Genomic DNA, 144,179 nt, shown 5'->3' on the forward strand with positions numbered 1-144,179 from the left:
GCAGTTAAAAATCATATAGGTCGCAGAAGTGCAGCCAATTAAAAAAAAGAAGCTTCTCTTTATTTTGACCTTCACTCTTTTAAAAGGCTTTTCCTTACATCAGCTGCGACCCAAAAGTCTGCACCGTAACTATAAGCATAGTGTCGTACACTCATGGCACGTTCAGAAACATTCTGGAGGTGCTCTGAATTTTAAATCGGAGCGGTCCACAGGCTTTTCTTATGGATGAAGCCCGAGAGAGGATGTTTTAGTTTAGTGTGTCAGCCTAATCCCAGCCTTATTGCACTGACTACCACCTGAAGGGAAGGAACTACTGTATCCTCCACCAAAAGACAGGAGATATAAAGACTGTCCTGGTGTGATCACGCCCAGGTATTTTTACCAAAAATACTTTGTCAGTCATTTCTATTTTTGTGAAATCACCTCTCACTTGCCTGATTTAATCCCCTTTTTGAAAAAGTTTAAATATTTTCACCTATAAGAGATTAAACTGTACTGCTTTTTTGTTTTTTATTGGTAAACAACTGAGGGCCTCATGTGGACAGTAAATGAACAACTTCCCCTTTGGGCAAAAGAACAAAAACTGTGGATGTGAGAGATGAGCCAGTATGTACCAAGTTCATGGTGTTTAACCTGACACCACCGCCTCTGCCTTCCTACCTCGCCCACATTCAGGGACGCGGGGGAGAGGGGGCTGCAGTACCCCCTGCTGGTGAGAGGCTGTAAATGCAAGGCAAAAAACTGTTTATTGAAAAAACAAAACAAATGTGATATTCATTGGATTTTCTAGGGCAACATTCAGTGAGTAGCTTTCTTAGTAGCTTCTTCATAATATCTCATTTACACTCTGTGCATCTGATGCACAAATGTATAATGTGATGTAGATCAGGTTAGGCCTAACAAGTGTCCACAGCTGCATTTGGTGCAATGCTGCTTTGACATACAACAAATTGTTGCTCAAATTTTCAGTCAGCTGAAAATAGTGTCACATTTGAGTTTTTCCTTTTTGACAAACTTGCAAACATTTTCAAATGCTGTTTTCTATTTGTCACGAAAGGTGAAATTATTATGTTTTTTAATTGTAGCATAAGGGTGCAATACAAAAAGAATGTCAGGTGCACTGAATACTTTCTTCACTACTACTTCTCATTAATTCACTTGGTTTTGTTAGGGTATTGTAAAAGTGGAAAATAAACTCTCAATTTGTGTTGGCAAAACAATGCCAAATAGGGCCTGCTCAAATGAAGTTGAAAGAATGAACTCAAAAATGTAAGATTCAGCAAAACTGTATGGCACCCCTGTCCAAGTGTACTGCTGAGCTGAATGAACTCAAAGATACAAGTCCTCTTAATTCAAGTGTCATTGGTTTAAAGGTGACATACAATGCTCATAATTCAGATTCATAACATTAATTTGGGTTATTTCTAGAAGAGGTTTACATGCTCTAATGTTCAGAAAACGCATCAGTTTCCTCATATTGTCCATTAATGCAGCTCCTCTTTCCAGCCTCTCTCTCTGAAACATATGTTTTTTAGGTCCAGTCTGTTTAAGGCCTCCCTCACAGCCCACTCTGTTGTGATCAGTAAACTTCTTCCAGCGCATGTATCGCAAGTGTCAGCCTCCGCTCCATGGATGTATTATAAGGCATAATACACCAATGCTCTGCTCTCACTTTACCTGGCTTGGTTTGGGGATGTGCCAGACTCGCCACTATAGTGTCTTGTGCACCCGGAAGCATCAGCCAGACTACTGACGAGGCTTCTCAGGAGCTTCAGGAACAGTGTTTCCTGTCTACTTTGGGCTTTTTAACGTTGCAGACCTTACCTATGTAACACACTAGAGGAAAGGGAAACACAAAGTGTAAAGTGTCTCATTTTAATAAACCTTTTATCAAATACAATTATATTACTAATATATTACTTTTGTGAAATCAGCTGGACACAGATGGATATCTAATTTTAGAGAGCACAGGTGTTACCCTGAGCAAGTGCACCTTGTGAGGAGTAACTGTCCTAGAATACCTCCACTATCTCCAAATACACACACACACATTTCAAAGAACATTTTTGAGGGCGTTGAAAGTTGGGTTGAAAGTGTTTGTGATATCCAAGGGATAAGGCGATTGCTCAGTGGGATAAAGCAGGATTTGAATTTCAAAGTAAATCACTTTTGTCATAACAAAGTCAAGGATGTTTTTTATGGCCCTTGATCATAATTAGAGTATGAAATTGAACTGCCACCCCAACGTATATAAGAAATGATAGAAAAGATAAAGACAAGACAATTCTGCAGAGAAGGATGATCATTATGAAAGCACAATTATTTTTAGACCACAGAGGTGATGAGTTTGGTTGCTATAACTCACAAAGCAAAGCCCACATCATCCACGTCTTGTATTTTTCTGAGATGGATCAGAACGACTGAGCAGTTTGTGTCGAGGTGCTGAAACCAGCATCCTTATTCTTTTTGCCTGAGGCTGAATAAGAGAGAGAAGCTTATCTGAACTTCACATCCCCCTCTCAGGATGTGCCCTGGTGGACTCCAGTAGCTTTTGTAGGCTGTACGCTCCAGAAGCTTTGAAATGTAAACTCATCATTCAATGACAACTACACGGCTGCCTTACCGTTGTCAGATAAATGAAAAAAACACGTGAAACGCTGTGTATAATTATACTATGATCACATTGTGAGATTCCTGATTTCCTGTCACTTAAGTAACAGCGCCCCCCTCAGTCCTGAACGCGCATCACACGACTGCAGTTCACTAGACTTTATCAATATGATATTGGTAAATAGTGGTGAGAAATATGACAAAGTTTTTTGTAAGCAGAACAGTGCCTGATACCCCCAAGTACTTATTTTATATGAGCCATAATTATTTTGGTTTTTCACTATGGTTTTTAAGCGTCGACACGAACTTCCTGTTTGTCTGCTGAGGGGGGCGGAGTTAACAGCCCCCGTCTCGACTCGGACTGTTCGAACGTTTAATTTTTTTTTTCTGTTTACAATGTGGAAATCTACACTTTGTCCACCCAGCTGACCGACCGACCGACCGACCGACACATGGAGGACAGTGAGAGAGTTGCGCAGCTGCAGTGACGCGCACACCGACCGGCTCGCCACTAAAATCAGCTGTAAGCCTTTTTTTGTTGGGTTTTTTTTTTATTTCCGGTTGCGCAGGCCTATACTTTAGCTAACTGTTATTGTGCGTGTTTTTTGTTTTTTTACACTGTACCAAGCCTGTTTTATGTCTCTCGGTACCTGGTGTTTTACTTCAGGATGCAAACTGTAAACTCGTCAAACTTTTCCTCCAACTCTTCTTGGTTTTCCTTGCACTGTGCACGAGCAGCCCCTGAAGTCACAGGGTCACATGGACTTCACTGCTTCCCTCAGCTGACGAGCCTCCACACACTCACCGTCAGGAGCTCCAGGATTAACAACATGTACATTTTTCTGTCATGCCTGTGTGTGATTTTAATATATATTTTTCTTTTTTGCTGAGTGCATGTTTTTTGTTGTGTGTGTTCTGTGTCCTCAGTCTGCAGGTTGCTGCGGGTCAGCAGTGATCCATCACCACCATGGTGCAGGAATACCAGTCCCCCGTGCGGGTCTACAAGCATCCGTTTGAGTTGATCATGGCGGTGAGTTTTTGTGGTTTTTCCATCCAGCTGCGATCCAGAGAACTGGCGAACTCTTACCTCACCAGACATGACATAAGATGGCGTAATGCCTTTGCAGGGTCTTCTTACTCAACGGGAGGGGAGTTAAGGTGTCGATCCGTTGTAGACACTTAAAGATTTGAGACCAGACACTTTCAGTGAACTGCAAAATGCCTCTGTCCTCCCTGAAGGCCCGCCCGTCTCCTATCCGCTTTCCTGGTGCAAAGGTTAAAAATTGAATAATAATTAGCTGGGTGCATATGGTGAGACAACGGCTTCCTAAACTTTTCCATCTTTTAAGAGAGGAACGTTTCCACATACCGACCGTCTCAATGTGCCTCCTCAACTGGCCCAGAATATGTTTGTTGTTTCACCGTCGCCCTGTGATTCTTAATGCAAGGTAAAAGACTTATTTTAGTTAGTATTTTAGTTGAAAAGCTTTAGATATTACACTATACTTTGAATGTCTGGGTCTCATTCCCGTGGACAGCTGACGAAGAGTTTGCTGTCAGAAAACTTTCCAGCTCTATTAGTGCAACTGTCAATGGATTTTGTATTTAGTGCAGCAGTGTTGAAGAGCCACACCTGGGAAATCAAAAACATGTATTGAGCATATGATACTGTAAACTTACAACCTTTCAAACAACAAGCAGAGGCTTTAGATTCAGGAAAAAGGAACAAAAGTAGAACAAAATGTGAATTTCCCTTAGAGGCTGCCTGCTCTTAGAGGTTCACCCACTTTTACATTCTGCCCCTGCTGTTGTTTCCTGCTCTCTTCAGTTATACATTAAGCTAAAGACTTGCACAATACTCTCAGACTTGTGGTAGAGACTGTGACAAATAAGTCCTTCAACACATAGTCCACATCCACACAAGGCTTCATTCTCCAGGATTCATCTCATGATTAAAATGCTGTGGTTTGGCCTCAAAATAAACCTTTTGTGAAAAGTAAATAACATCTCGTATGAAAAGATTCAGGCCTCGGCAGCACAAAGGAGAGCCCTCCTCCGCTCCCATTTATCTTTGAGCCTGCTCATTAGTCCCTCCGCTGATCCAGGTATAACTGCGGCGGACCTTCCTGGATATTACTGGATGTCTAACCTGGGACATTACTGTCGTCACGACACGTCTCTATGATGTTACTGGGTGTGATGGAGATGCATTTGATTAGTTTTTTTGTGCAGATACACGAGCCTACTTGAACATGACTGACGCATGCTTATGTAAAAATGTAATGGTTTGAAATGGGATAAACTGTTCTGGCTGATTCTGATGTTTCACTTACACACTCTCTCCTGGCGACGCCGGCAGTCCTCTCTACTTTGTTCTGTTCTTCTTTTATATTTTGTGCTCCTATCATGCTTTTTTTTAATTGACTATAGCTCTAAAAGAAATTGGTAGGACAAAGATATTGATTTGTCTGCAATCAATGAAACATTTTCTATTTCTACCATATATAGTGCTGCTTATTTACCACGGAAACACTTTCCCATTCATTTCCTCCGTGAATATAATGTCATCTTATCGATTGTGCTGTTCATGCGCCGTGGCGCAGGATGTGTGCAGGTCTGATGTGTGGGTTGTTGAATTTGGAGAGTACAACTACAGAAAAAATTCTGCTGTCTCGTGCCTTTAGTCTGTTTTTATAGCCCGAGGCATCGGTTAAGCTCTTCAACCTTTTAAGTAGTTTGACTCCTAGGCAACCAGGCTGAGTTACTGCATACTTGTGCCAGCTGAGGTTCTCAGTGGTTGCCACGTCTTCTACCTTGAGAGTATTAGTCGTAGTGAGCAAATTTTTTGTAACTCTAAAATATTCAACAGGCAGCTGTTATAATGCATATTGTAATGTTCTCCGCTTGGTTATTCTTCAATAGTTTATCAGCTGTAGCTGCACCGCTGCTAGCTACGCAGTCGGAGGACTACTTTTGCACATCCTGATATTCCTTTCCAGCGACTCAGTCAATATTGACAGACGAGCCCTGGTGAATCTTCCATGGGCAGATGGTCATACAGTACATTATGGGCAGTGAAACATTAAGTAATCACCACATGTGAACGCTGCCACAAATGCAGACAAAACATCCAATGTTCATATGTAAAATTTAGACAGCAACGCTCTCATTATAGACAAATTACCTACTGTGGTTCCATTAAAAGCAGCTATCCTTTCCCACCAGAGAGCTGCCTCATAGTGGGCAACACAAAACCTTAAGCCCAAGTGGAACAGAACGATCGGAGCCAGGCAAACCAGTGTGGCACAACAACACCACAAAACCACCGCGTAGTGATTGACATTTTTGTAAATTTCTTCCTAATGTGCTGTGTTTCTTATTCTCAGGCCTACGTAAGGAGATTCCCAAAGTGCCCCTTGATCCCAGTGTTTGTGAACAGTGAGGTTGTCAGTAAAAACGAAAGTGAGGACGGATCTACGCTGGTCACTGAGAGGCGCTGTACGATCGACATTGACGCTCCACGGCTTCTTAAAAGGGTACTTCTCCTCTGACCTCTCAAAGAGAGATGAAATAATTATAATATGTGGTATGACGCTTCCTTTGGAAGCACCAAAATAGGAATTATTGTCAGAAATGTTTTGTTGCGGGGGAGATATTGTGTGGCAGTGTTCTTTCAATTGGAATTCCATGCCACTTCAAACTTTGGCGTCATACATTTGCTGTGAATTTTTTAAAATATCCTATAGACCTGATTAGACAACCAGGTATAAATCGAGAGTATATTTAATACATATGATATGTTTTCTTCATGCAGATGGCTGGCGTAGACTATCTGTACTTTACGCAAAGGAACACTCTGAACCGCAGAGACAGGACGCTCCACATCGAGGTCCACAACGAGACCTTTTCCAACAGAGTCATCGTCAGTGAGAGCTGCAAATACACGGTGAGTCTCCCAGCCGAACGTGAGAAGAACGTGGTCAGGAAAGGTTTTGTTTCTTTGGTGTAGCATTATTGTTTTTGTGTGACACTGTTACTGCTCTGTTAGTGGCACAGAGTCCTTCTTAAGACCCGTATGGTAAGAGATGAATACAACAGGCATCAGGACTAGAAGTCACATTTATAGACATGACCAGTACTGCTGTGTGTGCACACCATAACTTAACCCTCACCAGCAATATACAGTAACATTTGCTGTATGTGACATATCATCTTAAAATTGAATTTTGTGTCCTAGTCCCGTTGTACTTACGGCACATCATATGACTTTGAAATCCATGACCCATTTTTGTTTGTCTTCCATAGGTTCATCCAGAGAACGAGGACTGGACCTGCTTCGAACAGACAGCCAGTCTGGATATCAAGTCCTTTTTTGGCTTTGAGAGCACGGCAGAGAAGATAGCTATGAAACAGTACGCTGCTAGCATCAACAAGGTCTGCATATCTGAATTAAAGCACAAGTGTTGCATTGGCTCTCAGTGTTTGTTCACCGTTCAGATTGTTCATCTATAGTTTCATCTCCCCTCTACGTTGTAGGGTAAAGAAATTGTTGAGTACTACCTCAGAGAGCTGGAGGAAGAAGGAATAACTTACATACCTCGTTGGACACCCGCTGTTGTCTCTGGCACTGTCGGTGCCAGGCTCCCGCTGCCACCCCCCTCTGCTCCCAGAGCCATCCCAGTGAGCAGTGCCAAGGACGGGCTGCCCAGCAAAGACCCAGCCTGTCCCACCGAGCTCGTCTCTGGCTCTCCTGATGGTCAGTGGTTACTCATTAGTCACAGTTAAGTACGGGACAGCAGCCAACGCACGACACAAAAGTGCCGTTTAAACATTTTGTGTCCCTTTGCATCCCATGAATGCTGAAAGGTATTTTTTCAGAGGGGACAAGTAACAGGTTACAACTTTCCTTGCTGAGATCCAAGTCTCAACTTCTTTTGTCAGTCAGTGTTTCTCGAAACATTAACAATAAAAAAAAAGCTGGTTTTACGGGACTGAATGTATTATTAAAAAAAATCTGAACTCACGTTCGACCCTGTGAATTAAGAAGCTTACGGCTGAGTGTCACATCTCACAGCCCTGATAACACCACTTCTCCTCCCCTTGCTTAACAAGCATCGCTACGTTGCATGTCGCAATGAACATAAGCGTGAGCAGCAGCAAACAGGAACGAGGTGGCAGAAACATTTTTTAGCCTTAGCTTGTAAAACATGCTTGTTGCTAGGTGCCCAAAGCAACACTTTGTGTGGTGGTTCACTGGGATTGCTGGTTGTTTTGAGTGAACAGCTCCTGGTGTCTCCGTCGGAAGCATTGAATATGTACTTGTGTTTTCTTTGCCCACAGTCAAGTTGGATGCTGACTACATCAGACGTTACCTTGGTGATTTAACGCCTCTGCAGGAGAGTTGTCTTATTCGGCTGCGCCAGTGGCTCCAAGAAACCCACAAGGGCAAGGTCACATATGCACAAACACAGTTTACTTGAAAATGGAGCTGTTCGTGCAGCTGTGAAAAATACACATATTTATTTCTAAACTTCCAACTGAAAGTTTAATGAAACTCCGCTCTCTTGCATAAACTAAAACTTTGCTTTAAATTTTCACCCCTGCCTGGTGTATAGATTCCAAAGGATCAGCATGTGCTGCGGTTCCTCAGAGCCAGAGATTTCAACCTGGACAAGGCCAGGGAGTTTTTGTGCCAGTCTCTCACCTGGAGGAAACAACATCAAGTGGATTTTCTGTTAGACACATGGGAGCGGCCACAACTGCTTCAGGAGTTTTACACTGGAGGCTGGCACCACCATGACAGAGGTACCGGATGAACAGTACTGCCCTATTTCATCTTCTTGCGTCTTGTTTTCTCTTTATTTCCCTACTTACTGTTAGCCTGCTGAGTTTTGTCTACAGTGAAAGTGCGTATTTACAAGTGGATGTAAAGACAAAGGGGCATAAAGGTTTAGTTGTTTGCAAGTCCACATGGGCTGAAATGGGCTGTTAATAATTGACCGCAGACTCCGAGCACCAGCTGTCGGAGCTCCCGTGTTTGAAAATGAGTCATTGCTCTTAACAGCTCAGCTGATCCACCTGGTTGGAGTCAGGACATGAACTCAGGAAGTACCCCCTTTGAATCTTCACATGCCAAATTAATACCTGTTAGAAGGGTAAATACCAGTTTGATATAAGCACCAGGGGGGTCCTAAGCACAGTAAGAGTCACCTTTTCCCCCCTTTAATTATGGTTTTTCTATGTGTGTGTGCTCACGTGCTATGTCTGTGTGTGATGTGTGTCTAGATGGCCGTCCTCTGTATATCTTGCGCCTGGGTCAGATGGACACCAAGGGTCTGGTACGAGCCTTGGGAGAGGAGGCACTTCTAAGACAGGTGATATGAAAGCATGCACAAGATTTAAGGCTTCAACGTTTGAGCTGTAACAATTCTGAGATCATATTGCGATACAGGACTAAAACGAGGTGTGAACGAAAGTGTGGCTCAAGAAGATGGAAGTCTGAACTGATATGGAAACTTGTTATACCCTTATTTAACATAGACATGAACCCAGTCATTTTCATTGAATATATCGTACATTCGTTTTAATGCTACTCCATTACAACTGTGACCCAGGTCCTGTCCATCAATGAGGAGGGACTGAGGCGCTGTGAAGAAAACACCAGAGTCTTTGGGCGGCCTATCAGGTGCCTCAATATTGATTCATCTGTCCTCCGTCTGTGTTTGGTGCTTGTATATATATTTTTTAAGTAATGCCATGCAATGTCTATGTTAACATGTTGGTCAGCTGTTGGACTTGCCTGGTGGATCTGGAGGGTCTCAACATGCGTCACCTGTGGAGACCGGGTGTTAAGGCTCTGCTGAGAATCATCGAGGTGGTGGAAGCCAACTACCCCGAGACTCTGGGTCGCCTCCTCATACTGAGGGCGCCCAGAGTTTTCCCTGTGCTCTGGACCCTGGTGAGTACAAATGTCTGAGCTTGTATGTGATGTGCAGTCGTTCATATATGACCGGAATCACAAGGCTATTAGATCATAATCATGGCTCTATAAATAAACATGTGTCTTATCTGTTTGATTTCATGTTCTGCAGTTAGCAGCACTTTGTCCCCATCAGGTTTCAGCTGAATAATTACATTTAAAATGTAATTTAACAAACAGTAGGGTTCCCGCACGTAAGCATCCATTAAGGAAATATAAGTCTGCTGAATAATGTAGGGTGAACCTCGCTGAATAAAATGAAGTGTTGTTAACTCAGTGACTCTTTTCTACAGATGGAGGCTCCAGAGCTGCACTGATGATGGCTATTTTTTTATGTTGACTCTCAGAGTAAACTTACTCACAAATGACTGAACTAAACCAGATCCACTGTTTTTACAGTTGAGAATAGGTGATCCTGCTCCTGACATGAATGCGTCTCGTTACTAGGTCAGCCCCTTGATCGATGAAAACACTCGTAAGAAGTTCCTTGTTTATGCTGGAAATGACTACCAGGGTCCAGGAGGTTTACTGGACTACATTGACAGGGAGATCATCCCTGACTTTTTGGGTGGAGACTGCATGGTGAGGGATATTCCTCAACTCCGACATTTATGTGTAAATTTAATGTTATGTTTTTTAAGGTTTTACACCTCTTGCGCCTGAATGTACAGGAATATCAAGTTACAACGTTTACTACAATAGATGTCATCAGAGTTGGGCTTCCCAATATTAAAATGAATGTCCATACAAATAGAAACTCTTGTTTGCAAACAATCAGACACATCTATGGGGGGTTAACGTAGACTAATAGGAGTTGTCTGTCTTTTCTGACATTTTTTCTCTAGTGTGAGATACCTGAAGGAGGCATGGTCCCTAAATCTCTGTACAGGACAGCAGAGGAGATGGAGAGTGAGGAGAACCGACTGTTGTCTGACTCTATCTACAAGAGTGCCAGTATCTTCAAGGGAGCCCCATATGAGGTACAGTCTCAGCTTTTACATCAATGCCGGGCTTCATTTGTATCAAAGAGGTTTAATTCAGTCAAGACTGCATTAGGTAGTATACCTTCCCAATTTCTGTGTGCTAGTGATTTTTTTAATGATGTGGAATCTGGTGCCCCCACCTGGAACAAATCTACATTGCGGGATTGTTGCAAAAGAAATATGATTAATGGCCTGCTGTCCGCTGTTCTGTGTTTTCTAATCTCCTGACGCCCTCCTGCAGATGCTGATCGAGATCACCGAGGCCTCCTCCGTCATCACCTGGGACTTTGACGTGTCTAAAGGTGATGTGATTTTCAACATCTACCATTCCAAGAGGGCCCCTCAGCCTCCGAAGAAAGACACCCTCGGAGCCCACGGCATCACATCCCTCGGGGCCGTCAACGCCCAGCTGATAGACAGGAGCTGGGTGCCGGGCCAGGACTACAGCATGGTGGAGAAAGCCCTGACTTGCAGGGAGGGAGAAAGTGTACAGGTGTGATGGAGGATGGTGGTTGTTTTTTTTTTTTAGCTTTCAGCTAAACTTTTGCTGTTGTTTGCATCAAAGGCTCACATTAACACTTTCCTCTGATCAAACAGGGCTCCCACATAACCCGCTGGCCAGGGTTTTACATCCTCCAGTGGCGTTTCCACAGCTCCCCTGCCTGCACCGCCTCCAGCCTGCCTCGTGTGGATGATGTGCTGGCCTCTCTGCAGGTCTCCTCCCACAAGTGTAAGATCATGTTCTACACCGAGGTGCTGGCCTCCCATGACTTCAGGTCAGTTTAATTTTAACCACAGAGCTTTTTTCTCTGCTCATGTCATGTTTTCTTTGTACAGTACTAAAGCCGTCTTTCACACAGGCTGCACTGTTTTTGTGTGGTGATATTTCTGAAAATGCTTCCTTACTTTTTGCAGACAACTTTGCTATGACATCCACTTTTAAAACCCATTGTACAATACATATTTGCATATCAATCAATTGAGTAGAATCATGTCCTAGAAATAATATTTCTTCTGTCACTGTTCTGTTCTCTGTTGTGTTGTATCTAGGGGATCCATGACCAGTCTGGAGTCTAGTCATAGTGGTTTCTCACAGCTCAGTGGTGCCACTACTTCCTCCAGCCAATCACACGCCAGCTCCATCTCCAGGTAGCATCTGCCCAAAATCTGTCCCACGGCAACAATGACCCAAATCCAAATGACATGTGCCTTATGCGTTCGTACATTAGATCAGACGTCAGTAAAGTTTCACCAATCTTTTTTTTAGTGAATGATGTAGCATTTTATTCCTGTACTGACTTGTTCGTTTTTGTTTGTATTATGTTTGTTTACAGTATAAAAAAAATCAAATGAGCTGTGCAAATGTGAAATATATAATTCATAGCTAGATACATGTTCATAAAGGTGACATTATAGAATATCCACTGTGCTTGTTCTGGATAATTTCATTCAAAAGCTTCATAAATTGCAGTTTTTAGATGAGATTAATAGATATGGATATTGAAAGTAAAACAAATCTGTATGATACACATAATAATGGTCTGTCCCTGTAGTTACTTTCAATGTCCACAAGATGTCAGGGCACTCTCTGAATGGAACTGCTCTCAGCTCTTCAGTGTTCTCTACACATGCGTTTTTACCTGAACATTGTCTGGTATTTCTAAGAAATCAAGGTCTTTTTCGTAATAAAGAATTCATCACACAAATTAATATTGATATTTCCTCCAGAATTCGTCTTCGTGCTGCAGTTTGAGAAAACAGCGAGAGTGTTTATTGCTGTATAAGAGTAGTAATTTTGAATAATGACATGAGGTCGGTTATTAAACATCTTTACAGCAATAGGTGAGATGTTAAGAGTGAAGAGATGATATTAAATCTCTATTAAATATGCAGTGCATTCTCCAGATTCCATGTAATGTTGTTTTTGGGCTTGTTAAGCGGAGCTGCCGAGTTTTTCTGAGGCAGCTAATTTGAATGCAATATCGTGCAGCCCCTTGTGATCTGCCACAGGGCCAGCCAGACAACTGATTTGCATAAAACTTTAATTTTCGTAAACTTATCTGATGCTGCCAGCTAAAGCTTAATGGAATTTCCCTGTGTTCTTTTATTTATTTATTTAGTATTTTTTTAGGTTGATAACTTGTCATGTTGCTGCTTATCCCCACACAAAGCCAGGTGGAATGTGTTTTCTGAGGGGCCGATGGAACGGGAGCCTGACTTCAGGCTGGCATGTTAGGGTTGTTAGAAAGAGGAAGTGTATCTTTGCCAGGAGCTTATTTACTGCATTACTCAGCTCGGCCTAATGGCCTCCCAAGACGCACTTTGTCTGCATAAATACCAGCACACCTTTCTCCCCATTTGCCTAAACCCCGTCTTCTTGAGCAGTTATAGTCTGAATTATTTTGCTGGCCTTCACAGGCTTTGAAAACAAGGTCATCATGCAGGTACGGCAGGTCAGTTAGAGAAGAGAACACACCTTAATAATGCATCACATTAAATAAAAGTATAAATGTACAAATACATCCACCTGTTTAGTCAAGGTGTCACAGCTTTGTGAGGGAGGGCTGCTAGCTGACAGGCACCAGGCATTGAGATGATTTATGATGAGTATATTTTATGTGAACAAAACCAATTATGGACAAACCGCTTCAGACAACTGGCGAGAAGGTGAAGTTCAACAACTGTGATAGGTACATAGGCTTTATAGTTACGTCCTTGGTTCATAACTGATGGCGACAAAAAAACATGGAAGTGTGGATAAAAAGCCAAGTTAGCTGGTTAGCAAGACAACAAGGCATAGCAATGCTTTGAGAACATATTCACAATGCATGCTGGTTTTTAGCAAGTAAGTGTTTACGATGTATACATAAAAAAAATGTAATGTTACAATATTTGAATCTGAAGATCTGTACTGGAGATGAGTGAGATGATCACCAAAGTCACCAGGATAGATCTTCTGGGGAACATGAATGTGTCTTAAAATATCATGGCAAATCATATACTTTGTAAAGTGACATTTTATATAATTTATATTGGTGATCATTTAAATAATTTTTTGGCATTTCTCGAGGAAAAATATTTGGAGGAAACCAAAACTGGCTTTGCATCGGTCATCAAATAAGAAGTCATCTTTTTTTAATTATGTATGTTTGTACCCAAACCTCTTCCGATCTCCTATGTCCCCAAAAATAAAATAAATAAAAAGGCAAAAAAATCTAAGTAGAAAACATACAGACAGTGCACAACTCATTGGCAGTAAAATGAATCCCTCGAGAGTCATGAACCTTGTTCGGATTATGTTTTGTTGTTATTCATGTGAATAATGTGTTTTATTCAAAAAAAACTTACTGTATGAACGGTAGGATAAATGACTTCCTTCTAGACTCACTGTTTTTACTGCAGCCATGGAGATAATTATCAGGAGAAGAGATGCCAACATTTACAACATTCTAATATCTTCAGTGAGCTTCACAGATACTATAACAAGAAGATTATCTGGAATTTGTCTCTAAAGAAACAGGCCGTAAGATTAAATCCCTACCATATCTCTGTGAGAAACTGTGCTCTTCAACTAAACTGTCCCATAAGCTGCTGGCTGGCCAAGCTTTACAACCACAATGGTGATACGCAAGCCGGGAGAAGCAGTCAAATTAAAATCACATTTTGAATAATACTGCAACCAGGAACACTAGATCTCTTAATTCTTCAGTGAGCACAGTAGGCAGGAGAAGGGCTGTAGTGATAATATGCTGCTGAAATAAGTCTCAGACTTCTTGTTAGAGATATAAACATCCCAGCCCTCACTGGGAATTTGTACATGATAATGAACCGTCTTCTCTCAGAAACACCAGACAGACTGGGGGATATTGTCGACATGGGGCTGATTTAGGTTGTTGCTTTTATTGTATTCACATCTCATACATGGCAAAAAAAAAAAAAGTAGGGAGGTTGTACTTTTGAAAATTAACAATTCATGCATCACTCCCCCATGTCAACATACCCCTTTGATTCTACTTGAAAGAGCTGACACCGTTTCTCGGATGCAAAGACTGAATAATAAAAGCACTTAAAATACCAAGGGTAAAAACAAAACCATATCTTCGAAATGTTCTACCTATCAAATCTGTTTTTCCAACTTGATTTCATTATGTCTAATGAAAATCTCATTAGACATAAGGTTGTGGAGTCTTGCCGTAGAGTGGACACTCATTAAAACCTAAGGACCATGTTTCATTTTCTTCCTCCTGACAATCTTGACCTTCCCACTAATTGAAAAGGAGAGCTCTGTATAATAGAGTGCACTAAATAATTTTAAGGAGGCTTGACACATGCCGAAGAGAAACTTTGTTTGGGTGTACAAATGTGGAGCTTACAATCGAGGCCTTGTTTCGTCGTGTTGTGTGAAACCTGTAGAACAGTAAATGTTTAACGTCACCTCCGCCTGAGTTGTTGAAATGTCTATTTAACTAATCTCATATTGGCTGGGTTGGAATTCATTTTCTGACTTGGTGTGCTCCTGGGCCTGATTAATTTGTCCACTGACAAATGGATACAGTCACTTCTATTTATCTCTGATGCTTCATACTCACATCTTCAAACATGGATTTTTTTCTCGCCCCAACAGAAAGAAAGACCATTGATCTAGCTTCAATTTAAGCCAATTTCTGAGCACTGCCCTTATTTGCAGTGAACTGTCAAGGCTCTGCTTAAGTCAAATGCTGTTTTCATCAGGCTCCAAACATCAAACCTGCTTTTCCCTCTCTAGTATTTTCTCGGCTCACTAACTTCTGTTGTTGACATTTCCATTCCTCTCACGCTAAATGGGCACCGAACTGTGCAGGTCAGTATCGGCCTGCCCTCCTTAAATGTTACAGTGGGGGCTTATTTATCCATTTGCTTGTCTGGACAGAACACCAAGCTTTTACCAACTTGTCCTGCATTCAGTAAGCTCACAAAACCACCTAACTAACAGCAGCCAGTCTTTACAAACTCATGCTCAAATTGTGCCTATTTTACTCATTTTATATATATAGTTTAAACAGATCGGTCAAATGAAAGACCTATATTTATCACACCTTCAAATAGGTGCCAATAATTAGACCCCCCTCATGGAATCGAGGGTCCGTTGTTCTCTCTGCAATTGAAGTGTGTGGTTGTTGTCAAGCCAAGATCTGAAGGGTCTCCTAGGGGAAAACGGTTGTGGATGTCTCTGTGTCTGGCAAGGGATTTACATTTTTGGGAAATAAATCATTCCAAGGTGAGGGAAATCATTTTGAGGTGTAGATTTCAAATTATTATTTGTCCAAGTCTGGCCACCTGAGAAAATTAAGCCCAAGAGCAAAGTGTTTGATACAAAAAGGAATCTCCAAGAACCCCAACATTTATTCACAGGATCTGCTGGTACAGTAACTCTTGCAACTGTTCGTGTCAACGTGTCTACAATCAGAGAGAGATTGCTCAAGTTTGAGCTGCAGTCACAGTAACAGACCAAAGACAGCTTTATAGGAGAGGAGCCTCTTTATCAGTGGTAAAGCATGGTTTGGGGTTGTTTTGCTGCCTCTGGGACTGGGCAGCTTGCTGTCATTGATTCATCTATGAAATCTGCATCGTATCAAAGGGTACTTGAAGATAATGTGAAGCCATCTGTCTGGAAGTTGAAATTGAACTCCAAGTGGATCTTTCAACAGGATAATGATGACTCAAAAAGAAGAAATGGATGGTTAAGGAATAGCTTCATCAAAGCCCATATGTGTATCCTATTGAAATGATGTGCAGGGATTTGAAACAGGAAACATTTTTTCAGGAAAACCTAGGCTATGAATATATAATAGAATATGTATGCTTTAGTGATATCACATTAATGTATAAATAGTTATATGACCATAAAGAAAAAACAAAAAACAAAATGGATTTGTTCCGTCTTGAAAGCTGTTCTTTGAAGCCTTCGAATTTTCAACCCAAAAAGTCACTTGTGCCATTCTGCAAAGCAGTTCTTGTCTGCAGTGATACAGAGGAGTGTCAGTAGTAGTAGTAGGAGTAAACAGGAGGAGTGAGAGGTCCTGTTTTCAGTGTAAAATCTTTGTTTTTTTTCTACAATTCGACAACACAGCGTCTGATTGGTACAAATCTCTAGCAACGCTCTGATTGGTTAAGCAGATCTAAGATGGACGGCTAAAAGTCCGCGAACAGCAACACAAGCCTTTTACTTCTTGAAAAACGGGATAAAAATGATCATCAAAGCCATTCAATGTTGGATTTATCATCACGGACATGTTGTACAAAGTCTCCGAAAAGACACTGAAGTTCCAGGCCGCACTACAAATCTTCTGAGAGGGCCTAGATCTCACAGAAGCCCAGCCTGGAGCGGCGCAAGTGTTAGCTTCTCGTCAAAACAAACCGTAAGTTGCATAAACTGAACAAATGTTATGAGGACTTTTATGATATGACAAGTTTTTTCAAACATCTTGCATGGAAGAGTGGTCAAAAATATCAGCAAGCCAATGTCACAGACTGATTTACAATTTTGCAAAAGACGACCAAGACATAATTTCTGGTAGGGGGTGGCAATATTTGCTTATGAGGCCAAGGTGTGCTTACTTTATCCACATAGGAATATCATATCTATTAACCTTACGCTTGAATAAATGATTGAAAATGCCCTGTGGTCTTGATCAAGTACATCACCTTAAGCTGCAAGTCCGGTTTTATTTGCTGGTTTAAATGTATGAAAAAGTATTTCCATGGGTCATAATTATTTTTTCACAAGGCTGTGTGGTACTGAATAGGACGGTATGGGAGTAAGTCAGTACAATATGAAAACCAGCAGAAAAAAAAATTATAGCCTGTGGGCCAGACAAAAGCCTACAGGAGAGTCTTATTAGTGTCCATTGTTCACCTAGGATATCAGGCAGGAGGCAAGACTAAAAGAATAACAAAAAAAATGTGCTGGAAATTAATGGATTAGAAAATTCTGGACAAATATTAGCCTTATTCAGTTTTGGTTACGTGTAGTAAGGTAAACATTTTTTTTTACTTCTTTTATAATAATAATTTGGGCAAAAAACAGCAATCAGGTGGATGAAGGTGGAAATGGAATATTTTCACTTCTTTGAGGAATCTTTTTTTTAAATCGATCAAGGCAAAACTCTCAAGTGATCAGATTGGGCTTCGTGATGGGCGCCGTGCTGCTTCTGAAAGTCTAAATTTGGGGCAAGGAGGGGAAGCTGCAACCTGTCAACGATCACGTTGAGGTGAACCGCTCCCGTGGCCTCGTTCTCATTGACAGAGATGTAAAAAACAACAACAACACTGCAGACAACCTGCTCAGCAGCAGCAAACAGCAGCAGACAGAATTTGAGAATTGCTGGTGAATGCACCGGAGCCTTAAAGAGTCCAAACATATCCCCTGGGAGTCGGTGTAGGCAGTGAACCTCTGAACAGCAACGTAACAGACAGACAACTGGGCCGCACTCCATTTAGCTTCACCAGTTTCAGGGCCCTGTTGTTGTTCTCCTCCTTGGCTTACTGATCGATTGATTAATGGAACAGAGCCCTCATTAATAGTTGACAGTCAAACGTGTCTGCTATGGAATGAGCCCATTACTGTATATTTTACATAGATGTGCAGAAGAAAGAGAAAGAAAATTACTGGTACAGTCAGAAAAAGGGGGACATACTATGAGTTTGTTTGTGACTGGTCTGCTGGTCTACAGTATGTTCCTTTGCTCAGGTTAAATGTAATCTTGGCCCAGCAGGAAGTCTGACACCTGGTTACCTGTACTACTACGTGTGTCCGCCATTCAAGGCATCCATCTTCCCCGTCCGTACCCGCCAAGCATCGCCACTCCTCACCGAACACAGGTTTCCCTTGTTGGCAGACGGGGGGGCTGGCAGGCAGGAATCCCCTTTACACTTGAGTGATGTGGGTGTTCGCTGAATAAAGAAGAGAGCGAGCGTGAGAGAGCGCAGAGACGGAGGTAGACGGATGGAGAGAGTGAGGGAAAGGTGGGAAGGTAGGACTGGGGGACGAGGGGGGAGCAGGACAGTCAAATGTAGATCTTCCGTGGGAGTGTGTGTAATCTCGCCTGCCAGTCCAACTCTGTAGCGACGTGACTTTGCTCGGTGTGATCAGGCCGTTTGGCTGGAGCGTAGCTGGGTGCCACAACCCCAACATGTGTGTTTATACCCAAATTTAACTGTGCTACCTTTTCTTTCTTGTGGCCTCTGTTTTTCTAAAACTCAGCTTTTATACTTGTTCTGTTCATGAATATTTTAACATCTCATGACAGGATGAAATTGTTTAATCTTATTGTGTTGTCGTCATGTCATGATCGGTGTTAGGGTATTTTTTTTAGCAGAAATAACTAGTCGATTAATCAAATTGGCTAAGTCAGTTAACAGAAAATTAGGTTCCAGGTCCTCAAATGTGTAGATTTGCTCCATCACTCTATCTTGTACAGTACTGAATTGAATATCGAAATGAATAGATTGTTTATCAAGCAAAACAAGTTGGTTAAAGACAACATACAAGCTGCAACTAACAATTACGTTCATCAAAGATTCATCTGCAGGGTCATGTTAAATTAAATCTGTGAGAAGCTAGATTTGGAGAATGTTTGGTATTTTTGCCTGAAGTAAATTTTCTATCAATCTACTTCAATGAATCAACTAATTGTCCCTGTTCTTGACACTACAGTGGGTTCTGGGAAGTTAAAACTAAATTGGATATTGTTCGCCTATAATTTTGCACATGGCGTCAGGCAGATACTTTTTTTTTTTATCTTAAAATTTAAATAACACAAAGGCAATGTTGTGTTTCCCGTGTTAAATTCATAAGCATCCTCCACTGAAAAACGACAGAGACCGAGTGATGCACACTACCCACAAAAAGTCTGCTCTGTGCTTCTCGTTGTTGTAGGCAGACCTCTGCAGATGCAGTGAAGCAGAGAAACAAGATGAAACGCAGCCAAACTTTTGTGTGTGTGTGTGTGTGTAAAATGTTTCCTGGCACTAGCATCCGCTGCTCTCTCGTTCTGTCTCTAACATTATGAGGTAGTTACTGTAAGCCAGGCCCATAAGCGATCCCTAGATGCGTGCTGGCACTGCACCACTCAGTCTGTTCTGTAGCCTCCGAGTCGTCCTGTCTGGTTTGAACTACCTATTTCATCAAGCCGTGTAAATTAAAATAAACCGTTCTCGCCATAAAGGGATACCACCATTCTCTGGTGACAGTAGGTTCATTATCATTTCGAGTCCGAGTGCGGAACATTAAACCTGTCAGAGGATTTGCCCCGTGACTCAAGTTATTAAAGAAAATTGGGAAGCTGCACCAGTTTTAAGCTCCGTGTGTATCCGCTAATTTTATGTCCGGCCCATGTTGTTTGCCCCGGCATCGACAGTTCAACATTTGGGACAGTTTGGCAGAGAGTTAAATGAAAGGCTGTTTCAAATGTTCTCCTCTTCTGTCCTTTAAATATCTGCCCAGAGCCCATTAATGATTTTTATGCTAAACTAACTGACTGCTGTTTCTAACTATGTATTTATTGTACAGACGTGACAGTGGTGTCAATCCTCTTGTCTCACTCTGCAAGAAAGTGAGGAATTTCCAAAATGTCAAACCATGTCAAACTATTTCTTTAACTGAAGTATCAGACCTTTATTCTCCCAACTTTGTAATGCTATGCCCTGCTATACTGCTGTGCTACTGCATGTTTAAGTTTGTCAAGTCATATATTTGGACGGGTTTGTGTTAGCTGCAAATGTAGAATATATTTTTGTCCGTCCTTCTCATGGTCGGGTAAAATGTCTTCGACATGCACCACAGAGGAGAGGTGGACCTTGACAGGTCTGCCTTTTGTATGTGCCTGAGGGAAGGTCATCACCTGTCAGGGCCAAGAATGACTCAAGCCTGGTGTGTTAACTCTGTTTGTTGCCTCTGAGTTCATTGTTTGGATATCGAAATGAACAATCTCCCCTCCCTGCAGTCACACGGGGCTGACAGTCGCAGAGAAGGTGTGACGCGCGCAAGGCTTTTTACCATCACTCCCCATCCTTGGCTCATCCCGTCTCTGTCCGTCCTCCCGGTGTGTTTTGTGAAGGCACCGTGGTTGTAATTGCCTCCAAGACTTGCTTAGGCTGTGGACCGAGGGTCTTTCTGCTGTGATCTCATAATCCTATTACATACTTGTTGCGTGAAGTAGCACAATCCTGTGCGGATGAAAGCCCGCGTGTGAGAGCCGCCTATTCGTGCCACTTGCTTTGGCATCACAACACCCCGTTGGTGCTGAAATGAAATACAGTACGAGTCTTTTGTACTGTGGAACATTAGCACTTCAAAACAAAAACAGTGCAATGAATTCAGATGTATTTGACTGTTTGAACCGCCAAATTGTGGTCTTACTCATAAACCGGATGGATGGAGAATGGCTGTCGTGACTTTACTCTCTGCAGAATTTCACAAGACGTCAAATGATTTCCTTGAATGTCTTCACATGAAATCATAAAAAATGTAACTGAATTTGTTGCTGCTAACAGAATTTTCTGCAGCAGAGGTAGGTCATATGATTCAGGGAGCGTGTGCCTGATGACTGATACACTGTGACGCAATCTGGTGGTAAATGTGCACGGACCGTTTCAAACAGTAGCCTTGTGGCACAAAGCTTCTCTGATGACTGACCTTCTTGTGGGCTTAGATGATATTCAATGACTGAACAATGTCTTTGTCAAGATGAAGAGACTCTGACACTATACATAAAATATCCTCAAGTACTTGTTATTAAAAGACTGAAAAAACGAAGACCTGATGTTCATTTAGGGAACGCATTAATACCTTGTACCCCACAAGATTTATGGCCTCTTCGTGCTGGGCAATTTACAGTTAAATATGCAGGCGACATCCAGAATGTGGTTTAACAAAAACAGAAAAAGAAGCTTGAGTATATCCATTTAACTGTGACATTGGAGGGCACTAGCAGGGCATTAACCACATTGCGGGTTGTGATCACTGACCAAGTAGTTGTTCTGACACGGTACACTGTGTCACTTTTGTGACATTGGATATTATTTGGACAAGAAATGGCACAGTAACATTGTTCTGTTTGAACCAGTCCCTTCTCTGTGTGGTTGTTCTGTTTTATTATTCTGAAGGTCGTGGATGTTGTTTGACTGACATGATATCCGTCAAACGTCACAGCTGTGACCTTGGATTGGAAAAACAGCGGAGATGCCCCCTGCTGCATTTTACAACCAGGTGATGTAGTTTAAAGATTAAACAAGGATACCTCATGGCCATGACTCCTTGTAAGTTGTTACTTACAGAAAGCTGCTCGTTGCTCTGTTTCCATAGCAACACAGGCGCAAAAGAAAATGAGTGAATAGCTTAATAAACATATTGGAAACAATCAAGTATATTCTAACCTGCTTGAGAGTGTAAGAAGTGGGCATTACCGTACATCTTAACTTGTTGCCAGTGTGCATTTATGTAATTTGATTTAAAGAAAGAATCCAGCAAGGTTTTGCATCTGTTATTGTTCATGGCTCCTTCAATAGTGTACGTGCAGTCTGAACAGTATTAGGAGCATTTTGTTAGGCAGTAATTGTGAAGTGGAAATGGCTGTCAGACAAATTGTCTGGATGCACCTGATTTATAATATAAAAATGCAAGTTGTTTTAATGACTTTTGGCTTGCAAATGTGTCAGTGTTGTAAATTTTCCTGAGAAGAGAGGTCACTGTAAATTCTGCCTCTTAAGATTGTTATTACCTTTTGCCATAGTTTTTATGAATGTGCAAACACTATTTCAAAAGTTAATTAAAATTTGTTTTCCTTTCCAATTTTTTAAAATTTATTTTGGGGGACTTTCAGAGGAAAAATAGTGGATCATTTTTCATATTTGCATTTCTTAATGTGCTTTAATCATAGCTGCCTCTGCCTTCCTCTCATTTATTCAACTGGCATTGTCAACCGAGATGGATCAGCAGCACAACATTTCTTAACGGCAGTGTATAGAGAACATTGCAAGCTTTAAGATTAAGATTAATTACAAACATCACAGTGTGTGTCTTATATAGTATATAGTATTTGTTACTTAACGTTGATAAGGCAGAAAATATGTTGCATGCTTAAACTTTTCTTTGATTTTGAGTTATGTGAGTGGATAACCTTGATTTGAACTTTGAAATTAGGCTATTCTGTAAAAAAAAAACCACGACGAAAGACAGAGGTTTAGACGGGCACTGAGAGCCTGATGAGAGAATGACCTTAAGACTGTCCGTTCACTTTGTCGAGCTGATGGACTAGTTCACAACCCCTCTAAACTGCAATGGCATGCCTATAAAATGGTAATTGTATTTTAGATCAAGCTCTCGGGTCTTTGTAACACTCCTGGGTAGGCCATAAATATCTTGTAAAGTGACTGCTATCATACAGACTCATAAGCTGATAGTCCTTTGTTCCCCCCTTTGCTTGTATGTGATCAGAAAGATCGTTGTGTCAGCTGCAATCAAATAGTCGCCATGTCCCGATCTAATAATTTATTACGTCTGACTTCAGATTACCTTTCTGCCCATGGATCAAAGGTTCCAGGCTGAGATGGGATTATACAACTGGGGATTTTGTAACTTGAAGAGACCGAGGCCTTGAACCTATGCAGAGACATGGGTTTTCTCTCAGAGGTGGTTAGGATCACAGAGGAAGACTTTGTAGTGTTAAAATGCAATTTCCTATTAATTGAATATCTGTCATTGAAGACTTCATCTGATCATTTAATTGTTTGTCAAGTGGCATCACTTGACAGTTAGGGGAGTTTCACCTGGGGTCTTGATTTGGCATATGATCTGCTTTTCAGAGGAATCGTCCGTTTGCAACACTCGGGAGAGCGCGGATACCGCAATGACTCTAACAAGGCAGTCTTGTTACAGTCCGGTTGTACTTAACCAAAATCGATGGAGACGACGCTCGTTGCCACAAGTGTAACGAGGGTAACACGAGCGCTCTGTCGAAACATACAGTGACAGTACAATGTACTTCTGCTGGTCCAAGTCATAGACGGATCTGTTATTTTTTAAAATACATTTTATTTTTATTTGTCTTTTTCTGACACTCACTTGTTTTGTTTTTTTGGGATAGCCTAGCTGGTGTGGAAAAAAGATCGGGATTCAGATCATGGATCTAGATTCTATCCCAAAATAAATCATCTCTTGGCTAGAGATCTTTTCGCCCACCCTTAATTTCCCCTGAGATCTGGGGCATGTGATCCTGTCATGATCCTCTCATCCTGTGATCGTTTGACTGGACTTACTCCTCTTTCACCTTTCCCACATGTATGATACATTGGGAAAATATCAATTAGGTTTTTAACTGCTCACATCCCTTCTCAATTCAGTATCTATTGCCAGTGCAGCAATAAAAATTCATTACAGTCTTCTGCTGGAGATGAGTGCTTGATATGTGCAGAATTTCATTCTCATGCTCTCGGGGCTGCTCCACTAAAATGTAATTTCAGTTTGAATAGTTTTCCAGAGACCTGTGAGGTCTTGGCTTCTGCTGAGGGATTCAACTCTGTCATAACGAGTGAGTCAGGTGGTGTTTCTCAATTATCTCTCGGTTGTGTTCTGCTTGGTCGTATCGCCGTGTTTTTATTTATCTACCGTGTTCAGATCACTGCACTCGGATATAAAAATAACACTTCCATAACTTTTGTTTGTTGTTAACAGGAACAGAGGATTTCTGCAGTTCATGTGTCTGCTCCATACTGGATCAATTACACTCACGGATGCCTGCCACTGTCATGTTTTTTTGTCGTAAAGAAGACATGAGCAAGAGAATCTGTGGCTGTGTGATTCAAACCCACGTGGGCACACAGCAGGAACATGACATGAAAGCAGTTCTTTTATAAGTCAACACTTCCTCAAGGGTTAACTGCAGCAGATTGTCATTTGCTACAACAAATTTGACACAGTCATGTTTTTGATTTGACTTAAGTGGATAATTTGGCCTCCGGCTTGGCCCCTTTTTAATTCAAACTAAATGACTGAGGGGCATAACCTAACACATAGGGCTTTACTCACTTCAATGTTTTTTTTTATAAATAACCTTTTATACTCTGAAATACGATACTACTGTACAGATTCCATATATATTATTGACGTTAACACTTTTGTCAAACTTTCAATTTTTTTTACATGTCCATAATATAGCCAGCAAAATGACCGTGTAAATCGTGGGCGGTACATCAAAATGTTCCCCTCTTTTGGATTAATTTTTTTCCCCACTCTCAAACGACTTTGTCAGATACAAAGAATAGAGCGACGATGATTAATGGGACTTCCTCACGACATCGCAGAGGGGCAGGACTGAGGTTCAGCTCCACGCAGGTGCTGTTACGAGGGGCAGTAGGACACGGCTGTGAGGGCTCACAGAGGGAAGCATGGCTGTGAGAGAAATGGTTGGTGAAACATTGATTGTCCGTCCGGACCTGTGTGCACTGTGGAATTGGTTTTGCCATAACGCAGCTGTCAGTCAGACTCTGTCATTTACTCTTCCCCTTAATGTTGTTTTTCATTTCCATGTCATTAAGTGGTTCTCATGAGCCTAAGCTCTGTCTAACTCACTTTATTATTTGTTTGCTTAGGTAATCGCTCAGCTCAGTTTTAGCTCCACATTTTCATTACTCCACCGATTTCCTATAGATTTATTCATCACGACGTGAGCTGTAATTGGCTCAATTAACAGTCCACCACTGTCCCCACGGCTAGAATCCTCTCACACCATTTTGCAGCAAACATTGAGTGAGATGTGATTTTATTGACTTACTGGTCCTCTCATGTTTTCACACTGTGCTGGGCCTCCCTACCAGTGTGCTATTCCACTATTCAATAGCCTCGCTAACTATGCTGGGAAATGACTTCAGCCAGCTTCTTACCAAAGGAACCTATTGAAACCTATTGTCATCCACCTCCACCTTTCATCTAAAGGGCAGGTACAATACACTGGACCGGTTCTATCCATTGCGTAGTCTCATTAGAGGTGAGTCTTGTGTGCAGCACGGAGGCATTAGTCTGAAACACAAGACAGAGACAAAGAGGTTGGTTGTCAAAGGAAGCTGTGGTGCAGGAATGCAGTAGAGGACGACAGGTTTTGAGGAATGGAGGAAGATTTAGGGCGGAGCGAAGAAGGGAGAGTTTCTGTTGAATCCCAGAATCTGATCCTGCTCTCTTGCGGCATCTGCTTTGTCTGCCTGATCTCAGATGTGCTAATGGCTTTAAGGCTGGATGTACCGACTGCCAGTGCCATTAACAATGTTGATGTTGGGGTTGGTGACTCGGGAGAGTAAAGTACGAAAATAAATGTCTTATTTGTAGAACAAGGGTATTTAGACTATATTGTTAGGTGAGAATAATAATTTGTCATCTCAGGGAATCTGCGTGAAGGTTTTGCAGAATAACTGTTTAATCCTGGTACCAGTTTTATTTAGTTAAAGACAATCTTGTGTTAAAGAGGGAACGTTCTCCACCACTTGGCAAAGACAGTGTTTTTTCTGCAAAAGTGTCTCCTACCGTCTTAGCAATCTTGTAATTACACTTTCAAGGTTAAAATGGTAAACAACCAATGAAAGTTTCGCTTCATGAAGGAATTCCTGAAACCCCTTTTTCATCTTTTATCTAGTCCCGCACATAATGTGATACAGTATGTCTGCAACGTCAAATATAAATTCTTTGCACTGGTCCGAGTTTTGGGATTCAAGCCAAAATGATGCATTGATATTCCTCCGTTTCTTGTGACTAATTAAACATCTACAAGACCCTGAGGGGAATAGTGTCCATTCATTTGATATGTACACTCTCCAGTGGATGAAAAGTGAAATGATTTATCCACATTACGTCTGTGTTGTGATAGAAAAGACTGGCTGTGTTAATCAAGTTGGTGGATTCATCCTGTGCACGCTCCGCTTCCTGACTGAATTTACATGTTTGTGCTATAGTGATGGGGAGCGACTGAAGCGAAGCCGCTGTTTGCTCCTGATCAAAGCATAAATGAGAGGGTGTGTTGTCAGTAATGCATATTTGATGTTTCACACCACAGACCAGAGAGTGGAGCGCCGTTGCCTCTTGTAGACTATGTAGGAAGAAGTGAGCCTATGAGTGATTTAAAGATGAAAGCTATCAGCACCACCCCTCTCCATTCGCAGGGCCTAGAGAGAATAATATTGCATCAGAGCCTTTTGTGACAAAAGAACAATGGTTCTTACGTTGAATAGACTTTAGATAAAGCGACAGCTGGTAACGAGGAAAGGAGGTCAATTCAGCTCTTCCTAGACAACGCTCATGAAGTTTAGACAAGATAATGACTCATCGTGATGATCATTTAAGAGTGTGTGATTAATGTGGGTGTGTGGGTGAACCATGTTTATTCATTCAGCGAATCTGAATCAAGAGTCTATCATGCTAACTTTGCTATTGTAACTGTTTAATGCTCGGGGGTTAAAGCGACAGATATTATATTTTCATTGTGCGTTGTCATGTACATGACACGGTTAGCTTATCGACAGATATTTAATCAGCAACGATTTGATAAATGACTTAATAATCTTCTAAATCATTTTTCACACAAAAATGCAAAAAAATATATAACTGGATGCAGGTTCTCAAATATAATGAGTTGATGACATATGGGACACTGAATATCTCTTAGATTGTTGGTAGGAAGAAAAAAATGTGTTATGTTGCCTTGAAAATATTCACAAGATGCATCTCTAGAGTCATTGTGTAATATGTTTGTTAGTGTATATGTTCCGTGTATATACGACATCAGTCCAACTTACAGGAGAACCTGCTGTAACTATAGACTCTGCTCCGACCCCGTCAGACTGCAGATATGTAGACAAATGTGTTGATGTTGTCATCATATCGGGTTTGCTGCTACAAATGCGTCCCACACACACACACACACACACACACACACACACACACACACACACACACACACACACACACACACACACACACACACACACACACACTTCAACCTAGCCAATCATTTGGATAGATTGTCTCCTCACTTTTCTAGTCTGTGACATAATCTTGACAATTCAGTCATCGGGTCTATGTCCCACAAGGCTGAAAGGTCATCATCAGGGAATAGTATTGTCCTGACTATCACTTTTTTTCTCTTTTTTTCTCCTCGAAAAGTTACATTCAACCCAGGACAGACCTCACACAGTTCCACCTACCTCCTCTACACTCACGGCTGAAGCTTGAAAGGTAAAATAAATAGATGAATCAGTCTAGTTGTTGGGAATGAGTCGTCCATTGAATGAGAGCCACGGTAGCCATGTTGGCCCTCTCCCCAAGGACACCCCACTGCTCTTTTTGTGTGTATGTGTGTTTCTAAAATCTCGTGTGTCAGTGTGCCCACATTTGTGTGTGTGTGTGTGTGTGTGCTTTTGTGGGTGGCAACATGATTCACGATGTACCAACTGCCTCTCATCTGCAGACTAGATTAATTTGTTAAACCCTCTCAACAATTTATTTGGAGAGAGAGAGTGCAGCATAAAGGGACACAACTTTAGATGGTCTGAGTTGATAAAGGGCCCCATGAAGTGTTTATTAGCACAGTTGTTTTATAAGTGTTCGATCTGGAACTGCGCTACCATTTGTCTAAATGTGAAGTGGCCCTTTTGCGTTTTTATAGAATTGTGAAGCTTACATCAACGGGAAGGTTATGCTATCACTGAGTGTTTTTCTTTTTGGGGGATGGGGTCTGCCCACTTTGTACTTGGTCATTGTAAAGGCCTATTATTATGAAAGAAATCATTACATTTGTGGGATAAAAACTGAATTTTTCCTTTTGTACTTCACTCATATGAAAAAATATGTCCTTCATGGCTGAATGGTAGAAATTTGGAACAGGAAATAAAGTGCTGAGAGGGGCGCATTTAGGTATAAATATAGAAAAGAGAAGTGTGTTGATGTGGTAATCCAGGTCCTCAGAGGTGACAGGACAAAAACAGCATTATGAAGTGAGTCACGACAACAGACTAATGTGGGCAGTACAGTCATCATGGCCCATATGGCCTGCTTGTACACACTATTACTTTTTTTGAGTCCTACTCAAATGAGCTGTCTTTGAGCCATCCAGAGCTCTCAAAAGTTAATTTTGTTTAATGAATTTTATTTATGTTTTAATTGGGATCCATTACATTTTCAAAGTCAACCTACACAAATTTTAGCCTTAGTGTAAGCTAGACGTGAAGATCAGAGCGCTTTAGGTTTCATGCATGAGCTCTACAGCTCTAAAAACTAAATTTTAAGAGATGTTCCAGCATCGGTAATGCCTCAGACACAGCCGAAAATGGCGAATCAGGCATCGGCAAGTGCGCAAAAGTGTATATATATATATATATATATATATATATATATATGTGGTATTGGATATATATATATAGGATATATAAATAGCTATTTGGAGTTTTACTTTAGGAAGTAAAGTATTGTTCTGGCGTGGCTCTTATCTTAATAAATGACAATCCCACTGCCCGGAACTGTCTGTTTACATGGTACATGTTTGTTCACAAAAATGTGATTGGTGGAACTTTGAAAAATTGAATCGGCCATAAAGCAATTTAGTATGGAATAAGCTGTGAAGAAGCAGGGGTTAGCGTGGTGCAATCTTGTTAACAGTTTGTGTTACACATCCAAGCTGGGTTAAAAGCTATTGCATGTTCTCATTAGCAGCAGGCTGTTTGTCCAAATGTGCTGCTGTTTGAAGGGGAAATACGGTGATGATGAAGTGCGGAAGGGTTTTTCCCATCATGCCTCCTTTTGGATCTTTCTGATTGAACACTAGGGGTTGGAAACAATTATTTCCAGATTAATCGATTTTTCCAACATGGATGGATGTTGTTTTAACAACTGGACCAATCCTCTCATCAACGCAGTGTGGAAGTACTGCATTTGTAGCCACACACAGTACATTTCAACTGTCTGTTTATGTTTGTATTGACAGTTTCCTTTTGTCTATTTTTTTTTTTTTGCGACAGTCCTCTGATCTGTATACATTGTCCCTCCTGTGATTTGACAGGAAGATTTGTTTCTATTTTGTATTCATCAGCTTTGAAGTAAATGGATTAAACTCCCCTGCTCACCATTCTGTTGATGTAAGAGCACCCTCCGAACTGTGACTGATGAGATGCCACCCTTGACAACACTGTCCTCGTGGTTTTAATCACTACTACTCTAAAAAGTGAACGTTATGTAACATGATGATGAGCTTGGACAGACATGGGTGATAAAGTGACCTTGGATTAGGACCTGGCTCCTCCATGCTGACCTGGGGGTAGAGCCAATGTCCTGGGATTATAGTAAATCACCACTCCGCCAATATCACACACGGGATTATTTACAACCACATTTTTACGGACAGGCAAAGCCCCGCAGGATTCAACACACATTTCATGAGATTTTTAGAGAGTCAAGGACGAGTCGGTTTATCGAGTTTTTGCAACAAACTAACTTTGTTTAACTTTAGATTACACTATTCTTTGTCACACCTGATTTAACTGCTGCAAACCTTCAGTATCAACATGTCACTTACTTCCATTAGTTTGATCAGAGTGACATAACAAGCATATCAAAGCACCACTATTGTTCAGGATTCAATATATCCAATATCCTCAGCCGCTGTCATGCACTGAAATAATTTAATTCCCAACACTGACTCATCTGAGCGTGGAGCCCGTGTGAGTCACAGTGAAGACTTATTTGATCGCCACATTGTCATATTATATTTGAAAAACAATTTGGCTGTCACTTAGGTTCATCAGCCTTCTCTTTTCAAAAATTGTAAATGCCAACACATAATACATACAGATGTGTGTATACTTGCATGCAGCATAGGACAGTCGGGGCAAATACCAGTCAAAACAGCTAGTTTGACACATCCTCAATGATGACCAATGCATTCTGGGAACCTGAGCTGCCTCCCTAGGTCGACTTCAAGCCCACCAGAGAAGCTCGGCAGGTGCTCTCTCTTCTCACTTGGGACGGTACTGATGTGTTTGAAGGTAAATCTTAAAAGCAACATTGAAAAGTGAAGATCAAATAGAGGAAGGGAATGCCTCGATTTTGGGGCAGCAGCTAAGAAAGCCTGAATATTTAGTGCCATGTCTCCCGACAGGAGGTTTTTGAGGTCCTCGTGTCTCTTTGTCACGACTTTGTATTCCAAAGATGAGATTTTAAGGCACGTAGAATACAGTTGTGGATGAGTTGGCTGAGGCGACAGCCCCTCAGAATAGCTGGCCGTTTGTTAAAGATTCTGAGTTGGCGAAAACTCGATTTACAGTGACAGCGTTGTCGTTTGCTCATTTGACTTCCGTTGAACGTGACGCTGGGTTTTTGCATGTGACGTGGAAAAAAAGAAGATATGGTGCAAAGGTTAATTATTTTTCTATACACTGAATAAAACTACTCCTGATCTTTCCTCACTGAGCTCAAGTAAGTTCTGAAACCTCAAGGAGCTGAATGTACTGCAGTTTTGTTTCAAAACTAGTTTCCTTCAGTGTTGCTTTCAGTGGCCTGTTGTTTTGACTTAATCTCAGATGTCTTTGGCCTGCTGCGTTGTTGCTGTTGTTTTCTGCCAGATGCACAGTGTGGGCACAAATCGAGCAGAGCGGCAGGCTTTTGGATGTGACCGGTTGGATTACACCTGAAGTCTTAAACTGTGAGCCAGAAGAAAGATTTGGATAATTCTAGTTGACGCTCATTTAACTCTGAGGTGAAGGTTGCGCAGGGGACCAAACAGAGCACCAGTTAAAAGCAGGAAGCCAATACTTAGCTTAACTTGTGCCTTCTTCAACTTCTCCAACTTCTTTTATTGAACAGAGGCTGGTGTCTATGGAAGTGTATTGCTGCCATGCTAGAAAGAGAATAACGTTTCAGGATATACTGTGATAAATTCCTATATTTTGTAAAACGTAAAACTCTTATTTGATTTCCAGGTTATATATATATATATATATATGTGTGTGTGTATATATAACTCATGTTTGAATGATGACACGTGCGGAGAACAGATGAGTCGATGGATGCGGCTCATTTACATGGTGTAATTCATTTCTACCTCGTGCCTTGCTTGACGCAAGGCAATATTCTGCCGTCAGTGAGCACAGTGGATGATAATGTGAAAAGTTTGCTCACACCAAGAGCGACGAATGAGTCCAACCCTCTGGAGGTGGTGTCATTTCTCATTGATCAGCTGGAGGAGCGTAGATGGCTCCATGGATCAAATTAAGCTACATCTCGGCTGCATCCAAGTAGGGTGTAATAATAATATATGCATTGCATCAGGCAATTTCTCCATCTCTGTTGAACACCACGGAGACCTACACACTTTAACTGTAGTCTCAACTTACTCAGCTTGAGTGCAGCTGAGATAGTGTATCTTGTATCCATGGAGACTGTGCCCCTCCAGCTGATAAGTGAGAGAGAGAAAAAACGCTACCAGAGAGCCAGACGCCTCCTTCTGACAGGATCCTTCAGGATCCGACCGGGAAAGAAATTCAACCCTGGACTGGATCTGCAGTGAAATTCAGGTTGAAATTGGGCTGTGATTTCCCAGTGTATGCTCCCATGTGCACCCCGAATGACGGGTTCACACAGAGAGGGCTGGTAAAGAGGCTATGACAACTATTATCATTATTATTATTATTTCCATTTCTCTCCTCACCCCAACCGGTCAACGCAGATGGCCGCCCCATGCTGAGTCCGGTTCTGGTTGAGGTTTCTTCCTGTTAAAAGGGAGGTTTTTTATCTCCCTACCGGGGCTTCGGCGACTAGTCCAAGTCCAACTGTGAGTATGCTCACACTAAGAAGGATTTTAAAATGCATGGGGCTGCACAGAAAGAAGAATGAGCCTGAGCCTCTAGAGGCGACGCTATTTCTCATTGCTTGTGGAGCCGTCTGTGCTCCTCCAGCTGATCAATGAGAAACGACACTACCTCCAGAGGGTTCGACTCGTGCTTATCACAATATCATCCACCATCCTCAATAACAGCAGAATCTCGCCACGAGTCAACCCAAGCATTGAGTAGGACTTAGTCAGATAGTGTAGATGAGCCGTATTGATCGATTTTATTTGTTTTCCGCACACAGGTTATAACAATATAGGGATTAATCAAATGATAACAGAGAATGCTGTCATATTATAACCAGATACATTGTTTTAACAAAAAAAGGTTCATAACATGATCCCAGAGCCCAAGGAGACATCTTTCATTTGCTTGTTTTGTCAGACCAATATGTCAACAATCATGAAACACGAGCAATGCATTCAAACACATTTGAGAAACTGTAACCAATGATTTTTTTTTTTAATGGCGGATTTGCTCAAGTAATGACTTCAATCATTTCTAAGTTACGAAAAAGTTTCTGATCAAATCTATGTTCTTTTATTAGTTTCAGCTCTACTCATATAGTTAAAAAAAAAAAAGAGTATTTGTGATTTGATTTTTGCCAGATGATTTACTGCTGATGCCAGTGGACAGGTGCCTGTCAGAGAGAACCAGGATAACTTTAGCTTGTGTTGCTGAGGTGAAGAGCATCACTGCAGCGACAGTTTGATTGACGTGTGGTTGTTTGCTCCTCAGAGACCTGACGAAGTTTGACTCTTGTGCTGCTGTCGATGCACTTAGCTGGCAGAAGTCACCTTGGGCAGAAGGAGACGTACAGTGCTGTACAGAAGGCACACATGAATATGAAACATGACTGGTTAAGCATGCTCTTTATATTATCACTGTACTACATTACGATAGGATGTGTGCCCAGATGGACACGTACGCTCCCTCACCTCCTGAGTAAATTATTTTCTTTCCTGGATCATTAGTCCAGTGTGTATCCCCCCCCCCCCTTGCTCCTGTCACAGAGGGAATCTAATTGCACTCAAACCTGTTCTGTCAAAAAAAGCCACATCCTATATTTAGCACAACACAGGAACACACAGGGGAACCTGAGGCCAACTTTATTAACATTTTCTTGACAAACCCGCTACTTGCCCTGGAAACAGGACCCAGACAGAGGTCACAGCAGGAAAGGGCACAGCTGAGTGTGTGCGTTTTTATTGAAGGATGCTGTCAATTTTTAATGTGCTTAAAGGTTAGACAAAGTAAATGATGGTAAATGGCTGTTATCCTACAGTCCCAAAGCACCATTCCATGCCAGTCTCCTTAATTCTACAGAGAGCTTTTGTAATCTCTCCTGTCCTGTTCTCTCTCTCCTCCGGTCACATGTCCTTGATGGTGGCATAAACAATCAGGTTATTCTCAATCTCCATAATTTACAATCTGGACAGTCAACAATCAGAATGTTTTCTTTTAAGCTGTACAGAACATAAGGTGTATGTGGTGTGCACATGTTCAGTTCATGATCTTTTTAGGAGGCACATTATACCAGGGTTTTTTTTAAACTTGTGCTATATCAGTAGACCAGTTAAATATAAATAATACAATAGTATTTCGAGGCTGTCGTCACAGAAAGTCCAAATTTAAAAGCCCAGCAAAGCTCATGGTGAGAGCTGACACATGGTCACTTAAGAGGCTTCTGTCCTCTTTGGTAGCAGCAATTAATTGAAGACAGCTTATATCTTGGGCGCTATAGTGGCTGTTTTCCATTAGTGTAATGATGATCCTCCATGTAGCCTCCTGTGTCAATTGCCTTGACACAATCTATTCTGTCTATATGCACATAATAGATCTTTTGCAACTCAACAACCAGTAGCATTTAAGAGAAAGACCAACTATAAACCCTCGGTTATAGACATTTTAAAGATTTTTTTGGTCCAATTTAAATCAAGGAAAGAAAGTTTTCTTCCTCATCTGAGTCCAGATATGGTATTTACATCTTTTGTGGAGCAGATTTCACTGAGAATAAAGACCCTGATCCAAATAATAATTAGCATCTGCGGTGTCGTGTGGACAACATTCGGCTGTCGCATCTCAGTTTACTATAGCTGTATATAATTGATGACGGGCCTATATTTAACGTACGTGCTGTCAGTTTGTGACAGGAGTTATTGTTCAGCTCCGGATAATCCAGAAGAGTGAGACATCTTGGCGTTCTGCCACTTTGATGTCGATGACGGTTTTCTCCACTATGAACTTTATATCAAACTTCATATTCATATCATAAATAAAAGACTCAGCATAAAGCCATTAGAACTTGATTAGGACATGACTCGTAATAAATTTTTCTTTGTAATAGTAGAGATACGTGCAGGCCAGGATACATCCAGCTGTTGGGAGTTGGCACGATGCTTGGCTCAACAGCGTGAAGACTGTCAGCCGTTGGTGAGCATCGTCCATCTGCCCAACCCCGCACACACAACCACACACTCATTAAGTCTAAATCAGACTGTCTCTGTCATGGCTGCATATGAGCACGATGGGATTTTGAACACATAGGATGACAATGTGGGTGTGGGCGTGCAGCCAGGAAATAATGCTGAAGGGTTGGAGGAGGAGGAGGAGAGTTGTAAAATTGTGATATACACACTCAAACACGCTCTGCAGGTTGCTCATTAAATGTGCTATAGGCAGTCGGAATGGGAACCCGGCGAGCGCTGCGCAGTGTGGAGGAAAGACGGGACAGTCATTGCCAGAGGAATGTTCTCCACCAGGTAAAGCAGATGACTGTGCTATTATAGTCTCCCTGTCAGAAAAGACTACATTAGGAAAGGCACATAATTTATGTAGTTTTATTCTCTGCAGTCTGTTGCAACTATTCTCTAGGCCAGTGATTCTAAACCTGGGGGTTCCACACCCCACTGGGGTCACGATATATAAAAAAGATATTCAAAATGAAATAAATGTTTCTGTAGCAGTGATAGCTGTATTTGTGAGAGTCGAAGAGTTATTGCTTGGACAAAACATAAATAAAAAAGACTTTCAGGCACAACCAAAAAACTTAACTGTCGGTTCAGGGGAAAACAAGGGAAAAATGACAGAAAGCATCATTTTGCTTATGTTTCATTGTTCTTAAGGTGAGAAAACACTCATAAAACAGGCAAAGTTGAACACAATTTAATCATAAGGTGAAGAATTATGGTGTTGCAGACTTTTCTGCTTCCCCATCTGATCAGACAGGAGCTGCAATACGCCCTGCTGTGCAGTGCCACCAGCGACCCAGCCTGATTACTGTGGAGGGTCATGACCATAGACTGTATACAAAATGGACGTAGTCACCGGGTTCTGAAAATGAAGCCAAAAAGGCCTGTATTCTCTTGAATGACCAGTAGAGGGCGTCTCCACTGGTTGCAAAAGTCAGTTTCTACAGAAGTCTATGAGAAAAAATAACACTACTTCTCACTTGATTTATAACGTCAGTAATGATTTTCCTGAGGAGTTTATGGTCTCGATCTCTAGTTTCTTCAATAGCATGATGTTCATATTGTAAATTATGGTCTCATTCTGAGTAAAATAGTCAATAAAGCATGGTATCCATTGAGGCGTGGATACAGCATGATTGACAGTTAGTACCATCCAATAGGTTGGTAGGTAGTCCAATAGGTAGACATGCAGTGGATGAGCTCTCAGGCAGACCCATCCCACGATCCTCCGAATACAGTCACATCTGGTTTAAAAGAAAACAAAGATGGCGCCGGCTAAAATGTTAAACTTGAGACTTCGAAATGGCAGCTCACAAACAAATGGGGGGCGTCACGGTGGGTTGCCACTAGGTCATGACAAGGTTCGAGAACCACTGGTCGAAGCAGCAGTACACTTTCTAACCTGTGAGTGAGCTTGTGGGTTTTGATCTATGTCACTGACCTGTCCTTGTATTTGCTGTCTGATGAACTGGTAACTGGTTTGTTTCCCTCCATCCTCTTAGGATAGTTAATAATAATCATGGCAGACACACTAAATGTAGTTTCAAGGTTTAGTAATTGGTCACACTTCCATATCTAGGTGGCCACGGCTTGGTAGGATGTCTGCATTATCAGAGCATAGTGCTGCTGTGATTAGTTCATTAATCACTCAAGTCAATCGGAAAAATAAATTGACACCAAATTTGATAAGGGATGAATCATTTTAGTATTTTTTTCAAGCAAACATGCCAAACATATCTTGATTCCAGCTCATCATATCTGAGGACCTGCTGCTTTCTCTTGTCATTTATAATAGAAAACTCAGTATCTTTGAGTTTTAAACTGGTGGTTTGGGGGGAGGAGGCAGTTTAAAAACATTGCCTTGGGCTGTGGGAGATTATAACAGGCATTTTTCCCTATTACTGACATTATGTTCACAAAACGATGACTCAGGGAAATAATTGGCAGAATAATTATTTTTTAAAAGTCACAGTAAGATGGAATGTATTTTCTGCCCAGGAACGAAAATGTTCATGACATAAATGCATCAATGTGTATCAGATTTTGATTGAAACACTTCTAATTTAGCATGTAATTGTAATGGCCCATTCTAATTAATTAGAAGTACAATGTCTTAACAAAACATTTTATGAAACACAACCCTGGATCGCGCATTTCATGTTGAAATAGTTATGGTAATTGTGGATTAATTTCATGGGAGGAAATGTATTTCATAGCATGTAAATGACACCATGTGAATGTATTCTCAGGTGTATTTTGTGCAAATGATGATTTCTTTTTTTTTGCCTCCGAACATGAAATATTTGCACTAGCTTATGTATTCGTCCATCTCTAATGTCCGTGAACAACACACTGACTCTCATTTATCTAAGAAGATGAATAGAGTAGAGAAGTTGAATTAAACGTCCCATCCCAACCCAAAAAAAACCTCCCTCACTTGTCGGGTGTCAAATAAAATTACCATGGTGTTGCTGTTGTGCAGCTTCTGGCGCATTCTGTTGAGTACATGTAAACACTCGGGTCCTGTTTTGACAGTTTGTGTTAGTGAGAGCTTCTCTCCGAGTACCCAGCGCTCTTCACGCTCCCCCTGAGGTCATGGATTATTCATGTGATATGGAGGGAGGTGACGCAGTCCCATTGTGTGGCTCATATCCCGGTGAGCGTGACCTCGCCGGTTGCATCAGGTCCACAGGGGGAAGAAAAAAAAACTTAACCGTGAATGATAACTGGAGATGATGTTATTTGTTGTATTTCTTTCAGTGGATAGAAAACATGTAACAAGACATTTTAATTATCTTGTCTTACCATGGTAAAGCCATTTGATATTTTCATTGGTCAGTCGAGCCTCCAACACTCCTCTCAAACCTTAGTCTAATGCATTGCAGAAATAAAAATGTAGTTTATGTTGTTGTGTATTTTCCGTGGATTGAAAAAATGATGATGAAATAATGCTGTAATGTCTGTCTGAGTTGGTGTCAGTTTCAGAAAAGAAACAGGGATTGAGTTTTCTTGTTATTTTATATATTGCATCTCATTACATGTGCTCTACATACTAATATTCGTATTTAATATGCACATACAATTTCAGGCCGGAACACTAAAATTGTGGCTTGTGTCACCTTGTGCACTTGAGATTCATTTGCCGTCTGCAGCCTCCTTGGGCCGACAGTGGGATAAGCAGTGACATATGCATGGAGAAATGCATTTGATATTCTATTTTGGGACACGAGAAACTAATCATACAGGCTTTTCACGTGTGCTCTAAGATTTTTGTTGCTTTTTGATAAGAAAAAAAACACGGGTGCAGTGTGGAACTGGACAGAGTTGTGTTTAGATTTGTCAAAATCTGAGAAGAAATGTATGCTTTATTCCTGTTTTTTCGGAAGGACCACACCCGCTATATGTGTGCTCTCTCACTTGCTAGATGAGGATGAGGAAGAGGGTCTTCGTGGCCACTGACCACACCACAATGCCCGGTGGCGCAACGTCACAGTGATCTTTTTTGGAAACTGGAAGCTGCAAGGTCAACTGTATCACCCTCCCGACCTTTGCCAGGTCAGAAGAGACTTGATGGACTCCATGAGGTGTTTTCAGTGTTCCTCCTGCCGTGACGGAGGGACGAGGCCTCTTGACCCTGGCTTTTTGTTGATGTCCTTATGCCCACAGACTTCCAGCAACTCAGCGTAGGTTCTTTAAAACCCGCTCATGTCGTACCCTGTAGTCACTCTTGGGACAGGGCAGTCTCGCATTATGACGAATGAATTGGAGGCTTGCAGGAGGGGTCTTTCTCTGGTCTGGTCCATCACTCTACTCCAATCAGTGCCTTTGTGTACAGTAAGACTCCTTCATTTTATCATCATTCCTCTGCGGATGTCCTCCCTCCTGTCATTTTGTCTGGCTCACTTTCTTTTGCGACCTGTTCTAATCCTTCATCTTGCTGGGACAGTCTACCTCGACCTGTTTCAGGCCTTTTTCAGCTCTGAACATCACATCGTCTTCCTTGGAAGCCCTGGTCTGACCACTTTCTTTCGCTTTTTGTTGTGGGTAACTTAAGGACAGACTGTCGTGAAATGTTCATTTCCCTTTTTTCACTTTGCAAACATATTTCATGCCAAAAGAAACTTTTATCATTTTCAGAACTTTCAACATTTCCAAAGAAGTGTTTTTGTTTTCTATTGTTGTAGTTTTCTTCTTGATAGTTCATCTTAAAAGTATTGCTTTTTCTTTAAGATTTTCTCCAACCCCCTTATTCTTCAGTTTGGTTAAGAAGAACCAACATTTTGTTAAAAGCTTTTTTTTTTGTCTCACTCCGAGCTGAAATTCTTTTTGGTAAAAAAAGTTTGTTCTGCTCCTTTATAGCAGCAGTCTCAGAGGTCAGTGTCAGGTCTTCGTCTTCAATTGGTCCAAGAGTCCAAGAGCTCTTCAATTCTTGTACATCTGCACGGGGAAGCAGTTGTGCCAGACTCCTGCAGTTGTTTCGGTTATGTTGTGGGGCAGCATCACCATGATGTTCTCTAACATGTGCATGGATATGTAGGGTTTTAGTTAAAAAATCAGTTTGAACAAAAAACTTTGTTCCAAAGTCCTTTTAGTCACTTTGAACTCTAAGTATCTTAAGTTTTCCTGCTTACCTCTTTTTGTCACGAATGTTGTCCCATACCGTGCACTTGTTATCATGTGTCCTCAAAGTCCTTAAAACACAGTTTGAAGTGGAGAGTTTGGAGTCATGTATTAAAACCATGAAATACTCATCCTTTCACTACCCCTCCGCCGTCTTTCACTTTGCAAATACACATCGCCATCATGGTGCTTTCAAGGATTGAAAGACAATTGTTTTCACGTTACATACAGTACCAAAAATACACGACCTTCAGTTGTTTTGCTGGATAATCTGCCGCTGACGTTGCTTTGAATTCTGAAGCTTTTAAGTGCAAAGTGAAATTGGTTTACCTTAACAGGAATTCCATCTGTTCACTATTATGCTAGTTTGCCTTCCACTCATTTTTTTTCACACCTAGTAAACAGCCCAACTTCACTTTCTGTCATGCACACACAGCACAGCTCCAGAATGTTTGGATTCTTGTTGAGCAGCTCCGTCGATCACAAACCGAAGATTCCCGTCCTTCTCTCGCATCATACCAAACTTCATGGCCACCTTTTGTCGCACCTCTGTGTCCTCCCACACAACTTGCATCATGAATAGAGTTTAGGCCTCTGCATTGTCAGGTTAGGTTTGTTGCCTCTGTCACGACTTGCCTCAGCTCTGCTACTATGCTCTTAGTGATTACTCTGTCAAACACACACACACACACACACACACCTGGAGTGTGTGGGGCGGAGGGCTCTGTGGTGCCTGTTTGTGATTGACCTGATTAGGGGAAACAGCCCCTGGCATTCCTCCCAGAGGGTGAAGGGATTGTGGCGTCTTCATGACAAATAATCCTGTTGTGCCCACTGCTGTCACAAGACGCCTGTGGATAAAGCTCAGCCATGGTGGACTGCCAAAAAAAGGGAGACTGTGAGAGAGAGAGAGAGAGAGAGAGAGAGAGAGAGAGAGAGAGAGAGAGAGACGATGAAGAGGGGACGCATGTATGCAACATTTATGTCCGTTCAGGTTTATGTAATATTATTGATGTCAGCAAAGTGGTAGTTATCAGCAGGGTGTTTGAGATGTTTTTGGCAGGCTTCGATATATCATTCTTTGAATCACACGTTATTATCAACAGAGGTGTCAAACAAAGCAGAAAATTCACAAATTTGCAGTGGTCAAATCCTGAGTTCAAATACACAAATACAGCCCATTCAAATTGATGTACATAATCAAGGAGTTGCAGTTTGAAAGTGCACTTGTCTGTGTTATTGTATTGTTTGGTTATTTCTGCAAGGGCAATCTGATCCTGTAGATAGGATACAATCCAGTCCAATATAGATTAAACAACACAACATTGTTTTATAACTAATACAGTGACAATGCAGTCATTTTTTTTACATATTCTTGTCACTGCTGGACAAGTCAGCACTGCCCATTTCAATTGATCAATATGTTATTTCCATATTCCTAATTTAAATCTGATCACCGGAGAGGAAAAATGCAAACATTGCCCTACAGTGTGCAGAGGAAACAAATCCTCCAGCGAGCTGCAGAAGGTGGCGCTGCGCCAAAGGAAGGGAGGCCAACAGGAAGTGCCATTAATCTTCTCCCCCTTCGGCTTAGACAAAAGAAACTGCTCTGAGATGTTCTGACCACAAAGGCTCCAACTAAGTTTTACCTTTGATTAATGATATCGGACTCTTGCACCCGTTGTGGTGTTTTGGTTTTCGATGTAAATGGTGTTTGGGGACACGCAGGTGGTTTGTTCTAATTATGGGGCTATCACACTTCTCCGTGGTTGACCTTAATGCCAGGGTGCTGGAGTAAGAGTCCGGGCTGGTCAGGGGAAAAGTGCACAAGCATCTTCTTCACTGGCTCGGGATACTGAAGGAGCCATCAACTCTCCACAAGCTCTGGGGATTTGCCGAGAGCTGGACTCTGCCAAGGCTGGGCCATGACCAACAGCAGCATTCGAGATTTTCACTGGTGGTGTCTCAACGGTCAGATGTGCAGTGGAGGAATGAATTTTATTTTTTTGCTGATGATGCACTGTAGGTCCTTTGGCTTCATTAAACTTAAAAATATTGATCCAAAATGACTTCAGTGGAAGTGCTAGCGGGATGGACAAATAAAATCTGGAAACCCCACTACCCACATCTTTGCGATGTCAGAGATACAGAGGATGTCTGATAGGCCAACACCACAACAAAAAGACGGCAGTTGATAATGAAGTTACATTTTTATCAGTTTGTCTGCCTAGCAATCTTGCTCAATACACATCCCTGAAGACTTCACTGTAGAGTTCATGTGTGTGTAAAGTTGAACACATTCAGTTGCTATACCTTTTAAAGTCAAAACAATCTAAAATAACCTATACACCTAAGGAGAAGCATTAAAGAAAAAGTATGATTTTTCTGTTTGCATTCCCCCTAGGACTGACAGATTTGGCATATATTTGTGCCGAGGCTTGTTGGGTGAATTCCCCATGTCGGTGGGAAATCAGCTATTCATTTTGTGGCATGGAGGTTTGAGCACCGCCCTGACAGCAGCAGACGTAGCGCCGGGATTAAGGTCAAGTATGGATGGATGTGGGTTTCATGTATAATCTGTTCCCTCGTGCAAGCCAAACCCCTCGTTTCCCTCCCATCGGCAGCTTTTAGAACACATTTAAAATGGACAATTACTGAGTTCAGTTGCAGTACAGTGGGCCAAAGCCCTGGTATAATGAGATGTAAGTGGAGCATTAAGTTATTACTCATAGCACCTGTGAGACGGGAGCTGGATCAGAATCGGGTAGAAATATTACAAAACCAAAAAGCATTGAGAAGACCTGTGACATTGGATTGTAGCACCTTATGCGCATTATTCTCCTGGCTCTTCCTCTTTGAGCAATCATTTGCTAGAAATCTGTGAAAAATAAAAACATGTTTCAGCATTTTCACAGTGAGTGGCACATGATCCAGTAGAAGGATGCTCATGGTTTACGCAAATGAGCACTCAAACCCCTCGCAGTTTTCCTGTTGGTGCGGATAATCTCTTTGCCATTAAAAATACATTTCTCTCAACATCATTTATCACCAGAGTGCCTGTGTCAATATAATATATTTTCAGCAAAAAAGGTTCTTTCTCAGCATCAGTGGGACAGTTTAATTTCTCTTACGCCCACGTAAGAGTTTTTGTTTGTTTTTCTATTCACTTGTCATGAATTTTTCATCACCCTTGATGGGACATTTAATGTGTTTGCCTTATAAAGCACAGTAACTTGTCTTTGGGTCTGGGATTTTTTTTACATCCGTCCCACTGCTACAGTGGCTTTGAATACTTATGTCAGGATCTCGTACTGACTTATGATCTGTTTGCCTTTGCTTGTAAGTATTCGGAGGAGTTCAAATGACTTGGGCAAAACTATTAGTTCTCCACAGATTTAGCATTTCATCCCTGTAGGGACGTGAAAGAAGTAGTAGAAGATTTCCCTTTGAATCGTTTCAAAGAATCGTTCAGATGTGATAAGTTAATGTCATGTGCTATACAGACAGTGAAAGAAGAGCCGCCAGATGTGGTAAGAAAAAAAACAACTTCCTATCTGACCTTTGCTCGCCGCTAATTTGAATCAGAGTGCATCCATACCCAAACCAATTAGGGCTCAGGAAAGCCGCGGAGAGGTCAACAGGCTGGCTATTATCTGGCTGTGCCAAAAATACACCTGACAAGACCGGGGGGCGAGATTCAGGTCAAGAGGAAAAAGACCGGGTTCGGACAACACTTGGTCTGTAGGTCAACAGGGTCAGGTGGATGTGGATAAGGGAGTGGAAGTCGGTTACTAACGAAGCCTCCAGAGGCCACCCATGAGGAAGTTATAGTGTGTGTGTGTGTGTGTGTGTGTGTGTGTGTGTGTGTGGGTGTGGGTGTAGGTGTGTGTGTGTGTGTGTGTGTGTAGGTGTGTGTAGGGGGCCTTCCTGTGTTTGTGAGTGACTGGTTCTCCACACAAAGGATTTGTACTGAAACCCGAGCCCAGGTGTGTCACAGTAGCTCCCTGTAATGGCTGTGCAGTTGGTATGAGCTGTAGTTAGTCTGGTGTCTGGGGAAAACGCCTATTGATGTGAAGATGTCCCCCCGCTTCAGAGGTAAAGAATAGAAACCAATTTGTGGGACACATGACCCGACTGCGGTGGGCCCCAACAACCTCAGTAACAACAAAGGGAGGACCTTCAGACCCTGCACCTTCTAAAGACAGCAGTGTCTGCTATGATTCATTTGCAGGGAAACCGTATGGACCGAGAAGTGTGACCTCAACACTGTCCTGTTGTTTGTCCTTTTTTCTTTACATACTAGCTGAAGTGACTGGCCTCCAAAAATGTTCTTTAACTTAACCACTTGAGATTGGTTCTTTTTTTAGAGATATGAATTGTCTCTCCTATGTTTTCGTTACTTCTACTATTCATAGGTTGTTTGTGCTATTGGCAAAAAATATGTGAGATTTTGAAAGTAATGGTTGCTCACTTATTTATGACAATGTCATATTTTGAAAGCTGTTATGCGTTATGGTGGTTTTCTCCCAAATATCCAATCTAATTTTGTGTGTCTGATGTGTCTGAATCATGTCATACTAGATTACTTGAAAAGCTGGTCAGCAACGCAAGAAGCCATTTGGTCTTTCACATTGTTTACATTGCCTGAAGCTGACGTGTCTGTCATGAGGGGGAACTTTTTTAGTGATAAAGATTTTTTTTGCCCTTCCTCATACTTACTAGATGTCATGGTTTTGTGTTCCAGTCTGCCCATTACCCTCTTGTAATAGGGGGCACACACACACACACACACACACACACACACTGCACTAAAGTGGTTTTGTAAGTGGTATCTACCGAGTTTATGTTGAATCTTGCCTGTCAGCTGAGGATTTTTTTTTTAAGTTCATGGATGTTTTAACAGGCCACTGACATGGGCGGAATTAGTACTTGTGCTGCCGATGGTCAGTCGGACTGTGACAGAGAGAGAGAGAGAGAGCAGGACAAAGAGCCCTGCACACAGCTCTACGATGTAGCAACAGTTCAAAACACTAAGTTAGTGATCTTTTTCTATTGTGTCCAAAAGAATCCTATCATTATGAAACAGGACAAATATAGTATATATAGTAGCCTATATACAGTGTGCGCAGGGAGTGGACTCGCCTCCCTTGATGCCTTTCATTCATCCTTTCATTAATTCAGACCATTTCTTTGTGCACATGTTCTGACTGTGTTGTCATATCAGACCCTGCCGCCCTCACTCGTCTTCCCCGCCGGTAGAATCACCTGACCTGCTCCTCCTCCCTCACTCACCTGCTAACCTGTTCTCCATAAGCTCCTCGCTCCGTCCGTTTCCACGTGTTCTCTGCCAGTTCTCCCCAGCGCTCTGTTCTGTGCCTGTCGACTTTGATCCTGATTGTATTTTTGACCTTGCCCAGCCCATTGTACTTTGTTTACCTGCCTGGATTTTTGTGTCCTTGTTTTTTTTTTCCTTAGTCAAGACTCTTTTCTTTGCGGCTACATCTTCCTCCTGAGCCGTGCTCTCGGGTCTCTTCTCTGACAACTGGGACCGGTTGATTTGAAGATCTATTTAACTTACTGTGGTACACAGGCAGTCTCAACAGAAAATGTGTTATGTTATGTATTGACTCGCTGGAGGATTTGCCTCATTTAATTAGAAACTGAATTTTTTTTTAGTACAGGCATAATAAGCCATTTGCAGAAGCCATAATGGGCAGTAAAAAATTAAGATTTGACTACAAATTATTAAAATGCTAAACAAAACATCCTTCCAAAATGTGATGGTCCAAATCGCAAACTTAAAACCCGAACAAAATTTTTACCAAATTTAGAATTCACATCCGTATGTAATAATGAGATTGTCTTTGGCATTTACTGTCTCCTGGTAATAAAAAAATAAATATGTCAACACATGTTAATGATTCAAGTATGACAATTTATTACAAAAACTAGAACTTTTTTTCATCTGTTGGTGTCGCCATGCTTTAAGCATATAACAATACAGTATAAAATCCCAACCCAAAAGTAAGAAGGTAAAAGCAAAGATCATAGATGCTGACGCAGCATTTACAGAAGTTAAGACATGCTGTTACTGTACAGAGAACATTACCATTACCAGGTATAAACATCTGCAAAAATGCGCCATTCTCATCAGTTAATTGCATTTTACACTAAACAATCTAATCCATCCTCATTCAAAAGTGTTACGAGATACGTCTCTTTTGAAAAATAATTTACAGAAAATAAACACAAAACACTCTGCAAATCATAACGAATGTGCTGAGATTTTTTTCTTTTTTCAACAGCCCAAGGCACTCAGGCTCCAATGTTGGCAATAAATATATCATTTTTTACACATAAATCACGTCAAGCAGGTGGTGGTAGAGAAAGAAGAGTGAGAGAGAAACAATGTCGTCTACGTCATAACCTCTTGAAGAGCACGTTCCTCTGAAAGAAGTCCACCTTGTCCCTTTTCACAGTGAAAATCCCTGGCAGTCGAGACAGAAAAGAAGTTTGAAGAAGTCAGTCATGTTGTTGAATAGTGTGACATCCGTTCACTATAGACCACATGACTGCACCGTTGATGCTGGCCCGTTGTGTTAGTGTCCGAGAACATTCCTGTGCTCTCTGGACTGAGAGCGTTGGCCTGACGTGCGATCGAGCAACACAGGATGCCAATGTGTCCGCTTCCGGTGAGCTGTCCCTCGCGAGGACCTGGTTAAAAATCTATCGAGGTGTCCACAAATGATGTCTTCAAATATCTATAACATATCCAGATGCTGTTTATTGAAATGCTCTCGCCCCCCGATCGTTCAGATTAGTTGCTGCAACAACAGTGGCTCTTGACAACTGCACCGTTCTTCTCTTCCCCGCAAAGTTCAGTTGAGCTGGCGGCAAGCCTCAAATGTCCACTTGGAGGCGCCTCCGTAAATGTCGAGGCTCGTCTCCATCCAAGCAAAAACATTGCCCACTTGTGCTTTGCTGCTGCAAGTCGCCAGATTGTAAATCTCCCCGACAGACAGTTTACGATCCCAGATGTGAAAATTTGCCAGGTCTCCAACAAAAGCTTGTGTGGCATCAAACCCTCCTCCGAGTGTGTCCTGTGGTAAAGACAAATGGGTTTAATTAAGGATGATGGGATTCTTTTTTTTCCCACCCTAGGCTGCTTCATGGAAAGAACAAAATTACCTATTGGATTATCTGGATTCTATTTGACTGATTAGACTAAATGAGGAATTATGCATCTTCCATCAACCGGGGTTCTTGATGAGTTCCAGTTAAAGGCCTAATCATCTTATTGAAGCTATTATGTGAATTACAGCAAAGGGTGGGTTGGGAAGTTGAATTTTGATTTGTCACCATTAAATGGAACGATTACTCCAGCTCATTAGCTTATTTTCTGTATTCAACTGAGTGATATCTTATGGCTTGTTCCTGCTCTGACATCCCCCGAGTAAATGAGAAAGATACAGTTTGTTTGTGTGAATCTGTCGCCTTCATGGTGCTGAAAGCTCCGTTCCTAATAGAATAGAGCATTTGAAACAGATGTGTGTTGTGTCGCGTACCTGCTCTTGGCCGAGGATCAGCAGGCCTTGAGGTTTGATGGGATGATATGGAGCCAGGTTCTCTCCACTCCCTCTCTTGACGCCGTCTTGGAAAGCTTCCCAGACACCGTCGCGAGTTGTCCAGGTCACACAGATGTGATGCCACTTTCCATCATTGATGAGAAACGGCAGCTTTGCAACCTTGGAAGTATTTCAGACACAGGAGATGACGTAAACCAAAATGACTTACGAGTTTAAAATCAATCAACGCATGCCGACATTTCCATTTCTGTCATACCTTGTCATTTATCAGTATCTCCATTGGGTTGTTGCCCCACTCTATGAGGACCAGCTCGTTGGCTTGACCTGGAACTGCATAGGAGAAAGGTGTGCCCACTCCAGGAGAGGCGTTGGACTTGAGCCACATGCACACGGTGAGGGCGTACATCTCTGGCAAACTCTTCTTCACTTTTGCGTACATGTAGTTGGTTCTCAGTGGGAACGTGAGCTGGAATTTATCCAGGGGCCTGTTTTCTCTTTGACCTGAAAAGAAAAATGTGGAAAAAGTGGGGGCTTCAGACCCTGCAGAGTGCAGTGTGTGTGTGTGTGTGTGTGTGTGTGTGTGTGTGTGTGTGTGTGTGTGTGTGTGTGTGTGTGTGTGTGTGTGTGTGTGTGTGTGTGTGTGTGTGTGTGTGTGTGTGTGTGTGTGTGTGTGTGTGTGTGTGTGTGTGTGTGTGTGTGTGTGTGTGTGTGTGTGTGTGCGCGTGCTTGCTTCTCTTTGTTTTTCATTAACCCCCCCCCCCCCCCCCCCAGACATGTCATTCACAACGCACACATCCTGGGGATTTGCATAGGAATTATATGTTACACAACAAATCCACAAGCGTGACGTTCCATATTTGCTTTAATCTCCCGTGTTAAATCCATCACAGGAGTAATAGCAGCGTTGATAACCTCCGTCTCCTGTTTCCTTCTCCAATCCACACTTCTCCCGTTCACTGCCGCACAAGCCGTTTGCTGCATGATGCCATACTGTAGGTGTCCCAAACCGAGAGCGCACCGTGGTTCAAGTTCTCAAATGGCTCACGGCGCTAAACGGAGGGATGGGTCCTACGCTGCATGTTTGAAATGGTTTAATCTGCATGAATTAGAGCAGGGAACTGCTGAATATAGTCCCAGTTTTGTGGGGATAAGTAAACATTAAATCGAGGCCATTAAAGCCTTAATGCCAAATTGGATTTGCCAACAGAGGTTTTTCTTTTTTTCCATTTCTCTCACTTGTGATCGTTTGCTACGCTGTGGCGATCTGGTGTCTCCTCTTGATCGCCATCCTCAGTCGTCACTCTGCCTCGCCTCCATCACTACACCCATCATGAAAGCATCTTATAACCCAGCCACCACACACACACACACACACACACACCTTTCTCCAGGTCTGTGATCCTCTGGTGTAGAGACGTGAGGGTGGACTCGACTCTCCCACGCTGCTCGGTCTCATTCCGGAGCCCGGGTTTGCTCTCCTCAATGCTGTTCACCCGGGACAGCACCTGCTTCTCCAGGTCATCAATTTTGCTCTGGAGCAGGTCTTTGAGGCTGTTCGCCTGCACCGAGTTGTTACTTCTGCTGAATTGCTGTCAGGGGGGGGGGGGATCATTTAGCTCAGTGTAAAGAATGATTTTTGAGTGGTTTTGATAAAAGAATCCCCTAAAGTAAAAGGTAATTTATATTGGAGGATCATTTTGCAGTAGCCTAAAAAGAAACTTAATTAGCGTCAAGGTTTTGTTTATCTGACTTAATTTATTATTTGTAATCACACTCAAACTAGCTATTTAAAATATATGTATTATTATTATAATTGTTATTATTATTATTATTATTATTATTATTAGTGGTAGTAGTAGTAGTAGTAGTATACATTAATCAACAAACGAGCTTTGCGCACAATCACGCCAAGTGTTGGACATGTCCTCAGAAACAGCGGCAGCCTACCTCCAGGTTCTCTAGTCTCTGCTTCAGCGACTGTAAAGTCTGCGATAGTTGCGTCAAAGTGTCCGCGGGGCCCCTCGATACGTCCCCCATCGTGTTTTTGGCCCCCGCTTCTTTCCTCCTGGCCCCGGGCCGCGCGTCCCCGGGCTCGGCGCCGCTCTGGCTCTCGCACCGGGCCAACTTTGAGGTGAGTTCTCTGATCGTCTCCTTCTGGTTCATGATCGTCTCCTTCTGCTGCAAAACCGTCTCCCGCAGCTGCAGCACCGTGGTCTTCAAGTCGCCGCCCGGCACGCTGTTCTGCAGGGTGGCCGCGCAAATGTCCATATCCTTTGGCACGGACGTGCAAATGAACTGCGTCTGTCCGCCAAAGTCCTGAGAGGAGGTCTCCAGGAACAGGCAGCAACATAGAAAAAGTCTCCAGCAGATCGCCTTCCTCGTGGCCTGCATGTTGGCGTCCTGCGTCTTTGGACCGATGAGCCGCCGTGAACACTTGTCGTGCTCCGTCTGTGGTGAAGCGCAGCCGCTTTTATACAGCGAGCCTGGTTCTGCGCAGAGCAGCTTCACTGCATCACCGCGCGGGGAAGGGGAGGTGTGTGTGTGTGTGTGTGTCTGTGTGTGTGTGTGTGTCTGTGTGTGTGTGTGTGGGGGGGGGGGGGGGTCCCTGTTCAGCCGGCTGCTCCAGAAGCAGCGTCACATTCCAGAGATGAAACCAATTTGGCTCCCGGGCTCCCGCGCGTTAAATCTTTGATCACTTGCACTTTTTTGTCATTTCGCGCGCTGTATTATTCATCTGGAAAAATGCGCATTTGTAGGCGGCGAAGAAAGGGCCTTGTTTTTTTGCGCGGCGCGGTGCCAGGGGAGAGACAGTTGTGTTGTGGTGTTTTTGGTTTTGCGCACACTGATAAAGTCTCGCTCGGTCGCGCGCGCGCGCGCACAGACACGCATGCGCGCACGAATTGTATGTGGATTTAGATCAGAAGTTGGAGTTGCAGTTTGTGGTCCGCGCTGATTCAGCACCACGGACAGTTCTGACCACTCTAGTGCCGAGGAGCGTCTTCACCCCCCCCCCCCCTTCTCTCTCTCTCTCTCTCTCTCTGTTTCCTTTTTCATTCATTTGATAATAAACTCAATTTGAAGATCGTACATGATGTGTCAGGTCAAACTCCCAGACTCAGCTCAGTTCATTCCCACCACATAAGGTGACTGCGTAAACAGATGTCGGTCCCCACAACCCGAGCAGACTGCACCTTATTCCCACAGACGCCTCTTTGCAGTGACTCTGCTTTTCCACATCACTGCTGTAATCATCTCAATAATTCAGTTTCTAAAACGATAATCTGTCCCCAAACTATTTACCTTATCCATTATTCAGGAAGGACAAATTTATTCCTTCTTTTCTTTGTCGTTGCCGACTCTATACTCTTATTTATTCAGTCAATGTTGAAAATACAATGAAAACACTTTGAATAAGTAATGAAAAACATATCGGCTCTCCCAGTAAAAATTCTTTGGAGGGAAAAAAGTGAAGAGCATGAGAGACAAGTCTGCATGGGACAAAAGGATATAGAGTAGAGGATGTTAGATGGCTCATGATGCATTTACTTCTGTATTTAAATCTCTATAGCAAAATCATATGTAGCTGAAGGGGACTTTTTGCAGACCAGATATTGAAACTGAAAGAATTATGTGTTGTTGTTGTTGTTGTTTTTTTGTTTTAAGTCGGTCGGTAAGTATGATGCAGCAATTTTAAAGTGCATTATGCAAAGAACACAATGTTACAATATGTGACATAACTTGCCAACCTGTTTTTTGGTGTGGATTATTGTTTAAAGTGATGCAACAGCATCTAAGAGGAATGAAAAGGGAGAGGGGTAGAGTAATCGTAGTCCGTGTTCTTAATCCAAAGCGGAGTGTGTTTTTATATTAGGAAATTCAAAAATGAATCTTGCAAACTGTGAGAGAAAATATCTTTTCGTGAGGCACGACAGTCATAAGGAGAGGTGGATTTTGGCTGACGTAACTGTCCATGATTTGATTTGTGTAACACAGTTGCTACTGGAGCTGTGCTTATCTCATGGTTTTTAGGAAAATTAAGAATGAAGTAATGCAGGAAAAAACACATCAAGGGGATAGCAACGAGACCACGACACGCACTTTGTCGGAGACCAAGCGGAAATCATCAAACATTATTGTGGAAATCCAGCAGAAGCATTAACAGGAGGCTGAGCAGTGGATGTGGAATAGCACTTTCTTTTAGCTACATTGCCCTTGGGTAAAATATAAGCAGACAAAATAAATCCTGAATCTTTATTAGATGTTACGCAACATGAAGTCATGCACTTTAACTTGCACTAACTCGCATAGCAGGAGACGTGAGTGGCGACTTTTTTTCCCCCTCCACCATAATAAACCATATGGTAAATTAGTGCTGGTTATGTAATTACACATAATATACCTCTGTGCTTTATAACTCTTTACAAAGGACATTCATTATGCACATATTGCAGTGCAAAAAGTCATTTGCCAAAGGAAAACATTTTGCTAAGATGATTTAATCAACAACGAGCAGATTAGACAAACAACTGAACTATGTTTTTAAAATGTTTTTATTTATTTTTTTGACTGGGTTTATGCTGTGGAGAAAAGTGTAGACATTTTCTGCTCATTGGGACCAAAGGCACATTGTGAAATGTCCAGCGTCTGGCTGTCTTTATGAATTCATTATTCACTGCTTCCTACACAAACAAGTCTCACAGCTATAGGTTCAGAGTAGATCAACCTTCACTCCTTTGTACCAAACAAACTGAACCACTTTCCATCAACTCTCCTCTCCTCCTCCCTTTCCTCCTCTCCTCTCCACCTCTCCTCTCTTCCTCTCCTCTCCTCTCCGCTCTCCCTCTCCTCTCTTCTCCTTTCGCACTGTTGTTTCATAACCTTTCCAGTCCTTTAAACTATCATATATCTTTTCCTCTGGATGCCACAAGTTCAGCCTGTAATGAACATGGTGTAATGCTGTGATTTAAAAGGGTGGGGAAAAAAGTAACAGCTGTTGAATTTATAATGTTGTTTGCTGTGGAGTGCATGAAATAATAATAGGGTTTGGATGAAAATGATTATTTGTCGTCAGAGTTGTTGCAACACATGACGGCAGCTCAGTCTGTGACACTGGAGAGATGCTAATCTCATACACACAACTGCCAGTATCACAATCCGCCGCGCTCAGCATCGTCTCAGTTCTGTTCGAGCTGTGCCGCCGGGCCGCCGTCCACCTGTTGTGGCGAGCAGCACCTCCTTAATAATGCATTCAGACACGGTGGAAATGCATTCTCCAGCACCAGAAATCGATAGTTGTAATTTCACATATTGACATCCTGCCTCGACTCCCTTTCTCTCCCTGACTTCTCTCCCACCTTATTCCGTTGGAGCAGAGTAAAGACCGTTGGAAGAGAAAATCCTCCAGCGTCCTTTAGGTCTTATTTGTGTTTTAAATTATTTGACATACATCTCTCTACATCAGAGAGCAGTTTCACAACAGCGCTGCAGTGTCTTAACTTCCTTTTCGGGTGTCGACTGAATTGTGTCTGCAGCATTCCGCGTTTTATTTCCGAGAGTGGAAACTTGTCTGTCCCTCTGCAAAACACAGTGTGAACGTGGTACAAGAACACCATTGAAATACAACATGTATCTAAATCACATAGAAAATGCTGCAAATCAAAAGTGCTCTGTCGGATTCATGATATTGAATCTTTGATGAATAGTGAATAATGAATAAAACCAACCAAGTAGGGCCTTTGTGCATGGAGTTTTCATGTTCTCCCTGTGTCTGCGTGGGTTCTCTCCGGGTTCTCCGACTTCCTCCCACGGTCCAAAGACGCACAGATTGAGGTGAGGTGGATCGGAGACTCTGAATTGACCATTGGTGCGAAGGTGAGAGTGAATGGTTGTTTGTCTCTGTACGTTGGCCCTGTGATTGGCATGAGAGACAAGTCTGCATGACAAACGGATATCCAGTAGAGGTGGTTAGATGGGTCATGATGCATTTACTGCCGTGTATATGTCTTTACAGCTAAATCATATGTAGTTCCAGGTGACTTTTTGCAGGCCAGATATTAAAACTGAAAGAAGTACATTGCAGTTTTAAAAAGGCCATTAGGCAAAGTACACAATGTTATAATATGTGACAAAACTTACCAACCTTTTTGTTGTTGTTGTTGTGAATTATTGTTTAAGTGATGCAACAGCACCTAAGAGGAATGAAAAGGGAGAGGGGTAGAGTAATCTTAGTCTGTGTTGATCCAAAATGGAGTGCGTTTATAAATTGGCAGTGATTCCTAAAATGGCGTTATCAAACTCTTACGACACAGACATGTATTTGAGGCTTGGTATTTTACAGTATTTTAACAAGAACATACAACCAAATATATAGAATTTAAGATAATAAGATAAAAGATGAAATGAGTCCAACGTTGTTTATTCTGTAAAAAGCTTTCATATCAGCGCATGTCTGCAAACATAAACGCTGATACAGACAGGTCTGTGAAAGGCTCATATCCGTCGATACTATCTGCCAACAGATCTTTATCGGTCGGGCTCTAGCTCTCTGTCAGTTTTCCAGGATTAAGATGAAATATGAATACAATTAAAAACATGGGAAATGCTCTATAGAAGAACACAGACGTATCAGGCAATTTACATGGTTTACAGTAACTACAGTAGCACATTAACTAAAAGAGTTGCAGCGGTCTCTCTGACTCATCACGACACCGTGTAATCAAACACTGAATTTATGCTTTTCTGTCTCTAACACACCAGTTAGAGACAGTTAGAGGACCTTCAATGAAAAAAAAAATATTTATACCTCAAGAAACCAAAGGTCACTCAAATCCGGTGTTTTGCATTTTAATTTAACTACTGGGTGGAACTATCTCATTTAAATACTAGGAGGCATTTCGTCACTTGTATGAACAAAAGCCTAATTAAGCTGCTTTTTTTCTCGCCATACCCGAGGAAAACAGCTGCCATCTTGAGGTCACGGGAACTTTGGAGTGCAGTGGCTGGTTAGAGTGAAGAAAATGTCATGCAGCGCTGTGTAAAAAAAAAAAACCCCAGAGAGGCTAATTAAGACAAAGACATTTTTACTCATCACTTTTTTTTTATTTCCCTCTTGGCCTGCAGATGGAGGTTTTTTTTTGTTCATGGAGTGTGATTGCTTTACGTATGTTTTATTAAAGGTTGTGATTTAATTCTTTTTTCCTTCTGCATGAACTGAGCGGCCATCTGAAATTGGTATAATGCATCACCTGACTCCGGGATGGTTCTCTGTCTTTGTGTCTCCGTCCCATTGCCCAGAGAGGCTGTCATGATTGGATACAGTATCCCTAAATCTACTGTTGTGCATGGGGCAGTGGGATTTTTTTTTTCTCACTCATTCATTATTTAATTCCTCTGATCTTCTCTGCCGTCAATTGCATGCAAACTGCGGCACACTCGCATATTCATGGAAAGCTCCATGACCTACTATTTGTGTGTGAACAAACAAATTGGCTTCCTGTTATAGAGCCTACTCACACCTCCAATGACTGCCTTCGCTCTCTTGTGCATGTTTGGACTTTATGATCAGTTTTTATGACTTTAATACTCTCCCCCCCCTCCGTTTGCAGTGGCTGTGTGTTTGCTTCTTTGCTGTGTGCATGTTTGTTTTTACTCCCTCAACTGTAATCAGTCTTTTTTTGTTTGAATTGGCTGTTGTTAAATATTAATTTCGATTTCATAAAGCTGTAATTAGGAGCAGATAAGGCCCCTTTTAAACTTATGTAAAGTTGGGAAACATAGAGGAGAGTCAAAATAACATCAACACTGGATTAAAATAAAGGGGAACTTCTCTAAATATACACATGAATTGTCATAAGGGGTGCTGCTTACCCCTGTAATATTACTTGTGTGTATATGTAGAGATTTCTAAATGAGGAAATAACCCTGATGTAAGCATGGTTATCTTTGCGGGGGCTCGGAGACTTCCAGTGTATAACAGAAAATCTTTGTTGCGTGGGGACGTAAAGATTAGAGGACATTTTCATCTCGCCAGATATGGAGGGTCAAATGTAAAGACAGTAGTGAGTTGCATTATGGGAAGTGTAGGATCCAGTTTTTAAATTTGACCTACTGTATAAAGCTCAGGATATTGGAGTCTCGGCGTCTTTGCATTTGACGCATTATGTGTTCAATATGTCTTTTGCAACTCCCCCAACTTCACGATAGTTAAGTACAGAATGTCATAATGTTTGGGACTTTGGTTCATTTCTGTAGCATGTGTGCGACCACGTGTGACCAGTTCATGAAGCCATTTCATCCTAATTCAGTCAAAGCATTTCTAATTGTTATGAGATTACCTCCAGCTCCACATGGACTGTCAGCCCTTTCCATTGGGATGTTTTCAGAACTTTTACTTGCTTGCTGACGACTTGATATTGTTGTAAAACCTTCAGAAATCAAAGGGCAGATTTTCTATTAATTATAATAATAATTCTATTATTATAGCCCTTGCTATTGTGTTTGACTGTTGTTTTTGGGATGAGTCCAAACGACACAGAAGACTCTCACTCAGTACCTGAAGAGATGTTACATTATGGATCAGGCATCAGACACATGGTTCTCAGGTTCACATCACACACGGCCTTGCAGATTTTGATGTCAACCTCGGTTCAGATTCCTTCGCGGCTGCTGAAGTTCTGGCCGCAGACTCTACGAGCTCCGCGTTGCTCACATTTATTGCTCAAAATCAAACGCTTCCTGTTGCCTCCTGCTTTCCCACAGGAAATCTTCCTTCTAGTAAAAAGATTGTACGGTGAATTCTTTTAATAGCAATTTCACAAATGCTGCTGCTGCTGTGAATTATTATTAAACAACACACCCTAACCACCACCACTCCGCACCCACATGATTTAACCATTTTTCTTTGAGATAATCCACAATTGGTTTTCCTGTTTTGCATGCAAAGTGTCAGATTTAGGTGAAGGTTCCCGTATAATGTACAAATTATACGTAAATGTAGAAAAATACAATGTAGATTCAGGCCGCAGACTGTGACTTACTCCAAGATCGTCTGTGCCTCTTCTTTCTTCAGGTTGTTTTACGAAAGCAGCTTTGCCAGCCGTGCGTGTTACCACACTATATGGTCCATACAGTGACGTGTATTCTGTATGTCCGTGACATGTGCTCTTGGCTCTGAGCAGCTAGCCAGGCCGGAGCTGTGCGTAGGAGGGAGACTCGTGCTTGTGCACCGTTCACTCGTCAAAGAAGCGGCAGGGGCATGAATTTCTGTCAAGAACGGGTTTCTAATGAAGGGATGTACTCTCGCTGAGCAACACAAAAGGAAAGTGACTGACTCGCCCAAGGCCACTGTCTGGCACCTTCTCTCTGCAGGAGAGATGGAAGACATCATTCTGGATCACGCCCGGCAAGAGAGAAAAAAGGTTGTGGGGAGAAAAAGTTATGCGTCACTGACTCTTTCGAATTCCAACCCTCTCACACTCTTGTGTTGGTAGAGAGAAGACCCCTGCCTGTTTCACTAATCAACACAATTACAAGTGTGAAAACGACACTGTGTCAGAAGAGTGTGTGACACACACTCCATGTATTTCAGGTACATTTTTATATTTATTTACTTTTGCAAGTTCTTTGTGAAAGTAGAGTGGCAATAACAATCTAATGCAATTCAATACGACAGCTCAGCCACGAAGTCCAACCGAACAAAGTTCATTATGTTTTACATATATAATGTGCAAATTAAATAATGAAGAATTTACAGTGAATTGATAGAGGATATTTATACCAAAAGTTCATGGCGATTAATCCAACTCCATCCAAAGTGGTGGGCTGACTTACAGATTCACAAAGCCACGCTGTTAGCTCGACCAAAAAGTTTTCACAATGAGTAACCTTATGTGAATCATTTCGCTTTTTAACACTGTGTGACCAAAAAGCGCTCCTCGTTATGGCAGGAAGTTGCCCGAAGGACGTCATATCATCCATGCTGAAGCTGTCATATATTATCTATGGGTCGAAGACTCAGGTTTTTTCAAAAATAGCCCACTGATGTTATATTGTGGAGGCTGAGAGATGGCAGCATGCAATGAGAGAAGAGCCACACAGTCACATACTGTCAGCTCTGAGAGAAACCTCTATTCTTAAAGTTTTGTTTTTTGATACTTGATCAGCCCTGATTGTTGAGTAATATACTTTTTTCTTCTTTTTACCAGAGATGCAGTTCAACACTCAAAACATTTGCTCAGAAGAATTTTGCAGCTTACTGCAAGATCACTTGACCTGACATAACTACGTGCAGATAAACTACTGTAAAGATCCAATTCATCTAAAGCCATCACATCCTCTTCATGTCGGACATTCAGCAGACGCACGGCTGCTTTTGATTACTCCTCATTTGTCGACATCCATAAGCACCGCGGGCATTAACGGCTTCCAGCCGCATGTGACGTCAAAGGGCACGCCACGGACGGAAATGTCCAGCCCCGAGCTGAAGTACGGTGGAAGCACAGGGATATTGCTGTGATGTAATGTAGCAGAGGATTATATGAGGCCACGCACGGAAATATAAGTATATCAAGGTTGCATCCTCTTTCCATGTCATTCTGTCCTTTTGTGTACTTACTGTATTTCTATAGTTGTCAGAACCAATTGAGGTTTAAAACCGTCGTTGTGAGGACATATTGACGTGGACACTTTGGCCGGTCCTCGCAATTTCAAAGAGCTGTTCGAGGGTAAGAACTAGGTTTAGGTTCGTGTTAGGCATTGAGGTTGTGATGGTTAAGGTCTGGGTGAGGGGTGAGGGCAGGCATTATGTGAAAGACAAGGGTGTGTGTGTGTGTGTGTGCGTGTGTGTGTGGGCGGCAGCTGAAGATAAACCCAGCAAACGGAGACAAAATGTCTGTCTTGACTTTGGCGCGGCCGAGTAGGAGATATCACGACTTAAATGCACATTGACTGTTGTACTTTTGCTCTGTACAGTCACAGTGAGACACATTCGGTGATGTCCTGTGGCAGGGTGTCGTTCCTAACGGCAAGAAAACAAAGTTGTTGAGATAAATGTTTGAGCCCCAGAAAGGTCAGACATCAAATGAATCAGGCCTTATTGCTCGGAGACGATGAAGATCGCCAACCTGTTAATAAATACTGCGAGCCAACATGCCGGTGGATAAATTAGTGCTGCGGAGATTCTCCCACATCTTTACTCTGAACTTTGTAACTCAGCAAGCATTCACAGAAGTGTGTGTATGTGTGTATGCATTAAAGAAAAGGGAAAAAAAACGGTGCAGGATCAGTGCCTCCACATGAAGGCTCCCTCCCTGAACCGCTGCCAGAGAAGAGCCGGCCTCGCATCTGTGTGGAATAATAAAAACCGTGTGTCAAAAAGTGCAGGCAAATATTTCTGCGCACCGACGCTCTGACGCTCTCTCTGTGGGGAAACGGCTCGGACGAGTGCAGCAGCACTGCCCAGATTCAAAAATGATATTCTACTATCTTTCAATCCAAGAACAATCTTGTTCTCTTTTGTCTCTCCGTCTTTTCGTTAATGCAATGATCGGTCCCTGCGGAAAACCACTATCACCACGCACACTCCTCCCCCAGGCTTCTCTCAGGCATGAACCAGAGAGCCCCCACTTGCACAGCAACATCAATAATAAATCTGACCCCCCCCCCCTCCCTCCACCACCACTTGCTTCTAAAAATAGACCTCCTTTTTTGTTAAATATTTCATTTGGACCTTCTATCTCTCTACCTCTTTCGCATTTTCCCTATTCATTGTTTTTAAATGGCTGATGAGTAAAGATGTCAACAGATGAGTCTCCACTTCCAACTCCCCTCTTATGTCCCATCCAGTATTCGGAGTTTCCCCCAAACTGACAGACTGCCTTTCTTAAAGAGACACTGTCCACGCCCACACCACCTCTCTGGCCCTTACAGGGGGCCACAGTGCGCCCCTCACCAATATTTCCAGTTTGATTGGTTGATCCTGTTCTGAGCATGTGATCAATCAAAGTTATTCGACTCTTGTTAAATATCCTATTCTTTAGATTTGGTGAAGAACTTCTTAATGTCTATTTGCTTCTTTAGAGTCTCTTTTTAAGGTGACGATGACAATCAAAATGGCTGATTTCATCTAATCTCTTGTTTTCATCCATGAGCAACCTCGGAACTCGTTTTTTATATTTTTACCCTAATGTTAATAACCAATACAGTCAATGCAGATATATGAATCCCCAAACTATAACAGTGCATTGTGTTACAAATAACAAATAAATCATCCTACCAGAGTCACACAAGCAGTTGAAATAAAAGCAAATAAAGAGGCAGGGGTGTCCTGATACAAAAACAGAAATCACTGTTTTATCCTTCCCTTCGTTTGACTTTGACCCATAACTTCCTCTTCAAAGTTTTGTTCTTGCATTCACAGTATGTCCTGAAACAAGACGACAGCGTTTACCGTAATCGATGTGCGTGAGCTTTAATCTGTCACCAGCGAGGCAGACTCAGGCAGACGGGAAATGCCCATTGAGACGGAGACGGATCTGCTCAAACCCCGGTCAATCGTGCATCGCGCGTTTTTAACAGTCGACTCATTTCTCATAAACAGATCTCCTCCCACTCGCCAAATAGGAGTTTCCTCCTACGTGGGGATTGATTTCATGAGGTGGATGAGTGCAACTCACCAGCTGCTGTCTGGTTCAGGCTGCTCGAGTCTCCTCCTCCCAGCTCAGGACTTTTCAGAAGCGCTGAGGGGAAGGAGGAGAGGGATGACTTAGTGTTTGTTATATAATGCGTCCTAATGGGGCACATAGGTGCTGTACCTGCTGATGGGCTGAGAGTGCTGATGCTGGATTTGGCCCTGCTTACTCATCACTGCCTTCATCTGCGATGTGCGTCCTCTGCATCTCGGAACGCTCCCGTTGCGTCTTTTGTCTTCGTAAGAGCACTTCAAGAATATTAAAACTGCTGGATTCAAAAATATTTCGGTGCACAAGTCGCAGGAGATAATATCAGTCACACATTATGGTCCTTTTTCTTAATTTTCAAAGAATGGCTTTACCTTCCGTGTGTCGCCTTCTACGCTGTAGCTCTCCCTTCGCTCATTATTCATGTCTTTATGGCTTTCTGCACTGATGCGTCAGCGTCAAACACTTGTGAACAATGAATTTACTCTCATTGTTTTAGCGTCATAAATCATTTGAGGTTATTGTCCTAAGATGTTTGCAAAGATATTTCCACCGGCTCGGTGTAATGCGGTGCGCAAATTCATTACGGCAGGCCTGGTATTCGTACAAGTCCTCTGTGTCTGCACACAGTTCACCTGAGCATTATCTTAATGTGATGATGTGTTTGTTTTATTAATGTCCTGGTTATAGTTACAATTCAATGATTCAAGACACTACACAGTCCAATGTAGTGGTTATGTAATCCCATTAGTGTGAACGAAAAATGCACAACATTGCAGAGTAATTCTTCATTACCTGAATTCAAGGTCTGTGACCTTTATAACAAATATCTTTGTGCTTGTTTTTTGCTGTAAAATGGCTCTTGTAAAAAAAATGCTTTAAGGAAACTTTTCTCTCCAAGCATTTGTAGTAGTAGTCTTCACTGAAATATAAATACCACTGAGGCCACTTTAGGTTCGTGAGGCCAGTTGAGACTTTTCCGAAGCACTGGATCCAGTCTACCTACTTTAAAATCAATCACGGCACAACGCCCTCTGGCCTCAGGGCTTTCTGATTCCTTTTCCTTTAACCTCGGCGAGATCTGTCTGCTAGTGTCGTCTGAATCTGGAGGAGAATATACGTACAGCGCCTGTTAAAGTTCTCCGTCAGATTCCGACTGAAGCTGTCTGACAACATTTTTTATCCACTCACTGAACTGGCGTTAAAGCGTAGATGTGCTCACTCATGGAAAATTAACCACGAGGCCACGCTCTGCTGTGTCACAGGCATGGGAGTGGGTGAAGGCATACTTTGTCATCACCCTAATCATCATATCACATCAGCAACGTCTTTGAATGTGTCAGCAGGCAGTTGTGAGTAATTAATAATTAGTAATCCACTGTGTGGATTAATGCACAGTGAAGAGTTGCAGTTTACGCATTTTCACAGGGTCTGATTTGCTGATTTGTCTTGCATCTTCACCTCTTTATGGTATGTAAGTAGAGGACGCGATTTTAAAATAAACTGACTAAAAATAATGCAGAATAATGTATCAACACACGCGCACACACTATGCATGAGCTCAACAGGACTAGCAAATCCACCCATTTTAATTTAATTACCACTAATAGCAGCAAATACATTTCAAAAGAAACAATTCTGCTCTGGATCGATATAATAATGAACTTTTTTAGCCACACGATTGTTTTGGCTTTAGAGGTGACAGCTGAGCAGTTAGGACCACAATGACATTTCTCAATAAAGCTGTTTCCGACACAGTAGCCCTTAAAATATCCGCAAAATTGAGTCCAATCATTTTCCGGAGTTTTCCGTTCACATTTGACGAACGCGGCCGGATGGTACGAGTTGGAGGCATTCACAACAGTGGAAACATCTCCGGACAATTCAGTGTCGTCTGATAATGTCTCTGATAATTCCACTGCGTGAAGCAATCTTTTTGTCAAGTGGCAAAACGGTGACGTCAGTCACCCATTGGTTTGTGAACTGACGTTCTGAGGCCTCGAGTTTAGCATTTTGACCAGCGCCATGCAGGTGTAGGAGAACCATTTTTCCACAATTTCAAGCTTAGAACTTCAGGGAAGTACAAGAATGAAACCTTTCCTGAACTTGTTTTAAGTGAACATAATACAGAAATCAAATTCATTTCCTCCAAAACATATGCGGTAAAACATTTAAGTAGTATTAAAATGTCTGTTTTGCAGAGGCAGGGTCGGTGTGTCACTGTTTGCCTAAAGAATCCTCCTCCCCTGGCTTGTTATTGAGCCCCGCTGTCTTCTGTGTGTTCTACTTTTCCCGCAGATGTGTAGGGGACACCAGGAAGGTGAGGGACAGCAGACCTTCGACACACAGAACATATTTTGTCAGCTGGGAGCAGGACACACAGTTCTCCGGTGATCGATGGAGACAACAGCAGTAATGGCCCTAACAGCCAGTCAAGGGGGACGATCAGCGGCCATCGATCCGAGCGGCCGGGGGATCCAGTGCGTGTGCGTTAAAGGTAATGTTTCTCTGATTTCTGGGCCCTGTGTGGTCACTAGGAAATATCTCAGTACTACACAAGGTCAGGTGGAAATCCCTCATGGCAGGGCATCCTCACTTATTTACTACCACTCCCCTTCTCTTACCCTCCCTCCCTCCCTCCTTTACACAGTCAATTCCTGTCTGCCGCCCACCGTCAGCCTCCACCTCTCCCCTTCTCTCTTCTCCACCCCGTGTTCAATCAACTCGGGCCGAGCATGGTACAAGTGTTTGATGTGCCTTGCATGTGGATGTTCATTCAATCTTCCACTGTAAGCATAATTTGCTGCCGCAGTTAGACCATGTAAACACAGGAGCTAGATTCCATTAGTATGCTGCCTATTTAGCCCCATGTTATTTTAGGCTCGCTTTGTACATTTGCTCAACAAGAACTTCAATTACACCAGGAGTTCAGAAATACTCTGGCTGTCGGTTTGTCGCTACACGGGCGGAATTTCATCGCTTGTCGTTCTTGGATGTTCGTGCTTAGGCGAATGCTAAAAGCTGCATTCTCCCAGTAGACTTGACAGGGCATGGCCACATTCTCCAGCAGTACATCTTCACAAACAGCCCGCAGGTACTCTACATGCACATAAAACAGTGCCTCTATATTTACTCTTTAAAAGCCCAGTTCGTTCTGCATTCAGGATGCTTTTGGAGTAGTTGCAGAACGTGTTGAACAGCTTCTTCACTTTCAAAGTGGACACTTAGAAAATGTTCTTTGCCATTTTGGAATATGGGTCTTGCACCGTGCACCAAAAAAAGATCTTGTTGTCAAATGCCTTCCTGTTCCAATCGGTGCGGTCACCGGGACAGTGATGATGACTGGCACACCCTGGCAGTCAGGGTATGTGTCAGATGAGATTTCGTGATTCAGGCTCTTCTCTGAGTGTGAACTGGGAGCGCAAGCTTCTTTTCTGCTTATTCCACATGCGGCTGTTTTAAAAACTCAATAGTTTTATCCTCGGCACAAGGCTGATTTAATATAGTTCCTAGCACAAACTGCTCCAATATTATTTCTAACTTAATGCAGGAATACAGTAGGTCTCTGAGGCTTAACCGCCTTCCTACGCCGGAGACACACCTCAGAGCTCAGCAGCTATCAATCCCAACTCAATGTGCCTCACAGGTGCCAGCGCCACTCTGTATCCTAGAAGCCTTTGTGCTCAGATCAAAGCAAACCCGCCTGCGTGGGATTCAAAATGCAATACTGCACATTTCTGCAAAGTCAAACTGGCCAGTCTCTCGACTCAGCGAAGGTTCGATATTATCGGACGACTGAGCTGGCACCCAAAGAACGCAGCAGTGTGAAGAGTGTGCACCACGTACAGTGAAGTCAAATATGTGCATGCAGTGTGTGTGTGTGTGGGTGTGTGTGTGAGTGACTGAAGTGTGCAAATGCTGGCATGGGACGGTCAAGAAGCAGTGTTGCAGCAAACTGAACACAGCACCACTTAGTGTCACGTATGCACGGTGTTGGTCATCAGTGGACGCACGTGAAGCAGCAGCCACTCATCTCTGCCACCTGTCCATTTCCAAGACATGGAGTTGTGTCGTGGACTTCTGCACTGATCCCTTTCTAATGTAGAGCAAGATATTCTGAATGCACTGCATTTAATCAATTGTTTATTATTTTTCAAAAGAATATTGACTGCTCCATCCTCAGAAGTTGTATTGTTTGGCAGGGAAAGCTCCAGAACTGCTGACTGTGCCAACACAACCTTGCGTTTCATAGCGCCTTTCATGCACATGCTCACTCGAGATCACCTGCACACACTTATATTTCATTAAATGGTGTTTATATTGTTGCATTTTCATTTATTCTAATTAGATCAATTTGTGCCGGGTATGTTCTCTGTGTCACTGTAACTTTTGTAACCATGTGCGATGGCAAAGTCGGTCAGTCGTTGGTCCACACGTGAATATCTCAACTACTGGACGGATTACCTTGAACTGAAGACATTCATGGTTCCGACAGGATGAGTCACTTTGCTGACCGCTGACCTTTCCTTCCGTGTGCGTCAGAAATGAAACAATACCATAATTCACATGTATTTTTCGAGACCAACTTATGTTTAAACAAGGTCTTTTTTTCCCCTGAAGTTAGTAAGTAGCATAAGTCTCTAAATTGCTCCTTTTTATTTTCTCCACAATAGGCTTTACTGCTACATAAGCATACATTTAGTGTTTTTATTGAATGATAGATATTAGAGTGCAGCTTCTGCAGAGTTGCTTTATTCCCAGAGCAGGAATGAACAATATTAGCATGTACCTCCAGTGCCTGTTGTTGGTTGTCCACCCATAAAGGTTTAGTTTTTGATGAATATTTGATACAGACACAAGCGGGGAGGGGGGAAAAGCAGGCAGGCGGGAGATAAATGTGCGAGGGCCAGAAAAGTTTCACGTAGAAAAAGTATCATCAGAGCAGTACATTTTTTCTCCCCACCAACCCGAAGGCCACTGCGGCTCTGTGTCTGTAGTGACTCACTGTGTGTCTGTGTGAGCAGGCATCTGTGTGTGCTATTTAAGGTGGTATGGTCACGGTGCATGGCCCGCCGTCTGTGCCTGGTCTCTGGTGGGAGAGGTAGCTCTGGCTGAGCGGTCGCGTCCCTCCGGCACAGCGCCAGGAGCCCAGCGGAAGGGGATGCAAACTGAGAGCCACTGAGCTCAATGTCCGCTCTTTACTATCACCGGCATCTGTGATAGACACTCACCTGCTGGCGATCGCTTTCATCTCATGCCCTGACAATGATGCGTCGTCCTTGCTCGTTTCTGTCTGTTCAATGGGGACTTTTGTTGTTGTAATGCGCTAAAACGATTCTGTAATTGTCTAACAAACATTTCAGAATTGAAATTTAAAATTAAAAAAGGCCAGGCGTGCGTTTTTTTAGACTTCAAGTGAGTCTAATGAATAGTTTGAACTTCAGCAAAAAGTAAACTGGTGACCAAGGAAGGACTCCTGACTTTTCCCAACCTATCCATTTGTGTTGTCTTCCTGCTGCTTTGTCTGTCTGACCAGGGCTTGGCTTGAAATTCTCTGGAAGACTTCGTTGTGATCGCTGCTCCTGGTTCAATACAATAGAGTTTCCTTTTAGGACAAGTGCAAATTGCCAGTTTGCTGTAGACAGACCTGCAGGAGAACATCAATCTTGACTCCAAGGGGACAGTGAAATATCTTTGCTTTTGGTTTTTAATCATCACGATTTCCCTCAAATGATGACCTTGTTGTCTTCAGTGTTCTATCATCATAAATGGGTGTTTCCAGGGATTGCTCACACAGTTGGTGCGTTTAACTTCGGTCTTACCTGGTGTAATGGAGGAGGACGCTAAGCTGGTATAATGAAGGTTATTAGATTATTAATTGTGACCTTTATCATTCCTGTCTATAAAGGTCAGCCTCTGATTGGACAGAGCAGGTTTTAGACTTTGCAGAATGGATTCAGACTGCCAAATCCAGCATGTTTCCATGCACATTATATCATGGCAGCGCAGAGCAAAGCGTCCTTGAAACATATGGTCGAACTCTAATTAGAGTGGAGCTATAGACAGGCCTGAAGTAGCCCAGAGCACATACCCGTAATTAAAGAAAACAGTCCCCATGTTCATGTGAGTGATTGTCTAAGATGCCCTTCTTACCCAGGTCAAGACATATCAATCATTCAATGTGACTACCGAGTCCACTACCCTAACATCAGCATGGCCGTGTCAAAGTGTATAACGTCTTGCTGGAGACTGAACTTTGTAGAATAAAGCTGATATTATTCAAGTGCCTGGTTTCCACACCGCCAACACTCCTTATGCATAACGAGTGAGAACGGTAAACTGAGCTCAGACACACTGAGAATGAGACAAAGAATGAGATAGTTCAGGAAAATGAAGATGCTCCTTCATTTAACAAGAGTTGCACTGTGGACACGGGAGGAATTGTCCAATTGTCATTGTTCTCCTTGGTGAAGCAGCACGATCATTCTTGATTCGCGCCTCTGTGCGATCTCTTCTTTTTATGTGAAAGAAATTCTGCTGTGTTTGCAGGAGCGGCAGTATCTTCTGCCTTTAATCAAGCGCTCCCAATTTCTTCCCAAACTGCATCAACGCATGACAAGTGCACGTTACGCCTACAGGCTCTCTTTGCGTCGGTTCAGGGGGCTCACTGATCCCCCTAGTTTGCTATTGCCCCAAAAAATGTGGGCATATTATCTGTATTGTATCTATATTTTATTTATAATATCACAAAACTACTTATTTACTGTAATGCATTACTCTATAGCAATGACTCCAAAGGGTAAACTCATAAAACATTGGTTCTGGTCCAGTTTTTTTGGTATGGTAGCCTGCATAAGTGAGCGCAATCAAAGAAGGAAAATGCTTCTTCAGCTCAACGCCCCCGCTTTTAAAGAAGATTTTTTTTTTACATAATCAAAAAAATAGATGTACGCTGTTTCTTTGCTGATATAACAACAACAGCAGCTATAGGCCCAGAGAAGGACGTGCCAGTGCTGAGTCAAGCTGCCCTGCTGAGACTACTTGTAGTGAGACTTTAGTCCCATATGTTAATGGCGGCAACGTTGCTGTCGTTGCTAGCAGCAACAGAGGTGAGAGTTGCACCTGCTCTTGTCGGCGAGTCCCGGCCCCCGAGAAAAACTTGCTCATCGACAGAATAAGACACAAACAAGATAACCTTTGTGCTCTTTTTATTTACTTGGAAAAGTAAATTAAGTCCTCGAATTGGGACAGACGGCCGCCGCTTCCCTAAGCTTGGGGCCGCTGTCTGAACGCTGCCCCTTATGTACTCAAAAGTTATGCTTTTGACCTCTTTCATTCAATGAAAACTCCAAGACTTATTTCTGGAGAAACGCTATTACTTGGGCTCTGTATCTGGTTTACGGTCGGGTAATTCGATCTTTGCGAGTCTGGTTTCTAGGTTAATTCTGGTTCCAGTTCCATCACTCATTGGGCATATTGGTCAGGATATGAAAAAAAGGCACCTGCTGGTTTTCTGATGATTAGTTTTTGCGTAGAATTTTATGCAGCTTGTTTATGGCAATCATTGAGAAGCAGCCTAAAGTGTGTTTTCTGTAAAGTGTAAGTGTAAAGGGAGCAACAATCACAACCACTGAATAAAGTTCAGTTGAAAGCCTGAACTTTTAATCAGATACCGTGTGCATTTTAAAATCGTGTGGCATTCAACTAAAGGTCTAAAACCATAATGCAGCTTTGTCCTTGTTTTATTTCAATGTGCTTTGAGGCCTGAAGAGGTGAAATCTTGAGGAACTTTAAAAGAAAAAAAAGAGGAGAACTCTAGCAAGTCTGGAAAAGAGAGTTAAAGTTGTGAAGCAGCGATGCTTTGTTCCCCCCATGTTAATTACTTTGTAGCCCCTCAGGTATATCTACAGTAATTACTCATTTTGGGCGGTCCTGACCCTCAGATTATAAACCACTGGGCTGCAACTCAGTCTCTAGTTAATGTGTACCTTGTATTTTGTGCTGTGTGTGATGCTTTTTTCTCTAGCCCAGTTTCTTCCTGGGATTCTTTTTTTTGGGGGGGTTTCTGATTGAGTTTTTCTTGAAATGTCACTCAAAAACAAGACAACCATGCATGTTGTTAGATCTTGACATAAGTCAACTTGGTCTATCTCTTGTTTCTTGTATCTGTTCAGCCTGAAGTAGCCCCTTTCCGTTATCGGGCAGCCCATTCCATTGTACAGTTTGAAAGTTAGATAAGTTGAACATTACCCTACACTTTTACTGGCATATGCATCTCCTTTACTGTATATGACACTTCACAGTTTGAGTTTTTCCACACCTACCTCAACAGTGGCATTCATAAATGTAGTGGTTTTGAAAAACAATTGTTTTCTGGATCACCAGTAGCTTCAGAGAGCTTCCAAGTAACCCCACCGCGGTATAGAGGACTGGCCTCACGGGCAGAACACGTCGATACGAACCACAGAGAGAGCTGATTCAACATGATGCCATGTGCATGGTGAGCAAAATTTGATACAACTGAACTGAATCCATTAAAAATCGACTAAATGTCATCATTGAACCCGTAGAGACCCTCTGCGGAGAGCAGAACCGGAGCCTCGCCCAGCAAAACCTCTGCCATGGACGCGACGCTTCCCACTGCCGAGGGGTGTCTGCTATGATACATACACTCAGTGCCCTACACAGTATCTCCACAATCCAATTAGAGCATTCTTTAGCAGAGCATCTCCATTTACACCAGCGCGAGCCATGTGTTTTCACATTCACATGCACCACCCGTTTATGTTTATTCATGAGTTTATATTTCAATCCAGAGGAGTAGAAAAAAGTTTTCCCAAGAGAGGTGGCAGGAGTTGTGGGCGGATGGGGGGGGGGGGGAGTCTAATGCATGTGTACAGCATTCACACACTGACGACGAACAGATCCCCCCCCCCCCAAGCAGTATCCATCAAAATTCTGGAGAACAGCGTTATATTATTAGTAAAGGACTCTCCTCATCTGCGCAACTGTGTGTGGGATGCGCAGTGACGATCCTGCGAGATGCAGTCGAGCGAACGCCTCTCCATCACCTTTTATCTGCGTCTCGCATACAGCTGGAGGCAGAACAAACGGAAACAAAATCTTCTGCCCAGTGAAATCGTTATTTTGAAACTTCAGAAAGGCGCCAGTGAATCAGTGTGGCATTTGACTCGCCCATATATCGTGAGTGCAATATTTGCTTGCACATCGATGACAAACTGCACAACACGATTCAATCCACCCACAGCTCAAGTCGTCCGTACACTATTCAGAGTGTGATGGTGTTTACCCACAGTCACGATGCACAACTGACACTGATGTACAGGTCGTGTTACCCCCCCCCCCCCCCCCCCCCCCCCCCCCCCCCCCCCACAGCATGCAGACGTCCACATACCACATCTTCTACTTCTTCTTATCTTGTGAAGAAGGAATCTCTGTCTCTCTCTGTTATGTAGCCACCAGACAGCAGCTACCAGTCACCTCTCATAGCTTCATGATTTAAAAAATATAATTTTTTAGCTTTTTCAGTTGCCTGTCGCATTCAAAACTCTCTGCATTGCAGTGGTGGAAAGAAGCAGAATAAGCATTTGCTCTCTGCAACCGTGGTCTTATTATGAAAGTCAAACGTTCACGAGGATAAGACACACGGGCACACGAGAGAACAGGGAAAGGGAAGCCTGAAGGTTGTGTCCTTATGTGACTACAGTTCCTTGCTCCCGATTGTTCTTGCATCTTAAGCACTACTGTATCTACTAAAAATTTCTATTTCAAGTTTGTTTTTTTCTCCCTCTGTGCTGGCTTTGCGTATAGCTCTGCATCTTTCCAGGATATCTGGAGGCCAATACATTACAGTATACTTTATAATTTAAATGAATCTATTATCGAGTTAATCCATCCATCCTTTTCATGTTTCCTAATCCAGGTCCAGGTTGATATTAGAAGGATTAGTGAATCAATAACTTCAAAGACATGACATCCTGTTCGATTCCTAGCTGCATTCTATGTATTTAAAGTGCCTTAAACATAACCTTGAAAAAAAACGTTCAATGCTCAGTCTTGTGTAGCACCAGGTGTGTGTGTCTCTCTCTCTCTCTCTCTCTCTCTGTGTGTGTGTGTGTGTGTGTGTGTGTGTGTGTGTGTGTGTGTGTGTGTGTGTGTGTGTGTGTGTGTGTGTGTGTGTGTGTGTGTGTGTGTGTGTGTGTGTGTGTGTGTGTGTATGTGTATGTGTGTGTGTGTGTGTGTGTGTGTGTGCGCGCGTGTGCGCGCGTGTGCGTGCGTGTGCGTGTGTGCTGGGTTTAAGTGATGGAGACGTGACAACATCGGCCTATGACCTCTGACGTGGCCCAGATTCCAGACTGTGGCGTCATGTGGCCTCGGCCAGCTGGAGGGATCAATGGCCGACATCGCAGCTGGTCAGATGAGGGAGCTTAACACAGTCCAGCAATTAACCTGCGAAGGCAGCGGAGACGAGAGTGGGCTGTGTTGACTGTACTGACCTGCAGGGGGTCGCTTCACTCATCTCTCCTGACACTTTGTCCTTCAAATGAAATGCTTTGTATGCCACAGTCCCTCCAAAGTGACACGTATAATTATTTTTATGATGATATTAATTTAAGATCATTGTTTGGCTTTAAAATGACTACCTCACTGGATTAAGGTTAGGGAATGACTGTGGCCACAGTTAAGCGAACCCTACATTGAATGAGGTTTTGGAAGATGGGAAACAAAAAGTCATCATCTGTGTACTGTTGACCAGTCAAATGCAGACTACATTGTTTGCCCAAATGACTGTTACTGTCTTGTGGGTTTTTATTTCATTTTTTTTGGTAACAAAAATCTGAAAAACCCAACAGAAAACTAGGATTTGATTGTGACCCCCGCTGTGTCAAAAATAATGACCGTATTCCTTGTCACTTGAAGTTTGGGCACAAGCTCCTGTTGAGCCCCCAAAAAAGAAGAACCCACCGAGTGAATAGCAAACAAAGTTTTTAACTAGCCGTGTCATTTCCATATGTCTGTTTAAGAAAAAAAAGTTGAAAAGGTACCATTGGGATAAATATACTCTTGTCTGTTTACACCGGTATATGACACACAGTCTTTCGAGGTGTGGTGCGGCAGGTCTGTAGTTCAAGTTGTGATGTGTCTGTGTGCCGGTCTAGAAGCTCCTCTCATTGTGCAGCCTATTCTGAGTTTCTAAAGAGACGGATCAATCAGCGCTGTCTGCAACAGCGAGCCCACAGCGGGCCTTCATGTTCAGGGTGTGGGTGTCACAGTAAAACACTCGCCCTCACCCACTAATGCGTGTACGAACTTGACTCATTCTTATCGCACCACACTCCTCCTCCTTATCTGCACCGGAGCCAAATCGCTGGGAGTAGAAGCTCCCTCCACGGCAGAAGATGAGTTTGTGTTGTTTCTTGTTTTTTTGTCAGCTCGGATTAAATCACCAGAAACTGCGCACATTTCCACCTTCCACCTCTCTTCTTACAACGCTGCATGTGAGCGTGAGCGGTCAGCATGTCAGGGATCAGATGTAACACTTCGTTCGTGGTCTCCTGAGTCATGTGACAGCAGCCTTTGCTGCCAGGTTTTGTTCTGCCGTGCGATCTTCCCATTGATTTTTGCAGGAGAGCCGGCCAGCAGATTGATAATTCAGCAGGAGTTTGACAGCTGTGTGGCCAGACAAAGACCTGATACCCACGGAACTTGTGTATTTCTCTCTGTTTTTTTATGTGCAGCCAGGCAGCTGTCAGCCTTTCCCCCTGAATTATCAATCAATTCACTGCTGATAAAAAAATGATTTTGTTATTTAAGGTCGCCCCCCCCCCCTTCTCTCCCTCCTCATTGTGGAGCCAGTGTGTAAATCATTACACGAAAGCGACGGTGGAGAGAGAGAAAAAAAAAACGAAAGAAAGAAAGAAAAGAAAGGGGATGACATTCACCAGTGGAAAGAGAGAGAAAAAAATGAAATGAGAGAATTGATGGGAAAGGTGCTGGCTGTCTCAGATGGAGAGGAGCGAGAAGGTCAAGGGGATGAGGGTCCGCTGCACCACAAATTACCGCTCAGCTAGTCCATGTCGGTCCCCGATAATTTGCAGCCCAAGGGGAGAAGAAGATCGTTAGTGATTGTAGTGGATAGATATGAGAGGGGGAATATGTGGACTTTTCTCTGGGTTCCAGTGGCAGATCTATAAAAAGAGGGCTCGTGGGTCAGAGGCGTCAGCTGACCGACGAGACCTTGAGGTGGTCGGCCAGCTCGCACCTCCGGAGTGCATCAACTGAATGGGCGATAATGATATGGAAATAAGAGAAATGAGCATTCATCTTTGACACTTTGAGACATCGGTGTGGGTTGCGGCCGCAGTAGTTACATATCTTTGCATATATTTTTTATTTATTTACTGTTTTAATCATCCACCCCGTGATTTATTGATTTCACACAGACATGCAGCCACATGAATGATGCCGAACTGTTGTGTTTGAGATGAGGATTCAGTATCAAGAGCATCCTTCAGTTTTAATATTTAAGAAAAGCACCAGTATCCAATATCGCGTCGTGCACTTGAAACTTGATATGTTGTTACTTGTTATTTAGTGTTTATTGGTATCTATCTAAGCATTTTAAACGTACTGCAGTAACCCGTTGATTGCTCGCTGTACATTGTCTCTTTATGTCTCCTCTCATAGTGTCCGTGTCTCTCACTTCCAGGAAGGCACTAATGAAGCAATTTTTTTCGTGGGAACCTCAGCAACGGGGAATTCTCATTAAGCCAAACTAAGCCTTCCGAAACATCTTCTGTCCCCCCCCCTTTTCTCTTATTTTTTTCTTAGTCTAAAAGATGTTATATATGCTGCGAATTAATAGTTTGCAGTCCTGTTGCAAATTCAACTGTAGGTTTGAGCATATGGTCGTCCAGAAGGTGTTAAAATGCAAAAGATATGAGAATAAGCACAATAGGAAAAAAAAATAACATTAGCAGCATTTTCCCAGTGTTTACTGTTTTGTGTAGGAGGGTCATAATCAACATCTGGATCTTTGTCACCAGAGAGGAACAGACAGCAGCCCCATAGGAGGAGATACAGTAAGTAGATTGTTTTCTGACTTAAGTGAATTATGTAAATACCCACAACCTTTCCAACAGTCCACATATTGTATTGAGTAAAACAACTGCTTTTGTTCCTGAACTTTGGCGGTTTATGTACCTGTCCTCGGAGTGGAACCATTTCAACAATGAGCAAACAGCCGAGCTTTTAGTGAGTCTGTCTCTGTCGCTGGCTCCGCTGTCGTGGTCGTACGTTATGAAAGAGAAAAATGTGGCTCTGTCTTTTCCAAATACAAGATAATAATGACCGCTGTTTGGGTAACTATGCCTAAAATAGTGAACGCGGTAGTGAAAAACAACTGTTATGCTCTATCATCACCCAAGCCACTGAGAATAACATAGACATATGTTAACATAAACATACGTTGCAACCCCTGACGTCTCCCGTCCTGTCTTGGACGTCCAAGGGCCGGCGATATACAGTACTGGCTTTTAACCGCGCATATCATGCTGCCTCATGTTTCCTGCGTATGTTTAGTACGTGGGTTGTGCACGTCCTCGGAAATGAACGCAAAGCGTTCGCAAGTTGCAATACACACATGAACAGTAGGGACAGTGTGTCACAATGGCGTTGATTTAGGGGCCTCGCATATCATCTTTTCCTGCCATGATCTCAGAAGTAGGCAGCCATAGGTTGACTTCCAGCGGTGGCCTTTAGGCTACAGAATGCATATCCGTTGGTTCTATACGTTCGGAGTTCAGTGGGTGTGCCCTCTAGTGGAAACTCCAGTAATACCAAATTTTCCAAGAAAGGAAAAAAAACAGCTGCTACGGTTAAATATTCATTTTTGTAATTCGGGTGACTCACGCTTTTCAGCCTCATCAGTTGAATGAGTGATGTCACTGCCACAGTGCTAGCTCATGTAATGTGTCACTATCTGTGTGTGTGTGTGTGTGTGTGTGCATGTGTGGGCTCTCCACATACATCCATATGTGTCCTTGCCTTTTGTCTTTGCTTGCCAGGAGGCTTTTAACAATCACTGAGATCTGAGGGCAGCAGCGTAGGTCAGCTTTCTACAGTCGCTTGGGCACAGGGGTCCAGAGAGTGATGGAGCGTCCGTCTGCTCAAATATGTCGAACGCGCTGACGAGCGCTTCACTTCTGTGCCATAAGCGTCCTTTTGTAATAGACAGATGCCGTCGGTCTTCTACAAAGAAGCGAATGTCAGCTGATTGAGTGCAGGGCTGTACTGAAGCAAGTTAAAGAAGAAGTGGGTGAAAGCAGTGTGCGTGTGTGTGTGTGTGTGTGTGTGTGTGTGTGTGTGTGTGTGTGTGTGTGTGTGTGTGTGTGTGTGTGTGTGTGTGTGTGTGTGTGTGTGTGTGTGTGTGTGTGTGTGTGTGTGTGTGTGTGTGTGTGTGTGTGTGTGTGTGTGTGTGTGTGTGTGTGTGTGTGTGTGTGTGCGTTTATGTTCATATGACAGATTGTGTCTCTGTGTGAATGCAGATAAATGACATGACTGCCTGTTAACAAAATATCTATTCATGTCACTTACTCCTCCATTGTCCATGGTGGCTGCTTACCTGGGGTTTGTTTGACAGCGCGCGCGTGCGTGTGTGTGTGTGTGTGTGAGCTTCATTAACCCCTTCCATTCAGATAGACCCAGCAGGACATACAAGTTCTCAATACTGCCTGAATACACACTACAGCCCCGCCACCAAAACACGCAGACATCCATGCACACGCACGCACGCACACACACACACACACACACACACACACACACACACACACACACACACACACACACACACACACACAAAAATACGAGCCAGCAGTCGAGCTGACTGTAGCACATTGCTGGCCCCTCATGGGTGCTCTTGTACGCTGTCACCCCTGGTCCTGACTCAGCCAGGCGTCAGCCCCCGACACTCTCCCCTCGCCGCACCTGGATACGACTCACGAGACCGTATCATTTTAATTAATTTCTCCTGGAGAAATGTAATTTTTTTTCACATCATCATGTTACTTTCCCCTGGAAATGTTTGTTCTGCTGTCTCACAGATATCTGCAGACCCGGAGAGATTTCAGGTTTTTAATAGCTGCAACTCTGCAGCAGACACTTGCTGGAGCAGAATTAATACCGCATGTATGTATGTGTGTGTGTGTGTGTGTGTGTGTGTGTGTTTATGTGTGTGGTAGCTTGTCTTTGTGTGGCGTGATGTTTGTTTGTTTGTTGTGGCGGTGGTGGTGGTGTTACGGCATGTTTTTGGCAGGGGCTTGTACTGTTCTCTTCATTGGCAGGCTGACATGCTTCTGGAGCAGATGGTGCCGACTGAGAACATGAACACTGCCATGCCCTTGGATGGAGCAGGAAAATCTCTCTTCCCCTCATTTCCTCCAGAATCCCCCCTCTTTTCCTCCTTTTCAAACCTCTCTATTCCCCTTTCTTTTTTCGAAGGAAACATGTGGGACAGGGGGAATGCAGGACTCCCTATTGCAGCTTTCTTTTACTCGCAGGACAAAACAGCTTTCAAAGGAATATTGTTTGCATTGTATGGCCACTTCAAAGGCATGAATATGATTGAGGTCTTTTTTTTTTTTTCTTTTTTTTTTTTTTGTCTCCCACGGCGGCTAACCTCTGACCTCTGACCACTGGGAGAGGCTGAAAGCCTGGCTGAGCCCTCATTAAGCCTGTCCTCCCTGTCCAAGCTGATTATTAAGACTAGTAGTTAAACCAGCGCCGGACATGTGACCTCACCAACAGCCAACTTTCTCCAAGTCCACTCCAGCTGTCACAGTGGCAGGTTGTGCCTTGCTTTCCGACACAATTGTGATGAATCAAAGAGGTTTGTCTTTTTGCTCTTGCTGATGAATTTACTGCACTGACCGGGCCTCGAAGCCGCAGCCTTGGGTATGGGAGACCGACTCGCTTACCACGAGGCCAAAACCCCTGAGCTGTAGCGTTAATCGCTAGAACGTCTCTTAACGTGTTGGGGAGTGATGTTTACAAAGTGCTCACGCAGTGTTGTGTGGTGCAGTCCGCGCAATAATATTTCTTGTTTTCGATTTACAGAGCAAGACTGCACACACAGAACCGACAGCTAGCGGGCCGTAAGAAATTATCGCAGATTTTTACAAAAAAGTGCATTGGATTGAAATCGCTTACTGCCCCTTAAACTGCCTTTGGTTGGCAGGTCTTGTCTCAGTGGATCTTTGAATCTTGTCTGTCCGTCCACCATGTCTGGTTAAGTCACCAAGCCTGGCTGCTCTTCCTCCCTGTTTGTTTACCCGCACATCATTTATTTATCCATCAACAGTAACTTGGTGATCTCACCAAATCCGCCAGTGTGTCTTTTCCTCCCGCCCCTGCTGTAGCTGTCAGTCTGGGCCGCTCCCGCTGCATCCTGTCGGCAACATGTCTCCATCTGCATAATTTGTTTTGTCTCCCTGCCTGTCATTTTTAATGGGAGGTGATTGACTCTGCTCTCCCCAGGGAGACGGCATACGTGCACCACTTTTGGATGACAGTGTGGCACATTTTCCGACACAAATATTGCACTGTGTTTTTTATCACACCGCTCTGTTTCACTGCGCAGCCGATGTTTCATTGTGCTGAGGAGATTGCGGCCATCAGTCATGAGTATTCACTGAGTTTTTCATTATCTTACAGCGATCGGTGGATTTATATCTTCTGAGACCGTAGATGTGTTTGACAACACAAGATTCAAGCGTTGAATGGCAGCATCCAGAATTCACTGGGGTCGATTTCTGCCGCGTTCAGACTGTGTGCGTGTGCGTGTGCTTGTGTGCGTGCGTGTGTGTGTGTGTGTGTGTGTGTGTGTGCGCGTGTGCGTGTGTGAGAGATCGAGACACAAATAGTGTTAGTGGACACAGAGGGGATGAGCTACAGAGGCTATCAAATGGAGAGATTATTGCTGCAGACAGACTGTCTGGTTTATAAAAAAAACAAGGAGAGAAGTGATGCTATTTGTAGAGTGAGTTCAAGGTCTAACCTGGGGCTAGAATGAGAAAAGTAGAAATATGCATAACCTTTATTAATGTCAATCGTTGTAAAACTGTGCATATGTGCACAAACACAATTTCCACTCCCACGGTTTGCCATAAATCATCTGTTTATACATCAACACTACAGACACTGTCTCCGATAATGAGTTTGTCCAACATGCCATCATCACATGCGATCAATGCAAAGAGCTGTGGCTCTTTATGGCTGCCCCATCATCAGTTGATCACATGTACTTTCATCAGTTGTTTGCAGTGATGTCTCAATCTTCGTCATCCAGTCTCAAAGGAAGGTAATAAATTATTTTCTTCAGCTGAATGGACCAAGGATGCAGCATGGATGATTCCCTTTTGTTCTCTCTACAATGACATCGCAACACATAGAAAAAATCAAGGTGGCATGAAAGTTTCACGTTACATTTTCAACCATCTCAACACATGAAACAATTACATTTAAATCGCCATAGTAAAGAAACTAGAGTGAGTAATATGACGGAATGATCAGAAGCATAGAAATATATTTTGTGCGGGATATTGTCAGTATAGGTGAGAGCAGACAATGACCACGCCCGCTTTTAGGTGAAAACAAATATGTTGAAAAATGCTGGCAACCAATTGAAAACACCATTGGTGAACCATATTAACAGCTTGTTTTTCCCTGAGCCAACAAAGACAAAAGGGCAGCAAAAGAAGAGATATTTGGCTTCAGGCCATTCTCAGAGAGGAGGGAAGCGGCGAACTGAGCGATGTAATTGATTTATAGTAACGTCACATTGGACAGACGACCAAACCAGCAACATAAAGTGGCTTAACAGAGAAAAAAGTGGCGGAATACCAGAATATCCAATAAGGAATATGTCAGGATATGACACCTCTGGCCACTGAGTGGGGTCGTCCACTTTGATGGAGGCAGACTCAAAGGACTCTCAGCAATTTCTTTAAAAAAAATGTTTCTACGTAACGAAGCCAATCGTTAGTCAGCAAGGACATAATATAAGAACTTTAAATAGGAACTTTGGTTCCTAATACATAATATGAAATATGATTTTCAGGCAAGCGGAAACATGGCGTAAGGACAAAGTACTCGGATGGGCTGCTCTCATCTGTTGTAGGCGAATGCCCCCCCACAACCCCTAAAAGGATAAGTGCTAAAGCTAAATGGATGGATGGCTATTGTCAGCGTGCATCATTTAACCAATATATCTAGATCCTGAAATCTCAGTTTAGTGCTACTTTGGGTCCCTGGATCTCCTTTTTCCACTGATCGCTGCATATCAACAGCAGGCTGTCAACACATGGTTTTATGCGCATTCACTTTAAACATCGCATTCATAAATGCTTCTTGAAGGCCTCCCCTGCTTGCGTGTCATCACTCTGCAATCTGTCAGTAGCTGCTTGTGCACACCCTGCCCGAACATTAGAGGTGTCTTTTGCCGTCGGGGTGCAGGAGGGAATTCTGTGTTTATGTACCCACTATAACTAACGTTGATTGTCCCATGATGGAGTCTGGGTCTTTTTAGTTGTTTTTTTTTTTTGATTGAGTGCTTGAATGCAGACAGTCAGACAGATGCCCCGCTCCACAGATGAAGAGGGAGCGGGGCATACAGTAGCATGCAGTTTCCCTCCTGTCTGCACAGTGGCGAGTGTGAAGCCTTTGATTGAGACGGAGCCCGGGATCCTTCATCAATTACAGCTCCTTGATTAGTGCAGAGTGCAAACAGGCGCTGCTCTTTGAAAGCATAATGCGGCAGACTTCTCCTCCCCCGCCCTCACTTTACACACTAATGGACTCGCAGCAATCTCGCAGCGGCCCCGTGTACAGTAATTGGCGGATACTGTACTGTACACGGGCGCAGGCTGGAGGGGAGAAATCGGGGGCAATGGTAACGTGTCGTGCGATCAATCACTCTGCATGAGTCAGTTCTCAACCAACACACTTTTATACTAGTAGAACTAAAATCACATTGGAGTAATAATACAGTGTGTTTGGTGAAATGCATTTGCCATTCTGTATGTGTGTGTGCCTGCTCTGCTTTAGAGAAGGATCAAAAGAGAAGGACAACAGGGCATTTTCCTTTCTATCTAATCTCATAACTGTATGTTCCCCACGGGGACGCATTGTTACTCGCGTGTGTACGGGTCTATGTATTAATATGTGTGCTCGTCCTCCTCTGCTGCATGTTACTGCATTTCCTCGCAGCCTCGTGGCCTTGTTAGTTTCGTGAGCCAGCCCTGGATGAACGCCAGGTGTGCTCAACTAGGCCAGGCCTCTGTGGCTCTCAGCGAGGAGTGCACATTGTACATTGTATAACTGTCCCATCTTTTAGTAAGCACTCGCACAGCCTCCAGGTACAGTATAATATTGTCTAAAGGCGATACACACTCTGGTGATGATAACTGTCCTTTCTCATTAAACACTGACTCGATAAGGCATCGCTGACTTGAACACACCGTTTTAGAGCAGGAACTAGTAATGTAAGTAACTGTCCGTGCACAAACCCAACGCATGCTCTGGTTTCAACTTCTCCGACCTGAGGATTTGCTGCGTTTTGTTGTCGACTCTCGCTGTAGAAACGTAACAGAAAGGCAGCAGAGCGTGATATTCTTCTGCTCGTAGCTGTAAATAAAACAGTTGGCCCCAACTCCAAGTGAATGGACAGTCAATGAGATAGAGAGAGAGAGACGTAATTAGCTGTTTCAACAACACGCCTCCGCCGCTCTCAGAACAAGAGAGGCGCGTTTTGCTTGGAACATAGTTCTAGTTATTAATTTAACATGTAGTTATTTGGGTTGGAGTGTGAACTAGATAGTTGCAGCGTCACTACGGGAAGAAATGGAAATTATTCAGGAGGTGCTGGATAGGTTTGTGATATGAACACGATATCAATAATTCAAATTTTTCGAAATTACAGTTACCGTCAATGTCGGGATATCGCTTGTGCACTGTACACACTTTTTTTTCCTCACAAGAAACTTCCAAGAAACATCTTTGATCAAGAAAAGGACAAAGGTTTATTACTCAGTTGCTGAAATACAAAACTTCTGGATTCTGCACGGCCTTTTGGTTTTTTTTGCATAAAACTGGAGAAAACCTGTGTGAGTGTACAACTGTTTGATGAAAGGTTTGTGGATGAAGCACAAAGACAGCGTGGGTCCAAACACAAAGTTGAAACTGTGGTTTGCACCTCCTCTTCTCCTCGTTCTCCCTTTTTTTTAAAAATAAAAATCGCCTGAATCATTCCAGTTTCCCTCCATTTGATGCTGTAAATGTCTGCCTATTCGGTGTTCACATACAGGTAGAAACATTTGTTTATCGGTTTGCACATGCCCACACAGGGACAAGAATGCGGACACACACTCGAGCCTTTTCACACACACACACACACACACACACACACTGCAGAGTACTGGCAGTGTGGCCCCAGGTTGAATGGTAAAGTGCTGCCGATGCCTCCTCGGAGAGCTTTGCGCCCAATTGCTCTAATGATGTGCATTCCGCCCGAGACACCGGTGCAATATGATGAATGTTTGAGGGGACGTGTGCGAGTGTATTAGAGGAAAGAGGAGGTCAGAGACAAATATGACAGACGAAGAGGCACAATCAAGGCGGGGTGAAAAGGTTTATTGGAATTGATGAATTTCTTACTCCATAATACTGAAGGTTAGCTGCACAGAGAGTTGTAAAGAATCAGTCGTGTGTTATGCAACAGTCAAACTGACTGTAACAAGGCAGATTCTAATATAAATGATGTGTTATGCATGAATCAGTACAATTCATTGTAAGTTGTAAATGCCAACGCCAAAGTTACGGCCTACCAATCATCTTGGCTAGGTCCTTTTCAAATCTTTTTTTTTTGCAGTTCACTTTTCATCCCCACTTTAAGCTGTATAATTGATGGTGCCACTGTAATTTCCTGTCTCCGTCTCTTTTATGCAACTAAAACTGGGATTCTCCTCTGGTGTTTTAATCCCCCGGCTGTCCAAGAACGTCATGCATGGCTGCTTCCATTCTTGCCCTGTGCGTGTGCGTGCGTGCGTGCGTGCGAGCGTGCGAGCGTGCGAGCGTGCGAGCGTGCGAGCGTGCATGCGTGCATGCGCGCGTGTGTGAGAATGTGTGTGTGTAAATGAGCGTGTCTCCCTGTAGCCAGGATTAGCAGGCTGTGTATTGCTGAAGTCTGTCCAGAGTTTTCACAGTGGGAGAGAGGAAATGAGGCGATCAGTGGTGGGGCTCTAATGAGCAGTGACGTCCCGCCTCAGGAGCAGGTGATTTGGAGGGACCGACCACCTGGCTGCCATGTTGTTGTTGTTGTTGTTTTTGTCGTTCTTACGTAATTGTTCGTATTTATTTTACATATTACTTCTCTTATTTTTTGTACTTATTGCACCGTGGGTCGGAGAGAAACGTATTTTCGATTCCTCTGTGTCTGGAACATATTGCAGAAATTGACAATAAAGTTGACTTGATTGTTGGTTCCTGAGGTTTTATCATAACATCTGATGATAAAGCTTTTGGCGTACAGTGTTCTAATGTGTAATGGCTTGCCAGAATTTCTGAATCTTGCATTTATCTTAATACAATATGCTGCTTACATGAATCACAACTACTGTCATCTCTTCTATTACTACTTATTCCTCTATTCTTCTTCATCTGCCTTATCTAGGGGATGCTCTCTCGCTCTCTCTCTCTCTCTCTCTCTCTCTCTCTCTCTCTCTCTCTCTCTCTCTCTCTCTCTCTCTCTCTCTCTCTCTCTCTCTCTCTCTCTCTCTCTCTCTCTCTCTCTCTCTCTCTCTCTCTCTCTCTCTCTGTGTGTGTGTGTGTGTGTGTGTGTGTGTGTGTGTGTGTGTGTGTGTGTGTGTGTGTGTGTGTGTGTGTGTGTGTGTGTGTGTGTGTGTGTGTGTGTGTGTGTGTGTGTGTGTGTGTGTGTGTGTGTGTGTGTGTGTGTGTGTGTGTGTGTGTGTGTGTGTGTGACCTCGAGGGATGTTGTGTGTTTGCAGCTCATTCCTGAGCACAGAAACCCTCAGCCGCTCTAAGACATCTGTCCTTTGCTTAACCTCACATGACCTCTTCCCCGTGGTATTCAGGGGCTAAGACAATTCACAACATAATCCCCCGACTACACTTCCATCATGTCTTTGTGACAAGTGCATTGAAAGAGAGGGATCAGTGAAGTAAATTATCATATGGGCGGAAGAAGAAAAAAATTAGCTTTGAGAGGTTTGGGGTCAGGTAAAAGTGATTCACTGGTGATATAATGCAAGAAAAATCCATTTGGAAGGAAAAATCCTTTGAACTATAAAGGAGAAAGGGATTTGAATTTATTTTGAGGAGGTTTTAATCAGATCTGATCAGTGGAAGTGTATGTCATAAGGGTCATTTGGTGGATCCGCATGCACACTATGCTATAATATGCATATTATACAAACAAATTATATAAATAATTTATACAAATTATTGCAAACCTTTGATGTTTCAATATGCCGTTTCTATATCTAAAACTCCGAGATTACAGTAAAACCACATATTGGACATGTCTGAGTCCAAGACTGAGATTTTATTTCATACTTTTTTTATGTGGAAAGAGGGTCAAGTTACAGTTGATATCTAAGGCTGACACACTCGGTAGAAGGATTTTGCTACACATTCACATTTCTTGTATTTTTTAAGGAAAAAAAGGCTTAAATGTGATCTTAGGATGACCCATGGAAATGAAAGTTATGCATTTATTTACAAATTGGTTTGCGAAAATTCTGTTGAAATCCCCCAACATCCAGCAGAGACGTGAATCACTTCCGTCAGTTATACAGTATAGAGAGTTCTTTAACAGGGCAGACTCGGTGATGATGTTGACTTTGGCTTCATGTAGGAGTTATCCTTCGTCAGCACTTCCAACAGGATCACTTAGCAGGTTTGGTCATGATGATGATCATTAGAAAATGAGACAGTGGAAAAATGTTTGTGCATAATATGATAATAACATATGTAAATAAATACAACAATATATATTTGACCCAATGTGTGATCAGTGATTGTTTCTGTGGTATGATTTTGAACACAGTTTTTCCTCTTGCAAGACTTTTTGTTGGACGCTTTATTTTTGGATGTAAGGAGGATGCAAGTTTGACCTGTGATGTTTACTTCTACTGTTTCGTGTTCATATCTGTCTTCTTGACTTTGAAATCCTTGTAGCCGACATTTTGGGGCCAAGCAAAAAGTTTGATTTCACAGGACCGTTTCTTTACAGTTCAATAGAAATTGACAGTCGCTCAAGGAAAGCGTGAGTGACTGATCCATTTGCACTTTTATTTGTGTTTCACACTGTGTCCGTTCTGTCACACTTGTGCCGTCTAGTCAGAAACAAAACACGGACGCGATGAGAAGTTCTCATGTCAAGTCACTGCAACTGTCTGTGCTGTATTTTCTTTCTCCGTGCACAAAATCCACCAACTTATTTGACTAAAGCTCATTTTTGAAAGGCGGAGAACGCAAGGCCTTTTTGATAAATCACCATCACTGACTGAGCCAGATGAAAGTGGTTTATAATGACATTTTCTGAAAGGAAACATCTCTCATCTCACCCTCTCTCTTTCACACAGACACATGCAATATGTAGGTGTGATCTGTTCGAGATCGAGCAAGCCTTTGTCAGCAGCACTCCCTTGTTTGTCGTTTTCTGGCAGTCAGCTTGTTGAGGTTTATGTAATCTTTCGGTGCCTTACACTGACCTGTTCTCGCGCAGCGACACCTGCCACACCGACCGGACTCCCCGACTCCTGCTGGGCGAGCAAGTGGCCTCGACCCGTGTAGGGACAGAGAGAGACATAATGATGGGTGATAAAAATATCGTACAGGCTGAAACTTCCGTCAAATGTTAACAAAAGGAGAAAGAATAATGAAAGGGGGGACCTGAGCACCTGATAACATTAAAATAAAGAAACTAAATGTATGAGGGAATGATAAAATACAGGCACGCGTCTATTTTCCGCTCTTGTTTGTTCGTAGTGGGTCGCAGGGAGACGGGGGTTTATCCAAGAATGATTGGTTTCAAGGCAAACAAACAGCCCGGATGGTGTTCTGTCAGACGCATTCACCCCTACAACTTCCCAGCTTCCCCGACCCACATGTCTCCGGACTGTTGGAGGAAAAGAAAACATGCAAACATCTCATGGAACAAACCTTACTCAAACCCAAGATTTCTTTTTATTTGCTGCCAGGCCAAGACTTTCTCACCTCTCGGTCAGCATGTTATATAACATTTTGATCAAATCCTTGACTTTTGTTCTAAAATGTAGTTTTAAAAATGCTCAGTCAAAGTCGGAGTCCATTCACAAGCACCGAGCCGGAAACCCTGTTCATAAAACCACTGCTGTCATGGAGACAGCTGCTCCATCCTCCTCTCTTAGCTCTTTTGTTCTGATTAATTTCTGTGTTGTGCATACTAACCTCTCCTTTTTAATCCCGACCTGGCACTGTGCACCTGCTCTGGGGTAGAGTACACCCTAAAGACACTCCATAGTTCCTCTACCCGCTTTGATTACCTTGTTTCCTGAGCAGGAGCAAACCAAGAGCAGGTTTCAGCTGTCCCTTCGTGATCTATACTTCTCAGGGTGGAGTTGTAAAAGCTGGCAGGCTTGGTAGTGTGTGGGACCTCGTAGGACCTTTGGCTGTCTTTGACCTCTGCCTCTCTCCGTGGTGGTTAAACTTGCCGACACCTTTCTCACTCCATGCACATCGTAGCGATCATGTCGAGCCCGTAAAGGTTTACACAGTTTGGGCACCAGTATCAGAGGTGCCGTCTGGGTGGATGAATAACTTTTAAGACTTTCCAAATGACGTTGATATATTTCAACTAGTGCATCAACATCCACTAACCACATGGATCCCATTGGGGCACTGTGTTTGTACATGCTGCTCAGTGCAGTCCAGTCGGACAGACACTTCTGTAACTAATCACTTAGATAATGATTATGCTCCAGGAGCAGGACATTCTCTCCAGGACCTCATCTCCTCCCACACTGGGTGCAGGTTTTGCTGGGGCTCCCTGGGATTTTTTGGAGGATGTGGTGCAGTCAGGCATGCTGAGGAATGGAAATGAAGGGATTATGATGAGCTGTTAGCATTTGCCTTACACAAAGATGCATATAAACATTTGGAAAAGAGCCCGGGCAAACCCAATTAGACTGCCAAAATGTGTCCACCCTCTTCCCTTGTCTATTTCTCAGAGGCCTGTGATCTAAGTCTCTGCCTGACTCTGTCGTTGTCAGGGAGAGATGAGAGGATTGAGGGGCTTATGTCCTCTTGGTGAAATGAAAGAGTAAGAGCCCACTCAGACCGACGACGGAGAGGAAGACATTATCTGTGGTATATTAAACCTGAAGGTCATTAGGACTATATTTGCCGTAGATAACAAATAGTTTTTAAAATGACAGTCGTGAAAATCATCACTGTTTGAACAGCAAGTATAAGCCAACTGATTTCTCATAATTGAAAATTGAGTACAGCCTTACATTCAGTATGATTTAACAAAAGACAGACCATCTGTTTAGACTCATGATGAAAGATATTAGAGAATATTTAAATTTTTCTTTTTTAATATCTGAGGATTTAGGAGATTGAATATGAAGATCATTTCACTTCAAAGCACCTTTTAAAGTTCATCCTGATCTTTTCACTTTACTTGGAGAACTGAGGACTTGGTTATTAAACAGGGAAATTATGCAAGAAATTTCTCGGCAATCAGTGTTAATCTAATTAGTTTATTTTGCCCTCCAAGTGATAGTGTGGATTATGTTTCTTGGTCATTCCCATCACCTGTCTTTGGTCCATAGGAAGTTATTAAAATGAATCTTGAATTTATCAATCTTTACCCATCAGATTAAAATGTACCCTTGTTTGACAGTTGATAACATAGGAAGCTAATCAACACTTTTCCTTTTATAGTAGATGTTCTTGGTCCCCTGAAGTTGACTGCTCTGATTATCATCAGTTTTCAATTTGGGTGAAGGTGGCAACTGTAGTTCACGTGATCTTCAGTTCAGTTCAGCCCTATGTGTTCAAAATAAAATCTGTACCGGACATGATAATGACATCATGACAGAAATGCCATACGCAACGTAACGTGAGTCTGAAGTCTGAATGGATTTTAAAGAATTTTCATGAATTCCACCTTGGTGGATGGATTGGACATGCCTGAAGAAAGAACACATTTTATTTTGGCATGCATCTGGACAAAGGGACATTTTCTCAGATTTCCTAGGGAATTATGCATAGATCTTGATGAAAACAATCAGGCATATTTAGGCGGCTGATATGTATGAGTGTGTGGAATTCGGTACGGATTGGTTGAATTCAAGGCGAGTGTTGGGCCTCGGCGGAGGTATGCGAGGTATACTACTAGATTAAAGGAATAAATGGGATTGATTTCATATTTCTTAATAGTTACAACAATAGTGACATACTTTGGAACTTTGCTATGAAAATCCCCTTTGTCTGTGAAGTGGGCTTTATTGAACTCTGAGAAATGAAGGCAATCTACCATTTAGTGTATTTGCTTTATTATGTTCTGATTTCTGTCCACTTCATACTCCCATTAGTTCAAATTAACCCCATTTGTGTGCAGACATATTATCCACTTGATTAGGTGTGTGTGTGTGTGTGTGTGTGTGCGTGCGCACAAGCGTTCAGTTTTTCAGTGTGTGATTGTGGTTGCAAGCTCCCTTACATGTGCAACGTTGCTACAAGCTCTTTAAAAATAGAGTATCTATTAGCAGCTGTAGGGGGTCTAAAAACACATGCATAATTAATGTGACTCACATGCAAACACACACACACGCACACACACACACGGCACTGGTTGAGACTCAGCAGAGATAAAGCAGTGGATTAAAACTGCACTAAAGTGTCTCTGATGTCGGGAACAGACCGCTATGTAACACGGAGAAATGCTGACCAAGAAGAGCAGCTCAGTGTGAGTGTCTTTTGCTCTGTGCACCTGTGTTTTGATAGAACTGGAGTTTTAAATTAGTTCAACTCCTATTGGTTTACTTATCAAGGTGATTTTGGAAGAAGAAAAACAACAACCGTGCCCTTTTATAAGAAAAGTTATTTTGTGGTCCCTCAAGAAAACAGAAGCAGAGCAAAACTCGAGGTTATATTTGGCTGTACCGTCTCGATGTACAGCAGCGCATGCATACAAATTTAATCACCTAGCTCTGCTCTCTTTTCTGCTGCCTAAATGCATTCCTCACAGCAGTGCCATCCTCAAGCCCGACTGCACTAGGTGAGGATTTGCAGATGAAACTCCCCCTGCAGGCTGAGCATTGGAACAAGTGCACTTTTTCCTCCATTATTATTCATGACATCCTGCATCTGCTTTTAGTTACTGCTTATAGCCACTGGTCTGAGGTGATCACCAGCACACACATATAGACAAAGACTGCTCAAATGATTCGATCTGTTATCAGAAGCAGACCTGTTGAAGGTCAGCGCTGACATCTGCTGTAGCCGCTCTCAGATTGAACATTTGGCCTGGTAGGAAAAGAAAAGAGTGGCGCTTGCAAGTGGCACTTCATGAAGATGAGATACAGATTCCTCTAGGTGGGCGTCATCCTATTACAAAACACTCTGCAGGAGGGAGACGGGAGGAAAGGAGGAGGAAAGTGAGGGGAGAGGCAAAAAAAAAAATGGGAGGTAAGGTGGTATGGGTAAAAAAGGACTGGATGTGGGAATAATCAACAATTTGGACTTAATCATGTTTGAGTCGGCATTTTTGACACAACTGGTAAAATTCTGAGTCTTATCTGTAGATGTGATAATGTGAATTTGTGGTCAATATTTTATTTAAGCTCTATTCCACCAGAGTCTTGTGTGTTTTTGAGATACATTTTTCTTCCTTGCTTCCTTCACTCTGACCCTGATGTCAGAAGGCAGACACAGGAGCAGTTTTTTTTATTACAAAGCTACGCGAGCCTGCGTCTCCTCCTCCTCCTCCTCCTCCTCCTCCTCCTCCTCCTCCTCCTCCTCCAGCTCTCCACTCGAGTCAAAGGGAATTCCTGAACGGTGTTCAACCTCGGCTCTGCCATCTCATCACCCACACAGCCTCTCTGCCTCCCAGCTGTTTACCACTTCTTTCTGTCATTTCCATATTTCTTTTTTGTGTTTCTATTTTACTTCACATTTCCAAATACCCAACTGCTCGGGACAAGAATAAAGCTCTCTGTGGCATTTTGACAGGGAATCCAAGCGCTGTCAGAAGACCACGTCAGCGTATGCAACAAATCATGTCCGGGCGGGGGCTTTCCAACAAGGTTTGGTGCAACTTTTGTAAAAGCACACAACTATAACTTTATCCCGTCAAACTACTACTGTCTCATTCGACATTGTGAGGAATTCCGTTATTTGTTTTCTTGTCGCTTAAAGCTGCTAGTAGGCAGATCTTGTTAGCATTGGACAGAGTTCTGAATGAAAGGAGAGAGAACATTATTCAACTTTGACCGCTTGCAAGTGATTGGCTCAAGGCGAGCGTGTTGGGTTGTGATTGGATGAAAACGAGACTGTTCTGGCAGAGTTCGGAGATAGCAGGAACTTTGCAATTGAATAACAAGGCACCCGTCTTCCTGTTTGAACGTTTACTAAGCTTCTTTTTCCCAAAATGTCAAACTATTCCCTTAAATATTTGTGGGGGGATAAAATGCTCATAACAGATCCTATTTGTGTGCACATATGCATATCACGTGCAGTCATCTGGGCAGACGGCTCTCAACAAGCGCCCTCCACGCTTGGCCTTGCTATTGTGTACTTGGTCTGTTAGCTCCTTGGAATAATCACCAGCACACTCCACCATCTGGAGCGAGAGGGAGGCGTTGGCCCTCTGTATACCAGGAATGCTCAGGCCCAAACAGCATGTAGACGGGGCCGCGTGCAGGAGCCAGTTATTAGTCTGGACCATATGGATGTTCAAGACCGATTGTAAAACCCTGGCTCCTCTGCAGACTCTTGGCATCTGCGGGGCAAATGAGCTGACACTATTAGTTTGGTTTTTACATCCAGGTCTCTTATTTTCACTACTAGTTTTAGCCCGATGCGTTTCGTGATGCATTGCGTCAAGTATCTTCTGATTTTGAGAGCATGTCCGTTTTCAGCACCCGCTACACCATCTCGTCTGGTCGACCTCTTTTTCCGCTCCTCTCCCTCCACCTTCCCATGTGCCCGCTCTGTGCAATCCCACCGGCACTCGTAATCCGCTACATGCACTTTCAGCCTGCTCCCTTTGTCCTGATTTCAGACAGTCCCCTCATAGTCTCAACAAACGAGTCGGATTTTAATCATCCATTATCACTACTTAACCACGCCACCCATGGCAGACCTCCCAGTCAGAGGTCACTTTTTGTTCCTGTTTTCTGTGTATTCACAGCAGCATGGCGGTGCCTCTCCCGTGCGCTTAAATCAGCAATGCCACTGAGACTTGAGGATTCAGTCTCTTCCCCGTACACATTATCTCGGAGATGTTCTCTCTTTTCCTCCACACTCCCGGGATTCCTTCGGCTCGGGCAAATTATCAGTCAAGTGAGAGGCAGCGCGTGCTCCGCTGCGATTGTATTGATCCTCCACGCATCCATGCGTAGGTATGCAACAGAGTAAACGTTTTAATATACCCGGAGCTCAGTGTGTTTTTTACGATAATTGCGGAAGCACACGCAGGGTGTGAGGATCCACATCGGAGCTTTGTCCCAGGACGATTGCTTTTCTATTTTTGCAGTTTAAAGATTCAATACAACATGTGCTAAAATGAAATTCAGAAAGGTTAAGTCTTAACTAATATATACTTATACTTACTAATATATACACAAATGATTTTTCATGGGGGGGGGGCTGTTTGGCTGTCAGAAAGGTTGCTCGCCGGCCTCAACAATATTAACCCTTTAATGTGTTCATCCTGTTCGCCTCATCGGGATACATAGTGTCAGAAAGCATACATTTGACAGCCCACAGAGATTTTTTCAAAATGTTTATACCACCGTGAGCAATGTTTCAAATTAATGAGCAGAACTGCTTTAGGGCAGTATTGGAGTTTTGTCAGTTTTCATGTCAATGTGATGAAGTACCTTGACTTAATTTGCTGGGGAAAAACAAAACAGAAACACATTTCTGTGTTGGATATTGGCTTCGCCTCTCTCCCTCACTCCCCTGTGATCCTGCTGTTTTCCCATTCCTTATGTCTCTCGTTTGTCCCCACTTTGTCCTTGTGAGTATGTGTGCTCACGCATGTGTGTGTATAATGGGTGTGGCCTTTTCAGATACTCAGACCCATTGAGAGAGAGAGTAGCGACAACGGAAGTCCAAAAGGCTTGTTGCACGTCACGTGACTCATGTAGACTTCAGATTGTTGCCGGAAGTTTCTTGGCGCGCAATTGGAATCCATTATTCAGAGCGACAGAACTGCAATTTTTGGTAATTAGTAGTCAATAAATGTATTGATTTACATGAAGCAGACCGACATGCCTCTGTAGTTACTCTATGTAGTTAGTCAATACGTTTTTTTAAAGTACAATTGAATTAATAATTGAATGCTTTAATGCGCATGTTGATTTGATTCAGATGTGCTGATAATATACAATCTGATTATGTAAACGTCTTACCCTTCATAATTGCAACACAGACGGTCCATTCTAATGGATGCTACTCTAATGCGTTGCTGCTCAACTCGGGAACTATTGGATACTGCTCAAAGAAGTGTGATACAGTATAATCAGAGATTGTACTTAAATGCACACAACTCACACACAAAAGCACAATATACATGAACAAGGGGTGATTTGAGCTAAACATTGATATTTTTTGATTTTTTTTCTGTCAGTTCTCTCTCTTACCTTGTCATTATTTTATATATATATACACACAAATGAAAACATATCACTGAAATATCATGCAGGTCACACTGGGGATTTACTAGAAATTTCAAATCACATTAATACAAATTAACAAAAAATTCTGAGTTTAGTCACATTTTAATCTGTTTAATGAATAGATTTTTAGATTTTTTTTTTGCATTTCTTTGTCCATTAGTTGGCACCTTGTAACAGCTTGTGATTAAGTTGCACTGTGTTGGTATCTGACTCTGTGTGTGTGTGTGTGTGTGTGTGGGCGGGTGTGGACCGCTCTATATAAGCACTAAAATGCTGTAAACGAATCACACATTCGCTGTCCTTGAAAAAAGAGAGATTCAGCGGCGGGCGGGTTCAAAGAGCAGTTTGCTTCTTTCTCTCATTCTGTAAAGACATTTACAAGGCCGCCTGCCTGTTCACACACGGAGAGCCCACATGTATTAAAACAACAGAGCTCGCTCGGTGCTATGCTATACGCCAAGATCCATGAGTTGTGTTTTCTTGCTGTTGATACATTGCCTTGCAAATACTAAGTGGGAGAGAAGGGAAGAGGGGGGGGATAAATAAATGAACTGGGTTGCAGAAAAACTGACTGGAGCAGTTTCATTCCATGTTCCTCTTAAATCTTTGGGCAGTGAGAATCAGATAAATTAATAATAACACAAGGTTTGGTTTACCTCCTCCTCCCCTACCTCTTTCCTCTGGGTGCTTCTTCCCCCCGTGTGTATTTTTGAAAATTGACTTCATTTCTACAGACGGCTTCAATAATTCACTTGAAAGTTTTAAAACGCAGTAGATGATCTTGAGAACATTCAGAATGAGGAGAAGTTTCCTTCTCTGAAGTTTCCCCACACTGCACCAGTGTCAGAAAGTATAAACCTGACTGTAGAAAGACCAATACAGCGCGAACACATATTGATTCTGCAAAGGGCCAGTGAGGCAAAGATGATTTTTTTTTATGGTAAGATTGAAGCTAAACCATTTTGAGTTGTGTTGGCCACTTAGGGTTAAAGAAATGTCAGGCACAGTGAGAGAGAAAAAAATACAATAATTTCAATGATCACATATCTCATTTAAAGTTATTCAACTCTCCCCAACCACAACAATTCATCTTTGTCTTCCTTGTGAAACATTTTAGCACCTTCCTCTGAGAATAAGATCTATATCAGCCAGAAATAAAATAAAATAACCTTTTCTTTAGTTGAATTTTGAATTATAGCTGCTAAGAGATGCGGAAATATATATATATATATAAATATTGCCATCCTGACAAAAGTGTTCGACCCTAGAAGTAATACATTGAAACAGTGATCTTCCATGTATGTCACGTTCAGGTACTATCCAGAGGAACTACACTCTAGCAACTTAAAGTTATAAAAGAAAAAAAAATTGAAAAATGACTGATGCTAAATCATGAACAGAAGAGAAATCTTGGAGATCCTTGGAAACCTGCAGAAACTACCAAAGGGGAAGATATACATTTGACAGAAAAGTTTCTAGCGCAGCACGAACCCCCCATCGTGGTTTCGATGGGGCCTCACACACTTACAAACGGGAGACAGAACAATCCTGCGTGCGCTCTGCGACGTGCACTGTCCATACAAATTAGGAGTTCCGGAGTGTGTCAGTGAGTATAACGACCTGGATAACAGACGGGGCTCTTCGGCAGAGCACACCCCTGCTGTGACCACTCAGAGCATTAACAGCCACAAGGCAAGGAGGTGCACATGAATGTGTCAACTCACGGCATGTTTTGTTAACAGAGGCGTCCAATGTGGCCCCTCCTCGTTTTGTTTTTGCAGCCTCTCGGATTAATATGACTGATATTCCCCCGATCGCTTGCACATATGGAAATAAATGGATTTGGGTTACGGTACATCGTCATGTATGAAATTGCTTCTACAGTAGGGTTGTGTGTGCTATGCGTCTGGGATAATAGCCCTCCTATATTCCTCCTGTATAGTAACTCTGCGTCCTGTCAAAGTGACAGAATGCACCTCTGCTCGCGCTGCTGCTGATGTTGCAGATCAGAGCCTCGGGTTCTTTTTCCTCGAGAGAGGGAGAGAAGAGAGGAGAGGAGGGATGGAGACATGGAAATAGGCATAAACATGGAAATATAAATAAACCTCAACCTCTGGGGTGCCACCCACCCACCATCTCCTCTGCTCTGCATCTGCTTACTCCTCCGGTGAACTTTGTTATTTATCCTGTTATTCACCATTATTATCATGTTTTATCTCCTCACCTCTGGTCCAGTCTTGTTCCTCCAGTCCCTCTTAACGCTGATCGTAGGTGCTAGAGTCAGGGACGGCGGTCCTTTTGTAAAAATCAGCCACTGTGTCGCTGCTGTGTCCCCTTTTCTGCCTTCATCTTTACATCCTCCTCCTACCCGCCGGAGGGATGAATAATTCCTTTTCTATGTCGAATATACCAGGGGAAGACTGCATAACACACAGACCTGTGTATAATTTACCTTTGTAATGTACAACAATGCTGTGGTTGTGAGCGTGAACAACTTTACTTTTTTCTTTTTCTTTTTGCTTTTGTCTCTGTGATGCTGCCTTCAAGCACACACACACACACACACACACACACACACACACACACACACACACACACACACTTTAGCCAATCAGAGCGAGCTCAGTATGTTTCCACGGTGCACATATGTGACTACGAGACCACAGAGTTGGACCGAAGGGTCCGTGTGTGCTGTGACGTGGGTTACAACACACCTTTCGCTCCGTTTATCAGTGCGTGAGTTGTACAACTTGCAAGTGCGTCGCTGCACTTTCTAAACAGCGGGGGGGCTGCAATGAAAGCCTTGTGTATTCGTGCTCCAGTCTTATGCATGTGAAAGTAGTGTGAAGGTGACATGCGAGACCCCCAGGCATGACAGACGGATGTAAATATGATGCAATGTATGAAAGGGCCTATGTCACTGTGTTTGAAGCTTGCTGATATCTAAAATAAATAAATAAGGGAAGTCTTCTGCAAGGAATTCATTTCTGTTACTTAAATTCTTTTTTTTTGGGGGGGGGGGGGGGGTTAAATTGCATAATGTCATATTATAATATTGTGATCACCATCACCTCAGGCTCATGCTGCTGTAATGAGGGGTCCAAGCACTGCAGGTGCATCAAGCTAAAGAATGTCCATGAAAATTTATTACAACTTTGCAAACAAGAGGATATTACTAAAATAAAAATCCAAACGAAGGACTTCCCATTGTATTTCTATCAAGCGAATGATACTTTAAATGCTTTCAAATTATGTAAAGGATTTGATTTTCCCTCATGTATTGAAACAATGTACAACCTTGTTTGGCACAATCCCTCTCAAAACCTTTCAGATACTAATCCCGAAACTGCACTCTCATCCAGCCAAACACTAATGTGTGTTAGATTGTGAAAAGTTGACATTTTATAGATATAAAGTTTGGACCTAAAACTTCCTTTGGGAGCCCCAGAGATGCTAAACACAGCGGCTGAGGTCACCTTTGCCTCAGGCCAACTCTACCCAGAAGACTCAGAAAACTGCACAATGTACACTATCTCATGCAATCAATGTACCTTTATTGTAAAAAAACACATATTACCAGGGGGAGTCAAATTGTATCTGTATTTTTTCAACAGTTTTGTTTTGGTGGATTTTTTCTATAAGCGAATACAATTTTTCATCTCATCTGCAAGAAGGAATATCCCACAAAGCTACAAATATAGGCACACTACTTGTACTGAGGGAGAAATAAGGTTTTTTAAGCAAATCCTGTTAAGTACTTTTTCTTTAAACAAATTATCATGCAACTGGAGTAATTCATCTCCTAAGATTAAACCGATGTTAAAGGTATTACTGAGCTGATAACACATTCATCCCTTGCCCTTAATTTTTTGTCTCATCTGTTTTCTTAAATCATGTAAATCAAAGATAACAAATGACTCTGCTGCAGAGATCCCGCTGTTATAAATCTTGAGAGCATGCTTCATCAAAGTATAATTAGTTTTCCTCAAGGAAATCTTATATAGTAGAACAGTAAAAAAAAAAAAAAAAGAGGCAGCTATGTTGCCTCTGTAATCAAAGAAAGTAAAAAACACCTCCACTTTAATTACCACTTGGCAGTCTTGGCTGTTGGGCTATGAAGAATGCTGTCAGTTAAAAACAGTGCAGTTTATACAGTTTACACAGACAGCGTCTGTAATTGTCTGACTTATAAGCTACAAACTTTGTGATGTCGCTGATCGTATGATGGAGAATCATTTTTCTGATCAATATAACCTATTATTTCCAAATATCTTGTAAAATGCTTATTTTCTGGCACATTTTTTGTTGAACTTGACCTTTGACCGATCGGCTCCAAAAGTTAATCATCTGGAGATGCCCTCCCATGTAATAACCACACCAGTTTTCACCAGTTTGGTGAAAATCTGTTCATGCATTTTTGAGTTATTTTGTTACACACACACACACACACACACACACATTCACAGAAGCTAAACAGTGGAGTGTTTATTCTGCAGCATACAATAGTTGATTGAATGCAGCATTCAAGGTCACTGGGGAAACTGTGTACTATAAACACTTTTGTCCCCACTCATTTTGCGGTGCAGCGGCAGGGATTACTTTTACCTATTTAGAAATTAATCTGCTCCATAAAAAAAGGAAAATGAATTAAAATATATTTTAATCACATGCGAATGAAACATGGAGGACTTCTTCTGATCCCAAACAACAACTTCCATACCTGAGGTCAAAGAATAGTTGTTCAATTTTAAAAACCGTTAAAGCCTTGAGCAAATAACAGTCACTATCTTTGAAGAGACATGCAGTACATTCATTATAATAATTCAAAATGATATAGAAACATCTACATTCTTTGCATGTTAAGTTGTAGGCCTGTATACATGTAAGATGTACGTCCTCACAGTTAATGCAATGCTGCACAGTAAAGCTTGACCCCCTTACCAACACTAAAATAGGGTCTGGGAAAAACAGCCACAACAACCTGCCATAATGGCGGTGCACTAGAAAGCCATTATCCTCTTACAGTGAGTAACAATAATTCATGATAACATTTTCTGCTAAATGCGATGTTTTACCCGTGCAGCTCTGAATGCAGGGTCAGCGGCGGAGCCGCTGTGCCGCCGTTGGCAGACGGGCAGCGCCTCGCTGAGGGACACATCTACACCAGGAACGGAATATATGAAGAAAATAAGGAACATGCTTATTTGCTGTTCAATGAGAAGATTGATAACACTCTCATGACTTCTTCACTATGGAGCTTCAGCCGACCGCCGTTTAGCTTAGCATACTGGGGTGTTGTCATCACCGGCGAACTCCCTACAAAATTGGAAGTTGTTGTCGTAACTTGGTTTTAGTTTGACATGAGACGATACGATACGATTTGCACTTTGGACAGAGTCTGTCTCTTCTCTAATCGAACTCTCAGAAAGAAAACTTTTAGGTGTATTCCCCGAAATGTCAAGTTATTCCTTTAAGCCAAACATCACGGAGAAACTTTGCCAGTGGCTCCCAAAGTGACCCCAACCCTTTATCAACCCTATCCCAAGACATTTGCCCATTTCTTTTTGCTTATTGGGCCAATAATGGGGCAACCTTTATATCAACTACATTTTATTTTGACTCCATTTAGAAACAAAGAAAAGCAGGAAAACCAAGCCATGAACATTAAAGCTGTTGGTCTTTACAATTTCATTTTATGTAATGATGCTGTGATGTTACTTGGATATATAATTGATGGAAAAAGATCCTGTGAAGGGTTCTGTGGGTTAAAGATATTTAGGTGCCAAAGAAGTCAGAAGGGTTGCGAATGTATCTTTTTGGTGACAGTTGATTATTCGTCACCTCTACAGTAGACGCAGAGGTTGTCCTGCGCTGGATCAGTCTGTGAGAAGATCCGGCACCTTATTGTCTGCTGAGCTCCGCTGCCAAACCGGATTCCAGCATACAACATGGTTAATCTATTTAGAGATTAATCCTTGTCTCATGAAACACATTTGTGTGTCATCCACGGTCTGAACCATTTGGGAGGCTTGGGCTGTCTGGGCTGTGCGTGCATCTCGCTAAGAGATGATATTGCACTTAACATGGTTTCGTTCCCTGCAGTGACATGTTCTCGGCTGACATCCCGTCTGATTTTGCACCACGTGATTATATTTCACCACAGCTCCGTCTTGTCACCTCACTTTACTCCCCTAAATACATCAGCCTGAGAGCTCAATCCATTAATGTCACTCGGGCACACAAATATCTTTTAACAGTTCCAGAAATAGGCTTTTAAAATGTAACCGTTATTGAGGTGCACCATTCAGATATTTGCTTAACGTGTAAAGCCACAATTTGTCTGATCGAGTGAGTGAGGGGAGGGGACAATGTTTTTTGAACTCTAAATTTGTTTTAAAGTCCTAATTTATTCAGGAGCTTTATCTTCAGAAAATGGTCCGCTGTCTGAAATCTTCACCCCCCTTCACAAAACTACAGCTCTGGGGTAAAAACCTGAGGGCTCGTCATTTTGTGGTCAAATTATGGAATCAGCGTCTGCATCGGCCTTCAATGCCCATATCAGTTAATCTCCAGTAAATATTTAATGCTCCCAGTATCTCCTGCATTTATCAGGATTCTCATTTGTTTTCCTGCATTTAGAAACTCACACTAGTTCAGCACAGCTAATTGTCAATCTGTCATACGTCAGGACGCCTCCGAGCGACCGTTTCCTCGATGCGGATTGTGTTGTTGTCGTTTTATTTAAAGCAAGAATTTATAAGTAAAGATTGGTAGCTAGAAGCCTACAAGTGCGCGCAGTAGTTATTCTTTAGTCTTGACAGCGTTATTGAGGGACATATTGTTTCCTGGGACATTGGAGAATTTTATATCTGGCGAGTATTGTGAGAGATGATTAAAGGGATGATACCACTGAGAGATGTATCGGCACACAGAGTAGTGAATGCACCCCTGCCACTTCTGAGGCAGCCCAGCGGACCACTAAGGAGCTCAGAGGTCACGCTGTTCTGTAATCTTAAAGATTTTTTTTCACTCACCGTCCCAGCCCTCCACATTTGCAGACATTATTCACGCCATGTTCTGAGTCTTGGAGTTGAGCAGATTCCCAAGCACACATGTACAAGCCTTCATGCTTATTACCATCATGCTTTGTCTCCATTGGGGAAATTCCTTTATATAAGCAGCTGGCATACACACTGATGACACCACTACGACATCACACAGACTGAATATCATCTGCCCACCCGTGTCACATGAACCCTCTGTAATGGGTATGATGAAATATAGGACACACTGAAATAACAAGGCCTTCTAACATTTGCCCTAAAACAACCCTGTGTGACTTTCAGAATAATCCTACTGTTAAAAATGAAAAGTTGAATAAAAAATACATTCAGCTTATCTCAGTTCGTGCTACAGCCCTACTTGCTAATATAAACAAACTCTAAGTAAATATTGCTGTTCAACTGACATTGATGACTTCATAACTAGTCGGAGAGAAAATCACTGTTAGGTTAACCTACACTTACGTCAATGTTGGTGCAGGATGACGATGACTCATGTGTCTGGATTATCAATTTATTGCATGCTGTAAATTATTTAGTCAGTTTCTGTGAATGCCGACACATTACTTGCTTCATCGTTTCGCAGTGAAGATGTGAAGCATTTTTGAGTTTCCATTTTCCAAAGCGGTTCCGTCTTGTCTGGATCACATCAATAGCGTCACTTTTAATTTTTTTCATCCGTCGTCTTTTCGTCTTGTTTCAGTAAATGTTGTGAACGTGCATCTGCCTCATTCATTCATTTAAATTTATGGCTAAGTAAAGTTTTACCAGTGACAACAATCGCACAGCCAATAACCTGAGCTGCGGCAGCTCGACACGTGTGATGATTCTCCTTATGCTGTCTGTTAGGAGAAACTTTCACCAGCCTCAGTCGAGTATTTCCTCCTTAGTTGTCATTAAGTATAACAGACACATTTTTAGGGCCGGGGCAGAGTACAAACGAAGAACATGAAAAATGAGGTGTACACTCAGCTCAGGTCTGAAAAAAAAACAGCTTCATTCTTATCACAGCAGGTTTATGATGCATATTTGCTTCCATATGTTTGTAGTTTTCCCCTCACAGTCATTTTCAGAGAGCCGTTTCGCACAGACTTTGCCTTCCAACAGGTTGCATCAGCTTTCTCACTCCCTCCTACAGAGCAGAAATTGTTGATGAGATTTGCTTGTGCGAGTTCAGCCCAGCACAGCACAAGAACCTCTCGTGGTCATGTTTCACTGGCTTATGTCAACGATTTCCCTGCTGGTGCCCATCTCTCCTCTCTGGCCCGAACCCGCGGTGGTGGGTGATTACAGGCCAGACATGCTCACACACGTTTTGAGACCAGTGTCACTGGAACCATGGAAGGATTTGCTTATGGACCCTGCCAGAGTAGCATCATGTCCGAGTTACTCCGCTCCATTGGTCGTGGATGTAATGCTTGACAAATTTGGACTCAGAAGTGACCAGTATGTCAGAGAGGGAGTGTGGGGGGGGGGGGGGGGGGGTATGTGCCGGCATCTAAAGGAGGAGAAACAAGAGAAGGTGGAGAGGCGCTTTAAGTCTGCTTTAAATGTCTTGGTTAGGAGCGCTCCGGGGATCCGAATCGGGGATTCCTTATTGATCCCGAGGGAAATTGGAAATAGGACTCACTTAAGTTTGTTTGAGGCGCTCTTTGGATGGGATACATATAAACAAACACAAATCACTCTAAATTCAAACAATTGAAATCTAGTCAGCACCTCTCTGTCTTCCCCCGGGTCTGCACTCATACACTTGATTATTCTTGATCCGCTTGTGATACAGTGTTGGCCCAGTCAAGCTTGGTTGGCATCACCATCTATTGCATGACTCAACTCCTGACTCAGTCTGTAAACACAGAAAAAGGTCTGCAGTGACTTGAACCAGAAGATATGACGTGTTCACCCTGCTGACATAACCGAAAAACACAGACACTCTTTCCCCTAACCTCAACCAAAGTTCCAGTTGAGTGACAGCTTGTATGCAGGAAGCACCAGCTGTGTACATGCTGCATGTAGTGGGTGTCTCCTAATTGGCTCATTCAGTATAACAGTAAACCATTGTGATAGAAAGAATTTACAATATATGACTTTACAAAAACAGCAACTCCTTCTTCTTCTGTCACTTCACTGTCACTGCTTCTAGCGTTATGTTTCACGTTAATCTATAACAATTCATAAAATATGCATTGATGAGGCTCCCGTTCTCCGGAGAAAGATGGAATGGTGAAGCAAACCAAACATTGAAAGTGAGGACTGTGTCGAAAAAGAATGGTTCTGTTGACTAATACATCAGAGGAGCTGTAGTTATACTAAAGCTCCTCTGACATGCCATTATTAATTATTCAGCTACTTCCAGATTTGTTCTTTTTCTTTTGGTGCAATAAAAATCCCAAGTTACCGCCTCCACTTCCATCCTATATCACACAGTCACCGAGTGCAAGCCATTAGTGCAGCACGATGAATAAAACAGCCACTGCGTCATCAGTGTACCTCCTTTACATTTAAAATTTTTGTGATAAATGATACAGTAGTCGAAAGATTTAAAGAGATAAAGCAGAGATACATAAGTTTGTTGAACAAAAATATCAATCGCGAGTTTGGTGTGTAAAGGGCTGTAAATTAAAAGTATGTGTAGTGTGTATTGTGCGATTCGCCGGGATATTTAGCCTGCTAGAAATCTCGTCAGACCAGGCAACGTGTCGGCGAGCCTCTCGGATCACATCTTTGCGTTCACACAAAGAAAAATGGAAAGAAAAATGCAGATTTGTTTTATTTGTTTTTTTAGATTCACAGCATGAGGACACCTGAAATAAATATCGTGCCTCTTCCAGCGGCTTTACCTTGGATTCGCCCATATTATTGAGACAATTTATCACTGTCATCTACAGGCCACAAAGATGCCATACTGCATACAATGACATACTTTGGCTGCTCTCCCTCCCGTCTTCTCTCTCTCTTGCTTCCTCACCTTTTCCCCTCTGGGCTTCCACTGGATCACTAATGCAGCCCTTATCTGTACGATCCAGCACGCATGGATATTTATTAGCAGCTGTCACATATTGGCTGCATCAATAATTAGTCACTGTAAAGCCATTTGGGTCCTAATTACGGGCGGGGTCCACAGTTGGGGTGATCCATCAAACAGTCACATGTATATTGCGCATGCAAATGCAGGCGTGTGATCATCATCTGCAGCCCACGTCAAGGCCAAATCTTTCCTGTTTCCTCTAGCAGTGAGCTGGTACAGAAGGTGGTTACTGTAATGACTCGTCTCCAGCAGAGAGAGTGTTCAATAGATTCTGATGTCATTACTAAGTGTAACTGCAAGTGGTGCCAGCCATATTCATGTGATTTAATATTATAGAACTTCTCCGCCAAGGAGGTTATATTTTCATGCATGGTTGGTTGGTTGGTTGGTTGGTTTTTGTTTGTTTGTTCAATTTTCAGCAGGATTACACAACATTAACTGAGCGGATTTTCACGAAACTTTGTGGCACTTTCAATCGTGGCGTGGATCCGGTCAAAGGGGAATATCCAGGAATTCTATCATCACTTTAATGAGATCTCACAGAATAGAGAGTAGATGCTTTTACGGCTGTGTTCGGCGGTAAGGATTTACATTTTTTAGAACCAATGAATCAACGAATTATTAGATGTAATATTCACGAGGGATTAACCCTGCAGCCAAGTGTTTGTGTACTGCAAACATATACATGTATACAGTTACATTTATTGTTTATGATGCATAGCTTGTCAACAGTCATTAACCCATAACATTACCACAGTAATAGGGTGTGTGCGAGAGTGTGTGCATGTTTTTTTTTGTTAACCTTGTTCAACTCTGCATGCTGTAGCCCCGTGTAAGCATCTACGCATGTGCACAAGTGTGTGATTGTGTGTGTGTGTGTGTGTGTGTGTGTGTGTGTGTGTGTGTGTGTGTGTGTGTGTGTGTGTGTGTGTGTGTGTGTGTGTGTGTGTGTGTGTGTGTGTGTGTGTGTGTGTGTGTGTGTGTGTGTGTGTGTGTGTGTGTGTGTGTGTGTGTGTGTGTGTGTGCTGCACATTATGGGTCATAAAACAAGCCTGATAGGGCCCAGTGCGTTGGTGAGCACATTATCATCAGCTGGCCCCGGACTTTTATGGGCTGCCACACCTCTAAGCCACACCAGCAGTCACTGGTGTTTTATGAGAGCTGCTCCCGCATACAAGACAGCGGGAGAACGGTTGGGGGAGGTGGGGGGGCTTAGATGTAAATCATAGACTGGCGACTGTGGTAAAGGTACCGGAACAATCACAAAGCTCCTGGTCATGAAATATGTGTCCCCCGATGCAAAGGGAATGATGAGTTGGGAAACGGATAACAAGGAATCTACAGCATCGCCAGACACTTTACTAACAAGATCTGCATCGTCGAGCAAAATGTTAAGAACAAACTTTAGAGGCACAAGGGGCCCATTCACAAATACACACGGAGAGCAGCACTACGTTCCCACAGATATAAGGTACTGTGCATTAAAGGTGTGGCGCAAACTGGAGGTTTAATGATTTAGTGCCACATGTGGTTCCCCAGAACTAAATGCCTCTAAAAAATTCCATTCCACTCACAGTGGAGACGTTGGCTTGAGATGCAGGTAGTCTGACCCAGATACTGTGCAGTCTGATGAATTATTCTGTGTCCGATCTTGGTTCTAATTCCAGCTAAGTGTGATAGCAGCAGAAGCAGCAGCCAAAAAAGTATGATTTTTATTATTTCTTCTTCTTTTTTTATGAGACGGACCTGATGCCTCACGCAGCTCTGACACAGCGAGGTCATGTTCCCACAGTCGTGCTGATGTTTTGGAGATTATGGGATTAGCAGAAATTAGGACACTGCAGCTGTGGGGACTGACATTACAAATATGCCATGCACACACGCATACAGTGATCGTCAACATCATCATGAATATTAGCAATGAGACTTTTCATGTTTTAACTTCACTCAACTGAACTGATTACGGCACGGTTAGAAGATTAAAGTAGAATTGGAAAGATCCTGCACCAGAACCACGTTGTTGTCTAAATTACTTAGCAATCCTCTACATTATTGATATGCTTCATTAAGGGCAGATTAATTGTCTATCGGCAAGCCCATCCCCCAGAGTTACCGGTGCTGAGTTGTGGTACTGCTGATGGTGCAGTAGTGGACGGTAGCAGGATCTGTGCTGTCACGATGAAAGATGTCACACCTCCAGTCACCGTGCATCACCTCGGTGAAGCTGATCTCAGCCTGTAGTTTGCACCTTGCTACACAATCCCACCTCACACGTGTCCGACGTCGAGGAGGTGCTCGTGTTATGCAAAGAAACAAATCACCATCAGTCAAGAGGCAAATGTGGACGTTTGCTGTTTTTCGTTTTCAAAGTCTACTAAATCTTCTAAATCGACATTGATTTTGGTTCTCTGCAGTATCAAACTGCTTTGTAAAGGCTTTCTAAAAAAAGAATGCCGTGATAACGCCGAGTCCTCACCCTAATCAATAATGCCATCCCTCCATCTCTGTTTTGCCACGTGCACCTCAAAGTCTGCAGTGTATGGGAACCCTGTGAGCAGTGAGAGAACCCAACACTTTCCCTCCAAAGGGGGAGGAATGAATCATCCGGAGGAATGATGCTGCTTATTTAGCCGGGACCCGCTCCCTTTTGTGAGTGTTGGTGCACTAAACCGCCCGTTCACTTGGTTTGCGTGCCTTCAAGGGACAGGTAGTTGGACGGAGTGCAATCAAATCTATAATGAGGAACCACGGTCCAGTGTAAGTGAAGCACCCCAAGGTTTTAAGGAAAGAGATTGATGTCAGAGTGAACAAAATGTCACTGTACATTAGAGCAAACCACAAAAAAAGTTAATGACCATGTAACTTCATTTTTTTTTCCTTTTTCTAAAAAAGAAATGATGCATTTTTGTGTTAAATCTAAGATTCAATAAACCCAGACTGACCTCTATCTACAACACTGGCATAGCAGCTTTTATATGATTCACAATGTAAGTATAGTAATTATGAATTTCAGGGGCTAAATGGTCAGAAAACTGTGCTGAACAACCGACAGGCATAGTTATTGACAAGCAGGTGAACATAAAAAGAGAGTGAATGTCAATGTTACTCCATTATTTGAAGGCAACTGTTTGCTAAGGTGTTCAAATCATATTAAAGGTGATAATATGCTGCGTTTCCAACTTATCCTGCTACCTCCTTGGTTTAAATTTTTAATGATTTATTTAAACTGGATATAATGGAGATGTCACGTTGCCACAAATGTCACCACATTTTACAAAAGGGGATGTCTAGTGGCATACACAACAATAATGAAAATATCTGCCAATACTGAGTCCAGTCCAACACTTGTACTGTATCTACGTCATTTAAATGGTCAATAGACAAAGACATATAAATCATTAGAAATAATACAGCTGTACACTAGTTAATCTAACAGATCTTATTTTTTCATGAGCTTTTTGATCCAAAAACTGAACGTCACTAACAGAATTCACATTAGTCAGTGGCAGCTGATAATGACGTGTCAATTAAACAGGGAAAAGTTATTCAGTGCAAAAGTTTACATTGAGAAGTTGCTAGCCGAAGGTTTTCCACGCTGTAATGAGCCCAGCCATGTAAGGATCCATTTTTGATCTTTATTGTTTTAGCCAATGGGGATCCATTTGAAGTTCCCTTTCTTAGAATGATTTTGTTTTAATAATTCTGAGCTCTGGAGTTTACCTTCTACTCAGATTTTTTCCCCCAATTTAAACTCATAAATTCCCATATTTTGCAGATAAAATTGAAAAATTATTTCCTATTAAATTATTGACCTGTCACATGATTCAATATCTAAACCGTCGTCTTACCATGTCGAGAGGAGTCTCAATTTAAGCTGTTACCTTTATCCAACTGACCATTGTGTTCTCTCATAACCGAGTCATGAATCACACATGAAGCCTGACACGCTTCAGACGACTGACACGCTTCGGACGTCGCAACATTTTCTGCTTCAGCCGTTTCAGTTCTCATCAAATATCATTCAAGATGATAATCCCAGTGGCGGCAGGTTCGGTGCTCTGAGATGTGGAAGGTGTGTGTGTGTGTGTGTGTCTGTGTGTGTGTGTGTTTGTGCGCGTACCGCTGTCACTGTGTCACTGTTTGTGTGCTCGTGTCTGCTCAAAAGGCTTTGACCGAGGGGAATTGGGTTCATTTTGAAACACATCTGTTTTGGGATTTTTATGCTTTATGTATTTGCATCAGTTTAACTACTAGCTCTGGCAAAATTAATTCATGGGAATCTATGGAAATCACCGTTGAATCTGATTACATTCGAGTCTACTCTTAGTTTAATCGTAACTTGTCATTTTACGTTAGACTTTTTTTTTGGTAGTTATTTTACATTATTAATGTTGAGGAAGGCCACAGGAGAAAATATGGTAATTCTTCATTTAATGGGTCAGATGTTTCTGAGTTATTTCTTTTGCAGTTTCCTGGAAAGATTAATGTCATAATGTAAAAAGTTTAATTTGTTGTGGTGAGTTTATAAGCAATAATTTACTTCATCATTATCATCTTCATAAAATGATTTGGATTATTTATTGTTGGAACACTTATTTTCCTTTTTTTTAAAACTGTATTACTTATGGGAATATTTCTCATTTTCTGCAAAACGCTCTCCAGGTAGGAATGAGCTGATATTAATTTACTGGAAGCACACCAAGAACAGAACCTCCATTCCCAATATGTCGTAGACTAGACAGTTCATTAAAGTCTATGAATTCAAAGTTAAATTGTAGTTCATTTATGGGATATTGCAGGAAACCATGATGTCTGTGAATTAAAGTGTTACCAAACAAACTTTACAAAACTTGGTAGCCATTTTGCAACAGTAAAAAAAAAGCTTTCAAAATATCTGTAAAAAATAGTAGTACTTGTGAAAAACAGCCATTATTCGTGTTGCTTCCATTAATTATGTATTTTTTAGCGTGACCTTGGGCTTCCCATGAAGAAAAGTTTTTTAAAAAGGTGTATTTTATCATATCACCATCCACTTTCACTGACAAGGACTTTAGTTATAATTTGTCAGGGTCTTTACTCCCATTGAATGTATTGTACAAAAAAAATGGATATTTGAATATTTGAGTCACGATTTCCTTGACTAAACTAACAGAAGAAAATCTCTCACAGATCAATGAGCCCTCTCTAAAATCATCTGCAGCGAGGGGCAACTGCGAATACAACCCAGAGGGATTAAGACCTTGTAAGAGAGGCACGTGAGCAGGAGGTGGACAATCTGTAATCCATTGGGACAAAGAGACGGGGATTTGAAAAAGAACAAGTCAGGGTGACGAGGGAGGCGGAGGAGCGTTTGCGTCATGCCGCTGTGACTTTCCATCATGACATCTGGAGGGAAGGAGACGCAGGTGCACGGAGCAATCCTCTCTACCCCGGCTTCTGCCGCCCGTGGCTCTCTGCTCAGTGTGAATTACTGCAGCCAAACACAGCGTGGCCTAGTGTACGGCACATCAGCCGCAACATATGGCCACAAGCAAAGCACTACAGTGCAGTACACGTCGGCATGCAACCTGGCTGCTTCCATTGCATGGCCCAGTTCGAAGCTTAACACAGAAAATAATTCACTCACCTATTGGTCGGACAGCGAGATTAAAATGAGCTTCAACACACTAAAGGAGACAGGAGGGGGGGGAAGGGTTGTTAAAAACCTGCACGCAAACCTGCAGTGAATGCAATCTCTGAAAAGGACAGATCTGCAGGATGGAGGTTAGGTTAATGAGTGAAGACATCAAATCCAACATTAGGCGACAATGTTGAGTTTAGGGTTTCCTGATTCCAATAACAAAAAAATATATACCTGAAAAATTCTATTTAAGTGAGGAACTGAGTGAAGTGAGACCCTCAAATAACACAACTTAACAGTCAGACATCTGTGAGGCTGTACCAGCGAACTTTAGCAGCACTTTTAGCAACCATCATTATGCTGACATGCAATGACTATGCCAGCATACTTAGCAGGTGTTTACATTTTGCTGAGTAGGGCTAAATAGAAAGTAGGCTACTGCATCTGCACAGATTATTTTACACATTTGTTTCTTGAGCAGAGTACATATAATGTGACCTGATGATGGCACTTGTTGTAAAAGCTGCTGGGCCCAAAAATTTCAATGTGCTGGTGTGGCTAAAGGAAAATCTGGGGAGGATCAGAGTGATTGACATTCGTTCTTCTGTTCAAATCCGTGTCCATTTAGTAGATACTGAAGTATTTCACTGGATCAGTGAAAACTTTGGCCTGCTAGTAGCGCATAGTGAAAAATCAGAAGATAGATATATAGATAGATAGATAGATAGATAGATAGATAGTTACTTTATTTATCCCAAGCTGGGAAATTCCGGAAAAATATCTCTTCAGTCATCAAGATTCAAGGGTATGTTATGAGTATATCAGTGACAAATGGTGCATTGAATAGTTGTCAAGACATTTCAGAAGAACAAGTCAGGAGATTACCACAGTGAGGAGGCTTCAACCTCTGAGGAACAGATATAGGTTGATATAATGTCGGTACAAAATGTGTTGACCAAAGTGGTGGAGCACCTCATACCAACACTGGTGTCCCTGAAGGCGCACTGCTAACATGGACCAACAACTAACATTGACTGCATTTCAAACGAGAAACTGGAGGATCTTCCGACCAAATCGCCTTCTTTGCAGAACTGCATCATAGGGCACCATCATGAATCCAGACGAGGGAAAACTGCATGTTAACCGCGTATGGAAAGTTCACCCTTCTAAAGCGCGATGCTCTCTGTTGAAAAACATATCACGTACTCTTCCTTTTGCTGGTGTAAATGTGAATTTCACAGTTGAATATTATTGAAGCTGAGCTGTCGCGAGTCTTTTTACTTATGAATAGTAACATTTCACAGAATGTCGTCATCCTCCACTGAACATCAGAAATGGACACCAGGTAAAAAAAGAAATCCCGCTGGATACATATCTAGCATTTAAAAATTGGATCAATGATGTACTTCTCTTATGATAAAACCATGTGTAATTACATACATTTATCACGTGCCCATTGGCTTAAAATGTAGAGATTGCACTACTGGAGGGATTAACCTGGCTTTACCTTTTATGTCCCCTCTGTTCCTTCATTCAACCGGCTGCAGCGCAAAAATCTCCCCCCTGCTCATCACCACCCGTGTGGTGGTCTCAACCAACAATGCTCCACCCTTTGGTTACTTCTCTCCTAGTTTTTCTGTCTCTTTTGTCTTGTTTTAAACCCCCTACATTACTGGCTTAAGTAGGCCAGGACAGGTGGGATGTTTCCAGGCTCAGCTAAACCCTCCCTCTATGTACGCGTGTGCCGTCTTGAGTACAGGCCGTGCTGAGCTGCAGGCCGTGCAGTAAAGCCAGTGGGCCTACAGAGGAAGACAGAGAGTGCACGCTTACCTCGACAGAGGGGGAGTTCAGTAAATGTCAAACCTTCTTAGAGAAGTGCTGAGAGGCCTCTCGAGCAGGTAGCTCATTATTTCACACCCGGGCTGTAATTAAACAGAAATTGTATATATATAGATCTCATTATGGCGTGCACACTGTACAGTAGAGGCTGGGCAAAAGGCCACAATCTGAATTGGTGGATCGTTAAAAGAAGAATTTATTGTAAGGTTGAAGTAATGACATTACATTGACTTTACTCTTCACTGACCTGTCACCACCTCTTTGACACCTACAATGCATCTGAACTGAATGTATGAATAGATAAAACCCACGAATCTGTGATGTCTTGAAATATCCAGCTAAATATTTGGTCAAGTCACTGCAAAAACAATCATATGCAGTATCACAGTTAACTTCGGGGCTGTTTGACTCCACATAGGTTTCTGCTTTGTGCCCACTCCACGTTTTCTCTCTTGTGTTACAGTGAATTCTCTTTGGGGGTTTTTTTCCCAATATTCTTTTCCAATTAACTGCTCATGAAGCACAATACATATGTGGATACTGTTATTCACCTTAAAAGATGTTGGTGTGAGCCAGCGTCGGCATCTAAAGGAGGAGAAACAAGAGAAGGTGGTGAGGCGCTTTAAGTCGACAAAATGTCTTGGTTAGGAGCGCTCCGGGAGGATCCCGAGGGAAATTGGAAATAGGACTCACTTAAGTTTATTTGAGGCGCTCTTTGGATGGGATACATATAAACAAAAAAAAATCAGAGGCACTCTAAATTCAAACAATTGAAATGCCTCCTAATCCTGGCATGGTCATATAAAAAATAAAAAAAAAGGTTTTATGCCGAACTGCATCAGAGTTTTGTTTTCCTTCATTTTTCCATCACTGTAAGCCTTCTAATTGGATTTCCTGGTTTGCTATGCATGAGAGCTGCAACTTTATCTAATAAATACTTTGGAGTCCACAAAAGGAGCCTTAGACGTGGCCCAGACATTACTTTGCATTTCGGTGGTGGAGGCATGAAGTTACGATCGGGAGAGATTGCAATCACAGCAGAGAGAGACAACATAGGTGAGGTGGTTTAAATATTCATCAGCCAAGATGATCATTGGATGATTGGCAAGCCCCGCACAGAGAAACGGGTGAAATCCCCGATGACAGTATGGCTGACATTTGTCAGACAAATGCTCAGGTTATGTTTTTTGGTAAAGACAAATTGCATATGTTGCCGTTTGGTTTGGAGGACTTGTAAAGTTCCAGCACTGTTTAACGAGGGCATATACTGCTCCTCTTTTCTGCTACAGTAGGCATGGAAGAAATTATGTGATTCAGGTTTATAGTCATCTTTGTGTTCCTGCCAGAAGGTTCATGGAGGTCACGCAGCAGTATAAAAACCAACATGTTCAAACAGTAGGATCAAAAATCCCACAGGATTTCAAAGCAAATTCAACTTTCATATACTGTGATGGGATTTTGCCCCCGTTCATACCTTTGTCCTCATGAAATATTACTGACACATAGTACATGTGCGCACACAGACAGGAAAGCAGTTCCGAAATCTCAGTTGTGGTCTCAGTGTGGGCAGCTGATGGCTTTGAACTCAGCTCCACGGGGAATCTTCCCTGCCCTCCTCTTCCGACGACTCTGGAGCCCAGAGGCCAGATTCTCACCCCTGCCAATTCATGAATAATGACGATTCGCAGGCTCTCCGACATATAAAGTGTGATCAGATTGGCCCCGTCACTCGTGACCTTCTGCGGCGGTTGAGGAAGACGAGGCTAAAAGGAGGAGAGGGGAAAAGTGAAAGAGCTAGAATGGTGTAGAGATGAAAGGGATCTGCTGCAGGACGAAGGCATCTGATCAGAAGCCTGGCGAATTCACTTAGAGGTAATGCTGGTGCCAGGCTGTTATTTCCCTCATGCGATCATACACAGTGCATTATATCAGTATGTTTCCCCAGTAGACACCAGTATAGAATAAACCCCCACTGAATCTACCGCTCCCTCGCTGTATTCAGATGCCTTCAAATCTAACTCGGTGTGAATATTTGCCTGAATATAGCTAGGGGGCCACGGGAGGGTTCTGCATTGCAACAGCACACGGTGAAACGCAGAAGAGTCTCTTGTCAGCCGGCTTTGAAAACACACATCCATCATCTCCCCAAAGAGAGTCAAATTAGCAGTGGGCTAAACAGGTGGCTTGTCAGCAGATGCCAAGGAGCTCGCCGCAGAGAGATTGAGGTCATGTTTGTTTGATTGCCTCTGGGGTTCAGTAGCAAATGGATTTGACGGCTTGATTTTTGTGATGCAGGAAGGAGCAGCGTATCAGTAATACGTGTTGCAGTGTTAATGGGGGGGGATGTTTGAATTTGAGTGTTATGTGTCACCATTCTTGCTCGGACATTTAGGTGTCAAGAAATGCAACGACAACAGCGCTGTTGACTTTCTGTTAGGGTGTGTGAATATTATTACTGTATCTCTATGCTATTGTGAGCAAAGATGGAAATTATCCGAGTCTGTATGCGGTTACCAAAAATATGTAATTAAGCAATACAGACCATTATCTTTGGCAAGAGAAGACGTAAGATAACACCTGCAGGAGAGTTTACTAGTGAAGCAAAGAATCAATGTTCTTCCTTCAATCATCAACATTGTCTCCGTCAAAACAAATCTGTGCCTTTGCAGGAAAGTCATTTACATTTTCCCTTGACACATTTTTCATCATTGTTTAGCAAAGCTACGTACAATGCTCTGCAGATATCCAATGTCGGTCTATAATCTATCCATCCAGAGAGTACCTTAGGTACAATACTATCACCAAACAATTCATTATGTTCCCTTTAACATATTTCATGTGTATATTCATGTATTCTATTGTAAGTTGTGCCATTTTTCTGGGGGGTTTTGTTGGGTAAAGATTTGATGACACGTACGGCAAAGTTGTTTTCCCGTGGTCCTTCATTTTTTTGTGGTGGATGTAAACATAATATCCAGGGGATACAGTATAATGGTATTCTGGCTGCTGAAATTCTCATCTTTCCCGTTTTTGTTTTTTTTACCAGCAGTAAATTGGATCCAGTAATCGCCGCAGGCAGCAAACGAGATGATTTCGGCAGTAATTTGTGGAAGACAACTTTGAGGTCAGTGGAGTCCACCCATTCATTTGCATTTAGTTCTGTTTATCGCCGGTCTCCTCACTTGTGCCGACCGAGTGTTTTTTCTCACAGTCACATTTCTCTCACCATCTGTCAGAATTTAATACCTGGTGTAAAATCCTGATAGACAGAGTGTTTTTCTTTTCAGCAGGGATTTCACTTCTAATGGTAGCAGCAGACACACCGATCCACAGTATCACTTCCTTTGCGGACTAGATAGGTGTTTGATCTGTACAATAAATGTGAAGCCATAGCCAGGAGTTTAGGTTTTGGATGCGTGGGCATAATTGTTTAAATAATGGTTATTTGTGAATTAGAGGAAGGTGACTGGGGGGTCAGAGTGGACTACACTGCAGAGACATCATAATTCCCTAGATGCATCTTCCTTTGTTTTTATAGCAGTGGACCATTACCATTATGTATCTGGGTCTTTACTTGTCATTCTACGTCTATTGTTATTAAATTTAGCTATTGCATTATGCATGTGGGAGAATATTACTGCGCTCTGAATTAGATTGTTGAAGAGGTCGCCCTTGTTTGGGATTGCCCAAAGGGTTTTTCCTCCTTCAGTCTCTGAGCCAGTGAAACACATCGTCGCACGATGACTGAATTTTGTGTTTCTGTTATTTTTTAATGTGTGTGTATGCGTGTTGGCTTGAGTTCAATATTTTCATCTCACGCAAATGCGCGTTTGACGCGGATTTTCGCGTGATCGCGTCTGTACATTCACTTGTATGTATGTAAAATGGACGCGCGAAACGCGGGCCAGCGGGCAAGTCACCAGCGCTGCCCTGAATAAGCAAACAGCCAGATATGCAACACTGGTTGAAAACCTGCACGAAACTTTGTGACCCGGTTCCGTGATCTACAACTGAAAAGGCCACAGATTACGTTCCTCGTTGACCCTTTTAATGCGGAGACGGACTGTTTGAAAGCCCCGCTAGTCACAGATGAGGCTGCGGCTGAGTCGGAGATGATCGATCTTTGTGAGGAGGACCAACTGAAACCTGCTTTAAGGGAAGGGACTATTGTGTTCTGGAAAAGTGTGCCAATGGAAAAATACCCTAATGTCAAACAGGCTGCGCTCAAGATACTGTCAATGTTTGGGTCAACGTACGTGTGTTTTCTACCCTGAAATACCAGTAAAACTAATAACATGGCCATTCCTGTAGTATTTGTTTGGCCTCTGTCTTGCCCATTTACCAAAAACGTGACTTTAGTGACTGCCAAAAATTTATGACTGCACACAGAGTGCGTTTTAGACGTTTGAAGCACCATTTGTAATTGTTTCGAATCCTTTTCAGGCTTCCTGAGCGTTGCTCTGAGCTTCAGGCGCTTCACTTCATCCACTGAGCATGCCTCGCAAGTTCTGTACCGATGCTCCGAGCAAACAAAAGTGAAAAAGTTGAAACTTTGAGGACAATCCCTGCAGCTTTTACTCAATTGGCCCAAACTTTCCTGTTTCGTCTATAACAAGGAAAATAGAAAAGCTGCTGTTTTTTTGTCTTGATAGTTTGTTAATGTTTGCTAATCTTACAGGCTGTGTGATATTACATAATGAGGCTAATGAGTCACGCTCATGAGAAAAGCCGATGTTTTAGTCTACTAAAGATGTGCTGTTTGATTACACCCATCATGAGCTTTATCTAATATTCTTCATCTATTATACATTAAAATACAGCAGAATATTGCAATTTACAAATGTATGATGTTCTGAATTTGACATGGGGAGATTATGATTTAAACTTTAATGTGCCTCAGAAATTACTAATGAAAGCATTTTTACACTGTTACTGTCAGACTCCATTTTTATTGTGGTGGAAGGTTGAAAGAGAGAGGAGGTTTCTGATGGCACAGCATTATTGGATGTGGAGAGTCATGATGTAGCCAGAGTCATCTCCTATTCCAAGGACAAGTTCATGTTCTAAAACCTGACAGCTCTCCCACAGGTTCATGTCCAGTTCTCCAACTCCCTTTTGTTCCGACTATTTTGATGAGTTTGTATTGTATTTTTCTTTCCAGGTGCTGTGTCAAGTGTTTGTATGGCTTTGATTTATTTGAATCTTTTGGCCTCAAAGTACTTGAAAGAGAACCTGGAAGGGGTTCCGGTGTTATTGATCCTACATGGATCTGAATCTGCAGGCGACACAACCTTCATTGTTGTAACTGAAGCGTTCCTCTAGGAATCTTACAGCAGCTGCCAGCAGCCACAGTTACAGACACTGGAAACTCAGAGCGTTGGCTTGCTTATCCGTGCCTGCAGTGTTGGATTACATGGAGCCCCAGCATTGGCTTGAGTCCTTCCCCTGAGTGCTGAGGAGGATTTTGATGAAAAAATAAGCGATGTTGTCCTTGTCAGCCTTAGACTTGTCAGACTTATGTAATGTTGAGGGAGGGGGGGGAGTCTGAAATATCCGACTCACTTGTTGATGCATTATTGATGGCAATCAATCATTTCCCCATTCCTTGGTTTTGTTTAATGACTTGTTACAAAAGATTAGTACAATCTATACACCATCATCATTGATATTGATAATAAGGGTGTACAACATCTACTGACACTGACTCATCATGTTTCTGGTTGACCCAGATGTTAAGATAGATTTATACAATACAGACATCTTATATCTTATAGATTATATGCAGATGGCAGACAGATTTATTAAGCTCTCTCACCAAATGTCTTTGGTGTCTGCACCAAGAAAGAATTGAATGGTTTGATGAAACAAATCATCCTTCAATTAGAGAAAGAAAAGACCAAAGACGGAGGGTTGCAACTTAGTGCATATCTGGAGTCTAGAGCCTTAAAAACCTCAACCCATGCTAAAACACCTCTAAAGTAATTATGGATGGGGATCTTAAGTTCAGTGGCCACATCAAAGCTGTAACTAAATCTGCATTTTGGCATCTCAAAAACATAGCTGAGATGAGAGATTTCACATCTAAATAAGACTAAGAGAAACTAATTCATACCTTTACATCCTCCAAACGTGACGTATTGCTAGGCTCTCCTCTAGTGCCCGCCATTTCACTAAGCATCTTTCTCCTGCTCCTTCACTCCCATAGACTTAAGAGTGTGTTACCGAGCGTCAGGAATGAGCAGAAGGAGGAGAGGACGGAGCCTTTCCCCTGGGGGTGTGCCCTCAAGAGACCCCGCACAAAAATCCCCATAATGTGTTGTGCTGAGGGGGGCATGTCTGCTGCTTTCAAGTAGAATTGGCAAGAAAAAGCACTGAGGAGTTTGCCTGCAGATCTGTGGCTGTAATGGCAATTTTAGACCAAAGCTGTGTAACTTTTGCAGAGCAACAGCGGGCTCTGCAGCCACAAGTGGTAATTAATGCTGTGGGGCTCGCTTTCATGTACAGATGAGGCTTTACGTTTTTCACAGAACCCTCAAGTTTGAGGAGATTGTCAAACAATTCTTCGATTTTTCAACACTTTATTAGAGGGTGCCATAGGTGTTAATGGGTGATCAACAGTTCAGCATTACTCTCGTACTTGCTGGACCTGATTCCAGGACTTTAAGCTGCTGACAATCATTCACTTCTCGTGGGGGATTGTCCCCGCTCACCCAACGTAGATACTGCCAAAACAGGCATTTGGGGCATGTGAATTAAATGGTAAATGAGCGGAATGCATTTGTTTAGTGGTTTTATAGTATTATTGATGCCGATTCGCTTCAAAAATGATTTTGAAGCTGTTATCTTGAGAAGAAATGAATGCAAATAGTTCTTTTGAAACATTCGCTTCACTAGAAGGTCAAAGCAAATAGGTTTGATTATGCCAAGTTGACAACAGGTGGGTGTCACTTGGGTTGAGATGAATCTCAAATCTGACATTCACTCTCTGTGCAGCCTGCTCCTGCGGGCTTAGTGCAAAAAGGACTCATGAGGTTTGTAAGCCAGATTTATCTGCTGATTTGTCCTCGTGTGCCTCAGCATGGAAAAATGTTTGAATAATTCAACAACTTTTACTTGACCTTGCATCATCACATCATGGTTATGAGTGATTCATTGCGCTGACCCTTTTCCGAAGCTGACAGGAAGGGAATACTGGATGGGGGTACATCAAAAGTCAACAGGGTGCTGGCACGAGTGTCCAGCTCAGCCCTTACAGTGGTAAACACTAGTCTGCATACTTCATAGAACAGGTATCGAAGGAGATTTGTCCAGCTGCTGTCTACTTCCCCACTCCCTTCTCACCAGCGCACCTATTGCTTGATTGAATATATAATGTGAAAAAAACTTGGGTTTCCCGCAGCGCTGGAAATACAATGCGAATGCGACGTATTCTGGACCGTTTTCTGCAACCGTATTTAATGCTGCTTTCCATTGTACCTTGGAACGCTCGGAACTCAGACCCTGGAAGTCGGGGTGGTGATTTTTTTCCGACCTCCCGAGTTGCAGTGGAACCGGAACGCAGCACAACACTACGTAGCAAACATGGAGACTTACACGGAGGTCAGGTCCACCTAATGTAACTATATTTAACTCATTCAAAGATGACTAAAAAAATTGGTTCCTTGTTGCAGGTGATTATACATATATGAACACACAATTATGGACAATATATTCAATTTCTGTGAATACGTTCTTCTAAATATTACACACTGTAGCTTTAAGTTACTTTCTTACTTAAGAGTTTAGACCAACTTGCAAGAACCTTCATCTGTGGCTCCGGTCGAGCCACACACAACCTCTGCATTTACACTGCATCTTAGAGCAAAGTGAGGCCTTAGCCGATATTGGATTGGTGTTCCTGATAAAGAACTGAGCGAGTGTAAAATTACAAAAAATAACATAGAATAGTCTTTTTTAAAGCCCATACGTTATCTTTTGTTGATGACAGGTGACATGCAGGTTGAATAATCAATGGCAACAGATTCCTCAGTTGTGTAACAGGCTAGTCGTGTTTCTCTTTCTCCAACTGTGGACTTTTCATCAGTCTTCTGCTTAGTGGAGGCCTAGGGCTGAAGAACTAATCAAAATATTGTGCAATATTCAAATTGATGAATATTTTTTTGATAATGTAATGTAAAAAATGTCATAACGTACCATATTGTAAACAAATCATTGTCTGTGAAAATGAAATGCAAACATTACCATTTCCACTGAATTGGCGACTCAGATCGCAAATTGCAATATCTGTCAAAATAATTGGTAATGCAATTTTTCTTGCATAACATTCAGGCCTATGTAGGGCCTCTTGTTTTTTAGCATCGACATGTATCTTTCTGGCTTTTTTGACAATGCTGACAGAGAAGGCAGTGAAGCAGATGACTTTAACATCCCTGCATTTATTGATCGTCAAACAGTTAGTGACTGTTTTGCTCTAACCAGAGGAAGAGGGAAAACTCGAACTGTTGTTCTGCACAGGATAGTCAACTTTTATATTGAGACCAAAAAAAAAAATGTGAACAATGACATAAAAGCACAACAAAGTTTGCAAACTCTATGCGTCTCGTTTGATGGGAGTCCTGACAGAGTGTCCAAGAGGAAGGTGCGTGTCAGCGTGAGGCAGATTGTTGCCACTGTTCTTCGGGTTGCTGCATGCCTCCCTGCACTGGACCATTCAAGAGGCAGGGGCCCGTCTTTTTCCTCAAAACTTTCTCGAACACATGCCAGAACACTCTGCTTATACTTTTGAAATCACACCTGAGCCTGAGCCAGTGGGGGGTCGCCTACTCCCGTATGGGTAACACACTTCTCAATTCTGCTCCTGGCTGGAGTTGTGCCACTCCAAGTGAAGTGTGGGAATAAAGAAAAAGTAGCGTCCAGCTCCATCCTAGTTTCACGTGGACTCACTTCACTACATGCATTTTAAGTTTTTGATCAGAGAGGGAGAAAACACAAAGCTGTTTACTGAATTCTCTCACACACTTAAGTAAATCCTCCTCTTCAAAGACAAGGGGAATAATCCCTGACAGTTCACACCAGCACATAAGTTGTGAGTCAGTAAGGAGCGCAGTGGAAGGTGAGAGCTGGTGTCAGCGCTGCTACCAAAGGGCTTCAGAGATTGGAAGTCTTTCCAAGGAGATGATGATAATATTGGAGTTATTACATGTTCATGACCTCTCAACACTCCCCCAACTCCCTGTAGGTTGGAAAAGAAACAATGCACCATATCTGTATGGAGGCACACTCATTTCAAAATCAATTTCCTTGACGCAAAGATTTTGTGAAAAACTGCAGTGACTGTAGTGACGCAAAGCAGAAGTTCAAGGAAGATATTGCTTCCAAGATTCAATTTAATTCACTATACATTTTATTTGCCATAACCACAATCTTTTCCTAACTTTTGCCACAGCATTAGTGGTTACTGCAAATAGATGTTGTTTAACGTGACAACAGTAAGGTTGTTGACACAGTGAACACAAAAATGTCAGTGTTCTTGATTGGTTATGGGGTTGAACCATATTATTAAAAATGGACGTAGTCACCGGGTCTCTTCGAATGCACCAGCAGAGGGCGACTCCACTGGTTGCAAAAACGTCAGTTAACACTTTCCTGAGGAGTTTATGGTCTCAATCTCTAATTTCAAGTTTTCTTCAATAGCATGATGTCAATTTTCTATGGTCCCATTTAGAGTAACATAGACAATTAAGCCCCGAATGCATTGGAGCGTGGATACCATATGATGGACAGCTAGCACCGTCCAATTGGTGCAGGCCGCAGGTGTGGGTGGACGTGCCGGGGACAAGCTCCTCCAAATAATTAAAAACCAAGATGGCGCCGGCCAAAATACCCAACTCGATGCTTTAAAATGGCAGCTCACAAACCAATGAGTGACGTCATGGTGGTTTGCCACTTGGCTTGAACTGATTCAAGGCCTTTTTCATCTTGAACTGAATCAAATTAAAAGACGCCAATGTGCATTTTGACCCAAAGTGCTACAAAGCTGACTTTACAGCACATAGTATATAGAGTGGATCCAGATTCAACAATGTAATAGTTCTTTTACAAAGCCAGCCGGGGAGACCAGAATTACAGCCGAACAAATTTGTGTAGTTAGATCTTTTCCAGGGCCCCGGCAGCGCAGAGGACCCCCTGTAGGGCACTGATCCCTGTTCTTTGGAAGAAAAGCCCCTTGTTATTAATAATTCAGCACAGGAGCCACTTTATCATCAGATGTGCTGCTCTGTCCTCACCGTGAGTGAGCTGCTGCTGCTTCGACCCTCAATCTCTGTTCTTTAAATTATAAGTGTCAGCGCCCTGATTTCTGTTTTGACTCGTGATCACGAGTGGAATAGGCTGCATGTCATTAATTATTGCTGTAATAAATCCTGCTCAGTAAAATAGTGATCAAAAGTTGCCCCCAAATGTTGACTGTCAAATGGTGCATTGGTGTGTCAGACTGAGTATAGGACTCTGCTCTTTTCAGACTACTGTCTACTTTCTTCAACAGAACAGCCTTGGGGATGTTTCACCTGATTAGATGCAAAGAAATGGCAAGAGGTGAGTCACCTGAAGCAGGACGCACATGTCAACGGACGCAGCAACTCACACAACATGATCTGACTGAGTCCTTGCGTGTGTCACTGCGAAGTACACAGCGAACAATGGCCTATTGTTCCTGCCTCTGCATTCCTCTGGTTCCATCTTCCCCTGAGTCAGTCTATATACATGTATTTAGCTTGATACCACACAGCAGACATGAATCGAGTGCTGTTGCTGTGGCTATAATTAAATCCCATAATTGAAACCTGAGGGAATGTGTGTTTCTTGTTCTTTGCCCTAATCACCATTCGCCGCAATACGTCAGCCGCGTGCTCTTTTCGTTACGCTGAGTGTAAAGCTGTGCTAATGTCGGAGACGACAGACCTGTAGGTAAATGCCAGTGCCTTGCTTTGTCCCCGGCCCCTCTCTGCAGCAGCCTGGGTGGGGGGTTTGAGCCATGCACACGTCGTACAGTATCTCATACAATAATTACCAGCTGCACAGCCAGAGGTTCGTCCGCCTTTAACATCTTTGTCTCAGAAATGTCTGTCAGCTTGTGTCCTCTCAGCTGGATGGATCCGTCGACGCTTTCAACTCAACGTACTTTTTCTGTTTTGTCATCTACTGTGGCTTTTATTTTTTTTTTATCTCATTTTTCTTTGTGTATTCTCAGGAAAGCACTGCAGTATCACAAATAATAAGGCTGTGTGCCAGTGGCCATCGCAGCACCTGTAAAGTCCATCTGAAATATTGAGTGCGGAACGAGAGCACGGCACTTTTTATTTTCTTTTAGTTATTATGTCCATGCATCAGTCAGGAAACTGTGGCAAAGCTGTTGTCAGTTATGCCACTTTCTGTGGCAGGTGTGCGTTTTTATCTCTCTCTCACACACACACACACACACACACACACACACACACATACACCTACATGCAGCTGTTTATTGTTCCTGTCAGGCCAGGTAGAGGGCAGGTTAGGAAAAAAAGAACGCTGTGTCTCAGCCGCGTACGCCGGCTCTGAATAATGACTGCCATCCCTTAAGCATTAAGAAAAAAAATAATGTGATGTGAAAACTGCTGTCATCAACTCCCACACGTGTCCTCTTCTTCCCTTTAGTGGCAACCTTCTTCATTTGCCCGCCACACCCACACTCATTATTTCTCTGCATATATTAGGGGTTACGTACTGTATGTTCGTTCGCGGGTGGTGCACTGCAAACACTGGAATGCACTGTAGTTGCTCGCATGCTAAAAATCTTTTTTTAGTCCGTCTCTAATCCATCCTGGATACCAGCTCTACGGAGTCGATCACACACACACACTTGTTTCTTTTCACCTTAGCTACTGCAAAGTGTTGTTAACAGGCGTTTTCTGGAAAAGAGATAACAAATAAAAATAAGAGCATCGTCATTTGCAGCGTGTAGCCTGGAGATGAGTGTCTGAACTTTGGATGCCCCTCTATAGTCTGTGTGCAAACTGAGAGCCTCATAAGCCAGCTGTGTGTTCCTATACCATATCACACACACTTAAAAACAGTAGGGTGGCACTCGACCCACTCCTGAATTGTTCATAATCAAATGCAGCCCGTACAGGTTTCTGGGGTGAGCGTTGCAAAATGAGGACATTGCGGACTGAACTTGGTCTCACAGCCTTAGCATGTATGTAATACCTATTATTGTTCAACCCTGTAAACCTACTATATGGTTCTACCAACATGCTGTAATAACTTGCATGTGCAAAATGACTTGATGGGTTGACATGTTGTAAATACAGGGATAGACAATCGATATTAAACTGAGAATCAACGGCTCAGTTTTATCATCAATATTTACCATGTTTTATATATATTATATACTTTATACGTATATACTTTGATTTACGGGTAATAGGAAAAATCCCCAAAAACTTATCTGCAGCTATGACATTAATAATGCCAATAACGAGTGTTATGCCTCTCTGACACACACACATGCTTGTGCACAGCCACGTCCGATATAAAAAGGTCAGGATGAAACCATAATGTGTGCATTGGGGTGGGGGTGGGGGGCTTTAGGATGGCATGGAGGGAAGCGTCAGTGATTTAAAAATGATGAGATTTTTTTTCAAGTTAATTGGAAGCCGACGCAGCATGTGCCAGCCTTGTTCTGCCTCCCTCCCACATGGTCCCCGGTGCCACCAGGCCTCTTTGTGGAGACCGAATCTGAGCTGCGTGTGAAGGTCTCTGTGCTCTGCTGCAGTTGAAAGACCCTGAGTGAAGGCATTTCCCTCCCCTCTGAGGGGAGTCAGCATGGGCTTTCACATGGAGTATCTGAGACAAAAGATCACTTTTTGGCTCAGATCTTTCCAAATTTCTCTCAACTTCTCCTCACATTACTCTTCGTGCTTTTATTGCAGCGCTACCAGGGCCAGGTACTTTACACTGCGCATATTAGTGCATTCATTATGCAAATGTGGTCATTGTTTACCAAATGTTAAACATTGAAATTCCTTTACCCATAACATTTTCGAGTGCACCTTAGATGCTTTGCACATGTGGAACTGTGCACTGCATTGTGATAAAATGTCACGGTTGAACTAAAGTAGACTAACATGCTGCTCTCAGGTCTGACTGATTGACTTAGATGAAATTGGGCGGTTGAATGATCATCTTGAAACAAACTGACAGAACTGATTTGTTAGATGAAGCTGTCTTGATTAACATGGCACTCATATTTTTTTAAATAACACGAGTGAAGAGTTTTATCCGCATGATCAGCAATTACACTGTAAAGCATCTGAATAAATTGTAGAATAAATCTGTGAGCATGTGAAACATTAGTATTTCAGTGACGTTGTTCAGCAGACACAGCACGTCACAGAGGGACCATGAGCCAGGACGCCTGCTAATATTTACTCAGCTTGTTTCCCCTCAAGATCCAGACATCCGATGACCAAAAATCCTTCAACCGGTTTGAATAAATATTCAAAACTAACAAGATCTATAAAGATGTTTCATACCGTAAAACTCAGTTAGCTTTTCATTTTCAAACCTTATGAAGTGATTTGGGGCTCATTAAGACAGGAACGTACATGTTTAAGTTAATCCGGCTTTAAATGAGTGACAGTGCATGTCTGGTTGAGTGTGTTGGGAAGCCTCCCAGCATGCGCCGAGGCAATGGATTCATATACATAAGTCTGGCTTTTTGTGTTCTTCCATTGAAATGAATGTTATTTTGTTCTATATTGTGAGTTGCCACAATCAGTAAGCAGCTGGTATTGGCTTAGTGGGTTACACCACTGACTGTGGTACAGAAGGTCGGGGGGATCGATTCCCATTCCTGGTCAGGGCATGGCTAGATTATGGGCCCCTTAATGCTACCTGCCTACCTCTGATATGAGTGAAAAACTCATAGCCACATCCACCAATGAGTGTTTGATGATCTTATTGAAATAATTATCTTTAGTCACGAAACATCTTAGATGACATTTTATTTAGAATTAAAGACGGTTGTATGAAACGGTGGTTTGAGAGGTGGCTGAATTTAAAATGTGGCGGCACAGCACGTAACTGATGAGGTCACGCCTCCTCCAGCACCACAGATGAACCACTGGCCCCCGTCTTCATCTTTTTTGTCTCCTTGCAGCATATCGCAGGTTTATACTTTTTCAGTGGTTGGTCCTATTAAACGCGGAAATCAAAGAAATCCATTCAAATCTTTTCATCCTGCCGTCGTTCAAAGACAAAGGTAGACCGGCCATCAGACAGCTCCCTCATTAGAAGCGGAGCCGTTACTATAGTTACTGTTTCATTATATTCTGGTCAAATTTTTTTTCCCCTCTGCAATCATTCTTTGCGAAAATCTCTGCCATTCTTCAAATAGAGCTTGGATACACAATAAACCAGTGCCAAGGTCACTTTGCACATACCTCATCTGGGTTTTTTTTCTCTCTAAATGTTCCCGGCAGAGAGGACATGAATAGAGGGAATGTAACATGTCTCATTAAAGTCACGTCTGACTGGTGGAATAAATATTCTGAACCAACCTAGGTTTTTATGCCCCGAATACCAACACCGCCAAGGCCTGGAGGATTCCTATTCTTATTCCATACCGATGTTTTGATGAAGTAACTCTGGGACTAGTTTGTGGTTGGTCATTATTTTTTTCTCAGGTGCAAAAGTTCAATGACAAGAAAACAAATGGCCCCTGTGGAGTTGTTTCTTTTGATCTGTTCACTGACTGATGAAGTCACACCGTTGTTCAGCCAAAGGCCCCATGACTGAGTGACAGGGCTACGCCACCTTTCGGCCAAGAGTTTCCCCATTGGCTGTTGCTCTTTCAAAATGAATTGGCGCCAACGGTTTCGATCACTTCATCAGGGGTCGTCCAAGACAGCGTTGCCAACTCAGCACCTTTGTCACTAGATTTACTTTAGGAAAAACATTTTGGACACACCTTAGATACTTCCCATAGAAGAGAGTTCCCAGTTTTGCCCCGTGAGCACAAGGTCGAGACTTTCGGTCCACGGGCATGCCTCTGATTCGGCTGACCGCATGGTAGCTCCCACGAATGACTTTTCAAACTTTCTCTCCGAGTGATCACTTCACATGTAGATAGATTGACGCCAAAGATACAGGTCTTCAACTTGTGTCTGTGGTGATTTTGTCAGTTGACGTTGCTGCCGTAGCAGTGCAGAGGCAGCAGCTTGGAAGAGACATGCTGGTTAACACGTAGTCTTCATGGGCAGCGTTTGAGTCGCTATTTCATTACTTGTTCTATTGTCTGACAGGAGAAACAGAAGAACCTAGTAGAAGAGAACAGCTATATTAATACTGTGGTCACAGAGAGTCGCAGGGAAGCAAACAGAGAAACAGCTGAAAATGGCTGACACTTGGCCAAATGTAAATATGGTGTAATGATTTTATCAATATGCTTTTTCATGCGTCATGTAGTTATTTTTCAAGCAGGCTTTACCTACTTTCCATTGCAAGTGTTTTTTTTTATTTGGTTCCACGACAGATTTCAACTATGCCTTCAATTTCATTCACTGACCACAGCCACATACCAGCCACATACCAGGTGTTGACCTATCTTGTTCCCCATCTGACCGATCCATCACCAAGCTCTGTCCTGTTTCATTTTCATGTCGGGGCTGAGAGACGTTCACCTCCTCTCAGCACTGTAATCTGTCTCCTCGGGCTGAACAGACTGTCAGCTATCCTCTCCTTTCTCTCTCCTCCATTTATTCCTTTCACCCACTGAGACCTTTCAGTGTCGACAATGGCCTCAAGGTCTGCAGTCAGATTAGTTTCATTTTTTTCGAACTGAGCATTTTTTCTTTGTGTTCGTCTACAGCTTTAATTATATTGATTGGTAACTGAATTAGGACATACAATATGAACATTTGTATGAGTGTGTGTGTGTGTGTGGGTTGTGCGGTCTCCTGTTGAACTTTTGTATCTCATCCTGAACCTGAATTTTGAGTACAGCACATCCACCCTGCGCTTTTATGTACAGCTGATGAAATAAGAAGTAAAACTTATGAAATGAAACAAATAATCTTTTCACAGGTATCCAGAGATAGATGACTTTTAAATTAAATCAAATTGTATTCACGCAGTCTCTCTTGCAATCACTTCACAAACAAATGATGAAAAAAATCAACACGAGAGATGCATTTCTGTACTGCCAGACCAGAATAGAACTGCTAAACAACATCTTTTCCCCAGAAGTGTTTCAAACTCCAAAAAATATAAAAATATCTATTGTTAATTAGATGTGACGTCAGCCGTGATTTTCTGAGCTGTTGTCAAGTTTTGATGAAATGTATTCCATTCCATCGCTGAAAGTTTTGAAACGACTTTCTTACAGAAATAGTGCTGATAATATCTTAATGTGTTGTGCAAATATTAAATGAAATATTAGCTCCCATTAGATATATGTGAAAGTCAATGTTCACACTGAGTCTGAGCTATCTGTATCAGTTTACCAGTACTAGTGTTTTATAATCTGCATGATATTAAAAGCTAGACATTAGGTGGCAAATCCCATTAGGATCATTCATCAGCCCTTTTTTTCAGTTCCTCAGAACCATACGCCATATGCAACACGTATACAACGACTCCCTCAGCTCCTTTGCAAAAAGTAATACTGGAAATCCATCATGTAAAGCATTTTACATTTCGTAAGAGACAAATTTTTCTGCTGCCGAAAGGATTGAGTACTATCTGCTCCAGAAGATAAGAGTTTTTGTTTCACCAGTGTGATTGTTTTGTGATGAGATGCAGTGTGCAGTTCAGTAAAATTAAGTTTTCTAACTAACTTATGCACCGCTGACATAAATACACTCACCTAAAATTGCATTTTTCGTGTTTGCCAAGAGGTGGTAAAGAGGCTACTCTGAGCCTAGAACATGCATTTTAAATGAATTGTGTACGCTAATTAGCACTCCTGCCGAATGAGACTCATTGTTCTGTTATAACGGCCGGTGCCAGCAATGGCTTGGAGTTATGTAATGCTCCATGCTAAGTCAGTAAATTACTCCCCACTTCCTTTTTACTTTTGATAAATGCATTTTTTTTTTCAAACTGATTCTCTCCCGTGTGCTGGCATTTTCCTTTTTACAACGGGCTGTTATTGACATTTATCGAGAAAAGAAGCCAAAATGTCAACCCCTGTAACTCCAGCTGTATCCCTCTCTGTGTTTGCAGAGTAAGTTTCTGCAGTGAAAAACAAAAGCTCAAAAGTTACAGAATGAATTCTTTTCTCTTTTTTTTTTTTACATTTTCAATGTGAAACGCGGCAGTCGGCAGACAGTGAGACTTCTGACACTGAGACATTTAGTGGTAGGCAGGTGCAAGTGTGAAGAAACAGGTCTCTCTACCCACGCACACGCACACACACACACACACAACACACACACTCACACACTCACTCACACACACTTTTCCAGTTTCAATAACTCTAAATGAGTCTCGGGCAGAGTCGGAGGAGGAGTGTGATTGCACAGAGGAGCTGGTCTTTTGTCTTTATCCCGTGAATGAACATAATGCTCGTACTGATTGTGAGTGGGTTCTCCCAGGTGCCCCTCCACTGTGAAGGGACCCCGGGCATTGAACCGCGTAAAGCATTGAGGTTAAATGCATGCTTTAATCAGAACTACCCCGATTAACTCAAGCAGCCCTGCTCCCTCAGGGGCGGATAACTTCACTGGCTGACACTGCGGCGACTGGTGGGAGCGGCACCTTACGTCACGTCAAACCCAACAAGTACGACAGTGTTCAGAGAGCGAAGAACAACTCCGAAGAGAATTTTTCAAAGGCTGCGCGCACGAAAAACTTTCTTGCTCCGAGGTTGTAGCGCTGACAACAGGCTTGCGTGACGGATCATGCGGCTCTCCTCCGCTTTTTCTCATCGCTGTGCAGAACCTTCTTGACTTTGGTGTGTCAGCATGTTACTCTGAAGAAGAACCAACACCCGTCACATGATGGATGAGAACCCAAAGTAAGAAACCCCTCTCTGGAGGGGGCCTCTGATCTGAGGGGGCTATTTACAGGGGAGTTGTCTCTCTCAGCCAACGCTGCTGTAACGCCAGGCTCCTCATTTGCACTTTTTTGCTCTGATTCTACATGGCTTACCAAACAAGACTGTCCAAGTTTTGCGTCTCACCGGTGGTGCTTTTAGAATAGAAAGGACAGTTGTTATGTGTGAATAATGGCTTGTTTGTGTGCAACCCACATCCCTTACCTTAATCGGCAATGGAGCAAGGTATGATGTGGTGTGTGTCACACTAGGATCAGATCTCAGCCAGGTAATTTATACACACAATCCATACAGCGTGACCACATTCGTAAGAAACAAGTGATCTGAAATGTCACCTCATGTAGCAGTAACTAACAAGTCCCCCCTTCACAAAGAGCAATGACACCTATCTGTGGCACCCACTGACCTGGAACACGCAATATTTCTTAATAAGTAATTAAGTGACTAACTTGTGCATAGGATTTCATTATAATGCAAACAGAAATTGGATAATGTAAAGCATTAGCTACTGTATATATGGTATTTTGCTCTGCTTGGTGACATTGGCTGAAGGATATAGTATAATATGAACCCAACGTGTACTTCTATTCACCTGTTCTTATTTGCATTTTAAATTTGGGCAAAAAAAAACGAATGGAAATGCAGAAAAATCAAGGACATACTTTTTAAATTAGGTTTGATTGAGATAGAGAGGTGGTGTATCCATGTAACTGTGGCTTAACATCCCTCAAGCTTCAACTGTAGAGAGAATCAAGAGGCAGATGAAACCATCACGTCGTTGTGGGCCATGGTGATGAGTTTAAACTGATACACGAGACAAACATTGACGCCACATCTCCGTTGCGTTTGACCAGGGTCATCTCGTTACATTCTCTTTTCCTGCGCTCTTTTAATGGCAACTGGAGAATTAGTGCAAGCAATTGTGTATTTCGATACGGTCGCATCTCTGCCTAGAAGCGGTTTCATAAGGACTGATGGGGATCCTCTCCCTCACTCCGTGCTCTTCTGTATCTCACCAGGATCTGCAACGCCCCAACACCCCTGTGTGGCACTGCTCAAGGACACTTCAGCAGGGTGGATCTAACCGCTGCCAGACAACAAACAACAAAAAGGAGCGAGAAAATGAACTGGGCTCACGTTCAAACCAACGGGGGGGGCCTTGGATCCAGGTTTTTTTGTGAAGAGTGCGCGCACACCGCAGGCATCTCACTGCACCTGACCCCCTGTGGAGTTTCAGATGGAGCTTTCCACGTACAGCACGCCATGTGCTGCGTGGAGGAGCGACAAGTGGAGGCTCGAGGGCCGGCTCAGGAGCAGGTGCGAACTTCGCCAGGTCGATTTAGCTAACTTTTACCTCCCATAGGCGTTTAGATGACACACACCAAATTTGAAGTTGCTCATGCGAAATCTGTATGAGGAGTTGGTTGAAGTAAAATGAAAAAAGATTTACTTTGAAGATTATGGCTGACTTCCTGTTTGTTATAGGGCATGACGCCAAGAGGCTTTTTTGTAGGTCTGGACATGATACATCTGCCACCCAAATTCCATACATGTCGGATAAACGCAATGCCGGGGCTTCTTTTGGAAGCGGGCCTCTGGGCCCTTCCGGGACTTAAATAAATAGGGATAGGTATATACACAGAACTGACAGCTAGTGGCCGTGAGGAAATAATTGCACATTTTTACGAAAAGTGTTTTGGATTAAAATCGCTTCCTGCCCCTTTAATGAGCCGCGAGGCATACATCCGTGAGAGCTCACTGTTAATGTTCTGCAGTAAGGAACAATGAGCATGACTGTTCTCAGTGTCCCCTCTGCTTCCCCGTCCGACTGTAAACCTGCTGCTGTACCAGGACCTGGAGCGTTGTGTTGATTCTCCCTCAGTAACCCTGAGAGAGTCGATGCACAGAGCCTGTCACAGCCAAGTCTCTCAGATCATTTATTATTGATTCTGCAGACATGAGGTGGGTGGAGCAAGGAGGACAGACAAAGTGAGAGAAAGTCAGTCCAGTCTATTTAGAAAAACAGATGCAAAACGTGATGTTTGGGGGGGGGACAGGTGGGGAAAAATACAAAGAAGGGAAAGAAGCTGTGGTAAAGATGAAAAGATTTTGATGAATTAGTGAAACAAAATAGTCATGACAGTTGCCGACAGAAAGATGGAGGTGTGGTTGTTTTTTTGAGGTTGTGCAGGGCAGCCAGCCTCAAAGCTTTGCCTCGTAGCAGCACGCTCCATGCCTCCTGCAGGCAGTTTTGCCAGGGGCAGAAGCATCTTCATGTCGTCCATCATCAGCAGTGTTCCCAGTCCCGGGTCACCCAGCCCAGTGTGAGGTGCAGAAGCTCCCAAGGGAAACAACTGGCTGCACTCAAAACACAGCGTGCCAGGAAGAGCAGAACACGGAGAGTGGCTTTGTTAAAGTGCACATTGGTCTGCGTGGAGCAAAAACTCTACAGGCGGATTTCTTTTTACACACTGTGCTGCCATTGGCCCACATCGAATTATCCTCCAATTGTTGTAAAACATTTGTTCCAATATATGTCCCGTAAAGACATGATGGCATGAATGTACGTGCTAGATTTTATACAAAGCTCGAGCTGGTTGCTTGTTATTGGGCCCTGAAGATCTTTTGCTTTCGAGCCGAAACACATTTCCCATCGCATGTCTTTAAATGCAGTGCTTTATTACCCAACAATGTTCCCCATGGGCCGAAATAAAGTAGAAGTCTAGATTAGTTTTTTACTCATCTCTCCTCCTCTTCCGACTGATGTGTTACAATATTAATTCAGAGCAACATCAGCCATTGTTTGAGGCATCCACACAGATAATTCCTCCAAAAGAAATAAAACTTAATAAGTGTAAAGTATCATTGCAATGGCAGCTATTAACACACTGGGATCCATATTACAGTGTCCAAAAGAACCTGTTTGGCAGTCTGAGATAAGTGCTGGCAACATAGAGCCCAGGGCGAAGAGATAAATCACAACGCTGCCCTGGACCCACCGCGAAGCAACTGTGTCAATGGTGCAACCGTGGCCACCATCAATCACTCCTTTCAGTGCGACGCACTTGTTACAGTCATGAAAATAGAGTGGACGCGCGCAAACGCCATTCCAACCTTTTCTCGTCCAGCAGAGTGAGACGGGTCAAAATGTCCAGTTTTCAAGTCGCCGACCGCCGTCCAGCTCGCACGCCGCCAAAGGCAGACTTTGTTCAGACGGTGAGAAGGTTGTGAGCAGCTCACGTAAACAAGAACAAATGAGCACAGAGCAGATGCGTCTGAAAAGTCCTTTTGTGTAAAACCCTTCACCCACATGATTCTGCACAGTGAAGGTTGAACCCTCAAGTGAACCAGCGACAAGTAAAAACAGATTTATGTTATGAAATCAACTTGTAGGGATCTGAACTGACTTGAATATCAATTCAATTTCAGTAAAGATTCAGTATAAGTATGTATGTTTCTATATATACTGTATAGCCCAAGCAATAGTCTACAGAGGCTGAGTCTGATGTCAATACTTGAAAATTCTGAAGGAATAATACATATAAAAAAACAAATTCAACAAAAAACAATGTTTTAAGTTCTCATTAGTTTTGTCCCACAGTGTCTCAAAAGCAATATAATAAAAATTATAATACACCACATACTCTTGGGTACTTTTAATTTGAGGCATTTTCGCATTGTCTTGCAAAGAAGATGAAGAAGGGTGTGGACTGTGTGAGAGACCAAGAGAAAAAATCTTGGCTAATTTTTTGGATACGGAATCACACAATGTAGGAAGAAACACTGCACCTCTCTACAGCTTGAAAACATGTTTTTTTGAAAAGTGACTATGGGGAACTATGCAGATAGGGCTGCAGAACATGAGGGTTTCCAAGCATCGGTTATTTTGGTTGATCTTCAGCACCTCTCAGTGGTCGTAGCTAAGGATTGCAAGACGTTGCACGCTGCATGTATTCATCTGGATTCCAGATGCAAATGCAACCACCTGCTCAATATTAAAATATTTGCAAAGTTTTGCACCTGTGACAACAGAAGTTATAACCAGTTGCAGTTACTATGGTATTGCCTGTGATATTTGGGGAAATGCATGGACTGATTGCTGTCCAAGGGGGAAAGGATTTTTATTCGGCCAAGGAAACATCCATGCTAAATACAATATTTGTTGTGAGGTTAAAAACCTGTCACAATAACACTATCTATACCTTCTCAATCTGATTTCTCATTGACTGGATTGTAGATGGAGTCTTAATCTGACTTTCTCTTATGTTGTGAATTTCTCTACCAAAAATCTCCCCAAAAAGTGTACATCATGTATAAATCATCAATACACACTCTATAGTTAGAGCTTGGCAGTTGCTTAGATCTTAGTTTGTAGCCTATGAATGATTCAGTGGCTCCATCATAGTTTCCTCTCACAGTTTTAAACAGTTTTAAAAAGAGGGTACCGAGCGCCGGAGAGAGGATTGAGCACGGGGTACGAGGTGGTGCTGTCAAAACCGCGTGTGTTTTGATTATGGTTAATATTGGATAAGAGACTGCATCATTGCTCAGCAGGAATCTCTGCAGCTCAGTAAAGAAACTGCAGATGATATTAACTATTCAAAAGGTGGGCCTGTGGGCCGAGCAACGCAGAGCACAGCCTTTTAGGTTAATGCATGATTCCTGATGAGTTTGTTGTTTTGGTTGGTCCAGCTCGAAAAGCAACCGTCTAATCTCTCGTATTACCAAGCAGTTAGGTAAAGCTCTTGATGAGCGTCATTCATAATGAGGTGTTGGATCGAATTGAACTGAGAGAACTGAACTGAACATGCTGAGAGAAAAGTGGGGCGGTTACATGGTCAGAAAGAATGTAAAAGGCTCTCAACACTGTTGAAATTTCTCCTCCGTGGCAGACTAATAAAAACAATGCGAATGCTGGACTCCTGAGGAAGTAGCAGCCATTTCCTGGTCAGTCAAGCAGCACAAGGAGCATGTACGATAAGAAGAGGAACGCCCCCCCCCCCCCCCCCCCCCCCCTGCCTGACAAAATGAACGCAATGAACGAGTTTATCTTCCTCAAACTCCACCTCTCCCTTCCTACTGCCCTCCCCTGTCCTTCTGACTGCCCTCTGTTGCCCCTGCCTCGTCGTCCCACTGCAGCTGTACCTCAATTGTACGGCGGTGACCCACCATCGCTCAGGATGGACTCCAGACCCCCCAACCCGCTGCTGCTCGGGCTTCTCACCAGCCTCCTGCACTTCTGTAAGGACCCACTGATGTGCCGCTTCAAAAAGATGAAGGCTTTTTCATAAAATCACACCTAATCTCCTGATTCACTTCTGTTCCTTCTTTATTCCAAATACAGCACGGTGTGCCGGAGGAGAGTCATGTAAGTATCACACACAATGCTCCACCGCACGTCAGATCTTTGGTCCAGGGTTCCTCCAGCACGGAGACAGTTTGAGGTTATCCAGTCCTTGTTGTATTAGACAAGAGAGCTATTTATACCTCACACGGTTATTTTTTGCATAAAATCGGCCTTGTATAATGCACTCCTGGCCTCCTTGACAGTTTCGAGTTTTTAATGAGATTCATTGAAGCTATTTCTGGTTGTCACAGGTGACGCTGGGTATTGCGCACACGTTGGCAGGAGTTTGCATCTGTAATCGTTTTTCCAACAACATCCACTTGAACTAAATCATTAATGTCCTCTCTCTCTGCTCTGTTTGCATCCGGATAACCTAGCGTTACTAATGGTTAGTCATATATATAGATAGAAAAATTGATAAATAATACAGTTTTGGATGTGAAGTGTTGCTATAGATGAGAAAAATGACACTCTCATGTCCGTCCGTCCAATAAGGCTACAGCCAGCAGCTGGTTAGCTTAGCTTAGCATAAAAACTGGGGGAAGCATCTGACTTTCTTGGGGCAATGTCTTAAGCTGACATAACAGCACCTCCGAAGCTCTCTAATCGGTCTTGTTGTGAACTTGAGGTTGCAAGTAACAATCAGAGTCAAACCAAGTAATAATCCCTATAAAAAGTGTGAATTACCATTATTACGTTTGATTTAGTGTATTTCCATGAATGGAACTGCTCATTGGAAATTGCAATACCTGCATGTGTTCTTTGACAAAGTCATCTGCTGAACTCAGGGTCGACCACCATTTTCCAAGAGCTTTGAAAGCTTTGTGAAATAAAAAGTTAAAAAGAATTTAATTTAAAAAAAGTATTTGGTGGGGCCTGAGTTCAGATTATTTTCTCAAAGTACAAGATGTCTTCAGTCTACATATACTCTTTGTGAAGTGGCTGAGTAAGCCCAGTCCGTCTCTTCTGTATACATCAGTGAGCCCGGTGCCCAAACGAACAGCAGCACTTGGAGGACGTGGACTAAGTGATTGTTTCGAAGCTGTTGTGGCAGGTTACACTGTGTTGTTGTTCCTGAGGTTGAGCAGAAGAGCGATAAATCAACACCGCTCTCCCAGGGGGGGAAAGGGTCAGACGCTGTTTGTTGAAGCCTTCTCCTTCCTTCAGCAGCTGCTGCTCGCCGTGCTGCAGATGGAGGGCAACGGAGCGACTTCACCTTTACTGTAGAAGCAAAAGAACCCACTGACTCTTGAATTGTATTACCGCTTTTGTTTGGGTTTTGCATAAGGGAGGAGTGAAATTATTCCCTTCTTATATGTATGTGCATGTTTGTGTGTCTGTGTGGAACCTGCAGCATACATTATAGACGCCGTTGGCCTTACAATCCTACCCAGCAGCACAGTGCCGAGCGGGACCCCGGTGACCATACAGTGCCAGGTCCGCGTCAGTCATGACGGCATCCCACACCCGACTCATACTTTCCAGCTGACGCAGGACGACATTGCCATCCACACCTCTACCACCACAGGAGACAAGATCGTATACGAACTCAACCCGGCCAGGGCGGCCGACTCCGGGAGTTATGAATGTCAGGTCACAGTCAAAGACAAGAGCAAAACCAGCTTCAGCCAAAAACTCGACGTCACAGGTAAAGCTGGAGATGGGGGTCAACTTATGCCTGTAAGACCAAACTAGTGATATTTTTTTCCCCCAATAATTCATATTACTGCATACCATGTTTCACGGCATGATAGAAGATGCTTCATGCTGTAAAGAACCATTTTCAGAGACCTTCACTTGATCATCAATCACACTAAACATTAAACTAAACACAAGTAATGGTTTCATAATTATAAAAGTTTTGAGCGGAGACCATTTTTAAAACACTGTCTTGGTATCTTGTTCATTGATTCTCCCAACATTAGCCAATGTTATATTCACTGTCACTGATCTGAAAATTTCCTGACCTTTGTAATTTCTTGCATTAGACATGTTGCATTACAGCCGCTGACATTCATTCATTTTGCATGTTAGAATTTCTTTAACCCAAAAGAGAAGAAAAAAATATCTTGACTCAAAACAAACTTATTTATTTACAATTCTTGTTTTTGCGGCCTTACGTTGTGTCTTTTTGGCAATATAAGGCTTTTACACAACTAACTGTGGTTACTTCTTCATACCCAGGCAGCTTATGAATGTGTTCTGTTATATCTGAACAGCCAGTATCAGTATGTAAAATAATGGCTTTGCTTTCCGCTGTCCTATTGGGTTTTCCTCTCCTCAGGCCTGCAGACCCCCATTCTGTATCTGAATAAGACGACATTGTACGAGGGTGATACCTTCATAGCCACCTGCAGTGCCTTGGATGAGAAAGGATCCCTCATATTCCGTTTTTTCCGGAGATTTAGAACCGAAGAGCCTCAGAAGATGAAGCAGGTAGCATCCAATGGGAACTCAACAGAGACCAAGCTGGTCCTGAGACAGGTTGGAGACTACTTCCTGTACTGCGACTACGAGATCAGTTTGGCTTCTGGGACAAGACGCTCCAACCAGAGCAATGAAGTTCAAGTGATAGTCAGAGGTGATTAGGAGAAATGTTAGGTCCACCAGAAAATATCACATTGCATGAGGAAGGATATGTGATTGACTCTCCTGACTTTTGTCTTGCAGGACTCCACATTTCCCCGGTCATGAATGTGCTGCCATCCCCACATGTCTACGAGGGTGACCTAATGGAGGTGGTCTGCAAAGTGGTGAATTCACTGAAAAATGTTGACGTTTTCCTGACGAGGGACAGGAGGATCCTCAAGAAGGCCGCGGTCAGCCTCAGTCATCGTTTCAGAGCACAAGAGGGCGACTCCGGGGAGCTTGTGTGTAAGGCAGAGTGGGGCAATCTGCAGAAAGAAACCTACCAAGTTATCACAGTCAAAGGCAAGTAACGGATATATTAAATTCCAATATGGCATTAAATACCCTCTTATCTTATAATAATAATACTTAGTATTTGTCATCTGACCCGAACAGAGCTGTTTTCAAAGCCTCGCCTGACTGTGGAGCCCGTGGACATATTTGAGGGAGAACGCTTCACACTGAACTGCTCTGTCTTGGTTTACGTACCTGAGAGGATCAGCAATGAATCCATGAAGTTCTCCATCTACAAAGACAGCGTCATGGTCACCCCTTCAGAGACATACATTACTGTGGCACATCCAAGTAAAAATGGCAACTACACCTGTAAAGCCCAGGCTGCGTCGCTCGCTCACAGCTTCGTCAAAGAGAGCCCCACGCTTGTTGTTAAAGCCAAAGGTAAGTTGGGATTCTGAAATGAAATGTCTTTCAGCAGGTCCATCACTTTGACTGAAACAACACACTCAATATTTACCGTATGGATTTGGAAATTCATGGTTCCCAGGTGATGAAGTTTTACTCGAGAGCCGCGGCAAGGTTTTTATTGAACTATCAGGATTATCTAGAAATATGGTTGTGACATAGATATTCCTCTAAGGATGAATTGTAATCACTTTGATGGTCGTGACTTTTCATCCACCGCTACCATCAGTCCTTTATTCCTCAGACCAACACCAAGTGCTTTTGTTATTTAAGCGACGTAGGTGCTTGGCAGTAAAATTGCAACCACCGTGTCAGTCTTTAACTAGCAAATGACACTTGTTGTGTGGAGCTTGGCAACGCTTCACGATGGTTGTACGATAGGGGCTGGCCCTTGGTTTTGATTAACTGTGTCTTATTGGCTGATTGTCTTTATCCCCCAGTTCTCGTCTCAAGACCCGTGCTGAGCGTGGTGGGGGCTACGCTTGTATTGGGCAAGCGCTTCCAGCTGCTCTGTCGCAGTGACGATGGCACTCTGCCCATCATTTACTCCCTACACGGCCCCGAAGGGCTAATTGGACGCAGGGCGGTGAGCAAACCAGGGGAGCAAGCCATCTTTAACTCCTCCGCCATCTTTAAGAGCACACAGCTAAACAACTTCATGTGCCACGCGAAAAACAGCCAACACAAGCCCCCCATGGTCGGATCAGTGCTGCAGCTGCTCCATTCAACCAACATCATAGGTGTGTAGCATGCAGGAGCAAAGGCAATCAGTTGAACTGATATAAAAAACCTTTTGCAAGACTCATAAAGATTTTACTCTCTGCAGAGCCCGTGTCAAAACCAGTGTTAACAATAGTCCCCAACATGGGGGACATCTCTGAGGGGCAGGACTTGACCCTCACCTGCTCTGTCCAGAGAGGAACTACTCCCATCAGCTTCACCTGGTATCACACTGAGACAGAGGGCCCTATCGCAGCGAAGAACTCAAAGAAACTGGAAGCATCGCACTTCATACGCAACGTCGAGGGACAGCACAAAGGGGGATACTACTGCGTGTGCACCAACGCAGCTAACGAAACCAAACAGAGTCACACGGCCGTGATAAAAGGTGTGTTTTAATCTGCAGTCAGTGGTGATGTTCACGTGTGTGTTCTTCTTCTTCATTTTTGAAAAGTACCCGTCAAAAACACATTTTCAATGCTGTTTTGTTTTTGACGTTAAATTGTGATATAACTCAGACCCATTTGTACATTTGATTCATTACAGTGAGGTTGGCTGGCTGGAAGAAAGGGCTCATCGCAGTCTTCTGCATCCTGCTAGTGCTGGCCTTGGTCCTCGTTGTCGCCTTTAAAACACGTCTCCTGCATTTTAAAAGGAAGCGAACGGGCGAGCTGTCAGTGTGAGTTAGTGTTGCGCTTGTCCTTATCGAAAAATCTGTTTTTAAAGGTGAGGTAATGAGTTACAAGGAGTGCGGCGACGCCCACAGAGCTTCCTGTTTTAAAAAACTGATTGTGTTTTGTGTCCACCTCGTCTCAGGAAGTCAGCCAGCACCAAAGTTGAGCGGCTGAGTCTCACCCAGGCAGAGGTCAACGAGGCTGCAAACGGTAAAGTCTCTGCTACCGTAACAAATGAGCAAACAATGCTTGAGTGACCAAATTTTTAATTTGTTTTCTTTTTCACTGTTATTTTTTAACCATTCAAGCAGTGATATAGATTAGACCGATTCAACAGCTCGTGCTGTTTTTGTCCTCTCTGTGTAGTCACACCAGGCATTATGGGAAAAAGTGTTTGGAGTGAACATGTGTCAGGCTCTGGTGAGTAGGCTGTAGAGACAAATTGTTTTTAATGCATATTCTTATTAAATGAGGAGTCTGGTATTGTTTTTCTTACTGTCAACCAATCCAATGAAAAGATCAAAACTTTCTGACTTCACCACCCTGTCTGTGATCATCAGCCCTAAGCATATTGGATCCTCCTGATGACAAAAACCTGTAGAATTTGTCACAATTTAAAAAATATATATAAATCAGTCATTTCCTAAAAAGCTGGGCGCTGGAGTGTTCAGCAAATGTTACTCTCCCAGAAAAAATAATGTATTTGTTGGGGACTACTTGACTAATATACATTTGGTGTGCTAACAGTTATTACAACAGTGTATGTGGGATGTATATATATTTTTTCAAGCCATGTCTTCTATATATAATTTCAGTTGGGTTTTTTTAATAATGTGAAATACAATGAAGATTTTGTTTGCTAATGCTGGCCACTGTTTTGTGCTGCAGAGTCCGATGACCAGAACAGTGAGACTGCTACAGAACCTCAGTACACAGAGGTGAAGACCGGACAGGCAGATCCTAATAGAGGTGAAACTGCCTCTGATTTATTTATTTTTTTCAAAACCATAAAATCGGATCTTAAAAAACGTTGCCTGAAACATATTGGTGTTTGCTCCTCGTCAGCTCCAGTGAAGAAGGGCACGGACACGGTGTACAGCGAAGTGAGGAACTCCAAGCAAGGTACGGCAAACATCCTGCTCTTCATTCAAATCCCTCTCCCTCCTATACAGTGAGAGAAATCAGGCCACTTGCTGACATTTGGGGAAAAAATGCACCAGGAAACCGGATCAGCTCCGATTGTAAACATCTGCATTGTTGGTGAAAGAATGTCCCATGAAAACAGTAGGCCCATTCGCCAGGTGTCCACTTCCTGCTTTCATCAAAGAGAACTTCCTGTTCCAACAATCAGAGTCAAACAGCGGGTACATCCGTTGAGACTGAGCGAGCAACGTGCTCCATTGTTTGTTCCTCCAGAGGGAAACTCTTGTCCATTGTTCAGTCATTGGCTCCTGACAACTCCGGGCTGTTTTCACGTCACCCGATGACGCAGCAGAAGTGACGGAGAACAAATATCTGGTTTGAATTGTGTGTTCTAACGATAAACCTTCTCATAGGAAAAGACTATTAGCATGTATATGATTGTATGTAATGTGATGAGCTTTCCATTGGAGTGCTGATGAGTTTGCAAGCCCTTAATTATTACTCAGACTCCTTTTGTTTCCTGAGCTTGTCCTTTGGCTTTGTTTTTGCAGGTGTTCCGGAGCAGACTGATGGTGTAAGTAACAGCACACACACATATCATGCATGCAGTGCATGCATATAATACAATAGGTGTGCGCACACACACACACACACACACACACACACACAAACTCATGTATCTGTTATGTCTTTGCTCAGAGTGACATCTCATGGACAGACACAGTACAATAAACTAACTGACGCGGTGTCAGTTTTTATTTTTTGTAGACAGGTAACTGAAAGTAATGTATTCCAAATAGTGAGACACAATCAGGAAATGTCCTCCAAATAATCGTTTGATTTGATTTTATTATGTTCATGTATGTTCCACTGGATAGATTTACAAAATAAGAAATAGGACATTCAGATTTGTGTAAATATATATATATATATATATATATATATATATATATATATATATATATATATATATATATATATATATATATATATATATTTCAGGAAAGCCTTCATTAAAAAGTGTACTTGAAAGATGATTTTGTAGGTGGGAGGATCTAACAAAAGTCACTATCCAGCTGCATTATGGGATATGTAGTGGTAGCTGCAGTATAGTTTTTTGCTGCTTGAATATTACTATTAAAGGTTAGGCACTAAAAGTAATCCCAGGCTCTGCTGCTATAATATTGATCGTCTGTAAGTCCCTCATCAAGTGCAACACAAGCCACTGTTGTCTTTTAGTCAGCTCACAACAGATGTATACATACTAGCATGCGCTGATTACAGGCAAGCATACTATTCAACATACAGTATATGAAGAGTATAGGTCGCAGCAATAAATCAATCAATGATTAATACACATTTACTTGGGTTGAAATGGAGAATTTTCAAGGAAATTCCTTTTGAAAGTAACGACTGTTTCTTTTCTTCCCCAGTAAACCTTCAGTATACTTTCAGTTAAGACTCAATTTTCATTATTAGGAACACTCACTACTTTGTTCATTTCTGCTCAAGGTGAACAAGTATGATATGATCAATCGCAGATAGTTAATTATGAGCAGCCAGTCTGCCATGCTGATTAATACAGGCAACAGTGTCATGTAGTAATATTGTAGCCAGTATCAGTTTCAGTGATCCAGTACAAATTACAGTCATCTCTCTTTACATGAGCCTCATATTTCATTGTTTGACCCCAATCAGCAGGGATCAGTAGAATATGCAGAGCTGAATCATGACACGGATCACCGCAATGACCACGGTGGCCAGGGTGACCAGGCTGACCACAATGACCACAATGACCACAATGACCAGGGTGACCAGGGTGGCGATGGCAACCATGGCGACGACTCTGTCCAGCATGGCGAGATTGACAACAGTGTTGACACCCACACTGCTGACCATGGAGAATGAAAACATGACCCAAAGCCAGATTGATGACTGAACAACAAGAATATTTATTCCCTTATTTATCCAGCTCTTTAATGCAGCTGGAGCCTTTTGCGCTGAAACAACCCAAAGAATTTACATGTAATTACACACTGGACTTTTTTGTAAAGCTTCGCAAAGAATGTCCCGTACTGTAAATTCACTTGCTTTGCTTTGGAGGGCAAATAAAATCTTTTTGTAAACTCTCTCGCCTTCCTTCACCCGTGGTTTTCAGGCTAAGACCCAGAGAGGATGAATCTATATCCTGTCATAGATAAGATAAGTCTTTGAAGTCAGCATAGCAGTGATTATAACCTACATTTACACCAACCCTGTTTAAACCACTAGAGGACAGACTTCAGGCGGCGCTGCATGGAAACTTAGTGCCATCTGCTTGTGATCTCCTTTAATGTGAGAAGGGCTTTCACTGTGTTGTCACCGCCCCAGGCGATATCAGTTTCCTTTCACATTATCTAAGATTTAATTGAATGATGTAACATGAAATTATTCAAGGTCTTCATATACATAGTGCTGGCATTTTCAGCAGGTGATTCTCAAAAGACACACAACCTGACATCAGAGGAAGAGACTGTGTAATTATAAAGACTTTAGACGCTGGGACCAGAGAGTGTTTGGTCATTTTGCATTAAAAAATGACTTTGAAAAAGAATGATGGTCGAAAACATTTTGTAGATCAATATCTACTGACACTACAAATAAGCACATGCTTAATTCCAAAGTTTGTTGCTAATCAGCATTTGGAAACCTGTAAAAAACAATTTGCTTGAGAAATTCAACTTGTACATGACTATAATGTGTTATAACAGATTTTGGTGTGAAAAAAAACAGGATCCAAATCGATAGTAACTATATTTACAACACTTATGAGAGAAGAAAAATGGAGGTCTATTACAATGTTTCAAGCGTCAAAAGGTAAATGCGAAAATGACAGAGATGGAGGGCGGGGGGGCAGAACACCAATGACAATTATAATGAGAGAGGTATGGCTAGTAATAGTAGTATATGGAGGTCAGTACATTGTATGTCTAAACAATGTAGTACTAATCCACATAAGCCGTGACTGTGCGTCAGCATGTACAATACTATGTTCCAGAAACAATGGAAAATGGAATTCAAACATTATTAATTTCACTATTTAAAGCTTTGCTTTTTTTTCTACTGCGACATCAGCCTACTGCAGTGTAAACAGCCTACTGGCCAAACATGGCTGTCCAGATTTATACGGTTTTCTTTATTGCTAGTGTCACATAAACCCCGTCGACTCGAATTGATTTCCAGGATTTCACCTCAGGTTATTGATTGTATTTTTACAGTTTATTTAGCTTCAAAATTCTGTGTCCTCTTTCAGAGTCCTGCATTATGTCAAAAGTGCCTCATCATTTTTTTTTTCATCATCTTTCCACCTGCCAGCAGGTGAACCGGGGGCAAGCTCGGCGGCAACTGCTCTCAGTTGGATTACGAGGATCTGCTTTCCGACAGGAAGCTCTCGGGAGCATTGAGCAGCAGAACAAATCCATGGGAATCTGTGACACCTGACACCAGAGCTTACACCGGCAGCCTGACCAACAGCACGCTTTCATCGCCGTTCTTAACACGGACCAACGAATAGAAAGGCCCTGTAGATGAAGTGTTCATCTTCATTACCTTTCCCCCCCCCCCCCCCCGCCATCTGTCCATGCTCGTGTGTATGTGTCGTCTGCGCCAGTTCACAGAACTGTCTGTTCTGTGAACAGACAGTTCTGAACACTATTCCTGCAGGCCCCCCGCCCGCGCTCTCATCTGCCAACTGATGTGTGCGCTTCTTGGCCTTCGGATATGGCTTCGGCTCTCAGGTGCCAAAATGAAAACGTATTCCTGCCGGACAGAACTGGGTTTCGGTACGCTCATGGTTTATCAACCACACATTAATCACAGCACAATCTGAGCAGCAGTGGTCAGACACACAGAAGAGGACACTCTGTGACACGGATATCAGATCTGTATGCTATACAGTGTCTTTACAAATAGGCTACTGGGTATAATTAGTCAAATCTCAACCTGCACTGGTTTTATGTTTTTAAAATGTATGTGACCAAGAAACAAAACCACAAAATCGGTAAACACAGTGTTTGCTACCAAACTGTGTGTGAAATGTGCAGGTCAGAGGAAGAGAGCTCCGAGGCGCATTGCTGGGGGTCATTTTGCTGCACTGCACACTTTGCCCATGGATGGTGCTGTTCTGTCGTCAGATCATATCCACTCCGTCAGGGGGAAGGATGGTTGATTTACTACCGTTCCCTAAATCATGTGGTGTGAGGTCATGTGCCTTGACAGACCTTAGGTATTTGTATTACAAGACCGCCAGAAAGTAATGCAGTCACACGGTCGTTGCTTATGGAGGCAGGATGGTAAGTAAGGAAACGGGATACAGTATGTCAAGAGTGATAGCTAAGTCTCATGGGCGCAGTACGGTCGTCTGTCCACTCTTTAGTATTACTCCTACACTGTTCATGTCTCCGCCACGTAACCTGATCCCGCCCCGTATGTATCTGGAGCACGACTCCTGAACTGCCATTGGCTGCTGCGCTAAAATTAGCATATTGCCCCCTGTGAAATGCATTCTGGGAATATCCTGTCTTTGACTTGGCCTTATGGGGCCAGTGCTGCTTGCGGTCTTCAGATGCAGCAATGAGGTCATCTTGAAGGCCTCATCTCTCTTCGTCCTGCACAGGGACAGTTCTGTCGCAGAGCTCTTCTTGGCCACCAATAAGTTATCCTAAACTTATGTGGACATATTTGCACTTCTCAGTGATGTTATTTTACACAGAAATTAAAGTTCTCTGTACTTGTGAGAGGTTTGTATTGGTTGGATTCCACCGAGTTTAGGACCCTACCTAACCTAATCCTACTGCTGCTGAAGACCAGAGCGAACCTTCATGATTGACCATATCTCAACATGTATATGCCTCCTACTTGAGCAACACACCGCATTGCTGTTCATCGGAAAAAACGAAACAGCAGCAGTGGTTCTGCACGGGGGAGGCAGCTGCTCTAAAAGAACAGCATAGCAGTCGCCTTCTACACGGACGAGAACAACGTGTGTGGTGGAAAATCCTATAATAAAAACTCACAAACAATTGTCACACTAACAATTGTGTGAGCACATTCATCAAACAAAGTATCCGACTGTGAGCACGGACTGTATCTACAGTATGCGGTGTGGCCACCACGATATCAAAGAATGAAACTCGTGATTGTTAACTTTACCGTCTGCTTCCACTGTGGCAATGTGCTGGTGCACTGTGGTGATGTGAAGGAATTTTACCCCAAGGTTGGTAAAAGTTAAGGCCGAGTTGTCTCTACACATCGTCCTAAAGGTCTGCCACGGTGTGCACACGTCCTAATACGGAGCCTGTCACTGCAGCTTGTTTTAAAGATTGTAAATGGACTTGAAAGCCTGAAAACAAAATTCGTCGGTATGATATTTTTAGTTTTTATCCCTGTTATACATTTGTCAACTCGATTCCAGAGATTCAATTATCTTTATACTTGTAGTATTACCACTCTTCCATTAATACATTCTTTTAAATCAAGGTGGTCCAAACAGATGAGGAGGATTCTGTCTTTTCAGTAGATCAGTGCAATATACTTGTTTTTTTAAACAATCTCCTGCCTCTCTCCATTAAAAAAGATATTACAGTCAGTAAAAAAGTGGTAATTATTGTTTCTGATATCCATCCATCCCTTAGATATACCTGTTATCCTAGAGGGGGCCCGAGGCCAATGCCAGTGTCAGCGGTGCAAGATGCAGGTTACACTCTGGTCGTCGGTCGATCGCGTGGGCTGACGTGTAGAGACAAACAACCGTTCAAACTCACATTCACACCTGTGGGCAAAAAGAAGCTGCTTATCAACCTAACTTGCATGTCTTGGGACTGTGGGAGGAAGCTGAAATACCTGGAGGAGACTCACATCCTGCAGACTCCACGCAGGCAGGAGCCACCCAGGTCAAATCCAGAGAGACGACAGTACTGAGCACTGCAGCACCATGCTGCCTCGACGCTTCTTAATTTGTTTTAAAATATGAATCGGTCTACACAATATGCAAACCATGACCTCGATTCAATGGCAAGCCCTAAAAATAAAAAATAATTTGATATCCGCAGAGCTATTTATCAGGACTGTGGTATTTCATGGCCCATTTTTCTTTCCGCGTAGCACGCTCCTGGTACAACGCTCATTAAAGAGTTGTGCTGGGACATTGCATATGGAAATACTGCAGTAAAGAACATCTCAGGTCTGAAGTCATGTGAATAATAAATGCATGTAACTGACTTGTAAAGGTGTTAGTTTCATGCTGTTATGCGGAGGGAATAGAAAATGACCAAGAGGTAATCGTCAGTTTTGAAGCTGCCCTCACTTAGAGAGGCGACAGGCAACATCAGTTTTAAAATCATAATGACAGGTTTATTCAAAAAGTTGTCTATTTCCACTTTCACTTACGTGCATGCATAAAATATATGTTTTATTCTTGTCATTGACAAGCTGCCACAGGCCTCTGTGCTGTATGAAGGCTGCAGGCTAAAGG

General features: G+C 42.7%; 3 protein-coding genes and 1 long non-coding RNA gene across 10 annotated transcripts; 3 read left to right on the plus strand and 1 right to left on the minus strand.

Annotated features, from left to right (window-relative positions):
* The first annotated feature begins 2,942 nt into the window (after nucleotides 1-2,942).
* LOC118289033 (SEC14-like protein 1) lies at nucleotides 2,943-12,282 on the plus strand. The gene is made up of 16 exons (XM_035615675.2): nucleotides 2,943-3,133; nucleotides 3,538-3,640; nucleotides 5,997-6,146; nucleotides 6,425-6,556; nucleotides 6,916-7,044; nucleotides 7,147-7,366; nucleotides 7,951-8,060; nucleotides 8,226-8,415; nucleotides 8,896-8,984; nucleotides 9,225-9,295; nucleotides 9,397-9,568; nucleotides 10,037-10,171; nucleotides 10,435-10,569; nucleotides 10,814-11,065; nucleotides 11,170-11,348; nucleotides 11,623-12,282. The coding sequence occupies exons 2-16, from the start codon at nucleotides 3,578-3,580 to the stop codon at nucleotides 11,723-11,725; spliced, it is 2,130 nt and encodes a 709-aa protein (XP_035471568.1). The 5' UTR covers nucleotides 2,943-3,133; nucleotides 3,538-3,577; the 3' UTR covers nucleotides 11,726-12,282.
* Nucleotides 12,283-16,670: 4,388 nt separating this feature from the next.
* Nucleotides 16,671-119,205, plus strand: LOC118288995. 3 transcript variants are annotated; one of them, XR_004785975.2, is made up of 6 exons: nucleotides 16,671-16,970; nucleotides 27,758-27,829; nucleotides 47,421-47,541; nucleotides 62,122-62,320; nucleotides 111,407-111,484; nucleotides 118,904-119,205. It is a non-coding gene; the product is annotated as an uncharacterized LOC118288995 (long non-coding RNA). The 3 variants fall into 3 exon arrangements; XR_004785978.2 differs by lacking the exon at nucleotides 27,758-27,829; XR_004785976.2 differs by lacking the exon at nucleotides 47,421-47,541 and having other exon boundaries at nucleotides 16,672-16,970.
* On the minus strand, nucleotides 45,478-49,635 carry nptx1l (neuronal pentraxin 1 like). Its single transcript, XM_035615618.2, has 5 exons — nucleotides 49,097-49,635; nucleotides 48,531-48,738; nucleotides 47,406-47,650; nucleotides 47,129-47,308; nucleotides 45,478-46,663 (listed from the first exon to the last, which is right to left on the minus strand). Exons 1-5 carry the CDS (start codon nucleotides 49,538-49,540, stop codon nucleotides 46,442-46,444), a joined length of 1,299 nt encoding a protein of 432 aa, XP_035471511.1. The 5' UTR covers nucleotides 49,541-49,635; the 3' UTR covers nucleotides 45,478-46,441.
* A 12,276-nt stretch (nucleotides 119,206-131,481) lies between the features above and the next one.
* On the plus strand, nucleotides 131,482-139,797 carry pecam1a (platelet and endothelial cell adhesion molecule 1a). 5 transcript variants are annotated; one of them, XM_035615621.2, is made up of 15 exons: nucleotides 131,482-131,695; nucleotides 131,799-131,822; nucleotides 133,156-133,449; nucleotides 134,086-134,382; nucleotides 134,472-134,732; nucleotides 134,826-135,107; nucleotides 135,572-135,871; nucleotides 135,958-136,239; nucleotides 136,398-136,530; nucleotides 136,668-136,735; nucleotides 136,892-136,945; nucleotides 137,414-137,494; nucleotides 137,591-137,647; nucleotides 138,220-138,242; nucleotides 139,367-139,797. In XM_035615621.2, the coding sequence occupies exons 1-15, from the start codon at nucleotides 131,482-131,484 to the stop codon at nucleotides 139,574-139,576; spliced, it is 2,580 nt and encodes an 859-aa protein (XP_035471514.2). In that variant the 3' UTR covers nucleotides 139,577-139,797. The 5 variants fall into 5 exon arrangements, 3 of the variants coding, with proteins under 3 accessions (XP_035471514.2, XP_035471515.2, XP_035471516.2); XM_035615622.2 differs by having other exon boundaries at nucleotides 139,370-139,797; XM_035615623.2 differs by lacking the exon at nucleotides 136,892-136,945.
* The last annotated feature ends 4,382 nt before the right edge of the window (nucleotides 139,798-144,179 follow it).

This window comes from Scophthalmus maximus, chromosome 17 (assembly GCF_022379125.1).
Source record: "Scophthalmus maximus strain ysfricsl-2021 chromosome 17, ASM2237912v1, whole genome shotgun sequence".
Lineage (NCBI taxonomy): Eukaryota > Metazoa > Chordata > Actinopteri > Pleuronectiformes > Scophthalmidae > Scophthalmus > Scophthalmus maximus.

What these genes read in the sequence shown, in the direction of transcription:
- nptx1l (XM_035615618.2), bottom strand. Translation starts at nt 49,540, where the DNA reads ATGCAGGCCACGAGGAAGGCGATCTGCTGGAGACTTTTTCTATGTTGC. An exon ending in AGAGACTAGAGAACCTGGAG is followed by an intron (nt 48,739 to 49,096) that starts GTAGGCTGCCGC and finishes CCCCCCTGACAG; the next exon opens with CAATTCAGCAGAAGTAACAA. An exon ending in AGATACTGATAAATGACAAG is followed by an intron (nt 47,309 to 47,405) that starts GTATGACAGAAA and finishes AATACTTCCAAG; the next exon opens with GTTGCAAAGCTGCCGTTTCT.
- LOC118289033 (XM_035615675.2), top strand. Translation starts at nt 3,578, where the DNA reads ATGGTGCAGGAATACCAGTCCCCCGTGCGGGTCTACAAGCATCCGTTT. An exon ending in TCCCTGTGCTCTGGACCCTG is followed by an intron (nt 9,569 to 10,036) that starts GTGAGTACAAAT and finishes TCTCGTTACTAG; the next exon opens with GTCAGCCCCTTGATCGATGA. An exon ending in GGGAGGGAGAAAGTGTACAG is followed by an intron (nt 11,066 to 11,169) that starts GTGTGATGGAGG and finishes CTGATCAAACAG; the next exon opens with GGCTCCCACATAACCCGCTG.
- pecam1a (XM_035615621.2), top strand. Translation starts at nt 131,482, where the DNA reads ATGAACGCAATGAACGAGTTTATCTTCCTCAAACTCCACCTCTCCCTT. An exon ending in GCTTGTTGTTAAAGCCAAAG is followed by an intron (nt 135,108 to 135,571) that starts GTAAGTTGGGAT and finishes TTTATCCCCCAG; the next exon opens with TTCTCGTCTCAAGACCCGTG. An exon ending in GGTCAACGAGGCTGCAAACG is followed by an intron (nt 136,736 to 136,891) that starts GTAAAGTCTCTG and finishes CTCTCTGTGTAG; the next exon opens with TCACACCAGGCATTATGGGA.